Here is a 143,834-nt window from a genome sequence, read left to right as displayed (position 1 = left end):
ATCTTCTAAAAGAGTATTTTTGTTTAGCCAGAAAAAACAAAACTCTTGAAAAAAAATCAACTCTTATGCAACACAGTGGTTTTTGTTTTGTTTGTTTGAGAGAGGGAGGGAGGGAGGGTCTAATTCACAGTCTGGTGCCCTGGAACTCCCTATATAGCCTATGCTGGCCTCAAATTCATAGAAATCCTCCTGCCTCAGCCTCCTAAATGCTGTTATGGTGGGAGCCTTCATGCCTGCTAACATCGCGTTCTCAGGTCTGTGTTTCTGTTCTTTTTTTACAACCCTTTCCTAGAATGGCGCTTAGCACTTTATTTTACTTTCTTGTGTATCTGATCCCAGCTCCTGGCTTGGAATCTTCTCAAAGGAAGATTTTTATTTCTAGTCTCAGGTAATCGTCAGGTAGGCACTAAAAATAACTTACCAAATAAAATGAAGTGGGTAAGTGGATAGAGAGCCAAACTGCCCAGTTCGTTTTTGCTCCTCCGCTTCTTTGGTAGAAACTTAACCTTGAATGCCTTGGTCAAAACAAACACCAGCGACTTCAGCTGTGTCCCTGTGAATTCTGGTGTGAATATAAAACCCACACGCATCTCAGTGTGTTAAAGGGAACTTGAGTGTGTGCATCTTTCCATTCCGTGAGCCCTTCTTCCGCATCTCCGAACACACAGGCTCACTGCAGTGAGGGAACCTTACCACCCACAAGCTTGTTCTCACAGCCTTAGCCCGGAAAACCTCCCCAGCTACTGGCCACTCACGGCCATCTTTTTTTTTTTTTTAACCTTTCCTTACCACACACCTGCACCCAGTAACATCCTGCAGTGTCTGCTTGGCTGATTACTTTATGACTGGAAAGCCTTTGTCCTCAACATGATCCAAGGTGGTTTGCTGGAACTAGCCAGCTGGTCCCTGTTATCTCTACTTCCACACTTCCTATGGGACCTTGGGCAAATCATCTACTACAGGTTCTGAGTCCGGAAGTCACAGATGTGGATAGCAACATCTTCCTCAGCAATTGGAGGGGAAAGGGCTGACTCTCTACTCTGAAGTGCCCCCTAAACAAGACCCACCAGTGCCAGGACCTTCTTTTATACTCACTCCAAAGTCAGGATAGGGTTAAGTGCCTATTATGTCCCCACACATATATATGGAATTGAATTTTTCTCCATTACATTTTTATTGAGATATAATTCACATACCATAAAATTCACCTTGTAAAAGCCCACAATTCAGTGGGTTTTATATATTAACAATCTGTACAACCATCACCACTCTATGATTTCAGAATATTTTCATCACCCTGCTACCTTCCCCTCATCTACACTTTTTCTTTCCTCTCAGATACAGCCTTCCTTAGGTAGTCCTGGTTGATCTGGAACTTCATGTCTGGATCAGACTGGCTTTAAATTCACAATTCTCCTGCCTCTGCCTCCTACCTGCTGAGATTGCAGGCACTGGCCACCATGTCAGGCTTAAAGCTTTGTTTGACTTCTAAAGTATTTTTATTTTAACTACTTCATTAAATGCAATCACTTCCTTTCACAGACAGCGACACTCTCAACTACGAGTCAGACATGCTGTGAGCACTCTCTACACTACAGATCCTCTGTGTTGAGTCTTTTTTTTTAAATTTTATTTATTTATTATGCATACAGTGTTCTGCCTGCATCCCTGCAGGCTGGAAGAGGGCACCAGATTTCATTACAGATGGTTGTAAACCATCATGTGGCTGCTGGGAATTGAACTCAGGACCTCTGGAAGAACAGTCAGTGCTCTTAACCTCTGAGCCATCTCTCCAGCTCGTGTTGAGTCTTGTTACCACCACCGTCTCCAGTTATCATAAAGAAGCTGATGAGGTCTAGAGCCATGGCTCAGTGGTTAAGAGCACTGGCTGCTCTTGCAGATGTGACCTGGGTTTGATTCCCCCGGTACCCATACAGGGGCTCACAACCATCTACAAGTCCAGTTCCAGGGGATTTGATGCCTTGTGGCTTCCCTGGGTATCACGAATGCATGTGTTACACAGGCAAAGCACCCATACAGTAAAAATAAAAATAATTTTTTTTTTGTTTAAAAGGAGTTACCAATCAAGCTATAGGATCAAATAAAATACTACAACCTTTAATCACAGGAAGTTCCATTGCTTTCTCCTTAATTTTATCAGTCACCGTGAGCTGTTTACCACTCTAGTTGGTGGTGGCACCTGGGAGAATGGAACCGATGAATGAGGCAGACTGGAATCTCATGCAACAGCCGACTGTATTCAGGGCATCAGACAATTAGAGTCACTCGAGTAAAGTGTACAATCACAAGGGCGAGTCACACGTGGCAGACGAGCTGCACATGGTGGACAAGCGCACAAGGCTATATATTCCACACAGGCATATAAACAAGTAACAATAACCACCTGTAACGAGTAATCTGAAGTAAACTCCTATCCACTACACACGTGAGGATCACGAAAACTCATTCCAAGAACAACTCCATGTTTTGAGGAAACTGAGGTCACAACTCTTGTCTTATGTTCTTGGCATTTTCTCAGAGAACTCGGTAGTCTCCTCACATGGCTCCATTCTTGGACTGTGTCTGGCAATGGCCTAGGACCTTTTCTAAATGATTGCCAGGGTGATGCTTCTCACTAACACAGCAATCAAGTAAACATGGCCCTGCCCTCGAGGACTGAGCTGTAGGGGACAATACCAGGTGAGAGGTGACATTGAACATCATCATTCAGACACAGGAGAGGCTGGCCCCAGGGAACATAGCTCCAATCTGTGACTCCTTCATAGAAGAATCACAAATAATGACTATAGGAAGCCCCCAAAACTGTCTCCTCCTCCTCCTCCTCCTCCTCCTCCTCCTCCTCCTCCTCCTCCTCCTCCTCCTCCTCCACTGAGCAAAGGTTGAATTCAGCCAGGAATGAAGAAAATCTTCTTTCATGCTATGAGGATTTCATTTTCAGGTGTGTGAGATCACACAGCTCTCTGCCCACCCTGGTGACGCTTCCTCCCACTTTAAATGAACGGTAGCCTGCCACTTCTTTATATGAGACCATGAAAGACAGCAGTAAACTTCATATGTGCCGGGCAGCAGTGGCGAATTAATCCCAGCACTCGGGAGGCAGAGGTAGGTAGATCTCTGTGAGTTCGAGGCCAGCCTGGTCTACAGAGGGAGAACCAGGACAGGCACCAAAGCTACACAGAGAAACCCTGTCTCGGGGGGGGGGGGGAGTGGTACCTATGAAAATAGTGTATAGATTCTACTTCAGTAATTCAGACAGTTGATACTTTTTTATTTTTATGATGCTAGATTTCAGACTCCTGTGCAGGCTGTTAGCACATCCTCTACCACTGAGCTACATCCCTGGCCCCAGGGTTTGCCTTGTTTGTATGTACAGTAAGTACTAAGGAGTTTGCTATGGAAAAAAATTCTGTAGCATATCCTTTGCTACAAAGCAAGAAAGCAAGAAATCCTTTAAATCACGTCATTACTTGAAAATTCTCCCAACAGTCTATTCAGATGATCTTGAGACAAGGCTAACTTGAATTGGGTTACTTCATTATTTAGTCTTTGTCCGTCATTCTACATTTGAGGCCTAGACTCCACGACATCTCAGCATGACTTTGACCCTCATGGAAAGTCCAACAGAGTGGCTCTTACCCCAGCCCTCCTGTGTTCACACAACACCCCAAGGTGTCTGAATAACGTAGCTTTCTTTATTGTGAACCTCAAGACTGAAAAAAAAAAATCTCTGTAGTCTATCTTAGTAGTATCTGCTTACAAAAATAAATAAAATTATGTCTTCTAACCATGTAACTTCAGAGAAATTTACTTTAGAGAACAATAAGCCACTGGGGGGTGGCTTTAATCCCAGCACTTAGGAGAAAGAGGCAGGCTGATCTCTGTGAGTTCGAGGCTAGCCTGGTCTATAGATTGAGTCCCAGTACAGTTAAGGCTACACAGAGAAAAAAAAAAGAAAGAAAGAAAGAAAAGAAACAAAACAAAACAAAAAATAAACCACAAAAATCCCAAACAACAACAACCAAGGAAGAAAGGAAGAAAGGAAGAAAGGAAGAAAGGAAGAAAGGAAGAAAGAAAGAAAGAAAGAAAGAAAGAAAGAAAGAAAGAAAGAAAGAAAGAAAGAAAGAAAGAAAAGAATACACCATGCACAAAAATATCATTGGCTTTGGTAGGATAGTTGGGGCTGTGTTTTGGGAAGATGGCCAAACCACACACAGTCACCACACAGCAGTGTTTTAAATGGTGCAGAGTCGTAAGGAAGAACGAAGTTATGTTAATTAACTGCAGGAAAATGGATACAACTGGAGATAACGTATTAAATGAATTAAGTCGGTCTCAGAAAGGCAAATATCATGTTTTCTCTCACTTCGGGGTCCTAGATTTTATATAAATATGTGAAGTCGTATGTGTCCAGAGGATTGAAAGCGGAAGTGAGACTGTTTGGAGAACAGGAGGAAGGGTGAGGAGAGCCCAGGGGAGGGGGGGTGCCTGGGTGTGGAAGAATATGCCTGAAGTGCATTATATACCTCCATGAAAAACGTTTTATGTAGTCCACTACAATACAAATTTTAAAGATTAAAAATAAATGGGACACTCCCAGAAAGAATACTACTTAAATAAACTAGGCAGCAGTGCCCCCTTGTGCTAAGACGTCAGTACTACAACCAATGAGTTAAAATGGAATGCAACCAGTAAAATCGCATAAAACTTGCATGAAGCTCTCTCCAAATAGCCTAAAGTCGGGGTGTACCTCTTGACACTGACACACTGACATTGTCATTTTATAAACGTGTTAGGTCACATTCATTGCTGTCCCAGACACACGTGGCCTGTAAGGTCTCAGGTTATATACCTTGCTTGAAACTGTGTGTGTGTAGGGCGAGGCACAGTGTAACCCTTCATTGACCAGCACACATCCACACCATTAAACTTTGTTAATTAATTTTTGAAAATTTAGTGGGCAGGAATCAAGTATATTGGGGTGATTTCATAGTTGCTGTCCCCAATTGCTCCCGGATTCCTGTTTATCTAATGGCTTTTCTCACGATGTTGGTGGCCATCAACAAACTACACTTGTGGTATCATAAGGATGGCCATGGGAGGGAAGATTTATTTCATCCTAAACTCATGGTACCGAAGAAATCCTGCCTGCCATGGACCCCTGGTCAGGCCTTTGAGAGTGGCAGTTCGCTGTGGCTCAGCAGTATGTTTTGCCCATTCTATACTTGCGTGGCCAAGATTCTAGTCAGTGATTCTTAGATTTCATCATTTCATGTAGAGTATCTGAAATAATTTTTCCAGAGGACAGCATAATATTGTCAATCACAAGTGGGAACGGTTTTAAAACTAGCCATTTTATTATAACCATTGTTTTACGGGGGAAAAAAGAGAAATTTTAACAATGAAAGGTAAGCTAGTTAAGGAAGAAGAATAATAACTCAGAATAAGTTTTTTTTTTTCTAGAAACATTAAGCTCTTTGTGCATGTATTAGTTCTTTGGGGATTTCATATCTGTTTTGATCATACTCACCCTCCCCCGACTCCTCCCAGACCTGTCCCCCTTCCCTGTTCACTTAACTTTGTATCTTCCTTCTCCTCTTCTTCTTGGCCATCTAGTCCGATGTGTGTCGTCCCCATTTTCTTGGACGTGTGGCCTTCTACCGGAACGTGGCTGACGTACCAGAGGCTACACTCCCAGAGAAAACTCATCCCTCAGCAGCTGACAGTTGATGACAGATCATCAGCTGGGATGGGACTTGGTGTCCAACTGCCTTCTCTGTGCTGGGATTTGGTCTGGCTTGGGCTTGCACAGGCCCTGAGGGTACTGTCATAACCACTGAGACTGTGCAGATGCTCTTCCGTGTCCAGATGACAGGTCCTTGTAGTCACGCACCATCTCTGGCTCTTTCCCCCACCCCACTCAGCTATGATCCCTGATCCTTGGGAGGAGAGGGTCCATCACATAGATCCCATTTAGGGCTGTATGTATCTCTAGTTCTTTACCATCCAACCAGGAGCCCACTGGCTGGCCCATAGCACTCATAGAACTCATTTTTTCTAGTTCAGAACTGTCATTTTACAGATGAGAGATTGTTGAGGAATGTTTGTTTACGCTGTGTGAAGATGTGTCATTGTGACTGGTTTAATAAAGAGCTGAATGGCCAATAGCTAGGCAGTAAATGGTTGAGATTTCCAGGGAGAGAAAAGCTAAGAGACAACAGCGAGACACTAAAGTCAGACCTACGGTACAGAGGGGAGGAAACTGAGCCACATGGCAGAACATAGATTAATAAAAACAGGTTAATTTAAGTTATAAGAGCTAGTTGGGAATAAGCCTAAGCTAAGGCCAAGCTTTCATAATTAATAAGTCTCCGTACTGTTATTTGTGAGCTGGTGGGCCCGATGAGAAAAATCAAACAAAAAGAGATAGAGGCTAAAATGTATGAATCAGGGCAGCTACCATCTCTGTAGGGAAGTGTCTGGGCCAGAATCACGCGGAAAGCTCCACGGTAGAGCTGACACAGAACCACATAGGTACACGGTGTTCCTAGCCTCTCTCCTGCCCTCAGCCCTGGTCAGGTCTGATGTGTGCCAGATCTCCCTGTAGGTCTGGCTAGAACAGACTTCTGCCTCAGGAATGAAGAGTATCTGGCCTTACCTGCTCCCTGCTTTCTATGAAGCCTGTTCCAGGAGAATTCAGCATAGGTCCTGCCTCTGCAAAGCTGACAGAGATTGGCCTTGATAAGAAGAATCAGTAAAACACAAGGAAACACCAGAGTGGTTTACACACGAGAGGCTGGAATGGAGACATCGTCGTCGCTGAACTCCTTGGAATCTTTTATGAACTGGATCAGAGAATGACTTAGAGTCTTAGTTTGGTACATGTGTGGGTCCAGCTAAGACCTGCAGGACCGAGGCTGGGGATGCCACAGAACCTCTTTAACACCCAGGAAACCCCCAGCATGCATAAGGGGAGGGTCAGCCCCCCCCCCCCCCGCAAAAAAAAACCCACTCCGGTCCAGTGATGGGGAAGTAGGCTGGAGCCAGGGTGAGGGCCGCGTCCTCCAGCCACCTTTCACTTTCCATCTCCAGCTTCTGGAGGCCGCTGTGTGGTTTGGCTGGGTGACAGTGGCTTTGCAATTTCAGGGGGAAGGAGAAAGGACCCCAGAGACTCACCTGTCCATGTCTATCTCCTGAAAGCCCCGCCCTCTCCTGCTTCACCTTCCCAAAGGCTTCCACACTAGCTCTTGTACCTGGCCATGTGATTTTGGGAACATGCTGAGATTTGAGAGCCCTCCTCTCCAGGACTCCATGAGAGAGGACAAGACGGGTGTTGTTTACAGGAGGTTAAGGACCCTAGAATGTCTGCAGGTCATAACGGGAAAAAGGCCTGGTGAGAGGAGCCAAAGGACTTTAAAATGTCGCTCTGTAGACCAGGCTGGCCCCAAACTCAGAGATCCACTTGCCTCTGCCTCCCCAGTGCTGGGATTAAAGGCGTGCACCACCACCGCCCGGCCATTTTCCCACTTTGTAAATTGCTTTATGTGAGGGTGCCTCCGTGAGGGCGTCAGGAGGTCTAATGCCCCATGGAGACCCAAGGCTTGCCTGAGAAGCCAGTGCTCCTACCGCCAAGATAGCCTCAGTGCTCAGTCTGGTCTGAAGAGGCCTAATTTAACATTAATGCAGCCATGACAGGGTGCAAACCAACAATACTAGAATTAGTCCTCACCCTTACAATAACCAGGAAAACCTACAAACTGTACCCTTCGGGAAACCAATCAGAATTGAGACAAGCAGGGACTAGATGCTCTAGAACATGAAGGATAGCTTACATCACTTGTGTATAGATTGCCAATTTCCTTGCAGCATTGCCAGTACCAATCCCTGTTTGACAAGACTTCTGTTGCCCAACTCCTGCCCAACCAGGAGTTCAACCCCCATCTGAATTCAGAAGTCCCCTACCCCCCATCCTTACTCCTTAAATCCTGCCATAACTGAGCTCAGCACTCACTGATCCAACCACTGAGTCAGAACGGACAGAGAGCCCAAGCTTGAGCTTGCAATAAAGGCTCTTTGCTTTTGCATACAAACTCGGACTCCTGGTGGTCTCTAGGGGCCTCATATCAGTGGCATAAGAATCCAGGTGCTTTTTCCAACCTTGGTTTCAACAATTCTCACTCATACAAATCCTCCTCTTTCTCGCCAATTGGACTCCTGGGGCTCCACCTGGGGCCTGGCCGTGGATCTCTGCATTGGGTTCCCTCAGTCATTGGATGAGGTTTCTAGCATGACAATTAGGGTGTTTGGCCATAATAGCCAAACTAGTGGAAACACATGAACTATGAACCAATAGCTGAGGAGCCCCCAACTGGATCAGGCCCTCTGGATAAGTGAGACAGTTGATTAGCTTGATCTGTTTGGGAGGCATCCAAGCACTGGGACCAGGACCTGTCCTCAGTGCATGTGCTGGCTGTTTGGAACCTGGGGCTTATACAGGGACACTTGGCTCAGCCTGGGAGAAGGGGACTGGACCTGCCTGGACTGAATATACCAAGTTGAACTCAGTCCTCAGGGGAGTCTTTGCCCTGGAGGAGATGGGAATAGGGGGGTGGGCTGGGGGAAGGCAGGGGGTGGGGGGGCAGGAGGGGGGAGAACAAGGGAATCCATGGCTGATACGTAAAATTAAATTAAATTATAAAATAAAATTTAAAAAAAAAAAAAGAATCCAGGTGCTACAGGATCCTCATCCCCCAAGTAACAACCCTGTCCCTCTGACCCAGACATGAGGTGGTATATGAGCCTTGAAGCATCTGGCCCTCTCAGGAGCTCTCAGGAGGTGGCAGAGGAGAGGGGAGTCTTCACTGCCCCTCCTTCCTTCCGGGACACAGACCTAGTCTTTTCCTCTGGCACAAGGGTGCCTGTGTGTCAGGGCTGGTCATGGTCACCTTGGCCCTCGACAAGTTTCCCAGTGCCCCAGGAGTTCTCAGGTATCTCACTTGAATACTCCAAGGCACTTTCTGTTTTCTTTCCCATAACAATCTCCCATGAGGAAGTTTCTATTATCCACATTCTGTAAACAAGGAAGTCAGTTTTCATGAGAAAGAAACAATTAACCTAACGCCACACAGGAAGCAAGAAAGGTCGACGCCAAGATTGAGGAACATGGCTACCCAACCCCAAAGTCATTCTCCTCGAAGACACTGTAAAGAGGGCAGTGGTGGAGCGGACATGCCATCTGCAGTGGTTTACCGCCAGTGAAGCTGAGCTCACGGTGTCCCCCACCTTTAGCTCGGGGGCGCGCGCGGGGGGGGGGGGGAGTTCTTCCTGAGGCTAACAGACAGCTGCGTTTGGTGGGGAGACTCCTGTGATCAGAGCCTCACCAGAAGGCACTGTGAAATAGGTTGTGGGTGGCGACAATGATAAACATCTTCCCTTCAGTCCTAACAATGCAGTTGGCAGGCAGAAAACCCATTGAAGGACCAGGGCTATCGCTCCGTGGGAGAGCACTTGCCTAGACATCTAGGGCTAAGTTTGATCCCCATCATCACCAAAACAATCAAAACACAGCCAAGGAAAGGCAGAGGATGGGGAAGGGTCTTCCACTTGAGAATCATGTCTATGACCGCATTATTCGATTCTGTATTTGTTCACACAGTACACCTAGAATATGTACCTGTTGCCTGCCAAACAAAATTCTAGACTCACACGAACCTCATGGTGAGAAGGAGGACCCGTCCTTAAGCAGCTTAGGGTCTAGGGGGGAATCCATGTAAACAAACGGGGTAGATGTCTGACCTCCCGACCTGGTCCCCTTCCCTTTCTCCTTTGCCTGTAAAGGTTCGGATCTGCTTCCCTCTAGTACCCACGTCCCAGCATCTTTGAGCCACGTCCTTGCTGGGCAAGCAGTCCAGGAGCATACATGAGCTCACACCATGGTCTCAGGTCAGTAGATGCCCACTGACAAGGCTAAAATGAACGTTCAGCACCAGGCTTGGCTGGGCCCTGGTACACGCGTCTCCCTCTATGTACATTCAGCATCCCTGTGGGCTGGGATACCCCTGCTCTGATCTTAACAGGAGGAAACTAATACTCAGAGCAACAAGGAAACTATCCAGATTGCATGTGCACCTTAGGGCAGGTGCTGAGTCAGGGCCCTAGGGCATTCTGCTTTATCATCACTTAACCGCTGCCACCTGTGACCCTTTGAGGGAAGGGTTTAGAGATGACTTCACAGACGCAGGGTGTAAGAAACGTGTCCAAAGGGACAAAATCGGTTACTGGTGAATGCCTTGGAGCTTCTCTATCATCATGGTTTTTTTTCCATTTTATTCTTTGTGTATGGATGTTTTGCCTGCATGTATGTCTGTGTACTGTATGGAGGCCAGAGGAGGGTGTCAGATCCCCTGGGACTAGAGTTACAGACAGTTTGAGCTGCCATGTAGGTTCTAGGAACTGAACCCAGGTCCCCTGCAAGAACAACCAGAGCTCTTAACTACTGATCATCTCTCCAGTTCCAACACCAACATTTCTTTTTTTTTCTTTTTTTGGTTTTTCGAGACAGGGTTTCTCTGTGTAGCTTTGTGTCTTTCCTGGAACTCACTCTGTAGTCCAGGCTGGCCTCGAACTCACAGAGATCTGCCTGCCTCTACCTCCCAAGTGCTAGGATTAAAGGCGTGTGCCACCACTGCCCAGCTCCAAAATTTATAAAAAAAAAATTTCTTTTTATAAGTTTATTTTTAATTGACAAGTAAAAATTGGACATATTTCTGATGTACCACTTCTGATGTACAAATGTATATTTACATATATTCATTGTGAATTGACAACTTATTTAACACATGCATTACCTCCTATACGTGTGTGTGTGTGTGTGTGTGTGTGTGTGTGTGCGCGCGCGCGCGTGCGCGCGCGCCTGGATGTGTGCTGAGAACCCCTAATCCCTATTATCACTGTTTTCCAACACAATATGCTGTCACTGGTGTGTTACGGTGTCCACAATGCCCTGTCAGGGTTTCTTGAACTTTAACTTACTCAGAGAATCGTTTAAGGCTCAGGCTCAGTCAGCTCCAGTGAGTGTCGGGTAGGGCCCATAACCCTGCAGTTTTAACAAGCTCCCCATGCGGTGCCCATGTGGCTAGTTTTTGGTGGAGGCGGTGGGGCAGACCGTGAGGCTGACTGCTGCATGAGAGCCCACCAGGAAGCAGGCAGCAGCCGAAGATGGGAAGCCCCCCCCCACACACACTGAGTCACTTCCAACCATCAAGCCCCACCTCTTCAAGGATCCACAGCCCCCTACACAGGGCCACCAGTTTGGAAACAACCACCCAGAGCAGAAGCCGTGGGGGGCGGTTTACATTCAAGCCGTAGCACAAGGCTTGGATCTGTCTCTCCTCAGACAAAGCCTGTTTCATCTCTTCCCCCACCAACCACGGGCAAATGAATCCCATAAGAAACTGTTTCCCAAGCCGGCAGTGTCAGCCAGAACTGAGGGAGTTTTTAGCCAATCCGCCATCACTCCCAGAGGCTGACTGGCCGGGCACAGCCATCTCCCTCCTCAGAGTCTCTCCATCCTCAGAGTCTGTTCCCCTGTGGCAAGCAGGAGGCAGCGTGGCTTCTGGAAGGCCTGAAGCTGCTGCAGCCAGAGAGCATCTCCCAGTCACAGAGCATGCTGGGGGCAGGGGGGGGTTGGGGGTGGGGGGGTAGGGAGGGGAGTCCACAACCTGACTTGAACCCTCGGTGCCTCTGAACTCCAGTCAAAACCTGCTGTTCCCAGCCTCTGATTTCTCGGCTCCTGTCTTCTGTCATCATCACCCCTGCCTCTTCCTCTGCCCTGACCGTGGGACATGAACCACCTTGGTGTGCCGCTATGATAGGCCCCTCCCTTCTCCACTGCCCGTGCGTTCTCCTCTCCTTTCTCTAAGTTGCTTTCTAGGAAGGACTCCTTGTACAATGACAAGCCTGGAGCAGTATCAGCTATGTGAACAGAGGACTCAGAAATTAAAAAACAAACCTTACCGAGGACACCCACCCATTCTAAAGCTTTGCTGCCTTCCCTTTTGGTGTACTATCCCACACCTCATTTACTCATTACTGTGACTGCTTCCTTCCTCCTCCTTTAGCCCCTCCCCCCTCATACACCCCACCCCACCCCACCCCACCCCACCCCCACCCCACCCCCGCGCATCTCCTGATCCCTCCTCACTCCCTTCTCTTTTCTTGAACAACCTCAGGCTAACCCGTTTCTCAGACTGTCCCCCAGACTGTCCCTAAACTCCTCCTGCCTCTGCCTCCCCGGTGCTGGACAGAGTGACAGCCACCCCTGGCTGGCTGACAGCTGGATGTCAGTCTCCCCGCTCCTGCGCTGGGGCTCACATCCGCTTCCCGAGCCCACCTGCACTCGATCAGGTCATGAAAGGCAGGTCCTCCAGCTCCTCCACTGAAGCCAGGCTCCCCAGTCCTTGCGTGGTTGCTGTTCGGCTGAACTCCTTTTCTAGAAGCCCCCCAAGCACCCACAAGCCTTGGGAAATTATATTTTCAGTTCCCTCCACGGGGATCCGTAGGGGCTTTGTTGAAATTTGGTAGGTACATTTCTCTCTTCAGGGAAATCCACCGTGTGTTCTTATAAGCTTACTAGAATCTAATGTTATATATATATATATATATATATATATATATATATATATATATATATATATATATGTATCTCTATATACATGGGGGGGGGTTATGCTGGGGTCACAGCCAGGCTTCCGTTTGGCTGGTTAAGCATTTGGCTGGTTAAGCATTCAGGCTTTTAAGCAGCAGTTCAGCTGAGAGCTATTGGGATGAGGACACAGAAGCTTCCAGTCTGAGGAAACAGGACCAGCTGAGGAATTGGCAAGGTGAGATAGCTGTGGCTTGTTCTGTCTCTTTGATCTACCAGCATTGACCCCGATAACTGGCCTTGGGTTTGATTTTATTAATAAGTACTTTTAAGATTCCTACTACATCTGAGTGTACAGATATGAGTTTGCATTTGCATTAGTTAAATAAATAAAATTAACCTTGGGTCAGAGGCTGAGTTAGCAACTAGTTGACAGAAAGTCATCATAGAGCACCGAAGGGCAGCTGGAAGAGTTAGAGAGACGCACAGGAAGTAGCCAGGAGGGATTTGGAGTGGTGTGGGGTTTTTTGTTTGTCCAAGTGGAAGGACACTCACTTTAGGAGACACCAGCAAGGAGTGAAGGTCAGCTAGTTGCTACTCAGCCTCTCTGAGCTAGCAGATTTTCACCCCAGCCTTTGAATCTCGAGTCTTATTCATAAATAGAACGATACAGTTTTAGTTAAAGCTCCCTTTAGCGGCAGTGGCAGAGATGGTGCCCGCGGGAACAGAATTCCCGCCAGGCTATGGCCTGAGTGGCGGGGCCACTGCCAGAGAAACAGGCCAGGAACTGTGGAGTTGCCATTGCTGGCTGAAATAGCAGCAGGTTAAGGCGCAGTCACTGTGCTGAAGATAAACCAACACCTCTGGAAGAGAAGCAAATGCTCGTAACCATTGGGCCATCTCTCCAGGCCCTCCTCTGAGTCCTACCTCTGAGTGTACAGATATGAGGATTTTTATAGAGAGTAAACTTGTTTTAACAGGACCAGAGACTAAAAAATGGAGGCATTTTTAGGCTCCTGATATTTTTTAAAAAAATATTTCTTCTATACTTCCAATTTATTTTCAAAGGCCAGTTTTCTTTCGTTGTTAAAATGGCACTTTACATTAAAGGGGCAGATGAAGGGAACTTTTCCTTTTCCAAACTATTGACTATTTTAGGTAGCACCAAGTGACTCACTAGTGACAACTATTTATCATCTTACAGAAGAGCAGGGTCAGGGCCAGTGAGATCACTCAACCAATAAAGGCACCTGCCACCAAACCTGAAGACCCAGGTTTGATCCCCAGGACCCACAAAGTGAAGGAGAGAACTGCCTGAAGTTGTCCTCTGACATACACATGCATGCCCCCCCCCCATAACATGCCATTCAGGCTGTGGCACGCACACATATGCACACAGCACAAAATAAATGAATAAAATGTCATAAAAGACAAGCCAGGTGGTGGTGGTGCACGCCTTTAATCCCAGCACTCAGGAGGCAGAGACAGGTGGAACTCAGTTCCAGATCAGCCTGGTTTACAGAGTGGGATCCAGGAGCCAGGGCTACACAGAGAAACCCTGTCTGGAAAAACCAAAAAGAAGAAGAAAAAGACAGAACATCTTCCATCTTGAAAAAGAAACATCGTCAGTGAGTTTCCAAAATGGTGGCTGTGTTGGTCAGGGATACTCTCAGCAGCACCAACATCAGGGTGGGAAAAACCTGCTTTGAAGTGGAAAGGTGGAATGCAGTAACTCCATGGGCCTGGAATATTGTTTGTGGCCGACAACATCTGTGGCATCTGCAGGAACCACATTATGGGTCTTTGCATAGAACGTCAGGCCGCTTCCGAAGGGTGCTCCCATGTAACCATGCTTTCCATTCCCACTGCGTCTCTAGCAGGCTCGAAACATGGCAGGTGTATCCGTTGCACAACAGAGTGGGAATTCCAAAATTATGGACACTAGGAAAGGGCCTTCCCAGGAAGCGTACCTGTTTATCATGTAGTGGCTTGTCCTCCTGTTAATCCTGAATTAGATAAAAACCATGTTTTTTCTTCTCCTCTGCTTTTGCAGTTCACTGTTCCTGTAGCCGTGGTGTATTTTGTGTCAAATAAAGTCCAATTGAATTCTAAAGAAAAAAAAAAAAGAAAGAAAAAGTTAAATAAAAAAAAATCAGAACATTTTCAGTTCACAAGAATTTTGTTTAGTATTTAAACAGACAATAAAAACATTTGTGAAATCTATGTTTTCATAACTATTATCACTTCATAGACTCTATTTTTATTAATTTGTTGTTCATATTTGGATACTCTAATATTTAAATTGTGTGAGTTTTTTGTGCGTGTATCTGTGTGTGCACGGTTGTGTGGCCAGGGGACACATCTCAGGTGCTGTTTGTTCCTCCTCGTGAGCCGTCTGCCCTGGGTTTTGAGAAAGGGTCTCTTGGGGGTCAGGAGTTTGCTAGGTAGACCAGGCTGGCCGGCCAGTGCACCCCAGAGATCTGCCTGTCTCGATCCCAGTGCTGTTCCACATCACGGGCCTCAGTTTCCTAATTTGGACCCTGAGAGGAATACATCAGATGGAACTCAAATGTTTCTCTACCCCCTCATTCTGACTCCATGGAGTGCTTGAGGCCCAAGCAATGCCTTCCTTCTTCTTATCTACTCTGTGAAGACAGCGCCTGCTTACACTTCTCCCTGGCTCTGATTGGTTTGTATACCTAATTTTTATTACGCAATTTTTTGGCATGTTGGGGCTTGGAAAAGGCTGCCTTGTTGGGCACTTGCTCCGATTCCTAGAGCTAGCAAGGGTCCCCGACAGGAGCAAGATTGTGAAATGCAAACTGACCCGCCCAGAGCCAGATTTCCTCTATCTGCCATACACTCCAGAAGCAAAATTCCTTCACCTTTACCACCCCAGGGCCAGATTCCCGGCAACCTGAGAGCACACCTATGGCTTGAAGTCATCCAAAATAATTCAGACTAGCAACTTGGAAACTGCTCAGCTTCCCTTCCCCATAGAAGCCCTGATAAGAGCCCTGGGCAAGGTCCCCTGTCACTCCTGCCCGCTCTGCCCCGACCATGCCACGCCTTGCCATACAGCCTTGTGTGGCAGGTGTTTTCCCTCATCTCTGGGAACTGTGAGTGTGAAATTGTTCCCGGGAGCCTCTCCTGTTTCTCCACAGGCCACACAGGACTGATCGTATCATAAAAGAATGTAGAACAATCTTCTCGAGCCTTCCCTGAACTGACGGGGCTGCTAACAACACGCCCTGAAAGGGAGAAAAGAAAATGAACGTCAGGAAGAAGAAGGACGAGGGACATTCCGTCTGTGGGCTGTAAACAGTGGACACAAAGCAGAGAAAAGTGTTTGTCTCCGGTGTGTGCTGGGCACCTGCACGTACTCACATCGGAATCCGAATTTGTTTTTGAGGCAGGGTTTCCTTGTGTAGCCCTGGCTGTCCTGGATCTCACTCTGTAGACCAGGCTGGCCTTGAACTCAGAGATCCACCTGGCTCTGCCTCCCGAGTGCTGGGATTAAAGGCGTGGGCCACCAACGCCACCGCCACCGCCCAGCCAGAATCTGCTAATTTTAAATAACATTTTTTTGATGTTTCTTCACTTATGGGTTAAAATTTGTTATTCTTTATATGTCCCTAGGGAGGGATCTTTTAAGATTTCTGTTATAGGCCTTCTTGGTTGTCTTCCTTTGATGTCTCTTAGCCTCTCGTTCCCTGGATTTCCTATCACCCCAACTCTTCAAAATGCTCTGGGGATACTTTAACAAACCTCCTCATCTCTTCTTTTAAATATTTATCTTAAAAATATAAACATTTTATCTATTATTTTTATGTGTATGTCTGTTTACTACATATACGCAGTGCTTACAGAGGCCAGAAGTGGCATTGGGTCCCCTGGGACAGGAGTTACAGATGGTTGTGAGTGGCCATGTGAGTGCTGGGAATCAAATCCAGGTCTTCTGGAAGAGCAGCTAGTGCTCTTAACTCCAGCCCCTCATCATCCTGAATACTCTTTTTTTTGGGGGGGGGGCTTTTCGAGACAGGGTTTCTCTGTGTAGCTTTGCACCTTTCCTGGAACTCACTTGGTAGACCAGGCTGGCCTTGAACTTGCAGAGATCTGCCTGCCTTTGCCTCCCAAATGCTGGGATTAAAGGCGTGTGCCACCACCGCCCGGCATCCAGAATACTCTTAACAGCATCCTCACATTAAAAAAATATAAATGTAGGGCTAGAGAGATGGCTCAGTGATTAACAGCCCTGGCTGCTCTTTCAGAGGGCCCAGGTTCAATTCCCGGCACTCACGGTGGCTCACAACCATCTGTAGCTCTAGTTCCAGGGAATCTGAGATCTTCTGACCTCTGCAAGCACCAGGCATGCATGCGATACACATACATACATGCAGGCAAAGTACTCACAAACACAAAATAAAAATAAGTAAATTATTAAAAATAAAAGTAAATGCCAATTACCATAACAAATAATTTAAGTAAAGTCAACCCTCTTTGGCCTTTGCGGTGTTCTGTACGTCTACAGTCTTAAAGCATGGAAATAACTATTCAAAAGCCCTGAGATGAGAAAGTCATTTTCTCAGTGGTGCAGCCACTGGTTAGCTGCCCATATGCCAGTATATAACCCCTCCCCCAAGAGCATGCAAGCAATCGTAATTAAATTCAGCAGGGCATAAGAAAAAGAAAAAAGAAAAAAGAAAAAAGACATTAGGAAGGACACTTGTGTGGAAGAAAGGTTTCATCATGAGTGGGAGGAGAGAAAAGATCCTAATTGGGATGAATGTGATCATAATATGTTTGTACATGTATGAAATGGGAAATGGATTTAAAAAATTGAAATTTCCATGGAGAGCCCCCCATGGATACAGACACCAGGAAGGACACCTGTTTGCTCAGTCCATTGTGAGCACCCCCATTCTATGTCATTATATTAAGTTTTTACTTCTCTCTGGACCTCCAGTTGGTGCTGGCTTTTTCACCGTCTCTCAGACAGCTGCTGCGTCTGGAGAAAGATGTCTGGAAAGCTTTGCGCCTTTGAGTGCCTGCCCGGTCTGTCCCGCCTTCAGCAGGATGCACCGGTTCCTCACTAATGAGCCTCGGTGTCACGCCACATCCATCAGCCATCAGTTGCGCAATCAGAAAGTGTGAGCAAAACAAATGCCTTTCACATCATTCACATCATTCACATCATTCCATCACTTCCCCAGTAAAGTCCACATGAGGTTCCTGGGGTACCTCCTCTGGACCAGTCTGCCAGCTGTGAGTTTGTGTTGTGTTTTGTTTGGTTGATGTGTTTTACAGTGCCAGGGTCGTGTGTGCTAGGCAGGTGGTGTACCACTGAGCTACACTCTCGGGTCAGTTTAAATCCTCATTGACTCAAAGGTAAGGTCTTGTGTGTAGCGGTTAGCTAAGCCGATGATGACATCAAATGCCTTGTATCATTTGATGCCTTGTATCTCCTGATGCCATCCCTTCACGGCCACTGCCCTGGAAACTCAGAAGCTTCAGTTTCTCTTTTATATGTAGGGACCATGTCTCAAACCCCAGGAAATGTTCTGTGAGTGAATAGGTATGCTGTCCAGGTGGACATTTTCCACTCACCCGTGTAGACCATCTTGCTCTAATCAAGAAAACCTGCACCACAAGGACAGGATCATGGTTTCCCAATCAAGTTCAGCAGATAAGGTATCTGTTCCTTCAGCCTCTGCCTTGCTGGGCAATCATGGCCAGGCACCATGCTACAGCTGAATGTCACATGCTGGAAGTCTCTCCTTTAGGACCCCCCTCACTTAATTCTGACTAATTGCCTCCCTTTCAGGCCTAGGAATATCCGTGAGTCCCTACAGTTCTCATTCTGGAGCATGGACCAGCCCAGCTCTTTTCCTAAGCATCTTAGTTATCAATTCCTTTTTAATGCCTTCCTATGTTACCTTATCTAGGCAGATTACTGTTGCTTGCTAGAAACTACCTGCTACACAATCCAAACAATAGCTTTATTTTAGATGCCATTCTTTTGTTCTTAATTATGATACTAAGTCAAGCATGAAAATGGGTACAATCACTATATAATGATGCGGAGCAACAACAATAAGTAATAATAAACTTTCTTGGGTGCTTACTAGAAAAAGTCACCACCTACATCATTTTCAAGCTTTAACTCAAACACCTTCACAAGGAACTGGTGGGAAGTTCCAAGATGATGATACATGCCTACATCCCTGTGATCTACCCTTACCTTAAGAGTTATCTGAATTTAATGACCTCTTCCTTCTATATTTGAAACAGAAGTTCTTACTCTGTTGCCCAGACTGGTATTAAACTCATGATCCTCCTGCCTCAGGCTCACAAGAAGCTGGGATTATAAGCATGTGCCATCATGCCTAGCTTAGGGATGGCTAAGAAGTGGAATACGGCACAGTGATGGGATGTCAATGGTCAGGTTAAAAAAAGACTGTGGCCTCCATCTTTGGGTGTTCACTCTTACTCTCTTTCAGGGAAAGAGTCACTATGATCTGTGCTGGACCTGGGAGATGCACACAGCCAGCATGTTAATAGGACTTTGCCTTGCCATGACATAGTACCCCCACAAACAGCTTAGGGGAGGGAAGTTTCTGGCCCATGGCTTCAGGGGTTCCCCTCTGTATTGTTTGGCCCCATGTACTTGGATAGAACACCATGGTGGTGGGGGATTGTGGGAAAGGAGGTTCTTTGCCTCGTGGTGGGCAGAGGAAGGGAACACAGTGGTGTGGAATAATGCTTTTGTACACTGGTTTAATAAAACGCTGATTGGCCAGTAGCCAGAGGAAGTATAGGTGGGATAAGCAGACAAGGATAATTCTGGGAAAAGGAAGGCTGAGTGAAAAGACACTAGCCCGCCATCCGAGTGGCTGTGGGACTGTGGGTGAGAGAGATTTGTCCTGACAACGGACCATGAAGGACACAAAAAATCTCCAGCTACACCACAGGAAGGGGGTAGGGTGAGAGGTAACCATCAGTACACACACCAGTGACCTGTCTTCTCCAAGTAGGTCCTGACTCCCACCTTCTAATGATCTGCTAATAATGTCATCATATTATGAGTCTATCAAGGGAGTAATCCACTGATTAGCTCATAATCCTCCAGATGCAGACACTTCCCTGAAAGCCAGGCAGCTGGTAAGCAATCAGCCAGCCCCGAGCTTGTAGAGGGCATTGCACGTTCAAGCCACAGTACTCTGTCTTTGACTCCCAAAGGTTCACGTTCAGATAATGATGCAAAATGCATTTAGTCCATCGCCAAGGGTCCCCGAAGTCTTAACAGCTCCAAGACTGTTCAGAGTTCAGCTTCAAAGGCTCCTGAAAGCCAAAGCTGTGAGAAAAACAAAAACAAAAAACAAAACAAATAAATAAAAAAACAAGTGGGATACCCCTGACGCAGAGGCACAGACGAAATATCCCATCACAAAAGAGAGGACGCACTGGAACAAACAAAGGTCAAAACCCAGAAGTTTAAACATTAGCTCCAAGTTCCAGCACCACAGGGGTGGGGTGTGAGCTCCCACAGGCTTGGATAGCTCCACCCTTTGTCTTTGCCATTTGCATCCCACCTGGCCTGTCTGAAGCTGCTTCTGCTCTGGGCTAGCAGCCGTTCTCCAGATGTTCCATGGTCCCGGAGTCTCCAATGCATCTTCAGGCTGGTCTAGAACTCACTGCTGCTGCCACTGCCACCGCCGCCGCCGCCGCCGCCGCCGCCGCCGCCGCCGCCGCCGTCGTCACCACCACCACTAGCCTCCCCCCACCACCTCGACTTATGCATTACTTTCTGAGGGGCTGCCTGCTTGCTTCCTGAGCCTGCTACACACTGTCTGGCCCCTCACTCCTTCCTCTGAAATCTGGGTGGAAGTCTCCTTGATCCCATCACTCTTGCCTTCTGTATACCCACACAACCAGTGTCATGTGGACAATGCCAAGGCCTCCTGCCTGCTGGCAATGGAGCTGAGCTCCCTTGGACCACACTGAAGGCTCTGAGTACCTGGGTGGCTGAGCAAACTGTTCCTAGGATAACAATTTCCTAGGCAGCTCTGGGCAAGTGGAACAATTCAGAAGCCCTGTTCTCCAAGGCAAGTCTTCCAAATGAGTTGACTGTTTCAGTCCGTGACCCTATAATGAATGGGTCTGGCCAGTTTCTGAGATGTCCACAAAGAGTCTTTCTTTCCTGTGGGAAGCTGAGGAAACTTTCAGTGAATGTGTAAGGAGTTATGAGTGAACGTGTATGTTTGACATGGGCACAGCCATGTCAGGGGCTCCAGTGCCTCAGATCCACCGACATGCTAAAGCTCTCCGCGGGTGAGGCTCAGAGAGATGGCATGAAATCCTGGCAGTTTGCATATACCAGTGTGAGGTGATATTTTATTTGTGCTCTAACAAATAAAGTTTGCCTAGGGCCCAAAGGAAAAAGCCAGCCACTATATTTAACACAGAGGCCAGGCAGTGGTAGCACACACCTGTAATCTTAGCATTCAGGAGGCAGAGATTCATCCAGATCTCTGTGAGTTCAAGGCCACACTGGGAACAGAGCCAGGCATGGTGGCACACGCCTTAAATCCCAACACTAGTTAACCATAGAGGTCTGGAGGTCTGTACAGTCAGGAAGTGGTAGAACTGGGTGGAGAAAGGAAGTAAGATGGCAGGGCACAGAGAGGTATATAGGCATGAGTATACAGGAAGTAGATCTCTTTGGAGGCTGATGAGTTGGTGAGGTGAGGTAGGCTGTGGCTTGTCCTATTCTTCTGATCTCTCAGCTTTTACCCCAATATCTAGCTCTGGGTTTTTTTTTTTTTTTTTTTTTTTTTTTTTTTTTTTTTTTTTTTTTTTTTATTAATAACACCCTTTAGCAATTTGTGTTACATCAGTGTGTGCAAAAACTAACAATTGTGGCTTCTTCCTCCTAATGACTGAACCTGGAGACTCCTCCCCTGCGGAGACTCCAAGACTGGCTAACTCCTCCTACTGTGTCTCATAGCATAAACCTGCTGAGGCTCCAGGTAGCTGTGGTATGGTTGGTGTGGCTCCACCAGAGTATGCACAACCCACCCTATCCCAGCTTTCCTGTATATGTGTCTGTATGTCTGCATGTGTGTCTGTATGTCTGTTCGTTCTTCAGTCTCCTGCCGCCCCAATCAGGTTTCCAGGTGCAACCTGTGCAGGACATAGCTCCTTTTATACTGGTTCAAGGTCCATGGCTTCCTTTTAGTTGTTCTAATCTATTTGACAACCATGCCTCGCCTACCCACAACTTAAAATGTGCCCTTTTTCTGAGCAAACGACAAGCTTCTCAGTCTTATTTCTAAAGATTTATTTATTTTTATTTTATGGTTATGGTATTTTGTATGCATGTATGCAGTGTACCAGGAGGCCCTGAGACTGGAGTTACAGATAGCTGTGAGCTCCCATGTTGGTGTTTTATCTACGGTCCTCTGGAAGAATAGCAAATGCTCTTTCCTACTGAACCATCTCTCCAGCCCTTCAGTCTTCCTTCTTCATTTCTGTTCTCATTTCACCTCTGCTGCTGTGAGGGAACAGTCTTCGAAAATGTCGTCACGGACACATCCAGAAGTGTGCTCTACTAGTCACTTACACACCTCTCCGTTTGAACAAGTTGACTAACCAGGCTAGCGTCAGAATCTATCAAAAGGTACACATCTTTACCAGCCAGATGGCTCAGGTGAAGATGCTTGCCACCAAGGCTGACAAGCTGAGTTCAGTCCCCGGGACCCACATCACAGAAGGAGAGAACCAGCTCCTGCAGACCGTCTTCTGACCTCCACATGCGGGTCACATGGCATGCACCCTCCTTGCACACTAACAAATAAGTAAATAAAATGTGCTAAAATTATTTGAAAAAAAATAGAAGGTACAGATCTTTCCCAATTGGCATCCCACTTGTCTGGCGAAGCTGTCTCTATGTTACGGTATTCATTTCTATACATTAGGTTACTAGTTAGAGAACTTCACAGGTACATGAGCGCTTAGGATTATGAGCGGTTGTTGTGTATGAAACAAGAAACCAACTAAAAGCAATATAAATGTCCACTTCTAGGGCACTTGGCTGGATTGTGGTATAAAATACAGGGGAAAACATGTAGCTTTAATGAAAACAATGAAGCAGATTTGCTGAGACTTAGAGGAATGGAAAGGTACACGTTCATACCTGTGAGATTTCCATCCATAACATTTCCACTGTTCAAAGCAGCCCTAATCTGGCTGCTGCTGTGAAGGGATTTCATACATGTAATCAGCATGGAGTTTAAGACAGGGGACCACCTGCAGTGGGCTTAAGTGGGTAGGCTTATCCTGGCGAACACGCTAGAAATGCAGAGTTTGCCCAAGGAGGGTCTCTGTTCCTGCCTGTGAAGACGAAGATCAGCCACGTGGCAAAGACTGTACTGGCTTCTGAGGGCAATCGGCAACTCTGAAGCTGACAGCCAGGAAGGACACCGGTGCCTCAGCCGGACCTCAGCAGGGAACTTAACTCTGCCAGTGACCAAATGGACCTGGAGGTAGATCTCCTCTCCAGCACCTCTAGTCAAGAACTCAGCCTTTGAACAGACATCCCAGGCACACCACGTTCACACTTCAGACTTATTGAAAGCCCTGAACGATAAATGGATGCGGCTTTAAGCTGAAAATTTATGATAATTTCACATAGAAGCAGAAAACCAATAGATTATTCACCAGGAAACATACAGCACAATCCCATTCACCTGGCTGTCAATAAATATTTAATGAGTGAGTGCATGTTTGTGTATATGCTTGTGTGTGTGTGTGTGTGTGTGTGTGTGTGTGTGTGTGTGTGTAGGTGGGGAATCAAACTCAGGATCTAATGTATCCTAAGCAAGCGCTCCACCACTGAGTTACACCTTCATGCCTATTTGCTGATTAAAAAAGTAGTAAAAGTTCACAGGAAAAACATGGAAAATCACAAATAGTTATTTCTAGATAGGATTGTAAGTGACTTTCACTTTCTGTGTTTTATGTTTATCAACTGTCCAAATTGTTTAAAATAAGCACATATTTTTAGGAAAGAAAGAAAAAGAGTGAAAATATTTGCTGAATTTGCTATCCTGGAGGTTTAAATAGTACCATATTCAACTCTGTCTTAAGGTCTTTTTTTTTTTTTTTTTTTTTTTTTTTTGCGGGGGTGGGTGGTGGGTGGGTGGGTGGGTGGGGATAAGGTGTAGTGTCAGTGAGTAAAATAATCAGCTCTCAGGAGCACAGTCCTGAGTTTTGGAAATATCTATCAAATATGCTGAGCACTCATGTGGTGCCAAGAAACCTGCAGACACTGTCCTGCCCACCACATCCTGATCCTCTGCACATCCCCTGGCCATAACGGTGCTCATTTTACCTCATGTTCTACATCCTTCCTGAATGACCCAGAAGACAGAACCAGAGTGCAGTGGGATGTCTTCCTGCACACTGTGAATATGTGTTGCTCTGATTGGTTGATAAATTAAGCTGCATTGGCCTAAGGCAGGGCAGGATAAGGTTAAGCGGTACATTCAAACTAAAGATAAGATGAAGGGTGGAGTCGGGGGTGGGGGTGGGGACAAGCCAGCCACTGCCCAAGGAGCAACAAGATGCCAGCCGACTGATAACGCCACGGCCTTGTGGCAACATATAGATTAATAGAAATGGATTGAGTTAAGTTATAAGAGCTGGCTAACAAGAAGCCTGGCCCCAAGGCCCTACAGTTTGTAAATACTATAAGCCTCTGTGTATTTACTTGGGACCAAGCTGCAGGGTCAGGTGGGAGAGATTCTTCCTGATCGTGGGGCCAGGCAGGACAGGAGAAACTTCTGGCTACACCTGAGCTCGCACACAGCCTTAACCGGATCTGCTTGGACACCAACCATTGTTTCCTAATGCATGTGACAATATGTTTTTCTTTTGTTGCTTGGCATTAAGGAATCTTAATTCAGGTCATTTGTGCTAACAGCGGCTCAGAGGTAGAACAGAGGAAGACAAGAGACTTATGGCATGGTGGTCGAAGCAAAGGAATCAGTGTCATAATAACCTGGATTTAGAAGTTCACATGCTGAGAGATCTTGGGCAGGTTAGCCAAGTTTCCTGAGGTACTATTCTTGTGTGTAAAATAGAGGCAGATGCCTACTTCACAAGGTTCCTGTGAGAACTCAGTGAGGCAGATAAGCTCCCTTTTCTGGCATTTGAGACTACCATCTACTTACTATATTAAGTACCACGAACTTAATAAGCCTACCTAGTCACTACCATTGCTTAGCAACAGCACATGGCAGAGTATTGTTTACGCTCCTTATGGATTCCCTGTGTGGTTGGCAACAAGAGAGAATATTCACCACACACTGCTAACACAGGAAAAGATCCAAACTCGACGTCAAGAATGGTGGCCAGAGCTAGAGAAATAGCTCAGCGGGTAACAGCACTTGCTGCTCTTACAGAGGACCCTAGTTGGATTCCCAGCATCTACTCGGAGGCTCCCAATAGCCTATAACTCCATTCTCAGGGGATCCCACACCTTCGTATGGCCTCCGTGGCACCAGGTATGCACATGATGCACCGACGTATTTGTAGGCAAAACACTTATACACACTAAATAAATACACTAAAAAAAGGGCAAATGTAGAATGAACCTTAGATGAACACAGATAACTGCAGAAGTTTGTACCCAGCCTGGAATTCATGGTGAGACCTAAAAACAACAACAAAACAATAAAAATACGGTGAGTGCATTTAGGGACCCCTACCAAACAAGCCAATAGGAGATTAGGAGAGTTGGCCATGCCACTGTCTTTCCGGGATTATCGCATCTACCAGAAGCACGTCAAGATTGAATGCACCCATGGGAACAGGCCAGCACGGAAACCCTGAAGCCAGGGGCTCGGCATCCTAGATGCCGAATTCTGAAGTGCGCCTTCTCGGAGCTTTGCTGCCTTTCCTCAGAGAGCTACGTCGTCTTGGTAACAATATGGTTCTTATATTGTACTGTTATTTTGCCTTTGTCTTTTCAAATGTGCATCTTCTAATGTGTCATCCTCGCGTTAACTTTGAGGCCTGATGGTGGTGGTGGTTTTGCCAACTGGCGAGAGTCATGTGGAAGGGCTTCGGTTTCCTCTTTACACTCGCCATTAGTCTTTCCATGTTTTCAGATGTCGGTGGGAAAAACAACAAACAAACAAACAAACAAACAAACAATGACTCCAAGAATCCCAACCGATTGGCATCTTACTATGGGAAGAGCAGTGCGCTCCTAGTCGCTGGGGACCGGGATGCTCGTGGCCCTGGGGCCTCAGTGGGCTCCACTCCCATTTTTAAAATCCAACTTTTAAGTGAATCGGAACTTTTAAGTTTCTCCAGGCCGGGCCCTCTGGTTTGGGAGCTGAGATGATGGGGAAAGGCTTTTCCCAGTGGTGGGAGGAGAGGACCCCACCCGGAGGCCCGGGGAGGTCTCCGGGGACAGCGCCCTAGGTTGGATCCCCCTTCCAGGTCGGGCTGCTGGACGCACGGCGGGCCGGGTCCCTCGGCCACCGCTCCGGGGCGAGCCCAGCCCGGGCTGCGGTGTCGCCGGGCACGGCGGGCAGGGCGCGGCGAGGGCGAAGGGCGAAGGGCCAGCGGCGGCCTGGGCGTCCGCGTGCGGCGGGGGCCGTAGGGGGAGGACGCGGGCCGAGGGGGAGGGCTCACATCTCGGCGAAGTTCCCGGATGGTCGCAGCCTCCCGGCGCGGAGCGCTTTTCCTGCCCGCCCCGGCTCAGCCCGGCCGACCCAGAGAGAAGTTTTCCAGAAAAAAATGCCCCGCGCGCCGCGGGGCCGAGGAGCCGCCCGGAGCCGCCGCGCGGTAAGGGAGCCGCACCCTGCCAGGCAGGGCCGGGGGTCCACCGAGTTGGGGAGGGGGTGACCGGGTGGGATGTCGCGGCCGCGTCCCGCGGCGCGGAGGGGCGCGATCCCCCCCACTCGGGCCCGCGGGGGAGGAAGGGGCGGCGGCCGGCCCGGGGCTCCTGAAGCCGCGCTCCCTGCTGAGCGCTTGCAGGGCTGCACGGACCGGGGGGCCGCCCGCGATCCGGACCGGATCTCCCCGCGGTCTCCCCGCGATGCCCCCTGCGCCGCCTCTGCAGCCCCAAGCTCCGCCGAGGGCGGGTGACTTTGGGGCGTGTGGATCCCAGAACTTGGCTTCCCCTTCAGAGCTCCCAGGCAGCAAGATCCCCGAGTCTGTGCGTGCCTTTAGGTGCCCGCGTCTGCTCCTGGAAGCGCGGCCAGCTCGGGTCAGGGCTTTGCGCCCGGGGCCTCTCCCCAAGTCTCAGGCAGCTTCCCTTCAGTCTCGCATCCCCTACTTTGGCATGCTTTCCTCCTAAAAGAAAGAACTGTTAAACTTGCAAGTGTAAGGGAAATCCAATAGGGATGACCCAGATCCTCAGTTGGTGGCTAGACTTTGAACTCAGCTTAACAAAAGGTGTGTCTATGTGGAACCTGGCTTGGCTAGGTCCTGCTTAATCTCCAAAGAATGAGTATTCACCCTTGGGCTCTGGGCTCCTAGCCCCTCGGGTTCTCTGGAGTGAACAGGTTTGGTCTTTCTTCGAAAACTGCTAGTCTGTCTTGGATCTTTCTTGCCCTTCACCTCTCTCTCTCCAATTCCTGGACAGGGCTGCAGGTAGCCTGGGGACCCACAGGGACCGTGGACACGTGTGCAGCCTGAGTGGGTTTTCTTTTAACACTTTCCATACAGTTTGAATACTGCAATTTCATTTGGAGTCATTGATGGATTTTTGCCTCCTCAAAAATGCTGGTTAAATAACTTAAATAAATAACTTAAAGACATTGCCTGTTTCAGTTTGTAGCTCACCTTTTGACTTCTTAAAGGGAAAATTTGCATAAACTTTCAGCACTCTGTATCTTACAGTGCTCAAGACACTGCCCGCTAGCCGAGTTACCTGCCAGTTGTCATTCACAAGGTGGAGTCAGTCTCTCAGAGACAGGGGTGTTGCACTGTATAGCCATCCAGTCATCTGTGAGCGACCATTGTGGGCTGAAGTGGCGCACAAGCCTTTGCAAATGTTCTTGGAACAGCTCAGCCGCAGCAGCGTCTTCCCTGGTACTGACCCAAACCCTGCCCTAGCGGCATTGCGGCGGGGAGACCGCGGTTAGAGTCGGAGCTCATTTAGGTTATGGGATGGAGAGCAAAGAGATTTGCAGCAAGGTGAGATGAAATTCTGGGACATTTAGGGAGACTGAAGTGATTTCCAGCTGAAAGGATTGGCATCTTCTCTCACTTCTTCATTTCATACGTTTTCTGCTGTGTCTTTAGCCACTTCCTAGTGCCCTTAGATTTGCCATGTGAGGACTGGAGCCTCATTCAGAAATGAATGGGTTGATAATCCTGACAGTTGTTCGGTTACAGGGTATGCGGATATAGTAGGATGACAGGATATGAAACAGCAGGAAGCAGTTTGACACAGGGTACCTCAGTCACTGTGCACCATGTCACACCGAGACACGGGATAAAACGGAACTGCAGGAGACGGCCCTGTGTCTTTTGAATTGGCTTTGTCAAGGTGCTCTGGCCAGCCGTGAGCCGGCTTTCACGAATGGTTGTGTTACTAGGTTTTTGTCACTATCTCGGCTATCTAAGTGTGCTCCTAACCATAGTTGTGATTTTAAAGATGTGCACTACGTGAGAACATTATTATCTGTTGCTGTAACCCCTTCGTTTCTAAGAACCTGGCAATCTATCTCCCAGAGCTGTCGCCTTCCCGGGGCCTGTCCTCCAATGGAGTCTACTAGATCGATAATGATTTCCATACAGAGGGCCCTCTGCAGCCGGTTTCCAGCAACCCACGTAGCTAGACCACAGGCCCCACGCATGCCAATTAAGTCGCAGTTGGAATCAAGCTGGCTGCTCTTTGGGCACCGAGAGTCTCTGCTGGAAGATTTACTCATGCTCGGCGGCTGGAGGGGAACTTAGCACGGAGGGGCTTGCACCGGGATGCTTCCCCTCAGTATAGACAAGCTTGTTTTGACACAGCTTGCCTGCAGGGCAAATGTGGGCAGGTGGGAAAGCGTACAGAAGAAATACTAAAGGATGTCAAGGAGTGGGAATCACTTCCAGCTGGTGAGACTCAGCCCATCACTGGTGTGTCCCCTTAGCAGTTATTTATCATTTTCTATGTGCTTGCCATGGAAAGATGAATAGGCATATTCCTACTCCGTCCCACTGCCCCTGCTTCCGTTGAGAAACGCTCCTGGTTTCACTTCCCTGGGACAAAGGACTTCCTCATGGAGCCTCGTTGTACTGCCCAGCCCCAGCAGATGTAGTCGCTCTTCACCCCGTGGGAATTAGAGTCAGGTTGAGATCACTAACTCTGACTCATGTATACTTCTGAATAATAAAAACTCTGAGAATCCCTTCAGTTGGTTAAGCAGTAGTATTATCTGCTAACGTGTTCATGTGGAGTAGCCTCGTCCTGAGGCGTGTGTGGCTAGAAGCTTACCAAGGCCTAGTTCTGTGAGTGTGGAGTGCAGGGTGTATGTTCTGTTTGGTTTTGTTTGTGACAGGATCTTGATAGGTAACCGTGGCTGGCCTGGAACCTGCAATACAGACCAGGCTGGCCTTGAATTTGGTCCAGTCTTCCTCCTCCTGCCTCTTGGGTACTGGGTTTATGTGCCTGAGCCTCTAGCCTTAAAGGTTTCATATTTTGAGAGCCCCCGGGTGATGCCGTGTGTGCAGAGTGCAGTTCCTATGGTTACTGCGTGGACCACGAAGTCTGCCGGATCTTGCATCTGCTACAAGTACTCTGTCTGACACGGTCTTTTTCTCTTTACCCCTAAAGTGAGAGCGACAGTCGGTACCCAGAGGATTGCGATGAGGCTCATATGTGGTCGTGTGCATGGTATACTTAGCAGGTTGTATACAGTGAACGATGCTGTTGGCGTTTGTGGGCTGTTATCATTGACGTTATGTTATTGTGATCAGTATTAGTGGGTATATAACAAAATAGCCTGCACATAGGAACTGCCTTTTGAATGCATTAACACAGGAACAATCTCTTGGCTGTCCACGGTCTCTCACATGTTTCATATCTCCCGTGCAGCCCTAAGGAGAGGAATAATCTTGGTGCCTAGGTGCTGCACTGTCTGTGCACCCTGTAGAGACTTCTGTGCTGAGGTTTTGAGGACAGGTTAAGGACAGAGAATGCAGAGACGGCTTACATCACTTTCTTAGCCCTTTGGCACCATAGTGGCTATCATGTTGTGGCAGTCACATGGTAGCCTCCATCCATGGGAGTGGAGAATAACCAGTGAACTAGACTGCCTGCCTCAGGCCAAGCGGCTTTGATCTCAGGTGTGGAACTCAAGCCCAATGGTTAGAATGCCGTCGCTTCTTGTGGCCAGGGATCTTGTGGAAACATTCGGCATTACAGAGTCTGCCCACTGGTCACAAATACTTACTGAGACGTCAAAAGCAATAAGTTTTGCTACTCAGTGAAAGGATACAGGTGAGGTGAATAGGAGATGTAATCATCTGCAATTTTTGCAGGCTTTGGGCATGCTAGGCAAGGCTATCACTGAGCTGCTGCTAAGTCCAATGGTGTTCATTTAAGTGAGGGAAGTTCTTCAAATCTTTCAATGATTTGGCCCAGCTTAAAAAAATCAAACAATCCAGGGGCTGGAGAAATGTGTGCCTGTGAACCACACAGATGCAGGTAGGTGTCCTGGGAGGCCCAAGGAGCATGTTGGATCCCATGGAACTGGAGATGCAGATGGAGCCACCATGTGGGTGCTGAGCCATCTCTCCAGCCCCTCCAGCCCTTAGTTTTTTCCTTGTTTTCTTCCCTCGTCTCTTCTTCCTTCCCTCCTCCTTCCTTTAACGTTACCACTCACATATCCGTTTCATATTCATCAACCCCGTGAGGCTTCTGTTTCTGTGGCGCCCGAGGCTGAGCTGCATGGCAAGTGACGGGGTTAGTACTCAGACGTGGGCAGTCTTCTCCCCAACCCTGCTCTTTTAACGCCAAACTGTCACCAACCTTATTCTCCACGACTCCCTCGTTCCGGGCTTCAGCTAAACTGGACTTCCACTCCCACCTGAATGCCTTCCCGTCACCTTCCCCTGCCTTCTCTTCATTTTCACGGTGAATTCTACAGACTTTTCAGGTTGGTCACAAATCCTTACGAAGACAGAGATAACAGACTTGGCTGCTCTTCGGGAAGAGCCGAGCTAAGTAAGCGGGAGGCATCATTCCGCACACATCTCTTTAGTATCTGTGGTAAGCGTGGCTCACAGGGTCAGAACGACTCCTGCAGACTGAGATGCTGTAGAGGACTCTTAGAAGGTCTTGTTCATAAAATCAAACCTGAGGCCAGTTACTGGGGTGAACGCTGCATGCACAGTATTTTGGGGAACACAATACCACCACAAGATGCTCCCTGCTGTCTTGGCTTGTTCCTCTCAGTCAGCTTCTGTGACGGGTAGCTTGGGCCTCTCTGTGCCTGATTTCTGCTCTGTCTTGTACTTCGATCATTTGTCCTTCCCCCACACTGGACTGCAGGCCCTTCAAAGCAACCTCTTTTTAAAAACATCCATTTTTATATTTACTCCCCCGAAATGGCAGTTCATTTATTAATCACCATTAAGTGGTGGTAGATTTCTCTCTCACCCTGTCAGTCAGAGTTGAGGCGAATGATTTCCATGCGAGGTCAAAACAGATCCTTGTTTTGCAGAAAACTCTTGACTTTTAAGATGCTGGGAAACGTATGTCAACCAAAAACTGGACTTTCACCATGTGTGATCTGTATAACGTGACATTCTTATTCATCACCATGGATGGCCTTAACTGTAGAGTATCTTTACATAGCCCAAAGTAGGAAATAGTTCTGATAATGCATAGGATTTGTGCTCTTGTAGGAAAGGAGATGGTCTTTATTGGAGAACTTGTAAGAGGTCCTCTGCTCTAATACTACTAGAGACAGCAGGTGGGTAGACCCCCAAAATGAGCTGAATAGGGACAAAGAGCACTGACTAATTATGGGAGTTTGCTCTTGAGATGACACAGGCCAGCATCCAGGAGCATCCAGTGGGAGCATCCAGCAGTTAAGCCCCAGGCCTGGGGACCCCACTACAAGCCTAGGCTAAGAAAATCCCTGGAATACAAATTATTTTTGGAAACAAGGTTAGCCTACTTCCTCCCATTCTTAGTGACTCCGGGGGAAAAGGTGTGCACAGACCCCAGACCCAGTCAAGAGCTCTGTCCAGCCTAGTGGGCTTGTCTTTAGATCAATCAAAGCTATGGGCCTCATTCTTGTGCTTGTGAGGCCAGGACAGTCCAGGACCCCTGCCGTGATGCCTGTGTCTGTTTCTCTTCACATGAGTGGGAAGGCTCAGCCCATGGCTGAGAAGAGATGCAAGCCTGAGAGAGAAGTTGAAGGACACCAGCCTCCTCTGCCACTGACTCCTTTGAACTTGGGCCACGGCCAGTTCTGTCAGGGAAGTGGTTCCTGTAGCAGGAAGGAAGTGATGCATGAAACGGGAAGTTGAGATCCAGTTTTCTGGGCTAGTGCAGTCAATTCTAACTTTAAGTCTAACTTTTACGTATTTTTAATTTTTTTACACAGACAACACATGCTCCTTTAGATATGTCTATATGTGTTAAAATGTTTATAGTCTCTAGTAAGCAAAGCTTGTCGCTTTATGTACAGCCCATCTGTCTTCTCTCTCAGTTCGTGTCCATCATTCCTCTTCTTCTAATCTCACTGTCCTCACCGTGTAGCATTCTCAAGTTGGGATGTGTTTAATTAGTCCCCTGCTGGTTGCTCACTCATTAGTGTCCGCTGCTCATCAGTGACTATCCACTCACCTGTTAGCTTTTGCTAATGATGCCCACACAGCCGGCCATTTACTCTGTGGCAGTCCACACGTCGTCTACTATTGACCCCGCCTAGGCCCAGGGGCAGCTGGTTGAATTTCTTGTTTTTCAGCCACTTGTATTTCCAATGACCTCAGCCCTTTTCTGAAACATCCCAAACGTTTTCTTGTTGATATGTGCAAGAGATATGTTGAATAAGGAAGTTAGACCTGCAAGGGTTGGAGTGATACAATGTTGAAGTGTTACATTAGCCGTCCAATAACCCAGGAAACCTTGGGTATCCCTTCCCCCAGCATAATAGATTTGCATTGCAGAGAACCTTGCTGGTCTTGAGAAAACATGTACCCTAGCTATTCACTCTCTGAGAATGTAAACAGCGAGAGCAGTGTCTTGACCACAATAGTCATGTGTTCTGGAGATGGGTAGCTACATAACGGAGGCAGTCAGCTCAGCCCTGGAGAGAGAAGAGAGGAGGAAGCAGTCCGCTCTTAAACAGGCCACAGCCCATCACAGCCCCAGTACGTGCATACCACTAGGCAGACCGGGGGCGTGACTTCCAGAAAGGACTGGGAAGAACCGTAGTAAGGGGTAGAGTGGTGAGGAGAAAGGACAGATAAATCAGTTCTTGTCCCTGGATCTCACCGCAAGCTGAGGAGCGCCGAGGCAAGCTTTCAGATGTACCAGGATTCCTGACTATGTTTTTAAGAACCTAGAAAACAGGCAAAATAGTTGAAGGCCTTTCGGAGACTTTAAAAAGCAGAAAGGTAGTCTCCTTTAGACAGGGCCTGTGTGTGTCCTTTACAGCTTGGAATCCGATTACCATGCACACATTGCCAAAGAGAAGACCCAGAATGGCAGTTTTATATAATGATGGGTTTTTACAATAGAATTCCCCACTGTCCTTTCCCCCAGTGTTAGTTAGCATTGCTTATTTTCAAAATTCACATTTTGTCTGAGACAGTCAGAAAATTAGGTCGAGGGCATATGGGCTTCTGTTAGCATAGAAAGCTTGAGAGCTAGAAGGTCATTTTTTAGACAATATAATCCACTTTTTCCTTAATCTGTTTTGAAGAGAACTAGAATCAGAAGAAAGTACTCTTGTGTGATTAAAGAGCTGTGAGTATAGTATAGTAGTCTTATTTTAACCATAAAATTCCTTTCTGTGCAGAAATCTGTCATCGATCACCTCCATTTGCTATGATAAAACAATGCATTTTTCCCTCCTGGACCTTGGGAGGAGTTTTACTCACCACCAGGCCAGTGATCAGCGTTTGTGCTGTAGTTGTAGCTGGACCTCTGGCTCTGTCACTTTCTGAAAATAATAGTTTTAATTTGCTCAGGTCACAGAATTACCATGTACTTGCTAGCTGAAGAGAGGGCACCGTGGAGCATGAGGACCTGACTCTGGAAGCTCCAGTACCCACATGGAAGCCAAGTATAGCCTTATGTGCATGGAACCCCAGCACTGCCTGTGGAGATGGCAGGTTCCAGAAGCTCACTGGCCAACCAGCCTAGTCAACAGGAGCTTCAGATTCAGTGAGAAATCTGTCCCCAAAATGAGACTGAGAATAGATGTTTCCTTCTGGCCTCCCCATGTCCAAACACCTGTGCCTGCATGCATGCATGTGCACACATACACACACACACACACACACACACACACACACACACACACACACACACAAACACACACACACATACACAAACACACACACACACAAACACACACACACACACACACACACACACAAACACACCTATAGACCCCACACATACATAGCTTTTAAAAAGACAAAAAGAAATATGTATAAGAAAAATATGTTGATTTTTCTCCTCTCTTTCAAATTCTCATTCCCAAAGATAATCAATATGAGTAGTGCTGGCTGATGCTTTTTTCTTGCTTACATTACTGTTGATAAGCACGTTTTCATAAATAGCTTCTAGTACTAAAAGCAGAATTCTAAATACTAGTCTATGAATTTTTTTTTTCTTTCACAGCACTAGGGATTAAACCCAGGAGCTCAAACATGGCTGGGCAAGTGGTCCACACTGAGCTACACCCTCGGCTCCAGACTCCAGTTTTTTTGTTTTTGTTTTTGTTTTTTGAACCATAATAAAGTATCATAGACATCCTCTCCAGATAAAAACTCAATTATAAAATGAGCGGTTGATATTCTGTGACTTATTTCCCTGTTCATATTGTGTGAAGTTTTCTTCTGCAACAGTAGTTCTCCTGAGAACATGCCCTGCATGTGTGTGTTTGAACATGCTACCACACAGAAGCTTTTGTTTCTGGGTGCTGGTCCCTGAAGTGGCATTACTTTCCAAAAGCTGTCGTCGTTCACAGTCTCAATAGCAAAGACTATTTGAGAGTGTGTTTCCCCACATCCTTGCATAGGATTCATTTTAGAACCCCAAACCTTCTAACCTCCGTTTCCTGATTTGTTTCAAGTGACTCCTCTGAAGAACCCTGTCAGTGTCTCTGCCTCTAAAAAAAGGAGAAAGAGAGAAAAAGAAAAAAAGAAAAGGCACCCGTTTGAATTATTCATGGCCCATCTTTTTCTTAATTTTGTAAATGTGTATGTGTTTGTCTTTTAGAACCAGAAAAGAAAAACTTGTGCCTAAGCTCACAGAGCTTAATTGTTCTGGTACTAAGTAAAAACAAAACACTTAATTTCTATTTATAATAAAGTACGTAGAGACCTTTCAACCCTGATTTCTCTCCTTCTAAACATATATTATTTAAGACATTATCTTGGGAAATATAAATGTTCTAATGGGAAAACCAGAAACTGACCAAATACAAAGTTGGGCATACTTAAGGAGCTTAAAGCCTACAGAGCTAATTGGGTCTCCCTCTTGAATCCAAAACTCCGAAGACAAAGGTTCCTTGAGAACACTCGTTGTAAGCTCTGCAGAAGTCTCATGGGAGAAGAAGTGAATCATAGCAGATAGGGATTGAAACCTGGATTGCTCCTGAAGGCCACCTCCCCTTCCCGGTTATTTTCTTGGGAGGTGAGACTAGATTCCGCTCCCCCTCTCCTTGTGCTTGCTGAGTTCATTATAAAATTATTTGTGTAGAACTCCAGCAGTACACTGGGTAATCAGAAACAGCTGTACAACTGCAGTCGTTTATGCGAACAGAATAACTGGATCAGTCAGTAAGATTTCTTGTGTTTGAGGAGGTCAGGCCAACATTGTGTAGCCCAGAATAACAGCAGTTTGTAACTAACCTGACACAGATGGGGGGAAAATCGTTGGGGCAGCAGCAGAAGTTGGAGTTAAAAATTAGGAGGTTCTGTGGGTCCTTGATAGACACCGTAGTGAAGTGGTACTGTATCTTTAATGTTAATTACCGCTTCAAAGACTAGGACGATTCATAAAAGGACATCTTGTTTAAGATACAGACTCTTCTCTAAGGGCTGAGTCCCCACAGTAAGGATGAATTGTCCTTGTCAGTGTCCCCAAAGAGAAGTCTGTCCACTCTGCCAAACTGCCAGGATGAAGTAAGTCCAGGGCCTCATGCTGGGACAACGCTATAGATCAGGTAGACTGGCATGTCTGCCTGCAGAGATCTGGACCACGTCAGGCACACAACATCTGGTTCCTAGGAACACTAAGGCCAAAGTCCTGTTGTGGTGAAGAAAATGCAAGGTTTGGCACATTTCGGTGTTTGAACTGTGTTCTGTAGCAAGGGAGTGTGGTAGAAAGGTCTCTCCCTATACAGCACACGGGCTACAATCCAATGTAGCTGCTCCCAAGGTTAGTTGCACCTCAGAGCCAACTAGGAGCTCGCTCGCCAGTCCAAGCTTAGAACTGGTTAGTGGGGGCAGATAGGTGTGTGGCCTTGCAGGGGCAGGATCCTTCATCACTACTGTAGAGGTGGAGATCCCGGGTGCAGAGAGTCTCATCGTCAAGCCTCCTGTCTTCCCATGCTGGAGTCTCCATTAACACTGACTACTTGGAGGGATAGGAATAGGGCCACATTCTGTGCACTCACCCAGCTGCCAGGGGTCTTTGGGGCTGATACCTACAGGCAGAGAGATGTTCTCTTTTCCCACCTTCCCTCTGCTTCTGGTCCTTCACTCCCACCAATCCTCAGAGATAGTTCAGACTCTAGAAAAGTGTGCTGTTCTCAGGTCGAGACTGGACCATCAGCTGGCTCATGGACTCAGTTCCTTTTATACCTCTGTTAAAGGTGGTGATGAGGCCAACAGGGCAGCAGAGGAGGAGCACAAACCCCCCAGCTTTGTCGTGTCAGAGTCCGATGACCTCGACGGTGGTACCTCACTGTGCAGAAGGAGAGGTTAAGAATCTGCGGGAATGCTGGGCAGTGGTGGCGCACGCCTTTAATCCCAGCACTCGGGAGGCAGAGGCCGGCGGATCTCTGTGAGTTCGAGGCCAGCCTGGTCTACTAAGGGAGTTCCAGGAAAGGCACAAAACTACACAGAGAAACCCTGTCTTGAAAAACAAAACAAAACAAACAAACAAAAAACAAAAACAAGAAAAAAGAATCTGTGGGAAGATAAAAGTTCGGGTCTCTCTGGTGGGACAGACCCCTCAGGAATAGTTCTGAATGAGGACCTTCTTAACAGCATGGTCCACACTGTACACTGTCAGCCAGAGACCTGATGAGCTTGGAGTTTTTGCTATGCCCTTTTGTTGTTGTTGTTAAGAAATAAATAAGGGAAAGAATCAATGCTACCACATTTCTCACCGAGCTAGGGTAGCATATGTGCAACATGTAAAGATCAAGTTAGATTCTAGCTAGCTTCTAGAAATATCCATTTATACTCAGTGTGTACTTGATGAAGAAAAGACATTAGCTAAAATAATGGTCCTCCTATGACAAGGAGGCTTTTACATCATATTACTTTTCTAACATTTAATAATTGTATTATATTGTTACATACTATATGCTTACGTTTGCTTACGTTTGAGACAAGGTCTCAATAGATAACTCTGGCTAGCCTGGAACTTCCTATGTAGACTAGGCTTGGCCTTGAACTCACAGAGATTCTCCTGCCTCTGCCTCTCAAATTAAAGGTGTGCACCACTATGCCTGGCCCATAATATTACCTTTTAATAATCTTACTAGTGGAGATGAGGCTTGATCTAGATGCATGGCAGATTTTGTGTTATATACAGCAAAAGTCAAAATCATACTCACTAGGCATACACTCATCCTTTATTACCTATCTTTGTTTTGCACACAAACATACAATCTGAAACCATCTTCCACATGTGTGTGTGTGTGTGTGTGTGTGTGTGTGCGTGCATGGGTGTGCATGTGCCCACACCCTCACACACAGATGTATCACTGTAAGGAACACTTCACTCTAACTAGGAAACACTGGTTCCAGACTTCCCTGGACAAGCCCGTGTATTGCTGCATCTCTCTCTCTCTCTCTCTGTGTACTTCAGAGGTACTTCAAAAGTCATTGCTTCCCGGTGAGTGCTCTGTATGGCCCCAGACCAAACCCCACATGCAGCTGACTGTGTGTGATGCGGGTGGGGTGGGTGGGTGGGTTTCCGTGATGGTGGGGATTCCTGAGAGTGGATAAGAACACCCACATGGGGCAGCGCCATGAGAGATCTGACCGGCTGTTGATTGGGGGCTGTGACCATTGCTGGTTGAGCCTCTTGCTTGCAACTTTTACTTATGGTCTGAGGGACATCACATTGCTGTTTTGGCTCAACTCAGACCATCCTGGGTGTCTGACCATCTGACTATATCCTGGATCTCAGACTATCCCAACCAGTAAGAACTGAGCACTGCTCTTGACATCTCAAGATTGGTGCTGGTCCAACAGGGCTTCCAGTTGTGCATGGAAAGGTTCCAGCTCTGTGCACTGATGTGTGCTTTCCCTATAAATGCAGACGCCCAAGACATTGGAGTAGAGTCCTAGTAGCTTTCTCTCCTCGTCATCCCTGGTCCTCGTAACACAGAGGTGGAGAGGAAAACCCAGGAGGTTCCTGGTGATGGGGAAGGTGCAGAGTCCAGCAATGAAAGAAGGATAGAAGTCAGGCACTTCTGAGCTTCAAGATGAGGCTCAGCAGGAGGGCAGGGAGAGAAGAGCGGCAACCTGATCTTCCTCCGTAGGGATGGGAAGTCCCGGTAGGGATAGGAAGTCCCGTGTAACAGGTTGCCGGTTGGGGCAGAGCCTAGAACCGGTGACCTGACTAAGCTGTGACTTCAAAGGAGGCTCATATAGGATACCCACCTCATGATTACCCAGCCCTTTTTTTTTGTGTAGAGGACTCCTTCCTTCTCCTTGCCTTGAAAGCTCCCCGCCATCCTCCGTTTTAGCTTGCATGTCCTCCATCCAAACATTCCCGCTGCCTTTCATCATAGCATATACCTAGTTTCTTCCATAGTCTCTTGAGTACCTGTCTCTCCTTTGGATGATGAAATGCTTGATGGCACAGAATCACAACTTCTCATCTGCCCGCCCCCCCCCCCCAGTGCCAAAGTGCTTAGCACATAGGAAATGCTCAAAGCTAGTAGCTGGATGAAATGGTGTGTTCTAGAGCAGTCATTTTGGCTTGACTTGCTTTTAATGGCTTATTAACAAGAACTTGGGACATTGAAATCTTAGCAACTGTTGATGCCAACCATATAGGTCAAGGAATTGAGCACCTCTCAGTTATACTGGATATCAGTGCAATTCTAAATTTAATATACCAAAGTGTTACTTATTTCATCAATAACGAAGAGTTAACCATCTCCTAATTTCTTCTTGGTCTGGATACTTCTCGTTTGTACTTTGCCAAGGTCTTAGAAACTGGAGTAAATTATTCCTATTTAGGTTTCCAATAACTATTTTGGAGAAATAATGATAATACGGTAACAATAATGTTTTTTTTTTTTTTACAGTTTAAATTTTTTTATTTTGTGTGTACATGTGTGAGCTTGTTAGAGCCTGCAGAACACCCCAAAAAACAAAGACTACCACTCACATACGCAATCAGCAAGAGTGTTGTTTATTCCAGCATGCTGAGGTCTGCCAGCCAGACAACAAAATCCTTGCAACCCTGAACGGAATTAGCAGGCTCCGTTTATAGGCAGCCAGGAGGGGGATGAGGTCATCCTGAACCTGGTTGGCTGGGGCTCCTCTTCCTGCTTTAACCGGGTACAGAAACCGAAACCAAAACCAAAACCAAAACCTAACGGTGCAGAAACCGAAACTGAAACTAATCAGGCCTAGTGGGGGCCGGGCCAGGAGAAACCTAGCCATGGTGCTGCTGTGGCCCCCAAGCTCATGCAGGGCGTGGTATGCAGTTGGAGGTCAAAGGACATCTTTGGGGAATCTCTCCCCTTCTACCATATGAGTCCTGGGGATTGAACTCAGGTTATGAATACCTTTCCTCAATAGCCATCATACCAGTCCAACAACAGTGTTCTAAGTCCTCTGAGTAAACTTGCTGGAGCCACACAGCCACTCATGAGGGAGCCACACAGCCACTCATGAGGGAGCCACACAGCCACTCATGAGGGAGCCACACAGCCACTCACGAGACAGCCACACAGCCACTCACGAGACAGCCACACAGCCACTCACGAGGGAGCCACACAGCCACTCACGAGGGAGCCACACAGCCACTCACGAGGGAGCCACACAGCCACTCATGAGGGAGCCACACGGCCACTCCCGAGGCAGCCACTAGTACAGTCCCCATTTCTGGGTGAGGAATTTGAGGTTAATCAGTTTGCCCAGTGTCCTTCAACAGACTTGGCAGGGGTGAGGTTCAGTCTAGGCTATGAAGCGCTCCTTCCTTTCTCTTCAGGAAACTGATCTTCAGGGTAGAAGGCCTAGGTGACCCGTGTTTCTTCAGGCAGCCAGCTGAACACTGGCATGGTGTCCTGAGGCTGTGCCTGGGCTTTCCGTCCTTCTGTTTTCCTGCAGACTTCTGGCTTAGGGCCACCAACACACTGTGCAAAGAATACCGGGCAGTTTGGGCAATTTGAAGACCGGCTACTGATCTCTCAGCTCCTTGTTGGTGGTTTGGATCCAGCATTAACCGTGCTCTGATGTGTTAACATCTGCCACCCATCACAGACACACATCCTGAACACCCCTAAGGCTGTGGCAGTCCCTGATGGGAAGCAAGTCTTCTTTGGGGTATCAGAAGATCTGTCTAAGACTGCTCATACGGTATTCAAATGAAAACTGCAGAGCTTTTTTTAAAAAGAATTTTTACCAAAATTTGTAATATTCTAGGGTGTTAGTGATGGGAATCCGTGCAAAGATCATTTTGCCATTTGGCAGGTGAAGAAAACACAGGAGAAGTCAGGTGTCCCGGACCAGGCCAAGGGCCTGTTGGTTACAGAATTGAGACAAGAACTCTGGCCTGCTGAATTCTAGTTCAGTCTCTACCCACTGCCCGAGTTTGTTTAGTATATCACAAATGAATTTTGTATTAAATTGCAGGAGAATCGTAGTCTGTTTTTTACTGGGCAGGGTCACGGTTATCATGTTCTTAAAGATGGGTGTTGGAAACATCACATCCAAGGTAAATAGCAAGCGATGGCGGGCACAGTGGCGTCAAGTAGCAGCTGAACTATGAGTCTGCACGACACAGTTTTCTTCTGGATGTCCCAGTGGGAGAGTGCAGACCAGTCCCCTGTCACCGTCCGGTTCAATTAGTTGTTTAGGAGGTGATGGCGTTAAGTTGGCTCGATTCATAGCAGAGTTCAGTGATGGGGCAGGGACGAGAGGGAAATGACCTCTTCCTTCCTGTAAAGAGAACTGTATCTCAAACCCAGCTGCTAAGGGCTTGGACTCAGGGAGCTCTGACCCTACAGGCCTCGGGGCTGGAGAGGCCTGTAAATGGTGGATTCTTCCAGGCCCCAGGGTGGAGCTTGAAGTCTTTCCTAGAGGAGGCAGGCAGCTTACGGAGGTCTCACCACCAGGTGTTATACCCCAGCCAGGACCAGTCAGGGCCAAGGTGGCCCCTATTGGCCCAGACCAACAAGATGGCTATAAAACACCCGCAGAACAATGGCTTGGGGGTCCTCGGGGCATGGAGGGGAGTTCAGTGCTCTACCAGATAAGTTAGGGTGTACCTCCAAACCGGAGGTCCTCAGCCTAGCCCCAGGCAGTAGGGTGGGGTTGAGGGAGCTGTGAGGTGTCATTGGCCTGGGCCCATTTCAGTCCTGATTTTGCACGGTTCTCTCCACAGGAAGAGCATTTGGGGGAACTGAAAGGGCAAGGCCAGAGAGGAGATGTGAAAGAAATTCTCCATAGCAACTGTAGAACACCGTGCTTTGTAGACTGGATGAGAAGTGGTCCATTCCTTCCCACCCTCCTTCTATCAGGCCTGTGACATTGTCAGCCCCCACGGTGATTCCTCTGCTGGAAGACTTCCTGGTCATCCTTCTGGTCCCAGGAAAAGACAAAAAAAAAAAAAAAAAAAAAAAAAAAGTTCCCAAGAGCAGGTCAAATGGAGTCATGCCCACTCTTCACCCTATCCGGTGTGGGGCCAGCTTCAAATCTGTGGGTCATTCATTGTTCTAGATCAGAGGGCAATAGAGTTGAGAGGTCTGCCTGGCTTCCTTCCTTCCTTCCTTCCTTCCTTCCTTCCTTCCTTCCTTCCTTCCTTCCTTCCTTCCTTCCTTCCTTCCTTCGTATGTTGTGGAGGGTCGCACATGTGTATACGTTTGCAGAGGGCAAAGATCAACTTTGTCAGCTGTTCCTCGGGACAGTTATCTGTCTGTCCACCTTGCTCTTGAGACAGAGACCTTGGACTTGCCAAGTAGGCTACCCTGGCCAGGCTGCGAGCCTCGGTGTGCCCCGTCTCCCTCCCTCTCCAGCACTGGGATTACAAGTGCTGCTTCATGCCTGGCTTTGTATGTGGGTTCTGGGGTCCTCACGCTTGTGTATCAAGCACTGTAGACTGAGCTGTGCCCCGCCCCCAACCCTATCTCTTTATTTTTCTGGCATAATTCAGACCATTCTACAATTAGGAATTGGAGGTGGAGCTAGGCTTCTGATTTAGAAGTTTCTGATGTCCAGTGGTTTGTACCTGCCTTGTGACACCTTGGGCCCTGCTTTTGAGCGTGCTGTGTGTCACGCCAGCCAGCCTCCTGCGAAGTGAGGCCTCTGGGCATGTGCAAGCTCCTGTCTCAGAACTGGATGTGACAGAGAGTGGCTTCAGCCAGGAAGCAGCCTGCCAGGCCTTGTGACTAAGTGACCTCCATCTTCTCCTGCCCTAGTCTCAGCGTAAATCAATGAACTCCCTCCAAACCAGTAACGGCTTGCTTGCTTAGGGAACTAGAGAGCGGGACTGTGCCGTAGCTGACCTTACTGCGTAAGATGGCTCAGGAACTTCCTCCTTTCTTTCCCCCCATGAGGTAAATCAGAAGGGCCCACAGCAGAACAACTTCAGGAATAAACTCGGTCCTAATTTGAGCCTACGAGCAAGAGAGTTTGCACTGTGTAGATTCTAGGGGGTGAAGAAACAGAGGTGGGGAATTACTTCAATTCTTCCCAGAGTTAAAATATTTTTTTAGAGTTATTGCTAATGTAAGAATTTCTAAGTGGAACCAGGAGTGGCGGCACACGCCTTTTATCCCAGCACTCTGGAGGCAGAGGCAGGCTGTTCCCTGTGAGTTCCAGGACAGCCAGGGCTACATAGTAAGACCCTGTCTCAAAAAACAAAACACAAAACCACACAAAACCAACCAAACAAAAAAGTTATCTATAAGTTTAAATAAGAAAAAGGAGTGTATGGAGCATGCTCAGAGAAAGGGGCCCTTGCCTACACTAAAAAAAATTATAGACATGAAGGGACCGTGGAGCAGCATCTGAAAAAAAGGTCCCCTGTGTGTGATGATTGCCATAGTACTGCATCTGAAAACAGTCTAAATCTATAGTGAAATAGAAACCTATGATGCTTAATTCAGAGTCCCCTGGAAAGAACCATGTTAGAGGATGCAGGCTGTGTTACATCTCTAATTCTGTGTTTCTTCTATAGGTATGAAGTGTTTATTGAACGGCTCTGTTGTGCTGGGGATGTGTCTCAGTGATAAAGTGCCTGCCCAGCACGTGCGAGGCTCTGGGTTCAAACTCCAGCGCCACACACATTCCACACACAGAAAAGAAAAAAAAAAAAGCATGTTATTTAATCCTTTCAAATAAGGTAGTAATACCTTTCATTAGAGATAGCACTCACTATTGCTAATGAAGTGTTATCTGAAGGGCACGTTTGACACACTTGATTAATGTAGTGGAGAGTGGGACAGAAAAGTTCAGGTTATAGAACAGAACTACCCAGACTCCTCTGGGCTTCAGATCCTCTACGTAGCAAGCCTTAAAAACCCCAAGGGTTGTCTGGAGTGGACTGCAGCTGGGCTTGGGGTGGCATGCTCTGACTCTTAGTTTGATGATGAGAACTGGGTGGGCCAGGTCCAACTGTGATGTACTAGCCATTGGGAAATGAGTATGAATTAGGTAACATGGTCTTTCTTTTTCGTCGTGTGTGTGTGTGTGTGTGTGTGTGTGTGTGTGTGTGTGTGTGTGTGATTATGCCTGTGGGCAGGGTGGGAGTTGGTCATCACATCCTGACTATCCAGTCTGAGCCTGGGCTGAGCTTCTCTCCAAGGTCAGCATTCTGGATGATCTGACTCAGGCTTCAGTCAACCTGGTTTGTATACGGTAGGTGCCTGTGGAAGAGGGTGCTGATTCTCCTGGGGTCTTTGTTCTGGGTGTAGGACCACCCTGGCACTAATGGGGCATCGAGGCTGAGGAGGGCACCCAGGTAGAGCCTACGCAGATTGGAGTGCTGTCCTTGGCACCCTCTCCTCCCCTCACAGCACCCTTCCACAAGCGAGTTCTGCTCAGCTTACCACACTCGAGTGCTGTCTATAGCCTGAGGCCTGGTACTTCAGACCCAGCTGGCACTGTTACCACACTGCATTAGCTACATCTGAGGGGGGCGGGCGGGCGGGGAGGAGGGTCTCGCAGGAAGGAGGGCATCTTCAGGTTCCTCTTCCAGCTCTTCCTCCATCTGTATGGCCTTGCCTCAGTTCCCTCATCCATGAACCGGGGAGGCTGGAGATGTGTGTGATCTCAGCTCAGATGCCTGTGGCTCTCTCTGGCCCGTGAAGCGTTTTCTGGCAGGAAGGAGTGTGGCCGCCCAGAGTTTCCTTTCCAGGCAGCCAGTGAGGACATTCTTTCCTGGGCCTGCATATGGAAGCAATTTCTCGATTAGCCCAGGCAGTAGTGCTGCTGAGCTCACCCAAAGCAGAGGAGCTTGGTGGTGGTGAGTGGAAAAAAAGAGAAAAACCCGGTATGCGTTTTCCTGTGCTTTCCACCACGGCGGCTTCGCTCTGTGGAATCACTCTTAAGTTCTGCTTTTCCGTGCTCAGGCAGGGCAGGGCTTGGCATACCTCACAGTAAAACCTTAATAAACAAAGTGACTATGTGGCTTACAGCTAGTCCCTAGAGGGATGAGACGGGGGTGGGGTGGGGTGGGGACTAAGGGGGCCACGAATTCTTGAGTTTTGTTCCCACCGTTTATTATAATCTTTCTCTCTGATCTATTAAAAGTGAGGGCCGTTGAGGGACATCTGCGCTGTTCTCTGTGAGGTGAAGTTGGAAACATCAAGTTTGGGAGAGGGAATCGTTTCCTCTGTCAAGCACACCCTTTACTGGCGTGTCCTTCTAACTCCTGGGGCAGTCGGGGATGGTCCCAGAAGTCTGTACACTTGGCTCCTAAACACAGGCCAGGAGAGGGACTTTCTCTAGAGCTCTGCTCTCCTCACCAAGCCTTGTCTGCCGCCCTGCCCTGCTCCCCATAGACAGTCCTGAAGACTTGGCTTATTCCTCTCACCTCTGCTTTGACCCTAATTCCAGAGATTACTGAAGAAGACGTGCATACCCAGACTCCTCTACTGCCAGCCCCCACTGATGGGAAGGTTAAGGTTAATTTTGTTAAGCAGAGAATTTTTTTCCTAGAGATGAAATCTGAGCCGTTTAGGATATATACACATTTACACCCATTAAAGGTATTGAATTAATGTTCTCATAAAAACAAGTATTTCTTCCAAATTCTTTCTGGAAAAAAATCTCACAAAATCAAGACAGTAGGCTGGCGGATGCCAAAAGCTTAGCAGGGAACACATTCTTTTATTTGTTTTGTTCCTGGGTCTGTGGTGCGGAACCCTCTGGCCCAAGAGCCCTGCTCTTCCCTCCGGAGGGAGCATGTTTATAGTGAGCTTGCTGAGTCTGGCTTGCTACCCGGGAGGGCTGGAAATCACACAGGGAGGGCATCAGAACCCTGTATGTCTAATCCTTACGTCAAGACACTCGGAATCAGACGAAGTTCAGTATGCATGGACTTCCTTGCTCTGTAGAGCGGAGATGAGAAGAATGTGAGAGAGGCCCACATCTGTAGAGCTGTTAGCTTCTCTGCGGTGCTGAGCAGAGAGAGTTCTGTCTTTCCGTCTTCCTGAGGCTTCCAGCTGAAATACCATCGAGGAGACAGAGCTGAAGGTAGCTCCTCCCCTTTCTGTCACTGATGTGGAAGGTTACCTGGGGTAAGAAGGTCATTCAATGCATTTCCCCAGTGTCTCACCTCTTTCGCTCCAGGGCCTGAGACAGCCACGGCCACCCCAGACAGCACCCACACCCACCAGCCCATAGAGTTGAGCCCAGCATTCCAGCCACCTTGCACCACCTCCTTACCTGTCTCCAGCCTCCATTTGTTTCCTGTATTTGTTCAGCAGGCATCTTCTTACCAAGGAAGCTTGCTTAAGGCAAGGTCGCTGTCTCTATAGAGTTTACTCTCTACAAGGGAGAAAGAAGAGCAAGCCAGAGAACATATAACTGAGGCAAATTAAGATAGTGATAAGCTGACCAGATGACTGGTTAGAAAATGATGGAGATACTGTTTGGGATCCAGGAAACGCCGTCTAAAGATGTAGCTGCAGACTTGAGATAGGAGCGACCGGGGACCAGACACGTGACATCTGGGGAAACCACGTGTCAGGCAGAGGGAACGCCAAAAGCAAAGGTCCTGCGGTGAGAATAAGCGGGACACATCCCCCAAAAGGAAAGGAGTGTGGACTTGTGGGAGAGGGGGCGCACGGCCAAGTCAGAGATTGGGGGGGGGTATGGACAGATCTGAGGCTCGAACTCTAAGTGGAGCAGTCAGTGGGGGGATAGAGTCTGGCTTGGGTTTTAATAAGTCACTCAGGCTTCAGGACCACCACTGTCTGGTTCTGATGACACCCCCACCCTCCGCTCCCCTCCTGCTGTGTCAGGTTGCCCGCCATGCCTGCCAGCCCTCATCGTTCACCCACCCACCCAAGAAACACTTATTAAACGCCTACTAAATGAAATCCATGTGAGAAGGCACAGCCTAGGGGGCATCGGGTGAGGACACAAGTGCCCATTCCTGCTGCACACCCGGCCCATTGCCCTTCACTACCCTGAACACAATCCCCAGCGTTTCTTCTCTTGAAACCCCCCACTTCTCCTACGCCAGGCTTTTCTCTTTCCTACAAGAGAAACGGTGCCCAGTTTCTTTTCTCTGCCCTCTGCCCTGCCCTCTACCTGGAGCTCAACCTGAGGTTGCTCAGAAGACAGTTACAGAGTAGGTTTCCCATTCTTTGGCGTTATGGCTTCATTATCCAGGGGATGAAAGGAAGGGGCGCGCGTGTGTGTTTGTGTGCGTGCGTGCGTGCGTGCATGCGTCCTTGTGTGTGTGCTCGTACACTAGGCAACTCTTCATCACTCTTCATTGTATCTTTTGAGCTAGTGTGTCTGAATCTGGAGCTCACCAATTCTGTGAGGCTAGCTCTAGGTACCTGTCCATCTTACCACCCCACCTGCCCAGTTTTTTACATGGATGTAGAGATCTGAACTCAGGTTCTCATGTCTGCATGGTAAGTCATCACCGCAGCCCCCATACTTCCATTTTTTAATTTCTGTTTTTAGAGACAGGGTTTCTCTGTGTAGCTCTGGCTGTCTTAGAACTCACTCTGTAGAGCAAGTGGCCTTGAACTTGGAGATCGGCCTGCCTCCACCTCCTTGATGGTACTTCCAATTTTTATCACTATTTTGGCCATGTGTGGTAGGCATGCATGCCCAGTCTCTGCAGTGGACAGAACGTGGTGTTTATACTTGAGGTCATATTCCTCTCACTCGGGATCTGGAGCTTTGCAAACCCCAGGAATGGATCTTGATCTTTCTCTATATGCAGGATTCACGCTGCCAGATGCTTCCTAATCCCACTTCCTCACTGAAAGTCTCCAACATATAAAATATGTTGATTCAAAGGAAACATGATAAATTCTAAAAAGAAATACATGATAATTTTACCTTCACAAGTTTATTTTTTTTTTTTAAAATTCATGCGTTTAGTCCATTATAAAGTATTAAAGTAGCTATTGGCATTTTTGGTTTGGATTGTTTTTAAAGACAAAAGACAGATCCTTTGCTCAGGCCAGGTTCTTACACGACAGTCCTTCCTCTCTCCGAAGGGCTACCAGTGAGGAGGAGGAATCCAGATTTCCACCAAGTCAGGGTAATTGTCTCCGTCTCTCTCCTCATAGCAGACGGCCATGCTAATGGAGGTGCCTACTATTTGGGGTTTTGAAAGGGCCTTAGATACCCTGGGTTGTGTCGTGGTGTGCATTCACTGGCTCTGGAGCATCAGTGTGTGTTTTGCATGTCTGGAGCTGTTCGGATGTCTGGGTTCAAGCACTGGGTAACTAGCACAAGGACACGTCACAAGGCTGTGTGTGTGAGAGCTGGCCGGTGTCTTCACGGGGGGATGGTAGGTTTCTCACACAGAACTGAACATTTAGTCCAGGCCAGCTAAGCCCAGAGTCCCCACAGTGTCTTTGTCCCCCCTGAGGGCCGCAGCAAGGATGGCTCAGCCCTTGGAGTTTCAGTGGCTTCCGTTTATTAGTGGTGTTCTCTTACATTCTTGGTTGGACTCCTTCATATTAATGTCAGGCCTGGAATCTCTTTTTTAAAAAGGGGGAGAGGGAGGGGAATCTTTTCATTGGAAAATGTCTTAAAACCAAAGAGAACAGCAGAGCGAAAACGTTGTAGCAGCCGGTGGGACCAGTTCCTCTGTGTTCTTTCAGTTCTATTGCCTTTTTCTTTTTTAAAAATACATCAATTCAGATGAGGGGGAGGGAAGGAGAGGGGGGTAGAGGGGGGACATGCCATAGTGTGTGTGGAGGACGGAGAACAACTTATGGGTCAGTGAGCAGATTCTTCCCTTTTACCACTCACTAGTCGGGTTCCAGGGATGGACGCAGGTTGTGAGGCTTGGCGACAAGCCGATCCCCCAGTGAGCCTTCTTGCCAGCTTACTGTTTTCTTTAGAATCTGCTATTTCATTTCAAAGTTACTTAAAAACCTTAGCTTGTCATATCAATTCATCCTGTGTGATGATTTCTTATTCCCTTTTATGTATGGAGTTAATCTCGTGTATATTTGTATAATATAGGTGTGTGTGTTAGTTTCCTTTTCTATTGTGGTGTTAAATATCATGGCCAGAGCTTACCTGGCTTACAGTTCCAGGGGAACAGTCTGTAATGACGAGGGAGGCATGGCAGCAGGCAGGCGTGGCAGCAGGAAGCTGAGAGATCACATCTTTGTTGAACACAGGAAGCACAGAGAGAGAGAGAGGTAGGAAGCAGGGTGAGGCTATAAACCCTCAAACCCTGCCCCCAGGGACATAGTTCCTCCAGCCAGGCTTCACCATCTAAAGGCTCTAAAACTGGCTCGAATGCCACCATCACTGGGGATCATGTATTCAAATACATGTTTCACTCAAATTGTCACAAATTATTTGTATATTGCTATGTAACAAATCCCCCTAGAGCTTAGTGTTTAAACCTTAGTCATTTTACTTGCCCACAGTCTATAGTCCGGGATGATTTCACAGCTGGGCATCTCTCCTGCTGTTCTTGTCTGGGGTCTATCTGATTCCCTAGCTGGACAGGCGTATGCAGGGGAGCCGGGAGAGGTACTCTCTTTTTCACTGTAGATGATTCAGGACCACAAAGGCAGAAGTAGCAGGCACCAAGGACTCAGTCATCACACAATCATTTTTCAATACGTGGATACTGTTGAGTACTTGTGATGCCAGGCACTGGGCATCCGATGGTGAACAAGGGAAGCGTAGTTGTGCCCTCATGAGCTTATGGTCCATGGTGAGCACAACTTGGTCATCGTAGGTTGACACACAGTGTGGAGAAGGCTGGAATAGGAAGCAAGAGGATTAGGAGTTCAGATGAGGCCCGGCTACATAGTAAGACCCTGTATCAAAAAACAAAATCATCAACATGACATAGCTGTGTCGATCGTGAACTCACAGCAGCTGTGGTTACTGAAGCTGGGCCTGCACACATCTGGCTAGCCCAAAGTCAGCTGTGGCTCAGGGGAGGAGCAGAGCCCTACTACTTACTATGGACTGTTGACAACCAACAGAGTCTTGGAGAGAGGAGGGCATAGTACCCAGAGGCAGACCTATTGCCTACCCACCAGGCTCAGGTGAAGTTTTTTCAAACCCAAGTAGTTTGTGTCAGACTCAGTGGAACACACACACACACACACACAAAACCCCAGGAATATGGGAAAGAGATTTGTAGGGAAGAAGAGGAAAGGGCAGGGGTGAGGGAGAGTGATCGGAATGCGTGTACACATGTATAAAATTGTGAAAGAACCCATGTTCTAAAGAACCAAACAAGAACCAAACCCAAACAACGGCCAAACCAAACCGTTGGAGTTGATCTCCATCACAAAGGGAAAAGGCAGAGCCTTTTGGAGAGGCCACACTGGCAGACTGAGGAGGGAGGCCTGTGGGCTTGGAGGCATCCAGAAACTGTTGCCGTAGCGTGAAGTTCAGGGCTGGGTTCCTAAGATAAGAGGAGATGGGCCCCACACATTTGGTTATGACTGGTTGTGGAGGGGAGAGTGAAGAGGCAAGGTTGACCTTCGGGGTTTGGGCTTGAAGGGTCAGTGATGGTCTCTCCACTGCACATAGGAAACACTGGAAGGAAGACAGACTGGACTCTGGGGAGTGGCAAGGTTGTACTAAAGGAACCACGGGGAGCCATCTTGAAATTGGGTGCCGTGAAGATCTTTGTCAGACTAATATATCATGAGCATCTTTGGTGCTCCCTGACCTGGGCTCAGTTCTCACACCTCTCACATCCCTGTCCTTTCTGCTTCTCCCCTGCCCTCCCTCAGAGACACGTGGAATGGTCAGATCTGAGCTACAGTGTCCAGGGGGGTGGGTTGAGGCACTGGGGGGAAAGTCACAGGACTTGGGTTGGTGGGTATCAGAGATATGCCCAGGTCATTGGGTTGAGAAGTTCAAAGATGACATGATTTAGGGAGAAATTGAAAGTAGAGGAAAAGAAAACAAGTCGAAAGTTAACCCATGACTAAAGATGTCATAAAGAAAAAAACGAGTCATCAGAGAGAGAGAGAGAGAGAGAGAGAGAGAGAGAGAGAGAGAGAGAAGGCAAAGAGAAAAAAGTGGTTCCAGAAGCTATGGCTTTGCCATGGAAGACTCTAGAATCTTGTTCTCTTATGCCTCCTTTTTATGTCAGGTTCTAAACATTAGAGAAGTAAAATAGGCCTCCCCCCTCTCCTGAAGCCCTCTGTGGGTGCTGAAGCCTTTGGTGGGTACTGCAGCCCTCCGTGGGTACTGAAGCCCTCCGTGGGTACTGAAGCCCTCCGTGGGTACTGAAGCCCTCCGTGGGTACTGAAGCCTTCGATGGGTAGGGAATGAGCCTTTAGCTAAGGTTACTGCTATATCAAAAGAGGAGGTGAACAGTTACTACCTAAGATGACCTCAACCTTTTGTGACCAAAGAGGATCTCTAGAAGAAAGGATGTGCAGTTAACGTGAGTTAAGAAGAAAACCGAGCCGGGCGGTGGTGGCGCACGCCTTTAATCCCAGCACTCGGGAGGCAGAGGCAGGCGGATCTCTGTGAGTTCGAGGCCAGCCTGGGCTACCAAGTGAGTTCCAGGAAAGGCGCAAAGCTACGCAGAGAAACCCTGTCTCGAAAAACCAAAAAAAAAAAAAAAAAAAAAAAAAAAAGAAGAAAACCGAGTGGAATGCTTTGTTGTCTGTTCCTGAGTCGTCTGACAGAGAAATATCAGTGGCCTCAGAGAATGGAGAGGGAGCATGTCCCCATGATCAATTTTTAATAAACATAAATGGCACAATAAATTATGCATGGAGGAATGGTAGAAAGCATTAAACAATGGAGAATAAATTATTTAAACGATTAAAAATCGTCTGTCATACGATGTAATGTATGAGAACTCTGAATTTTCTCTTCAAGGAAACAGAGCAAGGTTTTATTAAAGGGAGCTTTTTCAAAGAAGATTCATTAATGAGGGAATCACGTGGGGGTCTGCCAGGAAAGGCAGGCAAGCATGGGGCCTAATGTCCTTGTGCTTTCTCTGTGAGTGTCTGAGAAACATCTTGCTGGTGAATGGTCCTCCATCATATGACCAGTGGTACAAGCACTGTCCATCTTTAGGAAGGCTGAAGATCTCTTTCCAGGTAGCCAGGGACAGTGTCAGGGGTCAGCAGGACAGGTTCTGTACAGCCTTAACCTTACATGATCCCCCGATAAGAGGCCGTCTCCCTTCGTAGGCCGTTCCTCAGGTACACGACCATTTCCGTCCCGGGGAAGTCCCAGCAAGGCATGCTCCCTTCCGACCAGATGCCTTAGAGGAGTCACGTTGATCAGAAGCATCATGCTACACCACATGTGTCATTATTGAGGTCAGACGTATCTACGTGTGAACTCCAGTCTTCGGTGTTTTGGTATATTTTGGCACCTTTACCGGTTAATTGGATCTGCCGTCAGCTCAGTTCACTTATTTGTAAAAGAGGTGCCCCTAACTGCCACCTCCAGGGTCTGGAAAGGAGGGGGTTCTCAGTGAGTGTTTACTGTTAACGACAGAATTAGACGATGATGTTAGAGTCTCAGAGAGGGATGGGAAGTGGGGCTGGGGGTGCACTTCCTAGTGGAGCACTTGTCGAACACCCCGAAAGCTCTGAGTTCAACCGCCAGGGTCGGGAGGGGAAGCAGCAGCTAGGGAGGAATGCAACTAGGTCAGAACATCTAGGGCCAAACCTCACGAAGAAGCTAGGAAAGCGCCATCACCTGATACAAACAGAAGATCACAGCTGTGGGCCAGGGGCTGACTTCAGAAACAGGGCTTTAAAAAATGGACTCTAAATGCCAGGCAGAGGCACATGGTGTGCATCATTTCCATTCCCTTGCCCCAGCCTGCCTGTCCTCCTCTGCCTGCTAAGCCCTGGAAGGGGCCTGAGTCAGACTCCTTAGTGTGCAAGCTAAATAACTTCCCGTTTCCTAGATGCTGAAATGTTTTCATGTAACCTCTGAGCACCTGATGGATGCATACCCTTAGCGGAAAAGAGGAAATGATGAGCCGGGCGGTGGTGCACACACCTTTAATCCCAGCACACAGGAGGCAGAGGCAGGCGGGTCTCTGTGAGTTTGAGGCCAGCCTGGTCTACAGAGTGAGATCCGGGACGGCTGGGACTGTAAAACAGAGAAGCCCTGTCTCGGAAAAAGAAAAAAAAAAGAAATGCAGTTTGCCCAAATGACAACATTTTATGAGCTGTTTCCTTTGCTGTTGTTCCAAATGAATATTTACCCAACACCAGTGTAGACCTTCCATTTGGGGCCCCGCAATGCAGAAACTGACTAATTAGAAATGTAATTATAGATAGTCATGGCTGCTTTTCCATAAATAGTCATGTTTATCAACAAAAGTCCAACTTCAAAGTGTTGTAAAATGTGCCATTAAATATATCCCTCTTACCTGGGAGAGTCCATTGTGTCCCTTCTGCTAGAACCTGGTGGTGGAGACGTTTGTGACTTTTTCACTGGCTGCATATGGCAGAAGTGACCCCACGTGACATCTAAGGCTGTGTCATGACAGGCTGTACTTTGGCCTTGTTCCTCAGAGACTTTCTTGAACAAACATGTAAGAAGACCACCTGGGCATGGTGGTGTACACCCCTAATTCTAGCATGAGGGAAGCTGAGGCAGGAGGATTGCCACAAATTCTAGGCCAGCCTGGGCTACAAAGTCAGTTTTTTGACCCTATCTTGAAAAAGAAAAAGAGGGAGGGAGGGAGGGAAGGAGGGAGGGAGAGAGGGAGGGGCGGAAGGAAGGAAGGAAGGAAGGAAGGAAGGAAGGAAGGAAGGAAGGAAGGAAGGAAGGAAGGAAGGAAGGAAGGAAGGGAGAAATCCAGCTAAGGACCAAGGATGATGCATGCTATAGCTCGGTATAGAATATTTTCTTAGTATGTGCAAGACCCTGGGTTTGATCCAAGCATTAAAAAAAAAAAAAAGACAGAAATAAATAAAAGATGTATAGGTGAAAGCCAAGAGGCCCCATATATGAACTCTGTTTGACAGTCTTGGGAGCACCCATCCCGGCCTCCTAGGCTTGTGCCAGACACCTGTGTATAAATGAAGAGGCTGCCTTGGAAATGGATTCTCGAGCCCCAGTGTTCTGGCCTACAGTGAGCTAGTGAACCCGGAGGAGACCACGGAGGTTATGAGACAGTTATTACAGCTGCCTCCGCTGTACTGTTTCTGAATTCCTGACGACGTGCATGATCCATGGGGACCGGGACATGGTAGTGGTTTTATACAGCTAGTTTTAGGGTCATTTATTACACGGTAATAGATACCTGGAGTATCAGCCAGCAATCTTGCCTGACTTTATATATAGCTTGGTAGTTACCACATAACACATTGTATTTGTAAGGTCATGACCAAAATTCGCAGGTCCTACAACCATGCTATACAACTACTAATTGCTTTTTTCCCCCCATAAAAGATAAGCAGGGAGACAATCTCATTCATTCATGTGCTTTGGTTCTTAAATGTCCCCAAAGGTCCATGCCTTAAAGGCTCGGTCCTCAAAGTGTACCATTGAGGAAAGGTGAAACCTTTGAGATGTGGAGCCTGGTGGGAGGCACTTAGGCTGTTGGGAATTGTTGGGTCTGCTCTTCCTTACTGTCTCTGGCTTCCTGGCCTCAGAGTGAGCACTGTAGACCCACGGCACGCTCCTACACTGATGTGACATTGCATCAAAGCAGTGGGGCTGGGAACCGAAACCTCCAAAACTGTGGGCCAAAATCAACCCTGAAAGATGTCTGTCGCCTTTGCTACTGTCCTAACAACACCAAGCTAACTGACATCTAACTAGTGAGTCAACAGATCGTTGGGGGCTGGGACTCACAAGAAAAGTGACAAATCCAAGTTCTCCTGAAATTTTGTGGCTTGCTTGGAAGGATGTGCCACCGATACTTTTCATTTATCGGGAACTCGGTACCATCACTTCTAAAGTAGGAACGGTTTCCTTAGTAATGATAAAGTGTACAAATGTACAAAAAGGCACTTTGGGTTTTTAAGAATGACAGTACTGTTGATATCTGTAAACATTTAATGTAATAATTATTTGGGGTTAATGGGTAAGGCTGATAGTTGGTGCTGCTAAGAGCGTGGTCAAGTAATCTGACCCCACAGGGCAGACCAGGCTCTGGGGGCCTGAGGTAGCTGGTGCTTGAGAATCACCTAGCTGAATGACAGTGCCAGTTCTTCCTTCTGGAACTACATGAGTGGTGTTGTTTGTGAACGGGTAATCGAGCCAGATGTATGAGAGTTAAAAAAAAAAAAAGAGTGCGGCCAATCATAGGGTACATGATTGCATCCCACAGTTCCCAGTGAACTAAAATCTTTTTATTTCTCCTGTTCACTGTCTTTTTAGCCTGAGAAGCAGTTGTGAGCCTGTGTCTGGCATAGCACATACGATGCCAGTCAGCGGGGCAGTCTCTGTAGACTTCAGTTGGTCCCGTCCAGGCTGTGTGCCAGTCACCCGGGTTCTCCTGGCATGATCATCTTACCGTTCCTCACTGCCTGTCCCTCTGAGAACCCACAGGTACTCAAAGCACAGTTCTGAGTGAGTACAGGTGCAGTGCTTTCTTTTGGAATGCCCCTCCTTGTATTAAAAATACTTGTACTGCCAGGAAATTTACTGCTTAATAGTAAAGAGAAAACTGAACCGGCTAAAGAGACTTGGTCATTCTTGGAAAGAGCAGTCGTGGCAGCCGTGAGAAAGCAGGTCTAGGAAGTGCTTCCACATACTGAGACCGTGGGAAGAGGAGGGTGTTATACATGACTATTAAGGTTGCCCTAGACTCTGAATCCGTGTTTCTATTTTGAATCGTGTTATGTGTACATAAAATAGACAACATTGACAGACTGATGAGGTAGATGTGTGGATCTTGAGAATGAGAGGTGTCTCTGTTCTCCATTGCAGGAAGACAGTAATCTTTCAAAGATGTCAGCCACCTCTTTCCCTCCTAGGAGGAAGTACATCTGCATGGGAGGATGTGGGCGGACTTTTCTTTCCCACCCACCTGTTTCCAGATAACCAATATGGAGAATTAATATTAATTACAAATGCTCGGCCAAGAGCTCAGACTTAACTACTAACTCGCTCCTACAACTTCAAGTAACCCGTTTCTGTTCATCTATGTGCTGCCCCGAGGCTTGTGGCATTTACCTCTCTGGCATGTCTTGCTTCCTCTCCATCTGGCTGGCAACTCCTCTGACTCTTCCCAGTGTCCTTAGTCTGGTTCTCACACCTAACTTTATCTTGTCCAGCTATTGGCCAGTCAGCTTCTTTATTAACCCAGTCACAGCGACATATAGTCGCACAGTGTAAAGGAACATTCCACAGGGGGATGGGTTGTATCCTATACTGGTGCCATGATGGAATACAGGGCCGTGATCGTGATCCTACTTGGGAGGGTCCAGAACTGACCCGAGCCAAGGCCAAGATCACTGCAGGAAGTGGAACTCTCTCGTGCAGTACTTATCCACAGGAGGGCAAACGGTCTTCTCGTCCTTCTAACCCTTCTAACCGAAGGGAACTGAATTGGGAGGGGCTCCAGAGGAAGGATGCTTATCTCTGAGCTGGGACAGGAAGAGCCATGTGGATAGAGGCTTCTGGTCCCACGCAGTTCAGTGGGGTTAAGGGTCACAGTCCCTGTGGAGGTGGAAATACAGCTGTTGGGTCACTCTTGAGCACTGTTTCCCTGACTGATGCTCAGTCTGTTTAGCATCCTTTGCTGGTAAGTCAGCTGTGGCCGTAAGCGGAGACAACAAATCGACTATGCTGGTAGGTCCTAGAAGACAGGAGGCCTGTCTTACCACAGAGCACTCCTGTGAAGGGAAGCGGCGTGGCTGGGAGGCAGAATTACTCTCCTGGAGAAAAAACGATTTAGGCCAGATCCTTTATCAGGGTTTCTGCAGAAAAGGCAAGTCAGGACAGGGCAGGCCATTCAGGCTGGCTGGTCTGAATTGCTATGGAGGACTGTAGGCTGTGGGGGTGGTCCCTAGTCGCCTGGTACATGGCCCTGGGATGGCAAAGGCTTCCTCAGTGTATGACAGAGGCAGTCTGGCTCTACATTAGTGAGTTTGCTTATCAGGAGCCTAGTCTTGGCTGAACCCTAGCCATCTTAAGAATTGGCTAGTCCTAGGGCAGGGTCTCCCTGAGCCAGAAAGCTTTTGTCGTCTTTAAAATGTTGAAACCTCTTGCACACGTGTTAGTGTTTGCACACACATACACGTGGTATACAGGTGAACTACAAATGGCGGTTGTTTGTGGACTCTGGGATATGCAAACCATGCGTCTTCGAGAACTGGAATCACACCCAGTATGACGATGCTGGCACACCAAGAGTCCCCAAGAAGGAGACTCATTTCTGGTCACTCGAAGAGTGTAGTTGTGGTATGGGATGATGCAGGAAGTGGCCGGTCGCCTTTTCAAGGCCTTCTCTCTCTCTCTCTCTGGCAGGAAGAGTTGCATTTAGGTAACAACTATGTTGCCATGCAAACGACACAAAGGCCGAGTATAATCCTCTAGTCTCAATCCACAGATGGGTGTAGGTTCCCATTTGGTTAGTTGGTTGGTTGTCTTTTTTTTTTTTTTTTTTCTGATAGTCCAAGGCAGTCTGTCGTCATGACAATCCAGGACGGTGGTGATGCTTGCTTGTAACATTAACTCTGTACTTTCAATCAGTCTAGGTGGCTCCTTACAGCTTTATTTGAGTATCTTGTAGATTCTGTAGCACACTGTACTTGAAAATAACGCATTTTCTCCCACATGTGTATTTCTTCTTGCTAGGAGAGTTTCACACCTATAAAATCTGTTTACTCGGAATATAACCAAGCTTGATAAATATTATAGTTTATAGTAGTCATTTTCCAGTAAGCAAGGACGTAGAGTTTATTAAAAACCAGAGCCAGGAAGGGGGTGGTTTTGCCGGTAAGTGCACTTGGCGGTGGAAGTCTACTGACTTAAGTTCCATGTGTAGGACCCACACCAAGGGGGAGGGAGGGAACTGACTCTATGGAGTTGTCCCCTGACCTCCACACACATGTATTGTGGCACAAATGCTTTCCTCCCATCATGCATACACACACAATAATAAGTATGTTTTTAAAAATTGATAGAAGCAGAACTTGCGATCGGCTCAGTGTGACGTGCCGTAGACTCCTCCTCTTCAGGCTCCTTCTGCCGTTGTGATTGGTGCTCTGTGGTACCCAGTGTGAAAATGCAGCCTGTACAAAATGTTCAGGAGACATATTTCAATAAACACACTTCATGTTATTAAACAAAGATGGCTGATTATTTCTGTATATAAATTTGTCCTTGGAAGTTAATTGACGGGTATTATGTTGCATTTAGTACCTAAGTATGTCATTGAGGTGTACAACAGTAATTTAGTAAATTTTAGGCATCATCCAGAGAAACAACTTTATTTCCAGAAGCTGATTGAAGGCAAAGAAAATAATAGATGCTGATATACAAAATACAGTGTTTCTCATCCATTATGGCTGTTACTAATTAATAAACTCTTGACAGATGTCTGTGTTTTGTAAATTTACTTCCTTTGCAGAACATGTAATTTAGGCTGTCTGCAGCCACTTCAAAATCAAAATCAGAGTCCAGGAAAAAAAATATGATAAACACACCAGGTTGGGTTTGATGTTGCTCAGCTGGATATGACCCACACTCTAATTATAACCTGAATAAATCTCCGGCTTCATACGACCAGATTCTGCCTGGAGTCACCCACTCCAGCGCCAGAGGCCTTAAAGAACATATCTCTTTAATCCAGGCTTCCCCAAAAGGCCCTGAGTAAGAGTCCTAGGCTTATACTATGTAAACACTTCCCCAAAGTTCAGTGAAGATCCCTGTTCCTCCCCAGCACACATGGCTCATCCCTGTTCCTCCCCAGCACACATGGCTCATCCCTGTTCCTCCCCAGCACACATGACTCGTCCCTGTCCCTCCCCAGCACACATGGCTCATCCCTGTCCCTCCCCAGCACACATGGCTCGTCCCTGTTCCTCCCCAGCACACATGGCTCATCTCTGTCCCTCCCCAGCACACATGGCTCGTCCCTGTTCCTCCCCAGCACACATGGCTCATCTCTGTTCCTCCCCAGCACACATGGCTCATCCCTGTTCCTCCCCAGCACACATGACTCGTCCCTGTTCCTCCCCAGCACACATGGCTCGTCCCTGTCCCTCCCCAGCACACATGACTCGTCCCTGTTCCTCCCCAGCACACATGGCTCGTCCCTGTTCCTCCCCAGCACACACAGCTCATCCCTGTTCCTCCCCAGCACACATGGCTCGTCCTAAGCCTGGTTTTCTTTCTCTCAGCTACATGGCTTCTCACTAGCAGCGATGCTTTTCTTATTTATTTGTCATGGAGATGTTGTAATTCATGTACCATTCTCTAGTTTCTAGTCAGATACAAACACTTCAAAATCTAGGAACAAATATGCTTCGATCCCCCTGCAACAGCCTTGTGGAGCTCCGATCCTACTTTCTGACTGGCTGTGACTTTCTGCAATGATCTGAACTTAACTTCATTTCTCCTAATTCCCAAATACCCTTTATTTTCTCCATGCAGAACACCCCAGAAATGAAGTTCTTTGCTTCACTAGTTGTCTCTCTTTCTAATTTAGAACTTCCCAAGAGTGAAAGTCCCTACCTATCAAGAGTGGCAGCATCCACCATTTTTGCAGTGCGCTGGTTAAAGTGCATCAGATTTAATACTTATAAAAATGCCCCTGTTAAAATGAGAAAACTAGTACCCAAAAGAATGAAATAATTCACTGCACCTAATAAGTAATGGGTCTGTTTGAATCCAGGCATTCTGATTTCAAAATCCCTCAGTTGTGAAATGATAGGAACTCGTTCACCAATTCTATCTTGTTCTGTGTTCTCGTTGTTGTGAAAGAGAGGGAATGATGAGCCCGAGAAGGAAGATTGTTCAAACAATTAGATGTTCTCTTGGCCCCATACTCAGCGTGGGAAAACCACAAATTCTGAAATGGCAAGGTGCCTGGCAAGGGGCACCTTATCATTCTCTATCTTGCCCAGCATCCTTGGCGCATCTGTGAACTGTTTGTGTTCCTTATTCTGGTTTATCTACCATTCAGTCGACATGAAATGAGCAGAGCGGTCTAAAGTGCTCACCACAAAAATGTGAGGACCTGAGTTTGATCCCCAGAGCCCAAATTAAAAGCCTAATGTGGTGTTTCTGTAATCCAAGGAGACAGCGGAACTCCAAGTGGAGACAGGAGGAGGATGTCTGAGGCTTGCTGGCAGCCAGTCTAACAGAATCTGTGAGTTCTGGTCACTGAGAGACTCTGCCTCAAAACAGAGAGGGCAGTGGAAGAAGACAGCTGGTGTTAATTTCTGTCTTTCACGCATACTCACAACACACTGAGCAGCATGCAAGTGCAGGCATCGTGGTTCTTAGCACTGTCTTGGCCACTTCCAGAATTCTGTATTTATGAGGGTGCTTAACCTCATCCTGGATGATAGCAGGGCGCTTTTTCTTTATGACTAATGATGATTTTTATTCCTGAAATATTTTGCATTGCATAATTATCATCTTGAAAACACTCATACTTACATAACTCACTTTTATAATAGGGACTTTCTAAATGTTATTTTACCTTTCAGATATTTACCTTTCAGGTATCTTATTTTTTTTCTTTTCATTGAAAATAGTTTTTTTTTTCTCATCTATGTATCCTGATGATAGTTGTCCCTTCCTCTCAGCTCTGCCCCACCTCCCCTCCTATCTGGTTCCACCCTCTTTCTGTCTCTCATTGGCAAATAAACAGGCCTCTAAGGAACAATCATAAAGTAAAATATAATATAATAGGAACTAAAAATCAACACACTGGAATAAGACAAAACAAACAGAAAGAGCCCAAGTGAGGGACAAGAAAAGAGACCAACTCATTCTCACTCTCAGGAATCCCATAAAAACACTAAACTGGAAGCTATAATATATATGTGTGTGTATATATGTATATATATATTATATGGTATATATAAACTGGAAGCTTTATATATATATAAAAGCGATTATATATAATAAAAATTTAAAAATAAGATAAAATTTTTAAAAAAGAAAGAAAAGAAAGATCCCGACAAGCATTATGAGGCAAGGAACCACCAAAGATGCCGTGGAATTCATTGTCTGTGGTCATCCAGTGCTGAGCATGCAGCCTGCCCTTAGGAGTAGTTTGTTTCCCCGGTGAGACTCCCTTGGAGGAAACTAAAATTTCTTGCAAGTGGCTATCAGTTGGAGATAGTGTCGGGTTAGGGATGGGGGCATGTGTTCCCATGTCCTTTCTGCTCTAGAGCCCCATCTGGAGCAGACCCATGCAGCCAGCAGGGCTTTCCTATGTCTCTAGCCAGGTTTTTTTTTTTTTTTTTTTTTTTTTTTTTTTTTTTTTTTATGAACAAAGGAATTTGTCATTTCCTTTCTGTGTCTTGATTAACAATAAAGATGAATGAATGGCTTGGTTATTTGTAATCCAATTCCATTATGTCAAAAAAAAAAAAGCCAACTTGGTTTACGGCATCAGGCTGCGTGGTATGCCAAAGAGTGACCATGCTAGGCAGGGCTCTGGCTTTGGGGGCAGGTGGTCCAAGTCTTGGTAATTCCAGCTTCCATTACATTGCGAAAACGCAATGTTCCACTGTGCAGTGCACCATTGAGAGAACTTTGGTGACCTTTTAACTTCCCTTTAACTGTTCCAAGGGCTCACAGAAAGGGTGCGTGCAGTCTTTTTGTATGAGAATTAAGGGGGAAGCCTTTGCGTGATGTAATGCTTCAAAAATCCCCCCGTTTCTGAGGGAAGCAGCCCCTGTGGTCTGTCTGGACAAGCTGAGGCTCCAACTGCACAGTGCTCCGCTGCTTCTTACACAGCCCACAGCAGGGGGCATGGGCCCTGTGCTCCTCTCTCTCAGAGACTGAACAGCCAGGGGGCAGGTCACAGAGGCACTGGAAATGACACTGGGTGTAGTCGGAAACTTTGGTACCAAATCCCAGTTCCATCGCTTATTTACTAGTTGGGGGAAATCCCTTTAATTCTTGGAAGGTTGCTCTCTCCCTTTGAAACGCAAGGATGATTAAAAATGATGTGACTATGTGAAAACAAAAAAAATACCCTTCGCAGGCATTCTACCACTTCTTCTTTGTGGTCCTAGCCAGAGTTTCTGACCGGTGAACAGTGACTGGGAGGTTTAAGTTGTTTCTAGCCCTCTGCCTCTCCTCCCTCTTCACCGTCAGTCCCGTCTCTGAAAAATTGAGTGTGGAATTGAAATGTCAGCTGTCGTTCAAATGCACACGGTGTAAATGTAAAAATGCAAAAACAAAACAAAACAAACCCCACACAACCAACACACGCAGCTGATGGCCAGAATTTCTTCCGCCCCCCCCCCCCAGCCATATCAATGCTTACATAAATGACAGACGTCCCATTTCAGAAAAGAGAAGGGTATGGGGACTTGACTACCTTACCGTATTCTTAGCTATCCAGTAGGAAACTCGGCTGAATTCTTTAACTCTGTAGAGCATGCGCTAACATTCCTGTGATCCTGCCTCAGTCTAGGGAAGATGCCTTAGCCGGTGACTCTGGTAACTAGCAGTGAGGTGGTCAGAGACGCCTTGGGCAGCCTCCCTCCTGCAGATATGTTTGCAGATTTTCCTAGTGTCTGTGGGTCTCAGAGCCTAAAGTTTGCAGAGATTTTCCCCAGGGTGTTCTTGGTCCTGAGTTCCTGGCTGATGCTTAACCACATTATTGGTGAGAGGTATAGCCCACCTTCCAGACAGGAAGGGGGGAAGTCTGTCTGTCCTAGTAGACTAGAGCCTGGGGTGGTGGAACTCCCGTAATGCCAGCACCCCAAAAGCTGGGGTAGGAGGATCACAAATTTGAGACCAGTCTGGGCTTCATAGCAAGACCCTGTCTCAGCCCTGGCCCCTCAAAGAGAACAGTTCCTGATGCCTGTGGAACGTCACCCCTTTGCTCTGGCATTGTTACCAACACAAAGCTATCCTTTCATTTCCATGAACAGTGACTTTACCATTACCAGGACCCAGCTGGCTGTGCGCTGGCATTCACCCTGAAAGGTCACATGAGTTGATATCTAGAGAAAAGTACAGGTGGGATTTCTAAACCATTAAAATTGAAAGCACATATTCACAGTCAAGGTCAGAAGATATCAGTAATAAAAAGCATGGCCAGTCAGCAAAAGTTAAAACTAAAAAGGAAATGTAACAATACGTATAATAAAGTGGCAGAGTAAGAGAAACAAATGTTAGTAGAGTAAGTTCTTCTAATAAAACTTTGGCAGGAGGGTGGTGGCACGTGCCTTTAATCCCAGCACTCAGGAGGTAGAGGCAAGAGGATCTCCTTGAGTTCGAGGCCAGTCTGGTCTACAGAGTGAGTTCCAGGACAGGCACCAAAGCTACACAGAGAAACCCTGTCTTGAAAAAACCAAACCAAACAAAAACAAAAAACGTTTGGTTCTCAGATACATTAGAAGATAATCTAGGGACATAGCTCAGGAGTAGAGCACCTGCCTGCCATGATTGAGCCCTGTGTTCAGCTTCTAGCACTAGGAAAACAGAAACTCTCTGGCTATCTGCTGTATTCAGGATTGCATGTCAATTGGCATTACATAGAAAGGATGAAAATTAAGCAATAGCTGATAAGTGCTAACTAACAAAACAAAATTAGGAATGAAGATATTAATATTAAATATAAAAAACTTGGGCAAAGTCACAGAAGAAGAAGAGTATAACTCCTAGAAGAAAACTTACCCATAGTGAACATTAATGTGAATGTCTGATCATTTAATTAGTAAAGCAAAATTTGTTAGTGCAAACAAAATAATACAAATGAAATATAACAAAAATAAATATACAAATACACTTTCATAATTTAACAAAATTAAATGACATTAGGATCACTATTGACTTAACCAAATATATACAAAGTATTTGTAGAAAATGACTAAATGAGTACTAGTTTAAAAACTTTTGTTCAATTGACCAAAAAAAAAAAAAAAAAAGAAAGAAAAAGAAAATGAAAGAAAATTAGACATGAGTTGACCGCACATGGCAGCAGAAAAGTATTGAAACTTTGTGGATATGTGTGTGTGTGTGTGTGTGTGTGTGTGTGTGTGTGTGTGTGTGAGTTCTGGTTTTAATGTTTTTACTTATGACATGGGAAATTCAGTGTATTTATGACTATAGCTAATAGTTTAACATTTGTATGTAATGTGAATGATAGGGTCAAGATAGCTGGTGTATCTATCACATAGTCTCATTTCTTTGTTTTAAATGAGCAAAATTCTCTCTGTTGCTCTCTGCTTTAAATAACAATGAATTGTTAGTCACAGTTGTCTGGTTGTGCTAAAAGACATTTAAACTTATTCCTTCCATCCAGAGGCACCCCTGTATCTATTGATCATCTCCTTTCTCCCTCTTTGACAGAAGTTGGTACCAGGAGTGGGGTATTGCTGTGATAGGCCTGACCGTGTGTTTGTTTGGAGGAATGTGGACTTAATGGGGCATTCTGGTAGGAGCATGGAAGACAGTGGTGCTGAGGGTGATTTGAACCTGGCTCAAGAGGTTTCAGAGGAGAATTTTAGTGTGTTGCCTAGAGATAATTCTTGTGATATTTTAGTGAAGAATGTGGCTGGTTTTTTTTCCCCCTTGTCCAAAGAGTCTGCCTGAATTTAGATTAATTCCATTGGCAGAGGAAATCACAAAAGAGCCCAGTATAGACTCTGTCATGTGGTTATTAGTATTAACTCTAATGAAGGTTTCTAATGGAAAGGAGCAAGCTAAGAAGGGAAAAATTCAAAATGTACAATTTGAGGAGAAAAGGGGCACCAGGAAGTAAAATGGAGCTAAATCGTGTGTTCACGGAGATAAACAGATTAAAGGAAAACTACTGTTAAATAGAAGAAAGGGAATAGGGCAAGATCCCACCCAGCTAAACTTCCAACTTGTGAAAAGGAATTAAGGAATAGTTACTTAGGTTCTGAGCTAAATCCCAGCACAGGAGCATGTAGATCTCTGAGTTCAAGTTCAGCCTGGTCTACAGAGCAGGTTCCAGGACAGCCAAGCTTAGGCAGTGAAGGAAACCATGGAAAACAGAAAGTAAGTGAAGATGTAATTGATCAAAGGGACCATGTTTCAGCCCCAGCAAGCAGCAGAACTTGGCACCTTTGCCCATGTGGTTCTGGCTTTAGACTCAAAGATATAAGAAAGGATTATAAAATTTTCCTCTGAGACTAAGGAAAGCTGCTGAGGCCAGGCGTGTGTCAGGGGTGTCCCTGAATGGAAGCCTGGAGAGGCCATTGTGTGAAGCTGTGAAGAAGTCTGGATTGCTTTGGAGATCCTAAGATATGAGAGATGCCAGAGTCATGGGATACTTGCTGAGGAAAGCTGCTAACAGGGAGTGGAACCAGCACAAGAGAAAGAAGTGTGTTGCAGTCAGCAAAGCTGAAAGGAGTTGGAGATCTGAAGAGCATTTTGATATCAGACATGGAGATGCAGACTTTAGAGTTTGTCCAGCTAGTTTTTGGCCTTGCTTTGGTCCAATATTTCCTTACTATGCTCCCTTTCCTCCATTTTGGAATGGTAATGTATATCCTGTGCCATTATATGTTGGAAACATGTGATCTTTGTTTGTCTTTTTTTAAATTTTATAGGATATTACAATTAAGAGATGCATGAATCTCAGAAGAGACTTTGAACTTTGGACTTTTAAACATTGTTGAGACTGCAATAGACAATGGGGCCTTTGGACACTGGACTAAATGCATTTTGCATTATGTTATGGACACAAGCCTGTGGGGGACAGGGAGGGGAATGTGGTGGTTTGAATAGGTATGGTCCCCATAGACTCATGTGCTTGCATACTTGGCCTATAGGGAGTGGCACTGTTAGGAGGTGTGGCCTTGTTGGAGGAAGGGTGTCACTGTTGGGGCAGGCTTTGAGGTCTCATATATGCTCAAGCTATGCCCACTTGCAGTTCTTTCCCTGATGCCTGTGGATCCAGATGTGGAACTCTCCGCTCCTTCTCCAGCGCCATGTCTGCCTTCATGCCACCATGTTCCTGCCATGATAAGACTAAACCTCTCAAGCTGCAAGGCAGCTCCAACTAAATGTTTTCCTTTATAAGAGTTGCCGTGGTCATGGTGTGTCTTCACAGCAAGGGAAACCCTAACTCCCTCTCAGCCCCTATGAGCACTGTTCTGTCTCTACATCCTCAAGGTCAACTCCTTCACATGCTGTATTCATCTTCCCTCCTGTGCCTGCATTATTTTAGGTAGCATTACGTTCTCTGGTTCCATGTACATTGCAGCATGTGTGGAGGTTTCATTCTTTTCTGTGGCTGAGCAATGGTGTATGCATATGTATTCCACATGGCCCTCTGTGGGTGGACAGCCTGCTTGACTATTGTACTGAGCTGCAATGAGCGTGGGAGGATCGGTATCTGGTCACCATGCTGATTCCTCTCCACAGTGATGGGAATGCTGGGTCTTCCTGCAGTTTTGTTTTTAGTTTTTTGAGGAACCTCTATGGTGTTTTGCATAATGCTTGCCCTAGTTTACATGTCCACTAAGAGTCTATGAAAGTTCCCCTTCTTTGCATCCTCCGCCAGCATTTGTTGCTTTTTTGTTTGTTTGTGAGAAAATAGCCATTCTACCTAGAGTTAGATGCTATCCCGTTGTGGTTTTGATTGGCATTTTCCTAATGGTCAGATTGAACTGGGCTTGCAAGTTGGCTTCAAACTCATCAGGGGTCACTAGACAGTTGAGTGAATTCTAAGTTTGGTTACTCATCGGCGAAGTAGAGATGATCATAGCCAAGTCACAGGATTGCAGTGAGAATTAAAAACATCTATCTGTAAAGCACTTAGCTGTGCTAAGTGGTAAGGATCTGGTAAATGACTGATGAAAACAGCCAGTGTAACCCTCTTCTAGTCCCTCTGGGTGCTGGTGAGATGATTAGGGACCATCAATACGTTAGCACCTTTTACGTGGGGATGAGACAAAGAGCAATGTTGATAGTGTTGATAGCAGGTGAAAAGGTTGAGCATTGTGTCTGTGACTATTTGTGTAATATGGCAGTGGTGAAGGGTTGGGTTAGTCCCCACACCATTTTAAAAAAAAAAAAAAAAAAACATGATGCTCCCAGAACAGAACAAGGGAGAGAGGTTCTGGCCGCGGAGAAGGGCACAGTGGCCTCCACCAGTCTGCACTTGCCTGCCGCCCTGAGTGGGGAGCAGAAGCAAGGCCCTCACCCCACCCCTGTCCGCCTGCGGCAGGGTGTGCACTCCTCATCTGCCAGGCTGGATTTCTCCAAGCCTGGGGCGGCACCACCAGCTCCTCAGGCGTGGAGTGAAGACGCGATCGCTAAAGAGTCAGAAAACAAACCCTGAAAAGAGTTTAATCCCTGCACACCTTCTCCGCCCAGAACTTGGTTTGAATTTGTGGTTTGAGGTAAAGTTAGACTGTATGTAGAAGGAATTAAAAATCCTGCATTAAAAAAAAAATCTGTAGCCGGGCGGTGGTGGCACACGCCTTTAATCCCAGCACTTGGGAGGCAGAGGCAGGCGGATATCTGTGAGTTCGAGGCCATCCTGGGCTACCAAGTGATTTCCAGGAAAGGCGCAAAGCTACATAGAGAAACCCTGTCTCGAAAAAAACCAAAAAAAAAAAAAAAATCTGCAGACACTCTCTACCTACCTACTTTAGTCAAAATATTTGCTCAGTTTCGGGGAAATAAGGGAAGATAGTTAAATGATACTCATTAGCCCCAACAAGAGTTAGTTGCTCATTGTTTCTCTTCCCTGAGACACCTCAAATGTAAGATAATTTCTTAGCTTTTAGTGTATTTTACTTTGTCCCAGAAAATGTCAGCTATGGACTTAGGTTAATGTTTCAATATCAGCTTACAAATTGTTACTTACATATCCTATGAACATGTAAAATGTTAGTGATCGAGGTCACTGGGTGTGGACTGCATGGGCCCTCTGTACTATCTCCAGTTTTCTGTAGCTTTTCAATTGCTCTAAAAAACAAAATCCTAAAGATTGCAAGGTTGGGGAGATAGCTCAGTAGTTAACGCCTTTACCACACAAGCCTGAGGACAAAGGTTTGGATCCAGAACCCATGTAAATGCTGGTTGTGCGTGGCTTCCACTTGTAGTTCCAGCCTCTGAGGGGAATCTCAGAGCCATCTGGCAACCAAGGTTAGCCATATTGGCAATCTCTGGGATTGATTGAGAGACCCTTCCTTGATGAACAAGGTGAAAGAGCAAGCTCTGTGATGGATTGAAAATTTTTCATTTAAAATTTAAAAACAGAAGCAGCATCCGCATGGAGAAGCCAGGAGAGGCGATTGAAGACCTTTACTGACCCCATGTACCACAGCACACAAGAACATGCAGACCTGCTTAGTGGAAAGCAGAGCTAGAAACTAAACTCAGAATGCGTGTAAATGCTGCCACACGTTCACATAGAGCCCTTGCTGTTTTCTGCCCACAAAGCTCTTTGCAATGTCTAATTCCAAGACGGTGGAGAATTACCGTTATTCATATTGTCAAGCTAATGTCCTGGCTGTAGTGTGGACAGCCATCTTGGCCCTGCTGGCTAATCCAGATGCACAGTTCAGTCCCCAGACCAGCCATCAGCTGTCAGACTAGGAGAACGGTTACTCATGTCTCCACAGCCAGAGCTGTAATCATGCGGTGGCCCTCTGGAGTCCGACCATTGTCCACAGCACTCATTCAGGGCCGGTCTCCTTACTGCGGGGGCTCATGTGGAAACCACACTGAGGCATTACATGGGAAATGGTTTTGACATTTGACACTTGTCTGTAGTTACCTTGCTGAAATCCAAAAACAAAAATCTCTTTTGTAGCATTTTTTTAAAAAAAGAATTATGCTAGGGTGGCCAAAAAGAAACCATCTTGGGTTATTTATTTATTTTTTTGTAGGAGTCAAGTTGAACAAATTGGAGAATATTCCCGCTGGTCTAGGACATAGTTTTGTACCCACATACCACTTCCTACAGCCCCAAGTCCTTGTGTGTTTGGACCCTCCTGAGAGCTGGGGTGATTATCAGCGGAAAGAGGCTGGCCAGACAGGAAACTTAGACATGGCCCTGGGAGTCTCCTCTCCTGTCCGGGGCAGAAAGGGACATGGCCAGGGGCACCCCCCTTCCTTTCCTGACAGGCTAGCATCAGTTACTTAGTCCACGGAGGCTGACAACACAGTGGCTTTGTTTTCTAACCTAAGAATTAGGGCACAGTGTCTGACAGCCCTACTAAAGAGGCTGGATGAACTTGAGACGCTCGGAGTTCAGGTTGAGTGGCCAGGGTGGCAGCAGGACCCAGACATGAGAGCCAAGACCTGGCTCTGTTCTGCTAGTGGCATTGCGTCCCCTAGAGGAGAGTGTGGAGATATCTTGGGAACAGCACCATCAAAAGCCCTTCCTTGGACATCTCCAGGGTGAGAGCATCCATATCTGGAGCCCACCTGCAGGAGAGGGTCCAAACACCGGGCTTCCATATGGGTCTGTTCTTTTTCAGTAGTGGAACCCCAACTCTAGCCTGGATAGCCTGGGGGCCGTGGACTCTTTCCCTTCCCTGCTTCCCTGTCTCATAACATGGAGTCGACCCCTATCCTCATTTCCTCTTTACCTGTACCTTAGGAGCTCCCCAAAGAAGCCAGGGAACCATTACTCGGAAATGGCCGTTTCTATAGGCGCAGGGCCACCCCGGGTGAGAAGGCAGCTGGCCGATGGTATCACATGCCTCTGAGCAGTTAGGAGGCGGCAGCAGCAGCAGCAGCAGAAGGTGCAGTGAGGAAGTGCAGTGTCACATGCAGCCTCACAGGAAGCTGCCAGAAGATAGCCGAGGACTACAGTGCTCAGTCGTTTTTTTTTTTCCCCCAGCGGATTAAAGCGACTCAGGTTAGTGCCTTTTCCTTTCTAACAAACCCTCCACGGTGGCTCTAACATACCCGCCCGATTGACTCCCTTCCCTTGCACCGACTTTAAGTGTGTCTTTCATGAGAAGAAGCTGCCCTGGCTTTGAATGTAAGCGTCTGTGCAAAGCTGGTAACCGCACGTCGTCGTCGTTAGAGGAACAAGCATTGAGCCACTGTGGTGAGAATGAAATTCTCAGAATCGCTGGCTTCCTTGTTTAGAACTTCGGCGCCTTTAAAAAGAACAAACTTCAGATGTTCATGAAGTAAGTTAGTTCATGGAATGCAGCTAAGCCTCTTCTCATTTTTACTTATTAGCACAAATCTGAAACAGGACCGATCAGCTTGTGTTTGCAGACATGGGGGCGTTAGAGAAGACAGACAGACTGCGGGTAAAAATGTGTTTCAGGACTTTTATCTCATGGAACCTATCTTTTGGCTTGCATTTCATGACAATAACTTTTCAGGCCTATACATTCTCATTCTCTCTCTCTCTCTCTCTCTCTCTCTCTCTCTCTCTCTCTCTCTCTCTCTCTCTCTCTCTCTCCTTCCTTCCCTTCCTAACGCGGGCTGTGGGTAGAGAAGAGGGGGCAGGGCAGCTTGAGTGTAGATGGGGAAGTCCTCAGTCTGAGAAACCACACAACCTGGACTCGAGCTGAGCCGCTTTGGAGAGACTGGAGGCCTGGTGGTGACTGCAGCCTTCTGTCTCCATCTTGTGCTTCAGATGGTAAAGAAGACGGGGTGAGTCCAGCACAGTGTCGGCACGGTGGGTAAAGGTTGGGTGAGGAGTTCTCCGGAGCACCTAACCAGTCCGGACCACCACCCGATGGCTGCCGAGGGAACACTTGCATGAACAGCAAAGTCAACAGAAATTCTAGCACAGCGACTTGGCTGCTTCCAGACCTGTGAGGAGCAAGAAAAATGTCTCAAGGCTGAGTCAAGAGGAGGAAGGAGGTCACTTCACTTGAGTGGCAAAGCATTAGAACAACTGAGTTACAGGGAGGTGGCTTTGCTTTTGCTGGGGCTGGGACTGGGGCTAGGACTCAGTCTCGTGTGCACAAGGCCCTGGGTTTGATTTTAATTGCAGCACCATATAAACTGGGTGTGGCCACGCACATGCTTGCAATCTCCGCATTTGGGAGGTGGAGGCAGGGGAATCAGGACTTTAAGGTCATCTTTGGTTACATAGTGTCTTTAAAGTCCGTCTTCATCGTCGGAGCTGCAAGAGACCTTGTCTAAAAACAAACAAACAAACAAATAGCAATAACGGGTGGGGGTGGGGTGGGTGGGGACAGGACTAGGATCAGTTTCCTGTTTCCTCTTCGTCTTGGGTCTAGCTTGAGCATTCTAACGTGTCTGTACTAAAAAAACAGGGGGCGAAAGGTTAGTGGGCTCACGTGTTGTGTACATTCCAGTAATGCTAAATAACCAGGACAGTGATGAAAGTTAAAACGCACTGTTGGATTGCAGCATACTTTTCATTTTTTTACTATTATGTTGTGCAAGAAAGTGGAGAGGAAGCCGATGCTGAGGGAGGGTTCTCTGAGCTGAGATCTGAGTCTTGTTGTTTTCCTAAAACCATGCCCAGTGCTGACAGAGGCAGAGCGTGATTTCAGCGGGTGGGACGGAGCACACTGGACTTCTCTGCCGTTGGAGCCTTTGGTACAAAGACCTCCTGGAGACAGTGAGGTGGAGGCTGCTGCGGGTCGCCGGGGCGCTTGTTGTATGGTGCTGCCCCAGAGCACCAGAAAGAGGCTGAGGCTTGGCGATGGCTGGGCATCCCTCGAAGGAGCACCTCTTTGCTTCTGCTTGCTTTGTAGAGTTTGTCAGAGAGCTTTGCTATTCGGGGAGTTTTGTATTATGCTAATCTGCTGTTCATTGTAGAAAGGGCCTTTTTATTTTGTTTAATGCTTTCCAGATGGGCCTGAGGTCGTTTGTGTGTGTGTGTGTGTGTGTGTGTGTGTGTGTGTGTGTGTGTGTGTGTGTGTATGCATCGTTCCAAAAGCTGTTTCCATTTCTTCTTCTCTCCTTAGGCATTTCTTGGCCTCTTTTCCAGCTTTCTGCTTCCACTGTGTTTGAGATGCCAGAAAAGGCTTCCGAAGGGTTCTCCTTATACATCCTCCTGACCCCCAGGATAGAAGGGGTTTGAAAGAAAGGTGACTCCAGATGATGGGCCACACTGGGTGGGAAAGCACTGGTAATTTTCAGTTGGGCAGTACAGCCAATTAAACACCGCGTTCAGCTTGAAGGTGGAAAGTGGGAAGAGATGAGTTGTCCACTTAGAGCTGGAGAAGAAAATAGTGCGTTTTATGAGGGACTGTACAGGCACATAACGGATTCCCTAAAGAAGAAGGGGAATGGACCCACAATCTTCCTTTTCCCCCAGACCCTGACACATACAAGCATCTTTTCCCCAGGAGCCCATGTGTTATGAGAGATGCACTGTGCATCAATGCCCACGGCTGTTTGGATGGGTACTCCTTTACCTACCAATTTTGTGATGTCCTTGTGCTAATGAAAAGTTATTGTTTTGTAAGGAACTAACTAGATACTTGCCAGAGTGTCTGTTTTGACATTGTCTGGAGTGACTTTGGTTTCTCTGCACTTGTCTTCATCCCTGCTTTTCAGCTGTATTTCACAGTACCGTGTATTCGTTTGTGGTTTAGTAAGACTTCTCATCACCGTGACAACATTTCTGCTATGAGCTGTATAATGGAGGAATAATTTGTTTGGCTCACAGGCTGGCACCTAGACTGGTGGCGTGACAGGACCACAGTGGAGTGAGAGAATGGCGGGAAGCAGAGGAAGATACAGGAAGGGGCCAGGAATAAAGTATCCCTTTCCAGGTCACAATCTTAGTGGCCTGCTACCTATAATAGGCCCCACCCCTTACTTTCCACCACCGTCCAATAGTGCCATCCTCTTATGAGTCCATTATGGAATTAGGGCATTGACGAAGTCAGAGCCTTCGTGATCCAATCACGTCTCGTGTCTGAATACCACTGCAGTGGGAGCCAGGCTTCCAATGCATGAGCTGTAACAGCTGGAAATCGTAGTGTGGCTTGAAATGAATTTGTAGAGTTGTGGTAAGGTTGTGTGTGTGTGTGTGTGTGTGTGTGTGTGTGTGTGTGTGTAGGAAATCCCTAAGGGATTTTGTTTTCTCAGCTAAAACTCATTAGCTGAGTTGGGCGTAGCAGTGCATGTCTTTAATCCCTGCACTCAAGAGGCAGAGGCAGGTGGATTTCTGATTTTGAGGCCAGCCTGAGCTACATGGTGAGTCTGTCTCAAAAGAACTGAAGCATTATTAGATGGTGTCTTGGAGTCTACAGTTACTTGAACCATGTCTAGACTAAGATGTTACACCTGGATGTGTGGACTCATTGGGAGAGGTTGCCATGGACACTGCTGTTCTCTGTATGGCAGTACTCAAGTGTCTCCTTTGATCTCCAGGCCAGCAGCGGGAGGATTTGGTCTTCCTTAAAGGCACTGGAGACCTGCAGGAAGATTCCCACTTCAGGGGACGGGGAAAAGTCCAACAAAAGGGCCGCCTAGTACCTCACCAACCTAGCCTAGTATCTCACCAACCTAGCCTAGTACCTCACCAACCTAGCCTAGTACCTCACCAACCTAGCCTAGTACCTCACCAACCTAGCCTAGTACCTCACCAACCGCTCTGCAAAAAGCTGCAGAGAGGGAGCTTAAGGAAGGGGATTGGGGCCCCAGCTCAGCATCTCACTGCAGTGGGACTGTCAGGTCGAGCATACAAATTCCACAGCTCATTTCAATGAACATGCTTGATGAACGGCCACCAGGATTTCTCCAAAACCTCTCCCACAGATCACCGTGTGTCCTCACATTCTCTTCACCTCTTCCTCTCCATTTCCTTCTTCTCCCAAATTTCTCACTGCCGCCGCCGCATGCCTGTCACCTTCTGAAGGCTCAAGCCGGAACTTTTGTGTGTAAATCGTGTGTTTCCTCATGCAGGCGTTCAACCCAGAGCACTGAATAAACGTCCTTGTAAAAAGGGAGCACAGCAACTCTGGTGAGCCACGCTACCAGAATGAAAGGGTCGGAGAGGCTGCGCCCGAGGGAAATAATTTAGGAAAACTAATTGGTATAAGATGGATCCTGATGAATCAGGAGGGATGACGAGTTTACTCATTTTATTTTTCTTTTAGTGATTTATAAGGAAATAGTGATAAAAGAAGACTTGAAGAAGCCAGAGGTAATTTGCCTTAAAAGACACAAATGTCAGGTTATTGAAAAACTTTTTTCCTTTCCTCGGTGCCAGGAACATCTGGCTTTGGGGAAAGTTTAGGAAAGGGGATTGCAGAGGCTCTTGTCATTATTTTAAACTTAAGGAGGCGAATAGAAAATAGAATCTTAGTGGGGTTTGTTGTTGTTTGTCTTAGAAAAAGAGGCTTTAGGAGGCTCCCTCCCCTCATTATTATTATTTTTTTTTTCCGAGACAGGGTTTCTCCATGTAGTTTTGGAGCCTGTCCTGGTCCTGTAGACCAGGCTGGCCTCGAATTCACAGAGATCTGCCTGGCTCTGCCTCCTAAGTGCTAGGATCAAAGGCGTGTGCCACCACCACCCCATCCCTCCCCTCATTTTTAAATTTGGAGACAAAGACCCAGAAAGGACAGTGACTTGTTGGAGGTTAGAACAGCTCATTAGTGACAGGCCTAGGACAAGGCTCCTGATCCCAACACTGGTCAACACAAAGGATTAATGTTGAGGTGCCCCAAGAACTTGGGGTCTGGATACAGGTGCCTCTGTGGTACCTAGAGTCCCGCCTCATGCCTAATAGGGGGTAGATTAGGAAGTTAAAGTTTTCCAAAGCAACCCCTGCTTACTACTACGTCCTTGTGTGTCCTTCTGGGAGACAGCAATGTAATTGTAATTGTGTAGGCAGAAACTTAATCCATTTTACCTACACAGAACCTGTGTGCCAGTGACCTGGTCCTCAAGACGTAAAGAAGAGGAATAGTTAGAAATGGACCCAGGATAGGACAGGAAAAGAGGTTGAGTCTTGTAGACACAGATGTGGATGGAAAACTCTGGATGAAATCTGTTGTAAAATGTAGATGGGTATCAGGGCTCACAATGGCCTGGATGTAGCCGTCCTTAGGAAAGCCAGCCATCCTTAGCATTGATTCCAAGGCTGCTGGTCCACCTTCAGAAACGGAAGCAAGCTCATTGTCTTAGGAGGGGATAATCAGGGTGGTAGGCATGGTCAGTGGACTGCACCAGCTGTACATTCTCATACGCCCAGCAGCTCCTTGTGAATTTTAAGAAGAGTTAGCCATTTTGAGTCTAAGCCTTCTGGCTTCCAGACAAAGGGGAGGCTTTAGAGCCTCTTCTGTGAGGGCTGAATCTGAAGTTGTTAACCTGCCTCTAAACCAGCTCCTGTCTGGACTCGAGCTTCTCCTTCCACAGACTCACAACACAGATCACTTCCCTGACCCTAGAAAGCATGAGGATGGTTCCCAACTGGTAAACGAGCAAGCCCTTCTTCAGCAGACACCGGTCGGTGTCCTCTAGTCCTGCTCAGTGCTGGAACAGCCCACCTAGAGACAGCTCGGTTCCCAATCCTGCTGCCCACTTCCGCGCCTCTCTGCTTCATGGGCGGGGTCCAAGTGTCACCACTGCCACAACCTCTCCTTAGGTTTGATGAATTTGCTAGAGAAACAGTGGGAGACCATTACGGGTACCGGTTGATTATAAAGTGTACCACATAGGACACTGGTAAGGATCTGCACGGGTTGAAATATGGGAGAAGGGGCTTGGTGTGCCCCTCGGCTGAAATCTCCACTGCCTGCCCTCCAGCTCTCTGGAAACTCTAGCCCTGTCCTGTTGGGTTGGTAGAAGCATAGATAAGGCTATAAACTGACCAGGGAAACCTGTCTGTTCGGCTTTCTTGGCCTTCAGGGTGGGGGCAGGGAACTCCTGGAGAATGAGGAGATTCTTCTGACCCCTCTAAGGCAGAGATGGTCAGGGAATTCCTTTGTGGCCTCTTCTGAGCCAAAAGAGTTGGGAAAGAGTAGGTGTTTTATGGCCCTCCTGGGGAAAGAGAACCCTAGCTCCGGGGCCTAGCTTGGTCAGGAGCTGTGGAGGAAACCAAAAGGCGTGTATGTTAGCAGCACAGCCGTTCTTCAGGGTCCTTCCTGGACCAGCAGCAGTCTCTTCTCAGAGGCATTTTCCCTTCTCTGTTGGTCCTCTCTAGAATATCGCAAGCCAGAGCACCCAGATTCCATACCAGCACCCACACAGCTCATAACTGCCTGTAACTCCAATCCTAGGGGAGCCTCTGTTAACCTCGGTGGGCAACAGGCACACACATGGTTCATGTACATACATGCGGGCAAAACAGAACAAAACAAAACAACAAAAACTCTACACATACAATAAATAAAATACTAGAAGCAGTGTGTGTGTGTGTGTGTGTGTGTGTGTGTGTGTGTGTGTGTGTGTGTCCTGTGCGCATGCGCAGCTCAGAGTCAATGTTGAATGTTTCCCCCAGTTGTTCTCCAGCGCTGGTTCAGGTAGACTGGCTGGCCAGCAAGTCCCAGCGATCCTCCTGCCTCAGTCTCTGGAGCACTGAGATTACAGGTATGAACTGCCAGACCAGGCTTTTAGAAGTGGGTTCTGGACACTTGGACGGAGGTTCTCAGGCTCATGGAGCAAGCCCTTTATCAACCGGGCCATCTGCCGATAGTGTTATAGGAGAAACAGGACATATCTAGGTTCTGCCTTTAGGACATACAAGCCCTGTTAGATCCTGGCTGTTATCACATAGTTATGCTTGATTTCTGCATGCTTTTCTTCTTTCCTTCTTCCTCCCCCACGTCCTCCCTTTTATGACATTTCCTCTTAATGTGGAAACCTTTATTGATCACCTTCCATGTAGACCTTCTATTCTAGTTGAAGGCCGTGAACCATGATCAATATCCCTAAGAAATGCTACATACGGCTTTTCATTGTTTTTTGAAACAGGGTCACTCTGTGGCTCAGGCTGGTCTCAAACTCATCGTCTTCCAGCCTCAGCTGCCCTTGTATGGGAATGGCAGGCTGACATCACCATACGCAGCTTTCATGGTGTACACTCTTGGAAGGCTAGAGAGTCACAATCGCTAAGAGGTAAACAGGACCAGGAAGGAAAGAGGCACAGTGGCAGGTCTGTGGATTCAAGTGGGTGAATGGGGGCGAAGGTCATGAGAAGATGGCACGGACCTGGAAGGACTAAGAGAATGCACATGGGAAAAAGCGTAGGGCTGCGAGGCAGGAGCATGCCTGGCATGCTCAGGGAATAACCAGAACCAGTGCAACTCAGGCGGAGTAAAGGAGGAAGTAGATACGGAAGCAAAGCGCTGGGGGTCCTCTCGGCCGGCAGGGACTCCGCATTTCCTTCAAAGTGGGAAATAGCTGTAGAGAACCTTGGGTGATGGGGGGGGGGGGAGGCTTCTGGCTTTACTGTGCCCTCAGTAGACTGCAGGAACGCGAGGGTAAGAGAGAATCCATTAGAACCCCGTGTGCTGCGCTGGCGAGAGAGGAAGGCGCCGCGGGCCGGGGTGGCAGCGGTGGCCGCGGGCCGGGGTGGCAGCGCCGCGGGCCGGGGTGGCAGCGGTGGCCGCGGAGGTGCGCAGCCTGGGCGGTTGGAAGGCAGAGACAGGAGAGCAGCTGGAGAAACAGCTCAGCTAAGAGCACAGGGGGTTTGTTCCCAGCCCCCATGTCATGTGACTCACAGCGGCCTGCAACCCCAACTATAGGGACCCCAGAGTCCTCTCTGGCCTTCTTAGATATTGTGCTCACATGCACGTACCCACACACATACGCAATATTAAAACTAAAATCTAAAAAAAAAAAAAAATCAGTAAGATTAACCGTTGAATAATGTGACAGGAGGATTCCTAGAATTTTGACCAAAGCTCATGAAAAATGGAAAAGGCATCAACAGGAAATGAAGGCAGCAGGCAGGACATTTGGAGAGTAGGGCGAACATCACGAGTTGAGGTTTTTGTTGAGTTTGAGGTCCGTGGGGAGAATGGAGAATATATGCTTATACCTAAAAGAGGGTCTAAAAGAAACTGGTCTTTCTCCGTGGTCTCAGCAGACTGTATAGGGTCTCTCCTGAATTATCCTGTACCTCACGAAGCACCTGTACAAAAGGCGGCAGAAGACTGGGGTGGTGTCCTGTGCATCGTGTGGTTCCTGTGACTGAGTTCAGAGACACAGTGCTTGGGGGAAAGTAGGGAGAAGGCATGATTCTTGTTGCAGGCCTGTCTTACTTAATTGCCAATTGATTCCACAATTTTTGTCTTAAGAAACAAAAGGCTGCTTTTAAAAACAAAAACAAAAACAAAATTGGCAAAAGCAGTGACTGATCAAGTCCAGCCTTCCTTGGCTGATGTGGAAACAACAGAAAGAAATGTCAGATGGCCACAACTTTCACATTTATATAAATGTTATATGAAAGGTAACTGGAATTGCATTTGTCACAGACACTGTGCAGTTCCACAAATTTTAAGGAAGTAATCTTAAGCTTTTTTTTTTAAATGGGAAAGGTGGTCTATTACATCATCTGGGAAGATCTGAGTTCTCATGGATAAATTCTGAGTCTGTGCAAAACTGCTAACTTACATTTTGACATCTAAAGTCACTTTTCCGTCTTCGCTTTTTAACCAGCTCATATGAAGCCCAGTGAGGTTGTGCATACCAATAATCCTAGCATTTGGAAGGCAATGCCAGCAAGATTGTGAGTTTGAAGCCAGCTTATCTACATGGCCAGGCCTTGTCTCAACAAACAAACAAACAAGACCAGCTTGTATGGACACAAACCAACGATTTAAAATTAGCCCTTAATTAGAACACTGCAGTGATATTGACATTTCTTCACTGAGACAGGTCAAGTTCTAAGTTCTCACTGTTGCTCTCAAATTACCAGGAGAACATTGGTCAGGCTTGTCTGTAAATTCTCTCTAGAACTCCAGCCTGTAGAAGAGGCAGGTGAGTCTTTTTTACTGAGGTGAAATTTGCCTCAGGGGGCAGTGACGTGACCGCATTCCACAGGTCTGTGTGTGTCCAGAGCTCGCTCCCATCCACTTCCCAGAAGCGTAAAGTAAAACAAATCGGAGCATTTTGGTAGTTCAAAAAGCATTTTGTAATTTGACATGTGCACAGTTATATTGCAGAAGGATCTTCATGATAAGCCTAAAATAAGGTGGAATCCACACATTTCAGGTAGTTACTCTCGGGTGGGAAGATCCACATAACATGTTTTCCTTGTCCTCGGCCCCAGATAGCAGTAGACACCTTGGGTGCAATGTTATCTGTGGACTGAAAATGTGCTGCTCAGTCAGACGCACAGAACACCCGACCTCTCTTCCACAAAAGCCTTGAGTTGATGTTAGTCAGCAGCAGTGTCTCGGTCTGTGCATCCGAATATGTCTGGAAATGGGGGTACCGTCAGGCAAATGCCGGAGAGAGAGAGCCGAGTGAGGCCTGCAAGCCTCGGAAAGTCCAAGCAGCCTCCCAAGGGGACGTTTGGAGGAGCAGTGTTCGCCATTGTTGATATTTGTTCTTGTTTGCCCTGACCCAGAAATACTTGTTATTAAACAACCAGGATGCTTTATCAAAACCGGTTAGCGAACTGTCCTCACCTTCTGTTGCCTGAGCGAACCACGGAGTCCTGGAGACTTCTGTAATTCCACAGCTGAAAGACCAGTGCTAGGCACTGCTCTGGGACCTGGTTCCAGCACTAGACACAGTCTGGTTATGAAATGTGTTGTATATAGCTTCTGTCCTACCCTGAGAAAATGAAAACAAAGCATTTCTGTCGGCAAGTGAGGAGAAATTCCCACGAGGGTCCAGGATGGCAAAATTGAAATCTGCAATTGTATCTCTCGTTGACTGGTTCTGGTGTCCCGCCTCTTCAATAGCAGCCCAGGCTAGTCCACACTCACTAGGAGAGTGGTGACAAGTGTCAGGACTATGAAGATAACGGATGTGAAGTGCCCTCCCACCCCCTAGGCATAATTTAGATTTGTATTTTAGTGGCCTCAGTTTTTAAAGGATTAGAATTCTGCAGGAAAACATTTATCTCTACCTCTCCTTGTTTTCCACTTTTCTTAGAAAGATTCAAGCCAGGGTTTGTTTGGTCATAGAGCTCACAGTGACCACCTGCCCGAGCAGGTAAAGGCTCACTACAAACTGGTCTCCAGTACGTCTCACTTATTGGGGCCAGACATTGGCCTTTTTCGGCTACAAGGGTCAGGGCTGAAGTTTTCAAAGTTGGATATATGTCTGAGTGGACAGTAAACCACACTTTTTAAAAAGATCTCTCACAAACACTCATTAATAAACCCAGATGGCAGACCCCAGGGATGTGTGAGGAATCTTTGTGCCCATCCCCAAAGCACCCAACTGGCTTTTAGATGGTGTAAGATACAGCGATTACTTCCTGTTTCCACCTGAAATCTAAAGCAGGATAAAGAAATAGTGCTTCTGGGCCTGAGAGATGGCTCAGTGGTTAAGGGCACTTACTACTGGCAGAGGACCTGGGTTCGATTCCCAGCCCCCACATGGTGGCTCACAACTGTCTATAACTCCAGTCTCAAGAAATCCAGTGCCTTCTTCTCTGTGCACCAGGCAGGCATACATGTGGTCCACAGACACACATGCAGGCAAAACACTCATACACATAAAATAAAAATACCAAGAATGAAAAAGAAAGTAGTACTTTGTCTTTACTAGCCCCTAGGAGAAATTTTGCATTTCCTTTGTGAATATCGCCAGAAAACTGGGGTAGAATTAGGGGCCCTTGTGACATCATCTCCTACAGAAAATTGTAGATGTTTTATGTCACCAGGTAGCAGGCTGCTTATTATAAGATGGCGTCCAGCGATCCAAAGCCCGTGAAATTCACGCCCTTGTATAAAACCCCTCATTCAGACCCCCAGCCTGTGATGGAACAGTGCTTGTTGGTGCAGCTGCCCTGCTGTGTGGAACAGATTGCATGATTCACCTTGGTGAAGGAAGTACAACAGAGAGGGTGGGATGCCCTTCTAAGATCAAGTTACAGAGAGACGACTTCCTTCCGCTTCCACCTTGGGGCGCTCCCTCACTCTGAAGACAGCCAACCACAATGTCATGAACTGCTCTGTAGAGAGAACTAAATGCCCCCGAGTCAAGGGAGGCATTTTGCCAACAGCTGGGGGAGGGGGGGTTGGGGTGAGGTGGGCAGAGACAACTGAATCCTGACCTGTGTGCTTGGAAGCAGTTTCTCCCTCAGTCAAACCTTCAGATGAAATTATTGCTGAGGCTGACACCTTGGCTGTAGCCCATGACAGATACTCAGCCAGAGGCACACAGTTAGACTGTGTGAGATCCCTGACCCATGGACGCCGTGAAACAACGGTCGTGGTTGAAGTGCTCGGTTCTGGGGTAATTTATTACATGGCAGTAGATTAATTGATGCATATTATGATTGCAGGCGTTTCTATCTATTGTTTATGCCCATTTCTACTTTAAGTGTAGAACGTGATAGACTGTCCACTCGGTCATGTTATCTAATGCATAAGGAAATCCATGTATTAATGTCTAACTAATTTGTTTTAAACCATTTTGACGCCATGAAACTCCATCATTGAAATGTCTCAGTTCTCTGGGGCGTATGGAGCGATCAAATTGAAAATCAATCGGCTAACAAGAAGGAATATCAGGAGGGCATTGGTAGGTACTGCAGCTGTTTCTGTCATATAAGATTCATAGATAAAAGCTGAATTCCCTAACTTACCAGCTCTGAAAACTGGGAAAGATTAATATGAAGATATTAATTCCTTGCAGGTGGGGCTTACATCTGAAATGTCTAGCAGCTGGTGGGAGTGAGTGCAGGCCAGCCAGAGCAAATGCCAGTCTGAACCACAAGCAGCAGAGTATGTGGCTTGATGTGGGAGGGTAGAGATGTGTGAGTCGGGATGCGTGCCCCTCCGAGCTCTCCTGCTGTAAACATGGCGTCTGCCCGAGCTGCCCAGCATCCTTCTCGGGACTGTGTGGCTTGATCTCCCTGTCAGTGGTTTAGAAGATGATTTTGACAACTATGGATAAGCAATTCTTTATTTAAATAATTATTCATTAAAGTATACCTTAGGGAAGAAACATAATGCCATATGAAATTCAAAGCTTGGTGTGGTGGCCCATATGTGCATGTAATCCCTTGGAAGTGGAGACAGGAGAATCACAAGTTCATCCTTCGCTACATAAGACCCTGTCTAAAAAATAAAAAAAAAAAAAAAATCATGGATAGTGTGGTGGTTTGAATGGGAATGGCCCCATAGACTCATATGTTTGAATGCTCGGGCACATAGGGAGTGGCACTATTAGGAGGTGTGGCCTTGTTAAAGTAGGTGTGGCCTTGTTGGAGGAAGTGTGTCACTTGGAGGTGGGCTTTGAGATCTTATGTGTTCGTTAGACTTAGTGTGGTACATGGTCTCCTACTGCCTGCAGATCAAGATACAAACTCTCAGTTCCTTCTCCAGCACCATGACTACTTGCATGCCACCATGCTTCTCACTATGACAATAACTGACTAAAACTCCAAAACTGTAAGCCACCCCAACTATATGTTTTCCTTTCTAAGTGTTGCTATGGTCATGGTGTCTCTACACAGCAATAGAAACCCAAACTAAGACAAATATAGTTTTACATTTTATTAGGATGGCACCCAAATATGTACTTAGATTTCTTTAGATTAGCCAAAGTAATAAAAACATTAAGCAGATTATAGCTATACATCACTTCATAAAGAGGGAGGCAGTCTCAGAAATGCCGTGTGGGTGGTTCCATCATTGTGCTGACATCACAGAGTGCACCTAAACAAAATGAGATTGCACTAAGCAATATTTGACAGGGCCGTCATCATCTCTGGGGTCTTGTCACTGGCTGAAATGTCACTGTGTAAGGCGTGACTATCGTTTTGGTAGTGTGAAATGACCTCAGAATTATGAAGTTCATCGTAAATAAATCTGAAGTTGGGAAATCACTGCCTTAAGAAATTATCAAGAAACTATACATATATAAACAGAGAAAGATAATCAGTTGAGGTGCTGGAGAGGTGGCTCAGTGGTTAAGAGCAAGTACTGCTCTTCCAGAGGACCTGGGTTCAATTCCCAGCACCCACGTCCGGCAGCTCACAACCACCTGTGTAAGTCTAGCTCCAGAAGGCTCCAACACCTCTGTCCTCTTTGGGCACCTGCACTCATGTTTACACACACACACACACAGATGCACACACATGCACATGATTAATAAAAATGAGAGCTAATCAGTTGGAGGCTGTGGATCCCAGTTTAATGAGGTTCTATCAGGGTGTGTTATAACCCATGAAGCCCTGTTTAGAGGGAAGGACTCCTGTGCTTTTTGCCTTCCAGGAAGGTGTACATTGCCCCCCTTTGTCTTTCCTGCTAGAGCAGAAGGCAGGAGTGAGCAGTGACTTGGGGGCCCAACAGGCTTCCTCACTGTTGTCTCATTAGGAAAATTCAATTCCAACGAGACAAATTCCAAGGCTGAATGTCTTGTTGGTGCTGATGTCACCAAAGGTTAGTGTCTCATTCTACAAAATCTAGTGTCATGGCTGTATTGGATGTGGCCAGGTCATGTTCAGACAGACTGTGCTAGAAGCAGAAAAGACATCTGGCATTTGAGGGCTTAGTACAAAGAGAACACTGGAGATCTTCTATGAGAGGGAGGCCAGTGATGTGGGGAATGAATGAGAACCAAGTATGACAGCCTGCCTGCATAAACCCTATGATGAAACCCACTACTTTGTATGTTAACCTTAGAAATTAAAGAAGAAAAAAATTACTTTAGTGTTAAAATGATATTATAGGCATCCTAAGTTACATAAATTTTATAGTTGAAGTTGCTTTGTGTCATCTTTTGAAATGTAGAAATGAGAAACTGCAAGTTGTAGATTGCCCGGCATATCTTCTCACAGAGAGTGCTGGTCTACCTTTCCCCATCTGCAGACAAGAGAGAGCACCGTCGTGTGGGAGGGTCATGACTGTAACTGGATTGTGTTTATCTGTGACTGTGCTTGCCCCTCCATTGATCTCCGGGTTTGTGGTTCTATTGGTTTTCTGCACACACCTGATAACTCATGGATCTCAAGCTTCCGTGTGCACAATCCTTCTCTGTGAAAGCTTGCCCTGCGCCTTTTTTTACTGTTCGGATTGATGACTCCCGCACGAGATAAGTCTCTGCCTTGTTACTTTGTACTGTTAAGTATTGCTTAGGTACATCTCTTTTATATTTCCCACATCCCACCCCAAGTGAGACGAGCAAAGCCTGTCTGGACCAATACAGATACGCTTCCTATTTTCAAAGCTTCTAGTCCTTTCCCACACTGCCACCAGAGTGAGCTTGAAAATGTCCGTGGTTCCATTGCCTAAATAGCTTTCATGGATTCCCCAGCAATTCTAGACAAAGGTCCAAATCCCTGAACACTGCCTGGCCCCGGAGACCTCTTCAGCTTCACCTTGCACTAAGGCTCCCTCCTGGGCTGTTGTGGTTAGCCATATCTGGCGGCAGCTGTTCCAGTGCTCCTCTCTTTCTCCCCGGGGTTTCTCTACCTCCTTCAAGCATAGCTGAGGTTCCTCCATGAAGCCATCCTTCTCCACTGCTCTGTGGCGTCTGGAACACTTTCTGAATGCCCGTCACTGCCCAGTCAAACATGCTATGATGTGCTCACATGCCTTCTTGCCCACCGCTCTCTCAAGCGGGTCCCTCGTTTCTTGCCTTGGAACCTCCCTCCCACCTCAGTACATCATACAGGTACTGGTCATTGTGTAAAGTTAGTAAATACAGGCTAGGCGGGAGGATGGAGGGTACATGCCAGCTTTTTTAATGGTGCAAAGAAAAAAAAACTTTGTAAATTCAAGAGGGATCTTGAGAATAGAGTATAATTTAGGATGTCAATATTTACTTTTGCCTATGAAAGAATCCTTTCCGATTTGGTACATGAAGACAAAATAGAATTTAGAGCAATATTAACTTCTTTTGCAAATACATTCAGACACAACCTTTCTCCTTATTTTGCTTCTGTTAGATTGAAGCACCAACCTGGACTCAAGAAATGACTTATGGAGCCTGAACCTAGACTTATGATCCAATTTTGGTCCATTGCCTGGGCCATTGGCCCTCTGAGTGTGCTTACTTCATTCACACACTAAGATAGCTGATTTACTCAGTGGCTTCTAAAGCATCCTAAGGCTTCTAGGGTTCTGAATTTAGGAACTTCCAGTCTTAGTGGGTTTGTTCTTGATACTATAAACTCTCCTTCTGGCATATTATATATGAACATGGAGTTAAAACATATGGGTCACTATTCTGATCCATTGAAGAAATCAAATTAGGGTAAAGATTTTCCAAAAATATAATCTTTTGTTTTAACAAGGATATGGTGAGTGGAACATTCATTTTATGTGGGCAGAGGGAGGGAAGGAGGGAAAGCTTTCCCAATGGGTCGTTTGCATTGAGTGAGTTAAAATTGTTCAAACTCTGATCTGGTGCCTCTGTGTCTATCATTTATTTTATAGCAAAATACTAGCTGTGCACAAGTTTGTGTATAGGCATTTTTTTTTTTTCCAAACAGGGTCTCACTCACTATGTAGCCCTGACTAACCTGGAACTCACTATATAGATCAGGCTGGCCTCAAACTCACAGAGATCCTCCTTCCTCTGCCTCCTGAGAGCTGGGATTGAAGGCGTGGGCCCCCAAACCCAGACTCTAGAAGCATATTAATTAGCATCAGCATAAATTATAAAGTAAGAACTAAGTGATCGCCAACAGGAGAATGTTAAGTAAAATCACATTTTCAGAGGACATTTAGGTAAATGAAGAAATAACAAAGACAGGGCTGGAGAGGTGGCTCAGTGGTTAGGAGCACGGGCTGCTCTTGCAGAGGACCCAGGTTCAATTCCCAGCACCTACATGACAGCTCACAACTCCCTCTTTTGGCCTCCTTGGGTACTGCATATATGTGGTACACACACATAAAATAATATTTTTTAAAAATAACAAAAACTAGGAAGCTTTTGTGGCAAGAGATACTTCGGAACTACATACAGGATAATCCTAACTTTAAAATATTTGAGACGGATATAAAACTAGAGGAAAATACTCTCAAAAGTTAGCAATGTGTGTGGTGGCTAATGCCTATAGTCACAGTATTTGGAAGGTAGAAGAAGCGGGAAGATCAGGAGTTCAAGGCCAGTCTGGGCTACATAGCAACTCCAAGGCCAGCCTGGGCTACATAGCAAATTCAAGGTTAGACTGGGCTTCATGAGACCCTGTCTCCAAAAAAAAAAAAAAATCAATGTTCAATGTTCATTGCTTCCCACCACCACTGCAGTAATTTGTCCTTTAAAAATGTATTGTGTTCACCATTTTACAGAGAGGACTCTGTCTACTCTTATAATTTGGGAAAGAAAACAAAAAGTATGAGGGGTTTGTCAAAGGCATTATTCTGAGTGCCCTGGAGAGGTGGAAAGCCAGGAGGATGTGATGTTTACTGTCTGGTAACACCAGCTTGCAAGAGCTACAGACCCTGGCAGTAACTGCTTGGGGCAGTGGGAATCGAGGATTAAATGCCGCAGTGGGCTAGTGAACGAAGGAAGCGTCTGTGTGTCCCCTCAGGACACCTGACCGTGTGTCCCCTCAGGACACCTGACCGGGCCTGACCATGGCTCTTAAATGCCCATGGGATCCTGCAGCATCATCTCCAGGTGCATCCTTTTTCAGAACTAATCCAGCCCGCTTTAGTAGGACATTTCAGCTACCCCTTAACCTCACACTGACTCACATCCTAGGAAGAAAGACTTCCAACAAAGCCATCTGCACCATATCTGCTACCCTTTGGCAAGGCTTTTGGGGTTTGTTTTGTTTTGTTTTGTTTTTAATCATAATGCCAGGGTTTGAACCTGGAGCCTCACATTTGCTAGGCGACTGCTTTACCACTGAGCTAAAGCCCTTTTAGAAATGATTGACTCAGTGAGCTCAAGACCTAATACACGATTATGCAAAGCAAATACTTGCAAAGCCAGGCTGCAGCATGCATCACTCATTGGGTCATGGGAGCGTTACCTGAGAACATAAACACTGGGTGTATGTGTGCCCCCCTCACACAGCTGTCTCGGGCCAAGTGTTTCCTGACTCAGCACAAAGCTTCCTGACACCCAGAGCAGGGCTAAGGCATTTTGTCATTTCCAAAGCTCCTCACAGCCCCTGGCACATAGGAAGCCTGAAGTGGTTCATGAATTAGTAAATATGTATATAAATAAAATACAGACCGAGTAGAACCTAGAAAAGTAGGAAGGCAAAGAACAGGCTCTAGGGCATCTTGTAAGGATGGTCAATAAGGGGACCAGAAAGCCAGGGCGGGCATTAAGGGAGGTGCTTACTGGGTTGAGGCATGGGCTCCTGAGCCCCCATGTAAGTTCAGATTCTTGCTATGTTCTTCGCCTTGTCTATGATTGGACTCCATCATCATCATCACCATCATCACCATCACCACCATGTTGTGAGATAAGAGTTGATGATATTTCAAAAACTCCCAGAGTTAAGCAATGTTAAACAGTCTTTAACACGTAGCAGGAGTGCAGTGACGGTAGTTACTGTTATTCTTGTTTTCATATCATAAGGCTTGTTGAGGACTCAGGTGCAGTTGGGCAGCTAAAGTCCTCCAGGTGCCTACACCCCTACAAGACAGATGCTGTCCTCTCCTCTGTCCGCGGGCTCCCTGCTGTTTTCTCCTCTTGCCTCACCTCTGTCCCGACTCCATGATTCCCAGTTCATTCTTGAGGGACTCCAGTTGCTTAGGGGTTCCTTCTTCCTTCCTTCCAGGCCAGACCGGCTCACAGTGTGAGCTCTAGCCTGAGTGTGGCCACCCTGGTCCAGGGGCTGCTCTTGCTCCTGTCCAGTTGGCTGGGCTGGAGTAGACCCAGCTGCAGTTGCTCTCACAAGAGGAATGAAGACATCAATATTACAAATATTGAATTCAATATTACAAATATAGAACTTCAGTTCTAGAGTAGTCTTGGAAACTGTGAAAAACAGTTTTAAAGAACATAAAACCGTGGATAAGGAAACAAGATGAACATTAGCACTTTCCCCATGAATGCTGATTCGTTTTCTAAGACTCCTTAGCTATTGTTAAAATCCACAGGGGAAGCTATATGACTCAGAGCCGTGGAAATGCAAGAAAACCTCAAAGGCCTTTGCTGAACTCGGCCTTGTAGGCCATGCCCTTTCCACCTCGGCTTCAGTTCACCTTGCAGCCCACCTCTTCTGCCTGTTCCCAGAGCTGCCAAGAAAACACAGTGTGCCCACCACCCAGAGATGCCACTCGGTCGTCTCATGCTGTTCTGGAACTGAGGGAGAGCTGCGTGAGGGAGGGACGGTAATACTACACGTGGGCCGTCCCACAGACCACACATCTGTGTTTTCTGACACTGCTGAAGAACCTCAGACTTCCACTATCCTGTGTCTTCAAAGTGATGAGAAACCTATTTGTTGTGACATTAGACCACACTAGTTTGCAAGACACATCTGACCTGAGTGACTGCTCCTCGGGTGCCAGTGGCCCAGTCTGCCGCTGAGGACAGGCAGGTGGCCACGTAGGCTGGCTGGTGCTTTCAGTCTTGGAGAGGCCTTTGTTCCTCTGGGCCATCTGTCCTTTCCAGATACCTCAGGTTTGGTATTTTTCCTGGCGGGAGAATAGCATGGAAACACTGAACACAGTTCACTCTAGCCCTTAATGATCAGTGTTCTTTCCAGAGCACTCTTGAAGGTTACGCTGGATTTTACCTGCTGCAGAGGATGGCAGAGTGGCATGTCACCTAGAAAGACACATGGCACAAAGTTCTGTAACATGAATCTTAAAGAATCTTATTAATAAAAGCAAACCCGGAGCCAGGTATTGGGGTGAACACTGGAAGATCAGAGAAACAGAACAAGCCACAGCTAACCTCACCTTCCAGTTCCTCAGCTGATCCTGTTTCCTCAGACTGGAAGCTTCTGAGTCCTCATCCAGAATGAATCTTAGCTGGACTGTGCTGCTCGAAAGCCTAAAAGCTGAACCAGGCTCTAGTTCCTGGTCTTTTTGCCTTAAATACCTTTCTGCTTCCTGTCATCACTTCTTTCCAGTCCCCATGCCTGGCTGTTTCCAGTGTGGCTTTGAACTCACAGAGATCCAAACGGATCTCTGCTTCGGAATGCTAGGATTAAAGGTGTGAGTGCCACCATATTCTGGCCTCTGTATCTAGTGGCTGTTCTGTTCTCTGACCCGAGTTAAGTTTATTAGGGTGCACAACATACTGGGGACACAATATCACCACAAAGTGCAAGGCTTGGAAGAGCCCTCCCGAGTCCACACGAGCAGGCATTTGAGGGTCCCAAACCCTCTGCTTCCTGTGCTCAGTTGGAATGTTGTAGTGAACCCCTGAAGAAACAAACTGCGGATTAAACCACTGTCACTGTCCCCACATGTCATCTGGGCCCCGAGTGTTTCTTTAACTAAAAACCTCACTGCTCCCTTGAAAGTCGATGACACAAAATCTTAAACTCAATCACTCTTTCCTGTTTTTCCTCCCATTCCCATGGGACCGAGGGAAATGAATGAGCCGTCAGCTGTGAGGTCAGTCTTCTTGAATGACCAAAGCCAAAGAAAAATTTGGGTAACCTTAACTCTATTTGGAATAAACACTTTAAAAGAACAACATAAAACCAATATTAAAAGCAAGATCTAAAAAGTGGTTGACAAGGCTCATCTCAAGTAACAGTTATTTGAAATAAATACCAAATGCTTTTTCAAATTTTGGTGGGGAACACCTTTTTGCTTAGAAAAATAACCACTTTTACAGAAAAGGCTGCTTCCCCAAACCAAATAAAACATTGATCTCTATTATTGATGTGTTCATCTCACAATTTTAAAATTTATTATTACTATTATTTATTATTATATTTATATAAAATTTATTATTATTACTATTATTATTATTATTACTGACAAAGTCTCACTACATAGCCCTGGCTGGCCTGGAACTGTCTGTATAAAGCAGGCTGCCCCCAAACTCAAGAGTTCTGGCTGCTTTGCCTCCCGAGTGCTGGGGTTAAGGGCATGTGCCACAAAGTCTGGCTAAGGATTGTTTTTAATGAACAACAATTGGAAATCCAGTATTGACTATTTTCAAGATGGCAGTTTGGTGATGTCTTTTTAGGATTCCTTCTCCTGTCTTAGTTCTGCAGGAAAAGTACCATGGCAAGAAGACCCTGTAGAGAGGTCTCAGCAAGAGGAGGCCGAGTGTTGTGGGCTCAGAACGAGCTTCCCATCCAGTAGTGGCCTGAGGAAGGGGTGTCAAACTTGTCTTCCCAACTGTCTCCTGGAGAGCAAGGTGGTGGGGAGCCCACCTGTCTCTTAAGGTGCGGAACCCTCCCCAGCACATGCAGTTCTGTTCTGAAGCCGTCTGGGTAGATGTATCTTTTATTGCATCCCGACCGTGGGGAGGACAGCCTTGCCCACTCAGCCCTTTGGGCACGGACCAAAATGACTGCCTAAGCCGGACCTTCAGCTTTCGGCGTGTGGGCGGCCATGGCCAAGGTAAACTGCTCTCTCGGGTTTATTTTGAGTTGAAAGTAGCTGAGCTGTTTATTTCCTTTAAACCATACACAGATGCGTTTGAGCTATCTTTGTGTCGGAGGGCTTTTTTGTTTTTCATGGTATCAGCATGCCACTTCCTCCCAAGTCATTGCTTTGAACGAGTTCTGTAAAGGGAGATATTCCTGCCAGCTCTGCCCAGTGGTAACTGAGTGAGAGCAGGACCATTTTACCGTGTGTATCATGTTTGAGGATCACTTCATGAAAATAATTTCTTCACTAATTTTTGGAAATAAGATGGCTGAGTGAGCCTGAGGTCACCAGAAAAAAAAAAGCTGCACATTGCTGCTGAGGCATCGGCCAGTTAGAATGATACACAGAGTTTTAGATAAGGTTGTGTTCTTATGAGACACATACTTGATCTCCTGAGAATTCCATGCAATGCTTTATAAATGGACTTCTACTAAACCTTTGATTCTAGGTTCTCTGGTCCTGATACACTTTAGAAACTGAAAATGTGCATGGTAGCTCACACATGTAATCCACCCCAACACATGGGAGGCAGAGGCAGAAGGATGACTATGAGTTTGAGGCTAGCCTGGGGTGCAGAGTGAGACCCTGTCTCAAGAAAAAAAAATCATATTTGAGTAAAGCTATCCTTAGCTTTCCTTTTATTATTCGATAAAGTATTTTTTAACAGTGAGAGAACTTAGTGCTTTTAAACATGGGCATGCCAACATAAGCAATGTTTTACAAACATGTTTTATTAAACCACTCTTTCCCATAAATTTATAAACTGCTTTTGCCATGAAGATAGTAATGCTTTATAATATCTTAAGAGTAAATTCTAAACTTCTAAGTTCTTTTATGCTCTCACTAAGGAAAACAGAGCTAGACGCTTCAAATGCATCAATATTTGTAATGATGGGCTAGTATCAGATTTGTGTGCTATAATTGAATTGATTCCTATCAAGTAGTTTATTTATTAAGAGACAGAGGAGTCGCCCTTACTAGAAAATTAGTTCTGTCTTGGTCCTGTCTTTTTATGGACTTGGTTTTTTGTTTTGTTTTTTTGTGTCTTTTTTTTTTTTTTAAACAAACATTTGGTTCTAGTAAAGTGATACCAGATATCATTTACTTCTCAAGAGATAAACTGTACCGTCTTTTTTATTGTCTTGGAGCATGTTTTAATGACGTTGCTATGATGTTAAGAGGTTCTAAGCCAGGCCATGGTGGTGCACACCTTTAATCCCAGCACTTGGGAGGCAGAGGCAGGTGGATCTCTGTGAGTTCGAGGCCAGCCTGGGCTACAGAGTGAGTTCCAAGAAAGGCGCCAAAGCTACACAGAGAAACCCTGTCTCGAAAAACAAACAAACAAACAAACAAACAAACCCAAAGTTTCTAAGGCTGCTTTCATACACCGTGCGGATAGCGGCTGTGAGTAGATCTAGAGTTGGGAGTGTCCTTGGTCTCCACTGTTGTTGATGCTGCAGCTGTTTCTGAGATATTCTTGTCTTTGTTTATCTCTCAGTGTTTCTGAGAAGTGGTCATCGACATTTTCAAAATAGTGGGATAGAGGAAGCAATGGGGGGAAGCGTTGCCTCAGCCTATGTGCCGTTAGCTGCCGAGGGGAAGTCCGTGGACAGCAGAGCGGAGTTTCAGAACTGAGCCTCCAGGCCGGGGTGTGCCCCAGAAGCAGAGTGCTTACGTAGCACTCGGAGACCTGAGTTTGATCCCCAGACCTGGAAAATGGACAGCAGGCTGTGGAGGTACACACATGTGGTCCCAACACTGAGGGAAGCTGAGGCCAAAGAATTGCCAGGAGTTCAAGGACAGATAAGCATGGGTTATGCAAAGGCCTCATAGCAAGAGGCTGATGGAGAGGTCCTGTATCGAGGACAGGGAAGAGAGGGGAGTCTCCTCAAGGTATTTGGCTTCTGGAAAGAGTAAGTGTGGATGAATAGGAAATTCTGTGTACAGGATAAGATTTCACACTAACCTTCACACTGCTTTCCATGAATGCCCCGTCAGTGAGAGTTGGATGCGCGAAGTATTTCTGTGAGGGGTCCCATTCTCCTGCAGCTTTATTCAGCTCTTGGCACGGGTGCCTCTCTGGTCAGGGTGCCATCATCTGGTAGTGGCTGAACTTGGGCATACAGCTAGGCTGGTGGCTTCGTTTCTCACCTGTTCAGAGAGACCAGGGCCTTGCTTAGACCTGTTTTCTCTAAATTCATTTTATGCTACCTCTGGAAACATCCACAGACCATTACTGTTCCTTTGTTTACCTTTCAGCTCTAGACTAAAACATCCTGGAAAGCAAGTGTATTCTGTTCTCAGGTGGGACATGACTACCCTGAAGGGCCGTTAGTCATTTTCTTAATGGATTCAAGAAAGATCATGTTGGTTGTAACAGAGGATTCTGGGACAAGTGGCTCTCCTTTTGTCTCCTGGACTGTGGTTGGTAACAGCTCTCTTCGGCTGACATACAAGGCAGTGAGCATGAAACCAGTTTGCCAATGTCTAGTTCATCTCAACCTCCAGGAAGCCGTATGTGTGAGAGGCTTGCTGGGTACTCCTCTGCTAGGGAGAGAGACAGGGCCAGCACGCGCTGAGTGGATCAATGCCAGATCCCTGAAGTGGGGATAAGGCTATTTGAGAACTAGGTAGAAATAGACTGACGTGACCAGTACTTAACATTTTTTCAAATATCAAACTCTCCATTGCATTACGTCTCTCTGTATCACCCCTTTATCCTCCTTATCTCTCCCTGCCTGCTCATGTTTCCTCCTTTACCAAGTGTCCCTACTTGAGAAGCTCAGTTCGCTTAATGATGTGCTAAGTAACGATGGCTGAGGCCAATGTTTAATGTGTGCCAAGCTCATTGCCCCAGAGCATCTGCTTATCTAGTTTAGACTTATTGAACATCATCTCAGTCCGATAGGGAGAGGTCTAAAAAGCAAAGAGCATCCACCTTCATCTCAGGTCATGACTTGGTCAGAACTAGGTAGAGAGAAGACTACAGGCGGTCGTTCCAGCCCTGGTCACGGTCACTACGCAGATCATTAGAATAGCTTTGAATGACCCATGCTCAGAAAGACATTTTGATTGACAACTTTGCGATCCTGAAAAAAAAAAAAAAAAAACAATCAATCGATTTACCTTTCCCCTAAAGTTTCATAATGGCAACGGAAGTCAGTGAAGACAAAGGAAGCTTCGACTGACTAGGTCATCCTAAGTTACTCCTTAGTTTCTGGGAACTTTGGTCTTGTGAACGACACACCAAGGTGGGCTGGACCTAGCCCCTCCTCCTGCATCGAGGCTGAGTAAGGCATCTCATCATAGGGAATGGGGTATAAAAAGCCAGTTCGTGTACCCGGGATGAGTCCTGGTCCCACTGCCAGGGAACCCACAAACACATCAGGGATGGGGGTGGGATGGGGGGAGGTAGGGGAGAGCAGGAGAAGAGGAGGGAGGCAGAACAGGGGTTGGTATGTAAAAGGAAAGAAAAAGATTTTTTAAATTTAAAAAAAGGTTTTATATGGTAATCATTTTCTCAAGTAAAGCATAACATACATGTACTGATGAAACACACACACACACACACACACACCTGGAAGATAAACACTACGTCATCACATCTATGCATGATCAAAATAATTAGTAGTGGGTGATAGAATTGAAGTTTATTTAAAATATTAAAAACAAAGAACGACAGAGTGAGGTGACTCGGGGTCATAATACAAGTTTCCTGGCTCTGCTTGTGTAGCATAAACCCAGGTATTCCTGCCTTTGTCTCCGAGACAGGAAGTGGGGATATGTGCCTAGAAATCCTGCACCCTCTTTTCAGCCTGGCGCAAAGACCATATTCTCACAGATGTCTCCGTAAATTTAACCACAGCTGCAAAATTAAGCCCAGGGGTTAAACATTTCATTTAGTTTTGAAAAATCATGAAGCCCGGTGTGAGAGTGCTTGCCCAGCCTGTGAGAGACCCTGGAATTGACCCCCACCCTATGCACTGAGGGGAAAGGAAGAAAACATGATGCAATGGGGAATACTTTGGTCTAACTAGAAGGAAATAAAGAAAAGGTTAACCCTGTAATTAAAAAGTATTCAGGTAACATTTGATAGAAAACTATAATAATGAAAGAGAAGATGACAAATGGCGAGACATTGTCAGTCTCACAGATAATCAGAAGTGAAATTAATATAGCCCACGTGTACAATTTTCAATCTAATAAATTGGCAAAGATTAGAAAAATAACACATTAAAAATAAAAGTAATGGGCACTGGGGCGGGGGTGGCATGCTAGCTAAAAGACTGAGGTAGGTGTCAAAAACCCTTAGAAGAAACAAAAACTGTCAGTGTCTTCTGTTATGGTCATTATATAAATATAGTGACTGTATCAATATAGCCTATGGAAGTCATCTGAATTTGTGCTAGACTAGAAACATTTAGATACAAATACACTAATCACGTTAGTATTTTGAGTGTATATGATTCATGTGTATGTGTATGAACTTGGACACGTGTGCTGTGGCAGCCTTGGGTGTCAGTTTTGCCCTACCGTCTTTGAGACAGGGTCTCTCTTGTCAGCACATACACCAGACTAGCTGGCCTGTGAACTTCCAGGGTGTTCACCTTCCATCTCTCCACAGGAGCAGTGGGATTTCATGTCCACACCACACCCAGCCTCTCATGGGTTCTGGGGTCTCAAACTCGGGTCCTTTGGCCAGCCATCTTACTCACTCATCTCTAGCCCCATTGCAGAAGGTTTAATAGTGAATCTGGATATAATTCCAATGTCTAAAAATAAAAAAATATATAGATCATAGAACAACCATAACTTGAGACATTCAACACAAAATTGTGTTAAGAAAATAATATTGTGAGGGGAGGAGAGGGGACATGAACGCACACTTCAGTCTGATCACATTTTAAATACACAGAGCTGGGAGTGGAGCGCTGTGGGGGAGTGCTGGACTAGCATGTGGGAGCCCTGAGCTCCGCATTGCCCCATTGTTGCAAAATACGTACATACATGCATACATGCATGCATACATGCATACAGAGACGGAAGGAAAAGCTTGAAAGGACATGCCAAGATTTTAACAGATTTTTAAATGAATGCTAATGAATTGCTTTGAAATTTTTTTACATTTTCAAAGCTTTTCTATATATGCCTTTTTGTTTGTTTTGGGTTTTTTTTTTTTTTTGGTTTTGTTTTGTTTTGTTTTGTTTTGGTTTGGTTTGGTTTGGTTTTTCAAGACAGGGTTTCTCTGGGTAGCTCTGGCTATCCTGAAACTTGCTTTGTAGACCAGGCTAGCCTTGAATTCAGAGATCCTTCTGCCTTTGTCCGAGTGCTGGGATTAAAGGTGTGTGCCACCAGTGTCCGGCATCTATATATGGCTTTTTAGTAAGAAAACAAAACTGTAAAAGCGAGAGAAGCAGACATTAGCCCCAGAGAGTGTGATGTCCCTCTCCAACTATGTATTTTCCTCCTCTCCACAAAATGATCATCATCTGATTAATAGCTTCTCTCCTGTGTGTATGTGAGGGTGGTGTGCAAGCGTTTGGGTGTGGTTGTGGAGATCAGAGGAACATGGCTGTTGTTCCTCAGGCATTCTTGACCATGCTGGCCAGGTTGTTGTTGTTGTTGTTGTTGTTGTTGTTGTTGGTTAAGGTGGGTTCTGGGGATTGAACTCAGGTCCTCATAATTGCAAGGTGAGCTCTAAACTGACTGACTGAGCTATCGCCCTAGATCAGTGAGTGGTTCCCAACCTTCCTAACGCTGTGACCCTCTAATACAGTCCCTCATGTTATGCTGACCCCCAACCATGAAATTCTTTTCATTGCTACTTCATAACTGTCATTTTGCTACTGTTAGGAATCATAATGTAAATGTCTGATATGCTACCCCTGTGAAAGGGCCACATGACCCCAAAGGGGTCGCAACCCATGGGTTGAGACCCACTACCCTAGATGTTCCTTTCTCTTTAAAAATATTTTTAATTTATCTATCAATTTACTTATTGTGTGTGGGGGGGGGTCAGAGGACAACTTGCAGAAATAGTTCTTTACTTCTACCATGTGGTCCCAGGGATCAAATTCAGGCCATCTATTTGATGGCAAGCGCTTTCCAGCCAACCTCCCCTTAAATATAAAAGCAGTGGGACCGGAGAGATGGCGCGGTGGCTAAGAGCACATGCCTTTGCAGAGGACCTGAGTGTGGTTCCCAGCACCCTATAGTGAAGCTCATAACGGCCTGTAACTCCAGCTCCAGGACCACCAAAGCCGCCTTCTGCTTTCACACTGCACACACACACACACACACACACACACACACACGCACGCACGCACGCACGCACGCATGCACACACACACACGCACATGCACACGCACACAAACAAAATCTTTAAGATAAAGGACTCATAAACCTTTAAAAAGATTTAAAATAGCCGGGCGGTGGTGGCGCACGCCTTTAATCCCAGCACTCGGGAGGCAGAGGCAGGCGGATCTCTGTGAGTTCGAGGCCAGCCTGGGCTGCCAAGTGAGTCCCAGGAAAGGCGCAAAGCTACACAGAGAAACCTTGTCTCGAAAAATCAAAAAAAAAAAAAAAAAAAAAAAAGATTTAAAATAATAATATGAAATAAAGGGCAGCAATTTGATTTCCCCCTGACACCTCAGTGAGATTCTCTTATCTGAGGAGGAGGAATCATGAATGGATGGACAGGAGCCTCTTAGGATCCCGAAGGGCTCAAAGGAACATTTAGGGTTAGCTTGGGGGGAAAGGGCAGAGGTTGAGACTCAGGAGCACCAGAGGGGCATGAACTCTTTCTCTCCTCCCACCTTTCCTTAGAGGGGCTGGCAACTGAAGCTTTAATTCAGTCACATTACGAACCAGACTTGTGGGCTGGTCCATCAGTGTAGTGGCAAGTATGTTTGTATTGAGCGTAAGAACCACCAAAGTGAAAACCCCGACAGCCTAGGCCTGCACTCAAACAGAAATGACTGACAGACGCTGCAGTCCGTCACTGTCAGCATTCACCCTTCAGGCTGGATCCGGGTAAGCAACATTACTCTGCAGAAGCTAAGATGAGTTCAGCCAAAATGTGGTGCTCGGAACTCTGAATTCATTCCTCGGGCAATCCCGCCATCGGCTCAGATGTGGATGCTGCCTCCTAGCAGGTAGAGAGTCGGTTTGCTTAACCGTTCTAACATCCTCATATCTAAAGCAATAGGGGCATATGGTAGATGCTGTGTTTTTGTTGAATGGAGACTGTGCATAGGACGACTCATAGTGTTGCTCACTAATTTATGGGGTCGTTAGAGACATACAGAGGGGGCAGACGAAAACATCACAGCACATGTAGTACCTCTGTCTCTACACACCAGCAGCATCGTGTGCTTAGCTAGAGGAGAAAGCAGAGGAAGTGAATGCAGGGTCAGGTCAAGAGGAAAAGGCAAGGATGCCCAGGGCCTCAAGGTTACAGAGGCTTATCTAGGAGGAACACAGAGAAGCCATGATCAGGGACTGGATCATGTTGTGGACAGAGGCAGAAGTAATGCTGGGTTATTCTGCTGGGTTACACTGACTTTGGCCCTGGCACCCCGACATCCATGTGGGCCCTACCAGGACATAAGTGACACTCAGAAGCCAAGAGTAGGGCCCAGGTTGAGTTTCGTTTGTTGTTGAGTTTTATTTTGGTTTGTTTGTTTGTTTTATTGAGTGATGATGGAGATGAGAGAGAGCATTCCAACTGTTTTCTCTTCTGTATGCTGTTCATTTCTCTTCTTGGAGATAGCCTACAAAACATTACCCATGTGGTTTTTATACCGCTTGGTAGTTTATTATCCTCAAAGCAGTCAATATTTAAATGTAGCCATGGAGCTCCTTTGTACACAACTGGTCATCCTGTTGGAATGGACCTGAAACAGATGAACTGGTCCACGACTTGGGTTGGACAGCTTCTGTGTGGCAGAGGAAAGAGTCATTTGGTCAGTAGTGGTGTGGGGGACCCTGCAGAAACGGTGGAGTTGATCACTTTGGTTACATCTTTTCTGACTTTTGCATACATACTCATGTGGGAGCAGGAAGCATTTTCTGGTGTCTTTTTGGTAGCCTGTTAGGATACTGACCCCGCTGCAGACAAGCTGGGAGGGGTTTTTCAAGTTTTCCCAGTCAGTCATTTGGAGAATTCAGAGCAGCCAGAGGGGAAGGGAGGTTCTTGGAGGGAATCTGGGGTCATCTGGGTAGAACAAACTCTTGTTTGGCAGGCCACTGAGAAAAGCAGAATGTGCTCAGGAGCAGGAGGCGAGAGACACAGGGACCCTGTGACACTCGGGAGCAGAGTGTGAAATCTCCCTAGGCAGTGAACAGCTGTGGTGGTCCCAGCTGCATCACTTCCACAGCAGTGTGGGCAGAGGCACCCAGCAGCTCTCCACCAGAGGCAGCGGCTCTCCCGCTTGGCTCACCCCACGCCCACCCTTACCAACCACCCCTCACCATACTCAGTGAACTGCTCAGTGTAACAGCCTTGGATGTCCTGGAACTCACTAACTCTGTAGCCCAGGCTGGCCTTGAACTCACAGAGATCCACCTGCCTCCCCTCTCCCACCCCAGTGCTGGGATTAAAGGCATGGTGGGTCAGTGAACTTCTTAAATGAAATAGTCATATATCATTTCCAGTTTAAAAAAAAAAAGTCAGTGTAATCTTAATTTAAAAGGGAAAGTGGATTCTTTTTATTTCTTTACTTAATTTTGAGACAGGGTTTCTCTGTGCAGCAGTTAACTTGAGTTTATAAGTGATCAAGTACAGCATCTTAAGGGGGAAGAAAACAGAGCCAATAGTTAGGCATCCCTATCTGCGTGTAGAATCATGTGAATTCCACAGTGACCACTATCCATAAGCTCTAGCTAGAGACTGAAAGACAGACTGGCTGAAGTGTAATCCTAATTAATCTTATCAATAAAAACCAGGAGTCAGATATCGGGGTAAAAACCTGAAAGGTCAGGAGTCAGAGGAGTTGAGAGAGATGCCAGGCAGCCACAGAGCAAGCAGGACGTATAGAAAATGAAGTAACAAGCCATGAGCCACGTGGCAAAGCATAAATAGAAATATGGGTTAATGTAAATGTATGAGTTAGCTAGTAGAAGCCTGAGCTATTGGCCAAGCATTTACAATTCATATTCAGCCTCTGAGTCAGTTATTTGGGACTGGGCAGTTGGGACAGGAAATGCCCATTTACATATGGTGCTCCATGTTGGGCACCAAATGAAGCATAATCCTAATTAATCTTATAAAAAAAACCCAACAGGAATCAGATATCAGGGTAAAAACCTGAAAGATCAGAGAAGCAGGGGAGCTGCCAGTCACTTCCTACCTCTTCCATTCCTCAGTTCAAAAAGGGCCAAGATCCTGTCTCCGCCCCACCTTATCACTTCCTGTTTCCTCTCCGTACAGATCTCCAGACCTCTATGGTTAACTCGTGGCTAGCTCTGCCCTCTGACTCCAAGCAAGCTTTATTTGTCAGAACACAAAATCTCACACCACAGCTGGCAGTGTCGTCGGGCACATTGTTTTTAAAAGAGGTGGCAAGCGTTTGAAAAAAAAGTTTCATCAATCTTTTCTTAAAAGGACAGATTCTCAAAAAAAAAAAAAAAATCTGACATTTATTTGGGGATAGTAGAACGCCGCAGGGGGATTGAGGTGCGATAATAAACTATGGGCGTGTTCAAAGGGCTTGAGGTAAAGGGGAGCCTTCAAAGGCAGAAGTGCGAGTCAACGTCAGGCATTTTGAAACACTGCTCTGGCCACTGTGGTTGATAACAACAGCGGCTCCAGTCAAGGCTGACAGTTGCTGGGCAAATGTCCTTGGGGAAGTACTTTTTCTACAAGGTTACTGTGGCCTTTGTGCATGCTGTGGTCCTGGCCAACACATGTGTGATGGCTGCTATCAGGAGACTACACTTACGGATCTTCCTTTATAACATCCCAGCTTTATTTTATTATTTTATTTTCTTGTCATTAGGGTTGACACAATGATTCCTTTTTTGTTCTGACAACTTTTCTATTTCTTTCCCAATCGGAACAAAGCCGGTCTTTGGGTTCGAGGCCAGTCTGATCTACAGAGTGAGTTCCAGGACAGCCAAGGCTACACAGAGAGACCTTAATTCAACACACACACACACACACACACACACACACACACACACATACAAGACACCCCCCCAAAAAAATCTCTCCTCAAACATTATCATGTGAAATATCTTTGTTTATGTGAAAAATCCCTAATCCTTCCTCTAACTTTTTGAGATGCCCAGTATGTATCTGTTATCTGCAGCACACATTGTTGCTTTTACGTAACCGTAACTTAGTACAGCCTACATTTCACCTTACAGTGAGTCTATAAGTAGGTAACCAGTAGTAAATCAAGTAGCACCTGTAATTGCTTTGTATGTACAAATAAATTGGAGTTAAGGGCCAGGATCAGATAACTATAAGCAGTTTGGTTTTTTTTCCACCTCCTTTAGAACCTACATTTCTCCTACACAGAGCCTTTGAAGAGGGCAGTTCTGTGCTGAGTGGGACTGTCTCCTATGGGATAATGCCAGTTGTCTGAATCCCAGGAAAGCCACTCACTATTGGACCCACAGATGTCTCCCCGTTTCCTGTCTTCACAGAGCAGCTGGGTCAGCCTCTCCCAGGCAGCGTCCCTATCCAGGCCTGGCTCATGTGTAGTCAGAGGACTCTCAGGGGCATCTCGGGTCACTGAGCTCCTCCTCCAGCATTTAGAGAGCTGATGACAGGTCCGGAGTGCAGAGCTGTATCTCCCCTTGTTCTCTGGGATTCCAGGGGAGCTTTCTGTGTCCTTACAGCTCTGTCCTCCGAGAAAAGGCATGGAGTAACCCTGGTCTACAGAGGAGGATGGAGAAGAACCTAGACGGCCATTGCCCCCAACCTAGTAAGAATTATACAGGCCTTACTTGGCCTTCAAACCATCGCCGGGCAACCTAAAGGAATGTGTGTTTAGCCATATGTCAATAGTGGCCCCCAGTACCTGTACAGAAAGTATTCATGGCAGGGTGTAGATGGGGACTTTCCAGCAGTTTCCCCCTTGGGCTGTAAGAAACCACTCTCTATGTTTCGAATGGGTTTTCCCCTGGAGACATTTGTTCTGGAAGTTGATGACCAACTGGAAAATTTTCTCAGTTTAATGCAATTACTGAAAACAAGATGGTGCTTTCAAAGCGCACATGCATGGTCTTCCCATGTACAAAGAACGTTCTTTTCCTACAGAGATAAGGTTAGTGCTGTTCTGACCAGGAGCTGGGAGTTTCTCCAGTCCCCTTTCATGTATTTTTCACGTTCTGTGATGGGTCAAGTACTGTTCCAAGCAGCTGGGAGACAGCACTAGACAAGACAAAAATCTCTGCCCTCAGTGGCATCCGCCACTGCAGAGGGAAAGCGGTTCGTGTCCAGATCATGCCTGCCGTGAGTGCGGTGGGCAGCCGAGAGGAATGTTTTTTGGAGAGAACTCAGCAGGCTCCGGAGAGGGAGAAGACTGAGGCGATGGGGAGAGGCAGGAGAAGCAGGCCGGGCTGCAGAGGACTGTCGGGAGAGGGTGACTCCCTCCCACCCAGCCTCAGACATAGAGGGCAGGGGAGGGTGGGCCCCTGCAGCCTCCAACATAAAGGGCACTTAGATTTCACTTGCTATAAATGAAAGGACACTGAGGTTTTTGAGCCCACGGATTTCTTTGGAGTTTCCAAACTAAAACTGCATACCATAGTGTCTCTCTGAGGCTGAGGATTCATCTCCAGTGCTGGGATTATTGATGTTAAGACTCCAGGAAGGAGGAGACAAAGATTTTTTGATGCTATTGGCCACATGCCCACGAGTGCCCTGATTTAAACCATGGCTCCAAACATGATAAGGTCTTCCTGGGGATTCACAGCTATCGCCCAGAGCTGGGTCTAGGTGAGCTAAGACTGTCTCTGGAATGACATGGGTTGAGTGTGTGTCGAGGGCCATCCTGGCAGAGAACAAGACAGGGAGGCGGTGGGCCCCTCCGTCAGGCCTGTGTAGGCCTTCTGCGTTAAGTAAACACCCCATTATGCTCTTACCTGTTCCTTCTTGACTCTTGGGGTGTTTCTTGTTTGTTCTCTGGTTTCTTAGCTGACTGGCTGGGGTTTTATTTATTTAAATTTTTTTATTGCCACTGTTACTGAAGTCTCAGATATGGGGACTTGAATCCCTTCCTGGGAAGAGAGCTACCTAGATTCTCAACTATTATGGAGAAGACCTCAGTATCCTGTTTAATCCGAAAGCCAAGAGGTCATCTTGAGACAAACAAACTTTTCCTTAACTCTGCATCAGAGCAGGTTGCTATCAGTTGAGCAAACCCCCTGCGGCCTCTAGTGGATGGAGAAGGGAATGAGTCACAGGCTCTTCCTTTAGGTTAGCCTGTTTTCTTAGCTTTGTTTTATGGAAATGTTTCAAATACTGGAAAAGTAGACAGACAGTGGCAGTTCACAGACCTATGGTGCCTGCCTCTCGGTTTTGAGAACCATCGTCTCAGGACCACTTTGGTCTCATTTGAACCCCGATACACTTGGCCTCATTTCCCTATTACTTTGACACAAATCCAGACCATTTCGTTCACAAATATCTTAATGTAAATCTCTAAAAAATTAAGGGTTCTTTGTAAAATATAACAATTGCAATGACACCTAATCTAAAATCGGGGCTATTTTTAAATCATTAACTAGCCACTCAATATTCAAATTCTAGCTGCTTTGTGTTTTTTAGTTTAGTTTGTTTCTTTCTGGTTTTCTCAGGAGCCCACACATTTGATTTCTGTGCCCTTTCAGCTTCAGGCTTCCTTCTAGTTCTTTCTGAATTAGCTTCCTTCTTAAACCTCCTGCCCCCCTGCCCATGTCCACCAATACAGCCAGTCCCAGCCCCGTGGGTCTTAAAATACCTCCCATCGAATCTCCTTGATTCAGAAGTAGTCACATGTTCTCTCTGAACCTGTCACTGCACCAGGAACCCTCAAAGCCGTAATGAAGCCTGCTGGTCACTTGCTACCCCTGGAGTCAGGGTAGAGTTAACCCAACTGCTACAGGAGCAGTGATCTCTCCCCAGGTCTGAACTCCTTCCTCTAGTAGTAAAGGGATGCTGAACAGCTCAAGAGTAACAGGCAGGCCTGGAGAGATGGCTCAGCAGTTAAGAGCGCTGGCTGCTCTTCAAAGGACCCAGGTTCAATTCCCAGCAACCACATGGCAGCTCACAACTGTCTGTAACTCCAGTTCCAGTGGGTCTGACACCCTCACACAGAGATATGTGCAGGCAAGACACTAATACACATTTAAAAAAAAGATTAATAGACTGTTTACCCTAGACACACTGTTTCAAAAGGGCCCCCAAAGAGACAGCTAACCCGGTTCTAAAGCTGCCAAATCCAAACTCCTCGTAGGATAATCTGCTTCCTAGCCGGGTGTGGTGGCACAGGCCTTTAATCCCAGCACTCGGGAGGCAGAGGCAGGCGGATCTCTGTGAGTTCCCAGAGAAACTCTGTCTCAAAAACTGGGGAAAAAAAGGATAGTCTGCTTCTTGCTGGTGAGATGGATCCCAACACAGAGTTGAAAGCAGCTGTCCCCTTTCTCAGAGAAGGAACAGAAAGGCTTTGCAGAGACAGCAAAGAGTCAACTTCTAGTACATTCCAGATGCATCTCCTGATACAGTTTTGCCTTCTATTCCTGCTTTATTGGAGTCAGACTAGTAGGGAGCATTGGGGTTTTCTACCCTGCAGGGCTCCAGATTCGATTCTCACCCACTGGGCTGCAGATCACAAGCAAAAAGGGGGGCGGGAGCGCTTTGTTTACAAAACTCTGATTTCCTTTGTCTGCTGGTTACCAGAGTTTCTCTTTTCTGTCTCATCAAACAGGATACCCCCAACATTCTAAGTATTTTCCGTTAATTGTGTACCATCAACATGTTCCCGGTCAATCATGGATTATTAATAGGGAACATCATTACTAGCATGAACTCCAAAGATGACCACCTTCTATCCCTGGAGAGCCAGTACCAGCCTTTCCCTGACCTTAAACGATCTAATTGCAAATATAAGGGTCACATTGAAAACTCACATCTAGCACCAGTTACTGTGTATCACTTACAATGTCTGCATTGGCTTACTCAAAATAAAATGTGAACAAAGGTCGCTAGATAGGACTCTGTGCAAGCCCAGCTCAGTCCCCAGCGAAGGGCATCATCCTTGCTTTTCCTCCACCCCAGTTCCCTATTGTGTTCAGTTTCATACCCAGTGTGACCAGGATGAATAAGGTAGGTCCAGCCTCTGCACCCTCACAGGTCACGCCCAGTCTCCTCTCGTTTCCTTGCCTCAGATCACATAGTGGGCCATCAGCGAAAAGAAATCTGTCTGTACCGCTAAGTGTATGCCGGAGTCTGGGCTGCTGTGAATTGCTGTTCTGTTGATGCTATTGCTGTATGCGCAGTGGGGTGAGAATGCCCTGGATCTGGGGAGGCGGGGGTGGGGGTGGGGGGTGGGGGTGGGGGGGTGTCGTCTTCACCAAGCAAAAGGCAAGAAATGGAGGTGGACCTGTAGCCCCCAGACTGCTAAGGCACAGCAGGCAAAGGGCTGTATAGCAAGCCTGTGTTCCAAAAATAAAACAAAAAGGGTTGGCTCTGTTTCCAAAACACAGTGAAATGTATTGCAAAATTTTCCTCAGGTAGGATTAGGCCACTTTATATCTACAGGGAATGGAATACTGCAGAATATGGCTTTAGGTTTTTTTTTTTTTCCTCAGATCAGTTCCAAGTGACCAGCCCTTCATATAACTCTGCTGATAACTGTTTGGGCAAAGGATTACCTCTTAATTCTGTTCTTTTAAATCAGTCAACTTTCCTATTTTAATATTTTGAGGGGAGCAGTATCAAGTTTCAAACCCAGGCCCTTTTGCAAGTCAGACCAGTCCTCTGTGACTAAGTTGCATTCCTCAGTGGATTCCTTCTACAGTAGATGTACACATGTAGCCTGGCAGTGTTTATCCCCCTCCCCCCACCCCCAAAAAACACTGTTAGAGGTCATTCTATTCTGGAGGAAGGCACTTTGGGGTTGAGAAAATGCAGAATTAGAAACATCTGTGCACTGTCAGGGTGCATACCCGACGCCTGGAGAGGTGGTCGTGGAAACACAGTGTAACAGACCTAAATGATTAGGAACTGAATGTTTTATGGGTGTCACTGTGGCATTGGTTTCCTAGGTGTTGATTTGGGGTGACACCGGATGGTGAGACCTTCACTGCTGTTTCTTGGTTTTCTGTCTGGCATTGGCCTTTTAGTTCTGTAAATGACTGTTGGGACCAGAGTAGCAGGAGAGGTTCCAGGAAAACAGCCCGTTCAGTGATGCCCAACAAAGCTCAGAGCCCGCCGTCGGCGCTTCTTATTTATCGTTTCAGGAGCTGTCCATCTTAAGTTCTGTTCCACTTTGCTTTCTGTTGGTGTGATAAAAACACTGACCGAAAATAACGTGGGAGGAGAGGGTGTATTTCAACTTACAAGTTATAACGAGATCATCATTAAGGGAAGCCCGGGCAGGAGCTCAAACCGGAAGCTGGAGGCAGGAACTGAAGCAGAGATCATGGAGGAGCACTATTTTCCGGCTTGCTCGGCTAGCTTTCTTATACAGCATAGGCCTAGCTGCTCAGGGATGATACTGCCCACAGTGGGGTGAGCTCTCCTACATCTCTTAGCAGTTATGAAAACACTGACTAGACATGGCCCCAGGCTGTTCTGATCAAGGCAGTCCTTCGGTTGATCTTCCCTTTTCCCAGGCGACTCTGGGCTTATGTCAGGTTGACAACTGAACCTGACTGTGTCAAGCTTGGAAAGGAATGTTGTGCCATGGTGGAATTTACAAGATTTCAAATCCACTGTTTTGAGCACCTAACAGGCTCTGGAAACTGTATGAGATGCTGAGGAGACGGCAGAAAACAGGACAAGCAGGGTCCCAGCTCTCATGGAGCTTGACTTGTGGTGAGGAGAGACAGAGAGACAAATACAGTATTAAGTGATGATATACATTCTGTAAAGAGAAGGAACAAGCGGGGGGGGGGGGGGGGGGCGGCTCACCCTTTAAATTCCAGCACTCACTCGGGAGGCAGAGGCAGGTAATCGCTATGATTTCACGGCCAGCCTGGTCTACAAAGTGAGTTCCAGGACAGCCAGAGCTAGAGAGAAACCCTCTCTTGGAGAGGGAGAGAGAGAACAGAGATGGGACCTGGGCATTTTTACTGGCATCTAAACAGTGAGAAGGACCCGGGAGAGGAAGGCCCGGGTGAGAGGACTTGTGAGTCTAAAGCTCCAAGATGCAAATGAACTTGGTACAGTTAAGGAACAGAAAGGGTAAGGGGGTGCATGGGGATTAGCAAGAGGGTTTGAGCCGGGCTGTGGTGGTCATGCCTGAAATCCCAGCACTGTGTGGGTTGAGGGCAGAGGCAAGATTAGAGCCAGTTCAAAGCCAGCCTGGATGACCAAGGGCTAGGAAAAGGCAGATCTTCTGGGCCCTGCGGTGTAGGCAGGGTGTCTGGGGGTTGGAAATGAGTGGAAGCTGTTGAGGGGCTTAAGCAGAGGAGCGTTATCTAATTCACATTCTGTCTTATATAATAATTCACCTCAAGTACAGTCAGTATAGACTACATTTACAGATTTCATTAAAGATGAAATAGACCTAAATTCTCTATACCTACTCCCTGGAGTTCTTGGGAGCTCCTGCCTTCTAAGTGACATGCTGCCTTCTTATCAACCTTTCACTAATGAATAGAAGAGCCACGGAAAGTGTGCATACTGAATAGTCTCTCTCTCTCTCTCTCTCTCTCTCTCTCTCTCTCTCTCTCTCTCTCCCTCCCTCTCCCTCCCTCCCCTTCTCTGCCCCCCTTCCGTGTGTGTGTGTGTGTGTGTGTGTGTGTGTGTGTGTGTGTGTGTGTGTGTGTGTGTGTGTGTTTGGGGTACCTAACATAGTGAGCTTCAAAATAACTCTGTAAATACGTAGACAAATCATCTCATTGCCCGTGTTCTTGTTTTAGACCTAGCTATAGTTAGACTTCCTCAAAGATTTCACTCAAGCATTTAAGTTTTGAGTTGACAGCATTTTCTGTTGCCCCAAGGGCCTTCAGGCTGGCTGCCAGCCTCCGCCTCTCTTTGGCCTCATGCCTCATATCCCCATTTGAACACCACTGTCCTCAAGGCCCTGTATTAGGCAAGAAAGAGGTCCTGCATATCTTCACAGCGCCAGGCTAAGTCAAGGACCCTGGTCACTCACCCTTCCATGTCCACTTCTAGGAATTGTGCCCAGGGCCTAACTCGGATCTCAGGAAATCTGAGGTTACTACCTTTCAAACTTAGGGCTCCTCTGTCCAGCACTCCAATATCTGTACTTCTGGTGTTGAGATGGCGCCATCCTAAGCACCAGAGGAAGTTTAATATTCCTGGTCCCACCGCATCCTACAGGCCTCTCCTTCCCAGTCTTCATGGAAACCACCCCTTGCTTTCTTATCAGATACTTGCCTAGGTAAGGGAATGTCGGGTAACTTGTAGTCTCTGGGCAGTCTGAATGAGGACCCCACAGGCAGGGTTCACAATGAAATTTCTGAAATATGCCGCCTTTTTCTCAGTCATGTGGTATGTGTTGCAAAAATGCATATGAGTTGCCCAGGTGTGTCAAGAGAATTGTATGGATATTTTCTGACACTCTATACACGACCCAAGGCTGAGAAATAGGGGGCCCTTGCCATACACCTCAGAGGAAATCTAAATCCCTCGTCTGCCCTCACTTTCTGTGTGCTTCTGTCCAATACCTTCGTAAAGAGTTGGCCGTTGCCCTGTGAGTGTGGAGAGGAGAAACAACACATTTGGTCTAGAGGGGGATGCATCTGCAGCCTGCCTGCCCTGTGTGTCTTTTAGCCTGGCTCAGACCCGAGTGGCATTTCCAAGCTTGCTAGCTGTGATGTGCTCAACCTGCACACCTCACCTGCACCCCGACTTTCTCCCCACATACTTGAATGTTCTCTGCAAATGAGGAAGGCTCACTTAGACTAATTCTCAGTGCACTCAAGGGCTTTTATTTCTCGAGTGACTCTTCTCAATATTGCTAAATGAAATAGTCAGAATTGAGAGTTGTGCTTTCCAATTGAATTCTTTTGAAGGAATCTCAAGTTCCAGGAGTAATTATTTTTGTAGTGGTGTCGAGGGGAAAAAAAAAGAAAAAAAGGTTCTTAACTGGAGAGAGGTACAGAGACCGACTCAGGGCATCCAGTGGTTACATTTTATCCTGAAGGAAGGAGAAACTTTTTAATTTGGGTTTTTTTTTCTTTGCTTCTTAAGTAAAACCAATTTAGTTTCTTTTTCTATAGCAAAGGAGGAAGGACGAAATGAGAAATTAATCAGGCAGGAAGTGAATACCACAGAGAGCTGCCTGCCTCTCTGACTCAGTGTGTCACCCTGAACAGGAGGCCAGAGCTTGTCCAAAATGGCTGCCCAGAAGCAACCCTCGCTTGTGTGAGAAGATGATGCCATTTTAAGGGACCGTTTTCTGTCATGGCTCATGTCTTGCTTGCTCTCTCTCTGCCTGAGTCCCTGATCATGCCTGCCTTTTTAACGGTAAGAAAAACTGTATTCAAACTAAATTTCCTTCCTTTATCAGCAAAAGGGAAGGACTAAATGGTGTTGAATGGGCCATCGTTTGTCGAGATAAAGCTGTTTAATTGTTCTCTAGAAAACCCTGTGGTTTATTCCTGCCGCCTGCTATGGTGGTTGTGAGGGTTTCAGAACGTGTTCGGAGCCAAGATGGAAGTGAGCTTTTCTGTAGACTTTTTCCTGACCATTGGGCAAATTTGGATCCACATGAATTTCTTTCCCATTTTCCCACGAAATGGGGGCTTGTGTCAGTTAACATACGTCTGCTGTGTAAAGTCAAGTCAGCTCCAGAGAACTGCCTCCGAGTCTTCAGTTAGACCTGCCATCGGATGTTCTGAAGTATAAGTTAGTCTCTGTCGGTTTCAAAGCAAGGCACCCTGCTCTGTACCTGCTGAGGCTGAGGCTGTTGGGCGGCCAGATGTGCTGTGTTCCAGGCTCGGGCATTGTTAGGAACACCTTGTTTTGTCTTTTAGAATAATTCAGTCCACACCAGAACAGCACAGAGGCAACTACTGATGTTAATCAGACTCAGTACCGTGTGTCATAATTAATTTCAATATGGTTAATATTAAATTATGTCAACTGTAAAATGTAACTCTAAATTTTAAAGCTGTGCACACAGAGACCAATGGAGCAGGATTAAGAAAATGTTTTCTATCAAAAAGAGTCCTCTAGGCTGTGTTTGAAAAAAAAAAAAAGCAACTTATGTTCCTTTTTCCCTTTGCAGAACTATAGAGTGACTTTTAAAACTAAGGAGGGTGCAGACAACTTTAGTCAGTAGGCACAAGAGTTTTCTTCACTAATTTAATGTGTAGCTGTTTGTAGAAATGCAAGTGTAAATGAAGGCCTCAGAAGAATTCTAGTTCAGAAAGCAGAGGGCTACGTGTAGACTGTCTGGTCGAGTAGGGGTGGATTAGACTAAGGGGGGGAGGGGGAGGAGGGAGAGAGAGGAGGAGGAAGTGGAGGAGGAGGAAAAGGAAGAGGAGCAGGAGGAGGAAGAGGAGGAAGAGCAGGAGGAGGAACAAAGGAAGGTTTATGGCCTTGGGTTCACCTGAGAGTGGGTCTTAGATTGTTTTGGGCTTCTCAGTGTTACGTATTAGCCTCGCACACACCATTTTGTTGGTTCTGATCTAGTCACAACTCTTTTTTATAGGTCTAAAGAGATTAAATGACTTGTCTAAACCACAGGCGGCTTTTCTGATGCCCTTTGCAAAGTTTATCTGGGGTTACTTGTGCCCAACTCTCCAAAGCCTCCATTTAAGCTGTGGAGGGGACGCAGCCTGGAGGAGCTGTGGTGACTGCTTGGTCCCTGGTGCCAGCAGTGACCTCACTCTGTTGAGGAAGTCAGATTCTAGCTCTGGCCTGTAAGCTGGACTCCCCCAGACCTATGCTCAACATGTTAGAAGAGGTGAGCTGCTACGTTCCAGACCCTTGAGGTCTGGGGAATGTTTTAATGAAGACATCATTTGTGTTAGAAGTTTCTTTAAACTTCTATTGGAAGTGTAAAGTTCCTCTTTAAATTCTGATACATTTATCTCTTAAGGATAGGCTCTATTTTTTTTCTTACCAATTTTTTTAGGCATGTGCCCTCTATTGAAAAGAACATTTACTTTGGATTGTCATAAATATGTCTGTATTTTGTGACCTTAAGTTCTAAAAAGTAAAACTGAAACAAAAACTAGAATAAGAAATACCTTAATAAGGATATTTTTCTGGGAAATATAAAATATGCTTTATTTTTATTTATTTATTTATGTGTGTATGTGTGTGTGTGTGCACGCACACATGAGTGTCTTTGTGAGTTCATGTGCATCACGTGTGTGCAGGTGCCTGCTGAGGCCGGAGAGCATAGGATTCCCCTGGAATTGGAGTTACAAGCAGCTGTGATATGGGTGCTGGGAACCGAACTCGGGTCCTGTGGAAGAGCAGTAAGACATCTTAACCACTGAGCCATCTCTCCAGCCCCCAAGACTGACTTATGCAGGTGTCTCTTCATCTCCTTTTGATTCAGAGGTGGCATGGGTGTGCACATGGGTGTGCACATGGGGGCTAAGGTTTCACACTCACTCGTCACTTAGTGTGTGATTTGTCCTTTATTTTTGCTTGTCCTTTATTATTAGTTTTTAACTTTTAACAAATGGCTAATACTTATTAAGCCCTGCCTCATTTAACTCATCAATAACCCTAATTAAGTAGGCACCATTATGCCCATCCACAGTGGAAACTGGACTTAGGCAGGCTAAGTTGTTTGCCCAGGGCCACCTGACTGCTGAGTGTGGAGGAGATTTTCTGGATTCCAAGAGCATTTCCCACCTGTGCAGCCGGGACTCATGTGATAAGTTGAACAGTTGGTTTCCAGGTCCTGAGAATCAGGGGTTACAACATGTTTTGTTTTAATTATCATAGCAACATTAAATATGCTTCAAATGATTAATCACAAGTAAAATATTTTCCTTTCTAAGTATTTTGACCTTTTTAGAAATAAATCTGGTGACATTTCAGCACATATTACAAGGCCATGTTGACCTGAGTGGTGTGTGTGTGTGTGTGTGTGTGTGTGTGTGTGTGTGTGTGTGTGTGTGTACTGCCAGTTGGAGGCAGAGATTAATCCTCTTGGGAATACTAAATATGGTACTGAGGATTTAGGGAAACTTCAGCTTTGAGATTCGAGCCCCTTAAAGAAGGCACTAGTAAAGGATGGAAGACGTGGGAAGAAAATCAGTTTCACTTATATACGTGAAGTAAAGATTTCTGGCCCTTTTCCCTTAAGTTAAATCAGAGGTAGCTGAGTCAACATCATGGTCTTACTTTTAGAAGGGGTTGGGATGCCTAAAAATTAAAATTCTGTTAATTTTTAGATATGTAACATAGTGGATTAAAATGTAAACTTCATGGTAGCCTCTGTTTCTCCTGCAGTCACTGTTGGCGAGAAATTGTGAGTCTGTGTCCCAGGTCAGTCTCCATGTTCTCTGGAGAGTGCTTTCCGGGGCCACAATGCTGGCAAGCACCCTACCAGCACGCTGTAGCCTCAGCCCCAACCCACCTCTTTATCTAGAACTCTGAATGAGGTGTGTCGGAGTTAGCCGTGGCCTTCCAAGTGCAGCAGGCACAACCAGCTACCATGAGAACGAAAACAGCCCTAGACATCACTGAAGCTCTTGTTTCCAATGAGCAGCTGAGCAAGCAGAGAACAAGTGCAGGGGACCGTGGAGGGTTCTGGGTGCAGCCCTTGTGGGCTCCACACTGGACACAATTAGGGGCAAACCTTCAGTTCGGGAGGGGTGAAGTAACCAACAGTGATAGCGACAAGCCTGTCTACCCAGGTTTTAAGTCTCTAAAATGGCCATAGAGGATGCCAAGTGTGTGTTGGGGGGAGGGGAGGGGAAGAGCAGATGTTGCCTAGCAACTGGTGTCATAAAATAGAAACTACAGGCAACTGCACCTGTGAAAAGATTGTGTTAAAGAAACAGGATGACTGTGGTTTACTGTGAGCATCAGTTTTCCCGTGGAGCCCTTTTTACAGGAAGTTGAAGAACAAAGCCAAATTCACCTTAATTAGTTTTAAGGGTTTTCAGGTCTTAAAGACATCCAACTCGGTTTTCGTTGTGGAGTCTCTAAAGGATAAAATCAAGAAGAATTTTTCCAGCAGCAATCTCAAAACTCTGAGCTTTTAAAAAATTCACGATTTTAGCAGCAATTGCATATTACTCAATAAGTTTATGTGCCTTTGAGTAGATCCATGGCCTCTGGAGTGAATGCCCTTACATTTATTTATTTTTATGGTTGTAATAACAATGCAAATTTAAGACCTCTGACTTATTTAAACATTAGTGAGTTATATGTATTCTAAAACTTCTTGTATTAATATCTTGGCCAAACATGGGGGGAGAGGAAGGGAGGGAGAGAGAGGGGGAGAGAGAGAAAACACATTTCCCCAGCCTGACAGAGGGGTGGATAGATGCCCAGGCATACATACATACATACATGTATTTATAAGCTAGGAGGATATACATCAAAATAAGAACCATTTCTGGGTGTTAATTTTCCCCAGCTCCGTTTTAATCTAAAAGTTAATTATTATTGAATGCTTTTTTCCTCAGGACAAACAGAACTTTTGGTCTATTTCTGGGTTGCCTGCTATTTTCCACAATGTTCCCCCATGGAATCAGGGGAGAAAAATAACAAAACTAAGTTGGAAGGGGGCCAGGAGCACACAAGCAATCATGGAAATAAATTAAGGGCGCTATATATAAACTGTTATTGGACTTGAATTATAGAAAGAATGTAAAAATACCGAGGGCAGGAGAGCAGTTGGGCCTTCAGGTCTGCTGCCTTGTTTCTGAGATACCCTCCCCCATCCTCCCACACACAGGGCACACAGAGCACCCAACTATTTGAACCCTTTTGTGGCGTAAGGGCTACTTTCCTCTGTTCTGTTTTATGTGGCACAGGGTTTAAGGGCAGCTTCTGGCAATGTCTACAGAGCAAGATGCTCTGAGTTTTCAAACAGCCCCCAGCAGTAGGAAAAAAAACAACAACCCACAACTGGATAAAGCCACTTCCGGTCTTCTCTAATGGAACCCCACCCCCACCCCCAGGGTTAGAACGCCCCCTTCCGCCGACTGTGGTGCTCCCAGTGAGTTTATTGGAAGTCCTCCCTTTAGATTATTTAGTGGTGTGGGCCTCAGAGTCAACTACAGAGTGAATTCTTAATTAGCTTTAGACTAAGAAGCAGCTTATTTCGATGGCCAACAAATTCTCTCATTCATTCATTCAAAATCATTTTATGTTCCGGGGTAATTCTGTCTTCCTAGCGTATTGGAGAAGTTGTGAGTTTCCTGGGGCAAATCTGTGGTTGAGCCTCTCTAGAAAAGGGAGTGGGCTAGCAATTCTTTCACTCATGGTATTCTTCATAACCAGCGCTTCATAGTTAACAAATGGGTCCCAGCCGTGAGATACCCAGGTGCTCTAGGATCAGGGTGTGCTGTCCAGTGCAGCGTTGAACCACGGCATTGTACTTCTAAAATATTCACTTGATTTGGGTCACCCAAATTCACAAGTGCCTGATTCCATCTGTGGACCCTGTGGGTGTGATGATCCAGACAGGAATGCTGGTCTGTGCCCTGGTGCCAGGGTCCCCCAGGAAGGCCAACTCTAACACATGTAGGCTGTAGAAGACACTGGAAAGCCCTGCTTTTCAAGGTCTGGGGGTTTTAATTCACACAGGAAGTCCCAGGCTGCCATAAAGAGTCTCAGCAGTTAACACTAGCAAGCCCCTCTGAGATACATACGTTCTTTGCCCAAGCCTCATGGCACAGTAGGGGTACTGTGAGCCATTCCAGTGACGAGCACTGCCTCTGCTCCTGTAATCCCTGCTCCTTACTTTATGTCGCTGGGGAGACCTGGTAGAGTCCATAGTCTGGTAAGAAGACAGCCAAGATGTGGGCCTGGCAGTGAGCCCAGCCTGGGGAGACACAAAATTGGTCTTCTTTGATCCATGTGGTGAGTGATGTGCCAAGACTGGCATCTGGAATTTCTGGGATTTGAAAAAAGCTCCCTTAAGGCTCAGCCTGGAAGGGTCCAGACCATGCTTAGACGCTAGTCAGCTAAAGTACATGGCAGCAGCCTTTTAGCAGTGAGGTGAGCGTGGGGATGGTTTATCTGGAGCCGCAGAGATGTCCTAGTCTAGGACAGTTGCTTACTTCAAAGGATTCCAGCCTAGGTAACAAACAAGCTTTTCCAAAAAACTGCTTCCAATGGCAGGGAGCAGGGCAGTGTAGCCCAGTGGGAGAGCAGAGACCAAAAGGACATGATTCTAATGAACAAACTTGGGGATTTCTAGTGAGGAACTCAGTTTTTCTAGGTCTTGGAATTCCTGGCTGTAAAATGAACGCAGCTGAGCTAGCTTGCAGTGTTGTTGAAGTTAGTAACTGAGTAAATAACCTGGAAAATACACTCGCCACCCTGCTCCCCCCAGGGTAGGCCTCAGACCTGCCATGGTTCTCCTGCGTCCGCCTCCGCAGTACTTGGATTGCAGAGGTGCCCACCACACTGGGCTAAGTTCCATTTCATAGTTAGCTCCCTTTGAAGGCAATGAGTCCCAGATGTCTTCAGTCTTGTTCAGGAGCAGGTGTGAGGAATCGAGCCATGTTGTTCACAGGAAGCAAGCTGTCCACAGTATTTCAATGGATGGCTTGTTGCAAGGCGTAAATTTTCCACATCAACTTTTTAGTGGTTGAGCTAAATTAATATTTAAGCTCTAAGAAATTGTTTTCTGCACTTGGGGGAGACTATTGAGAATAAAGGCAAATAATTCCTGTGTTTGGAATTTGGGCATATGTTCTATAGAACTCAGGTGGCTAGTGTCCCAGGCTGCTCACTGGCTTAAAGCGCAAACTGTGTAATAAAGATTCTTCTGTTTTAATGCTTTTGACCCATCTAGGGATTTTTTTGTTTTTTATTTTTTGAGACAGAGTTTCTCTATTTAGCCCTGCCTGTTCTGGAACTTGCTCTGTGAACCAGGCTGGCCTCAAACTTACAGAGATCCACCTGCCTCTGCCTCCTGAGTGCTGGGATTAAAGATGTGCGCCGCCGCCACCACCACCAACCACCACCACCACCACCACGGGCAACCACCTAGGGATTTTACTAAAATGTTGGACCTGATTCAAGGGGGGCTGGAAGGTGGGAGAGCAGGAAATATTTTATGCAAATGAGTGAGGGAGAGGATGTGCTCCTTGCAGTGTTTGGACCAGACTGGGATTCATTTTCAGTAGCTTCCAGAAAATCTTCCTGCTTCTGCAGGCACAGACTTGGAGCCGCCCAGTTCCACTGTGGTCCGCAGTGGGGGACAGTCGTGGTACTGGGCACGACTTTCAGCGCCCCTGCACCCCCTCTCCCACCACGGTCCCCCGAGACAGCCCTGCTTGAGCGCTGAGGGAGAACTAGTGCATCCCACGCCCTTCAAAAAGACGACCTGTGTCACTGCGGCAGAATACGAGGGAGGTTCGGACAGACACCACTGAATGAGCTAATGAACCGATGTGTTTTGTTTTTACAGAGTTATCCACAAGGCTGTTGAAATTTTAACTGTCCAAGATGCCTGTCCCTCCCCCGCCAGCACCGCCACCGCCACCAACATTTGCTCTCGTAAGTACCTTTGCTCTATTTACTTTTTCTTAGAAAAGGGGGGGAAATACCTAGAAAGGGTCTTGCTGCATAGTCCAAGCTGGTCTGCGACGTCTGTCTGCACCTCCCAAGAGCTGGGATTGTTTACGGAGCCAGCACAGTGGCTTTCCCCCTTCGCTCTGTGCATGAAGTCAAACCCTGGCATGTGGTTGTGCCGGAAGTGCATCGGCATTCTGGCACACGTCTACCATAGAAGGCTTTGCCAGGGCCCAGTCTTTTCTGAGGCTAGAACCTAGTTGAGACCTCTGGAAGCCAGGCAACACAAAGGATGTGTTTGGTCAGGGTCTCCTGGGGTGCAGGCTGGGGAGCCTGGAGTGTGGATCGTTAGGCTTTTCAGGGCGGCTCTGAAGCAGTAGGCCCCGTTTCTCCATCCAGATAAACTCAGTGCCTAGCCAGTCCCTTCTGAGTGCGCAGAGCCGGAAAGTGAGGGCTCTCTGCAATATGTCCGCCCGCGTCTTCCGCTTCCGCGTCTTCCGGTCTCGCTCCTTTCGTCTTCCCACCGTCTCCCCATTCTTCACACTCGGTTCTCAACAGAGCCATTCCCCCCCCACCCCCACCTTTCCCACACTCTCTCCTACCCCACTTAAACCTGTCCTGCGTCCGGATGATCCCGTCCCAAAAGAATGTCGTCGCTGGACTCCTGGTCCTTTGATGAGCCTGTCGTGGAATTTGGTGCGTCCTCTTTCAGGAAGACCCCAAGATACACTTCGTCCCAAAGCCCCCGCCACCATGGGGGCCTTGCTGCTTGGGAGCCGCACACTGATCACCCATGCCTTTATTTCTTATATGGGGAAACTGAGGCTTGGGGAGAAAAAGCTTCTTGCTCCAGGTTCCCATGGGACACATTTCTGTAACTCTTTCTGAGTCTCCAGCCCACTAACAATGGATCCCTCAGCTTCCTGAGAGAGTCGCTCAGGGCAAAAAGGCAGAAATTGTGTTTAAGCATTTAGAAATATTTATAGCAATTTGATACGTGTTAGGTTTATTCTAAGGTAGGGTTTATGCATCTTTTTAACCAATTTGTTTTTATAATAATTTATTTTTCTTTTTAGAAGAGTGTCAGTCCATGAAATTTTAAGCAGTCCTTGTGTGGATTAATTAGAAAACACTCTTAGCTGACTAATGTGGCAAGATTAGTTTATCTGTATTTCTCCCAAAATGTGAGTTGCCTGTCATTATTAATTGGCACATGAGTTAAGTTTTAGAATGTTAATGATGATATATTTATTTTAATATGTGTTCTAAAAATTTATGATTGGCCCATCAAAGCCAGGGGCTGACTTAAAAGCCAGTGATTTCATTGAAAAGAAAGTGTTCATTAAAAAAACAGTACAGAAAATAATATAGTGAGTGAATTTAAGGAAAATATTAAATAAGTAACACAGTTAGCATGAGGAGATTTTGAAAACCATGAATGTTGACCCTATAGGATTAAAGTTTGAAGGTAGATGTGGTGGCTCACGTGTAATCCAAACTCCAGAGACTGAGGCAGGAGATTGATTAGAGACCAACCAGGCATGCAAACAGAACTAACAAGGTCCAGGCAGAAGGAAAGGTGGATTGGTGGCCGTCGGGGGACACTGACCCAGCTGAGCAGTGCAGTTAAGGGTCCTGGTCTGCCACATGAGAGAGGTTGGCATCCAAGGAGGTCAGGCGACAAGAAGTCTTCAAGTCGAGCAGGAAGCCACTGCTGAAGGCTGTTGACACATCAGTGAATCTCTGGGCCTGCGCTGATTTTCATTCTTAAAATGAAGGGACCAGGTGGTCCCTCCATGGTGTTTCAGGTGTAAGCGAGAATAAGGTCACTAGCGAAACCAAGTTACCTATGTGAAGAATGTGTCTGGAAGGACAGTGGGAAGCTCCCAGCAGGCTGCTTGGGAGGGGTGCAGGGGGGCGGTGGGGGGGGGGGTTGAGGGCTGTTGAAGGAGGAACATTTGGGAACTCACATTTACCCTTCCTTCAGATTCTAAGGAAGGCCCTGGAATCTTACAGCCAGTGTTCAGATCTCAGCTCCTCCTCTTCGCCTCTGCCACAGCGGTGGGGGTGGGGGAGATTTAACCTACTTACACTGCATGTTTTCCTTGGTGCTTCTGCTTTGGGTTTGTGTGCACACATGTGTCTGTAAAGTGGAAACAGCACGTGGGTCGACGAAGACCGAAATTAAAATGAAATACGGACACCGAAAGTGCTTAGCCGTTGCCATCACAACCAAGGGCTATCTCACCCCGTTTGGATGTGCCGTCCAGTGATTCCGAGTAGCCCAGCTGCCCTTCCGCCTCCCACTCTGACAGCGAAAGGCTGAGGGAGGCATCAGGCCACGTGTTTCTCCAGCTTTACTTCTCATGCCCACACCCGGCTGATCTGGGATGGCACCCCTTTCGGGAGGGCGGGGCCGGCCCTGGGGGACTCTGGGCCTGCTGGAAGGAGCTCTGGCTTTGAGGCGGCCGCACTTTCCCTGGGAGGAGCAAGAGCCAGTCAGTGTCCACATGTGAGAAATGCTCGCTTTCACATCTGTGTGTTAGACCCCGAGTGTCCACATTCCTAAAGTAACTGTCAGCGGTCTAGGTCTCAGTTTCCCAGTGACGAACTCTAAGATTTTAAGAAATGCCCAAACGTTTTTAAGTAGCGATGTACTTTGTCTGAGCTAAGCTTTCAAAGGAATTAAACATCAGAAACATCTTACAGTCAAAAGAATATGAGGGAATTGTGGAGTAAGGAAAAATATTCTATTCCATATCTTGACTATATGTTTGTCAAAACTCATAGTACTGTGAGCTGACAGGAGGGAGTCACTATAATGGAAATCATGCCATAATAAATCTGACAGATTAAAAGAGAAAGTCGCTCTTGTCAATGTATTCAGAGGGAGATGTTTCCTAAAAGTTTAGTGAGTTTTAAAACCTACCCCGGGCTGACAGAGTCTGGCAATTTCTTGCAGCAGCAAGTGCTGAACGATGGGAGAGGCCTTCTGTCCTTCTGTCCTTCTGTCCTTCGGGACACAGCCTCAGAAGAGGGCCAGTGGCAGACAGCAGAGTCATGTGAGGGGACCAGCACACCCTGTCTGTTTGTGGGAAGATCATGGTCTGAAAATTGAAATTTTTATCACAGACTTATTCTTCCTGTGTTTTGTTGCTGTATCTGCTCCCAGATAGCTAGTCTTAAAAAGAATGGCACGCCATTCAAAACTCACACAGAGTTTACAGCGAGACTCTTAACACCACAGCGCCTGATTTTGCCCCAAGGGTGGCAGATGAGCGAGCCTGTGTGGTTACCTTTCAGGCCAACACCGAGAAACCGACCTTGAATAAGACAGAGCAGGCTGGGAGGAATGCTCTTCTCTCCGACATCAGCAAAGGAAAGAAGCTGAAGAAGACGGTCACCAATGACAGAAGCGCGCCAATATTGGACAGTAAGTAAAAACTCTTTCCCACAGTGCTACCTGGTTTACAGCCTAACGGTCAACTCACCCCGCTCACCAAACCCTCGTCTCCCCTCCCCCTCGTGCTAACAGCAGCTGCAGAGCTAGCGAAAGACAGGCCTGTGTTAGTCATTGTAGCCACAGCTTTGGCTTGAGCCCCCTCTAATGCTCCAGGAAGCCAGCATAATAATTCTTTGTCCAAGAAACACACAGCGGCGATTCTCTGAATTATTCATAGCGCTTTCTGGAGATTAACCCATTGCTCCTGGCGTCACAGATGACAAGGAGGCATGAGACATGGAAAGTGCCATGGCCTTCGAATCAGGAGTCAGGGCCCTGCACGGCCATCAGGCCACAACTTCCAGCCTTAATATCTTCATTTGTAAAGTAGAGATGATGCCTCGTTACAGACCACAGTGAGTCTGTTGTGAGCTGCAAATGCGATAATGCTTGTCTAGTGCTCTGTTGTCTGCAGAGTGGAACTCGAGAGAAAGATGGGATTCCCAGGAGGCTGGAGAGAGGAAATGAGATCACAACTTGCTTATCTGTACGTCTGGGTCCAAGAAGTCTTCTGCAGTAAAACAGGGTTTATATAAACAAACAAGGACGCACAATGTAAGCCTCTGCATTGGCGTTTACGATGGAGTGAGAACCGTCCCTGGCGGGATTGAGGTCTTGACGCTGTCCTTTCCAAAGCACTGGGATTTATCATAGCCTCAGATCTCATTCAGAAACTGACAGTCACCAAGTACAGCTCCGCAGACAGGTGACTAAGGATGCAGGGTTTAGGAGGGACAGAGGTAGGTAGGGAATCCCTGGGGAAAGGACCTAACGGGTAGAAAAGGAAGAAGTGTGTGTGTGGTGGTGTGTGGGGGCGGTCAGAGTTGGAAGAAAAAGGGAGGAAAATGGAAAGGAGGAAAATAACGGCTTTGAACAGGACTCTGTGGTCGGGTGCATATGAGAATGCACGGCATTCAGAAAGGCACTGTGGGTTTTCAGCATTTGACTAACAGTCCATCTCTAAACGCCCCACAGTGTTCGTGTCTGGGAGCCCAGCACAGCTTAGCTGGGAAGCTTGGGTCTACCAGCCATCTGAGTTGTGGTCTGTAGCGTGCAGCTAGAGAGGTAACGACTCTAGGACGGAGGACATCAGCTCTCTCCTCCAAGAGTCCGGAACCTTGAAGAGTAGGTGTGAGTTTCTTGCCAACTCTGAAGGAAACTGGACAGCCTGGGCCTGTTCCTGACGCCTAATGGAAACTCCTCTTAGTCTTCAAGGTCCATGTCTTCCATTGTACGGAAATAGCATTAGCCTTTCCCTCTCCAGCTCAGTGGTGCTGAGGGTGCGCACCTGACATCTGTAGCCGATGTGTGCCTTCATTGTCCTGTACGTAACTGGACACCCATACTGCTGTCCAGGCTCTTTGCAAACAACCAAAGTCTTCCATGGTTTTGTATTTGTTTGCAAAACCTCCCTGGGCTCTATATCATGATAGCTTTTTTTTTTTTTTTTTTTTTTTTTTTTGGTTTTTCGAGACAGGGTTTCTCTGCGTAGCTTTGCGCCTTTCCTGGAGCTCACTTGGTAGCCCAGGCTGGCCTCGAACTCACAGAGATCCGCCTGGCTTTGCCTCCCGAGTGCTGGGATTAAAGGCTTGCGCCACCACCGCCCGGCTCATGATAGCTTTTTAATTCGGCCCTGTCCTGCCCTTGACATCGAATGGCCTGGAACCAGTCAGCTGTCCTCAATTTCACTTTTCTGTATTAGTCCACTTTCTGTTACTGTAGTAAAATACCTGATACCAGGCACTTTATAAGGAAAAGAAGTTTAGAGATTTAAGAGGATGGTGTTGGCATAAAGCGAGATGGAAAACCAGAGACAGAAACAGCCAGTCTTGCTGTTTTATAATAAACCCTTTCAGAATTTCCAGAGTCCCATGAAACCACATTAGTTCCTTCTGAGGGCAATAACAAGTACACCCCCACCCCCACACACAAATGACCTAATTATGTCCCACCAGCCCCTCTTTCCTACTGGTCACACTTCCTCTCTCATGAACACACTGAGGACTAGGTTTCCCACTTGTGAGCCTTGAGTGATACATGTAAATGATACCCAGACCCTAGCCCTATATGAATGATGGGTGGAGCTTCAGATAGACAAGATCTTACAGTACACCATACTTTCGATTTACAATACCGAGTCAGTGTGTCCTGTGTATGTGTGATGTTGCGAGATGTATTATTCAGTGATGAATAATATTTGAATGACAAGGACACTGTTATGTTATTTGGTAGTAAAAATTAGTAAAATTTTAAACTTCATTCTAAAGTAAGCAAACACTCTAGAAATTGTTGCTGTAGTTGGGTTTAGCCTGATGGGTAAAGTAGTCCTGTCAGTTCATTATCAGATTCTGTCTTCAGCAGAGAGCTGTATACCCAGAAAGATGGAGAGCTCGTGACTACTTTAGAAAAACATATTGATGAATACAGTGAAATCTCAGAAAGTCAATAAAGAGATCTGAAACAGATTTTCTGAAATTAAGGATTGAATAATGAAGTTACATGCTGAAATACCTTCAGATACTTCCTTTGTGAGTGATGGGATCACAGGTGTGTTTCATGATGCTCAGCTCGTTTTAAAATATTGAAGAGGGGCTGGAGAGATGGCTTAGAGGTTAAGAACACTGGTTGTTCCTCCAGAGGTCCTGAATTCAATTCCCAGCACCCACATGGTGGCTCACAACCATCTGTGAGATCTGGTGCCCTCTTCTGGCCTGCAAGGATACATGCAAGCAGAACACTGTATATATAATAAATAAATAAATCTTGAAAAAATCAATTTCCTAAGAAATCATTAATTTACCAAACTTTACTCAGGAAGCCAGCATAAACAATGAAAACTTTCTAAGATTATTTTCTCTCTGAAAAACTGTGGGATTAAATGGTTTTTATTAGTAAGTTCTGTGTTTCAAATTTCCAGAAACAGCTTAATATTCAAATGCTATGTAAGTCATTCCCAAGCAGGCAGCCACAGAAAGCTCTCTGGTAGGTGTCATGAAACTGTTGTCGGGTTGCTACAAAATGAAGGGAAAGCTGTGCACACAGGAGGTCTGCAGACTCGTGGTTTCCATCAGGAGGTAATCCTGCTTTGGAGGATCCGTGGCGATGTCTACAGACATTCTTGTGAATGTTTTCTTTCTTTTTTCTCATTTTCATTTTGTTGTGGGGACAGACGCCATGGCCAAGAGCATTAGGCGTGCTCCACCACTGAGTTAGTTACCTGCTAACCTTGGAGGACATCCTTAGCCATCTCTACCTGGGTAGGAATGGGAGGCTTCAGCGAGGAGAGGTCAGAGGTGCTGTAAATGCCCTATCAAGCACAGGACAGCCACCCAAACCAACTGTCAGCACAGGAGTTCCAGAAATAAAAAACTGACATGCACGGCTTAGCATGAATAAGAAAACACTAAGCAAAAAAAGTAGGAAAAGTAATTTACCAAGACCAAAGATAATCCCATTTTTCAGTACTAGATTTAAAATCCATTCTTCATACCAAATAATAAGAACCATTTAATCCACTCAGTAAATGTTCAATAGGTATTGGATAAAATTCCATATTATAAGTCTTTAAGCCTAATATAGAAGAATACTTCTTAACAGTAAATATTTAAAAAACAAAACCAAACAAACAAAAACCCTTCTGGTAATCTAATAGTTAATATTTAGCTTCAGAACAGGAGTGGTCTCATTAACATCAGAACATGGTTACCATAGCAACATTGATAATCCACAGTGTTTAGGAGGTTCAGCCATCAAAGTAATTATTTACATAAAACAGAAAGAAGGGTCACACTTCTTAGAGAGGAGAAAATCATTTTTATTTGAAGACTGCATGCCTACTAGAAATAAAAGGTCATTGATTTTTTTTTGGAAATTTTTAACTTAAAATATACAGCAAAGTAGCTAAACCAAGTGAAATTTCTTGGTGCCAATAATCACTAAGTACGAAATGTAATAAGAAAATGCCCTTTTCAAAATTTTAAAGTACACACACACACACACACACACACACACACACACACACACACACACAATGTCCTTGGAGGAACCCTAAGAAAACGCATGTGTAGCCCATATCATAAAAACTACAAACCTTTAGCACAGCATGATGGTGCACCTTGATCCTACCACTCCAGAGGCAGAGGCAGGTGGATCTGTGAGATCAAGGCCAGCCTAGCTAACACAGTGAGTTCCAGGCCAGCCAGGGCTATCCAGTGAGACTCTGTCTCAAGAGTCTCACCACACACACACACACACACACACACACACACACACACACACGCACGCACACACGCGTGCGCGTGCGCGCACACACGCACACACATACGCACAGGCACAGGCACGCACACACAACTGCAAATCCGCCCACCCCCAATCTAAATTTTGCTTTGTTTCCAGAAGTAAAATGTAACTATTACCTACGTGTGGGTTCCTGTCAGTCAATGTGTAGATCTCAGCCATGTGACACTTCTCCAGGACCAGGTGCGGGTGGGGAAATAGGGCTTTCATCGGTGTTTAACCTTAAACACACACATATGTACATAAGTTACTAAAAAGATGAATTTAAAAAAAAAGACTATGTCTCCCAGAGATACAAAGTGAATATGCCATCGTTTCTTATTTAACTCATCAATTCATCGTATGATGTAATCAGTTCAAAGGAAAACCAGAGCGCCCCACGTACAGACATACTGAATGTGAGTGAGCATCAGCCTCCTCCAGCGGAGTACCACAGTTTGTGTTTCTCTGGACAAACGTAACTGGCCGGGCTCTAATCCTCTGCAGGGTAGGGTTGTAAGTGTGGGGTGGTAGGAATTACACAGAAGCCGGACAGGGTGAAGGCAGCCTCTTCTCCGCCTCTTCCTCCTGTTCGTTTCCTGTTTCAAAAATCTTACACCATTTTTGCAAATAAATGTAAAATAAAACAAAATCTTATCAGTTTACAAAGAATTTTAAATTGTTGAATCTTACATTTGTTAAAACAAAATATTTAAATCAACCTAAAAGGCCATCAGTTAAGTAGGTGGTTAAACAAATAATACATTCATGTTCAATAATGTATTGCAATAATACAGTGTAATCCTTTGCTTATTTTTCACTTTTCTAAACATGTTTTTGTGTGAGATTGTGTGTGTGTGGCTGTGGCTTTGAGGTTGTGTGCATGTATGTGTGTGTTTGACTGGAGGGTGTGTGTGTGTGTGTGTGTGTGTGTGTGTGTGTGTGTGACTGGAGTGTGTGTCTGCGGCTGTGGGGGGTGTATGTGTGAGACTGTGGAGTGTGTGTGCATGTGTGTATATGTGTGACTGGAGTGTGTGCATGTGTGTGTGTGTGGTGTGTGTGTGTGTGCATGTGTGTGTGGTGTGTGTGTGTGTGCATGTGTGTGTGTGGTGTGTGTGGCGTGTGTGTGTGTGTGGTGTGTGTGTGTGCATGTGTGTGTGTGTATGTGTGTGTGTGGTGTGTGTGGTGTGTGTGTGCGCACATGTGTGTGTGTATGCATGTGTGTGTGTGTGTGTGTGTGTGTGGTGTGTGTGTTTGTGTAGGGTGTGTGCAGGCAGGCAGGCAGCACGGCACTCTTGTGGAAGTCAGAGGACAGCTCTATAGAGTACCCTTCCATCTTGACACGGGTGGATCAAACTCAGGCCATTTCACCATGTGGGTCCCGGGGATTGAACTCAGATTGTCAGGCCATTACCCACAGAGCCACTGGCCCAGAGTTGATAGTTTTTAAGAAAAACATAAAGATGAGAAAAAAAAATACTGACAAAAGTACATCTCAATAATGGACATTTCAAGGGAATATTAGCTATTTTGTTTTTTCTCTTTATTTGTTTAATTATTTCTCCTGGGTTTGTTTGGTTGGTTGGTTGGTTTGGTTTTTTGAGACAGGGTTTCTCTGTGTAGTTTTGGTGCCTGTCCTGGATCTCGCTCTGTAGACCAGGCTGGCCTCGAACTCATAGAGATCCGCCTGCCTCTGCCTCCCCAGTGCTGGGATTAAAGGCATGCACCGAGGCTAGCTAGCCTGGTCCCCACAACATAAACCAGCCTGGCCTAGAAGTCAAGATTCTCTTGGCTCAGCCTCCCAAGCCCAAGATTGTACAGTATTACCATGTGTTTTCTCTTGCTTAATCTCCCCTCCTCTTCCCTTAAGAGTCTCTTTGAAGATCATTTTACTTGCTAAATGTTAGGATATAAAGCAAATAGATACTACTATGACAGCCAGTCCAGTGAGGAGATCATAGAGACACACCACCACCTCTTACTGTTTCTTCAACCACTGGCCCCAAAGCCCTTCTGTTCTGCCGGAAAGGCAACCCCTTAAAATCCCTCGGCTGAGTGAAGAAATCATCATCCTGTGGAGGCCCAGTGCCCGCCTGCTCTTCCATCACTGGGTTACGGCTTTCCTGGGGCTAGGACTGGTCAATACCGCTGTGTTTTCTCATGTGTATTTTCTTCCTTCTGCAGAACCAAAAGGAGCCGGTGCCAGTGGTGGCGGTGGCTACGGTGGAGGCGGTGGAGGTGGCGGTGGTGGTGGAGGAGGCGGCGGTGGCGGCAGTGGAAATTTTGGAGGGGGTGGACCCCCCGGATTGGGAGGACTATTCCAGGCCGGAATGCCAAAGCTGAGGTCCACCGCCAACAGGGATAATGGTATCTGCAATTCTTTCTCTGATGTTCAGAACAAGAGGCACATGGCAGTTTGGAGGCTTGGTGGACCTACCTGAGGCTCTGCCCTTTAAAAAATTTACATTGTTTAAGATGTCACTCTGTTTTATGAGGGACTCTACAGGACCAGGCAGTCCTGTAGAGTTATGAAATATTTGGACAGTATCCTCGGGGTAGCCCATCCTCCATGCTTTTCTAAAGGGTAAGCTGGAGCCGGAAGAATGAAAAAAGGAAAGTGGGGGATGGGACCTGCCTCCCCCAGACTCTACCCAGTATCCTGGGAGTGTAGCTTTCTATGTCAGAAGACACACGTAAGTCATTTTCAGATACACCACGGAGAATGTCCTAGAAAATATAGCTACAGACCTCAATAAAGAGCAGCAGGTGTTTGCATGGCAGACATTGGGTATCACAAGCCAGTGTTCTGAGTACCAATAGGACATCCCTTGTCTGAAATCCTGGAGAGTCATATTTTGAACCTCAGACGCTGCAGTATTGGCATGACCGTGATGATACAGCTTGAGGACGGGACTCAAGCCCATCACAGAATTCACTTAGGTTTCAAAGAGGCCTTGTACACTCAGCTTGAAGGTGAGCTCAAGTCCAGACCTCTTGTGTTCACCGGACGTCGAAGTCACTGGTCCTCAGCGGTGGCTGGCTAAGGGGCCTCTCTTGCCAGTCTTGTATTCAAATATAAAATAATTTCCCTAAAACACAGAAAGGGATGTTAGGCAGCTGCCAGATGCATGAATTTGGTGCTTTAACAAAGGTCAAGAAATCAAAGAGAAGGAGGTAAAATGAAGAAGACGTTGAGGTCAGTGCCGGCAGACGTGGCGCTGTTTTAAGATAGGTGGTGACTGGAGCATAAGCCGGTGACTCAGGTTATATCACCTAGTCCAGATAAAGACAGCTTTACAAGGCTAAAATCACGATTAAAGATCATCTCAGGTTCATGTGACTCCACTGAAGAAACCCATCCAAGTGCTTCTTATGTAGGGGAAAAAACCTAACTCCTTCTGGCCTACAAGGCTCTTAGTCGCCTGGCCAGTGGGGCTCCATTTCCTGTGGATTCGATCTTCCCGGGCTGTGGCACCCAGGCTTCTGTTTGGAGTGTGACACTTCTGTCCATGTCAGGGTCTTTGTGCCCACGGGCCCTCACTGCCTCAAGTACACTCTGCCTCATCTTCCCCAAGCTGGTCACTTCCTGTTAGGTCTCAGCTCCCAAGCCTATCTCTCCCTCCCACACAGAGACTGACTTTGGAGTAACCGCATTCACTCACCTAAGATGACTGATTAAATTGTGTTTCAAATCCGAGAAATACGAGGACCAGAGGCAGTCTCCAGCCCCCATCATATCTGACCTCTCTTGATTTGGCTTCTCTTTAGTGCTAACATCTGTTAGAAAAAACTCTCTACCAGCTTATCATTTGTCTCCCCATAAGAATATAAAATACAGGAGAGAACTTTTGTGTTTTGCTTATCCAGCTGTTTCTAACATCTAGAAAAATGGGTGTACAGTAAATATTTGTACATTATTTAATTCACAATTGAAGTGAAAGATGTTTCAGTGGTAACCACTTTTTCAGGAATTTCTTGAGGGAGCTGGAGAGACAGCTCAGGACTTAAGAGCACTGGCTGCTCTTCCAGAGGACCTGGGTTTGAGCCCAGCACCTTCATGGCATGACAAGGCCAACTCCAGAGGATCCATGTAAACATGTGATGCACATATGTAACATTCGGGCAAAACACTCAGAATCATAATATAAACATAAGTGAATCTTTAAAAAAATGAAAAAAGAATTACTTTGGATTTCAGACTTGGGAGGGGCTGTTTAGATTCCATTTCTCCTTTCCCCTTAGTTCTTCCTTAATCATTTAGTTCGGCGGAATATCCACTACACTTGCTGAACAAAGGCCTCACAGAATTGTTACATCCAAGTGTGTGTGTGTGTGGGGGGGGTGTTGCCTACTTCTTTGCAAATGAAGTTCTTACTGGTTTCAATTTTTCCTTCCTAGTTTTTTTTTTCTTTTAATGCACTAAGTCACACACACACACACACACACACACACACACACACACACACACACACACACCTTGAGCATTTTTTTTCTCAAGGGGACTAGGTAAACCGGCCCACACAGAGACTGACTTTGGAGTAACCGCATTCACTCACCTAAGATGGCTGACTAAATTGTGTTTCAAATCCGAGAAATACAAGGACCAGGGAAATAAAGAGGGCAGTGGGGGGCCACGACTGCTATTAGCACAAATCTCCACAGGCTACGCACACCTTCTTCTGGGCAGTCAGAGACCTCTCCAGAACTCTCACCACGGACAGACACTTCAGTGCATTCTTTTGAAAGTCTGGCTGTAAAACCTGTACCTGGAAGATAGACAGAGCTCTATGTCTCTGCCTCCAGGAGACCCACACAAACATATCAAATAGTGTAAGGTTAGAAAGCTAGCAGATTGGCATAGCTCTGTGGGAAAGGGCCAGCACCCACCCTTGCCCTCTGGCTTATTCGGGGCCACTCGCTTTTCGAGCCGGTGTCTGTTTTCTCTTGTTCTTTAGATTCTGGAGGAAGCCGACCACCGATTTTGCCACCAGGAGGAAGAGCCACATCTGCCAAGCCCTTTTCGCCCCCGAGTGGCCCTGGGCGGTTCCCCGCACCCTCACCAGGACACAGGAGTGGTCCCCCAGAGCCACCCAGGAACCGAATGCCTCCCCCCAGGCCTGACGTGGGCTCAAAGCCCGATAGCCTCCCCCCTCCGGTACCAAATACGCCGAGACCCATTCAATCGAGTCTGCACAACCGGGGATCCCCGGCAGGGCTGGGGGCCCCCAGGCCCCCCTTTCCCGGAAACCGAGGTGCTGCTTTTGGAGCAAGCTCTGTGCGTCAGAACCCTTCGGGCTCCTCCTCTCCATTCTCCAGGCCCCCTCTGCCCCCCACCCCCAGCCGAGCCTTGGATGACAAGCCTCCTCCACCGCCTCCTCCGGTGGGCAACAGGCCCCCCATCCACAGAGAAGCCGTCCCATCTCCTCCCTCACAGAACAGCAAACCTCCAGTGCCTTCCACCCCACGGCCTGGGTCCGGGTCCCAGGCACCACCTCCTCCGCCCCCGCCCAGCCGGCCGGGCCCTCCTCCCCTGCCCCCGACTTCCAACGATGAGATCCCAAGGCTGCCCCAGCGGAACCTGTCCCTCACCTCCTCGGCACCTCCTTTGCCTTCACCTGGACGCTCCGGGCCTCTCCCTCCCCCACCCAACGAGAGGCCCCCTCCTCCAGTGAGGGACCCGCCAGGCAGATCAGGTATGGCAAGACTGGGGGCATCATGTCCCCGAAACCCTCCTCCCCCCAATAGCTCAAGCAACGCTTAAGAGCAAGTAAAGCCTTGGCTGCTGCACAGTTGGTAGGCTGCCAGGGTGGAGACACGGTAAACCTCGAGGAAGGGGCCAGATAGCTTGTGCCTAGGAAGTGAGCAGACTGGCCGGCCAGCGGGTCCGCAGTTGGTGGTGAAAAGGCAGGAACGTTCATATTCCACCCTGCCCTGCTCTGCTAACCGGAAGCTGGGCTGACTTGGTTGGGAGTGAGTTCCCATCTCCCTCTTCCTACGTCTCTCTCTCCCTAAGGCAGACTTCGAGTGCACTTCTCTGCACTCAAGACAAATGTTTAAAAACGCAGTTTAGGCGAGCAGGAAAGGGAGCATGTTCAGAGGTTAAGAGCACTTCCGACCATTAGTAACGAATGTCCCAGCAAAAGCCTGTAGCCCCAGCTCAGAGGGCTGCCAGAGACGGAGGATTTCTGCGGCTTGCTGGCTCCCAGCCCAGGCTCGAAAACGGGAGCCCCAGGTTCAGGAAGAGACTCGAGGCTCATATATTATATTTTTGAAGAAAAAAAATGTTTCAAATGAGTTGGTAATATATATCGCTATTTTATATATATATATATATATATATATATTTTTTTTTTTTTTTGAGACAGGGTCTCACTATGTAGCCCTGGCAGGCCTGGAACTCATTCTGTAGACCAGTCTAGCCTTAGACTCACAGAGATCCATCTCCCTCTGCCTCCAGAGTGCTGGATTGTCTGTAGTAAGAGGTGGCAGCTATAGGGACCCAAGCTCCACAGCCTGCTGGCTGCACACTCGGGCGCAGGACCCGCCACCTACTGTCTGTGGATCCGCAGTTTGTCACTCCCTGTGCTTAGCTGCACCTCTCCGCCCTCCCACCCCACCCCCACCCCCAAGAGGAATAACCTAGAAGTGACTCCCACAGTTCTCCAGATGACCATGTTTGGTTTCCTGGTGCCACTTTCTCCTGGACACAGATCCTGTGTATCACGGAAATATGCTTGTGTGATCTGCCATAATATACTACACATCTAAAAACTTCGTGCTGGGGCCAGCAAGATAATGGGCTCAGCCAAGTTAGAATGTTTGTGACTCAAGCCTCATGGCCCGAGTTTGATCCCCGGAATCCAGGTGTAGATGACAGGGAAGGATCGACTCTCCAAAGTTGCCCTCCGACCTCCTTATGGGAGCCATGGCACGCACGCGCGCGCGCACACACACACACACACACACACACACACACACACACAAATAGTTTATTTTTTTATTTAAAAAACTTAGTTCTTCTAAAGACCTAAACTAATTTTATAACTATTTTACTCCTTTTAAAAATTTCTTTTTATGGTGTCACAGTAATTAGTTCAATAACTTTAAAGGATAAAGTGCTTTTTAAATGCCATGGTTGTCAATATAAATAGAGTATCTGTTTTCAGTTTCACTGGTCTTTAGTCTCAGTGGTAACTTGAAGCCACACAGCAGCAGGTTAGCTGCCATTGTATACACTTACTCCACATATCCACGTGGCTGTATGTCCGCTTCCTGTTGATATCCGGGACCAGAACGGCTCCACCAGTTCTCATTTTCCCTAGTTAAAGGGTGTGTATTCAGCAGGCGCTCCACCTTGCACAGTGATGATGACCACGGTGGCAATGTGGATATAAGGCGGCGCGTCACCGAATGTCTTGTCTCTTGATCCAGGCCCCCTCCCTCCACCACCTCCGATAAGCAGAAATGGAAGTGCACCCCGGGCCCTGCCTGCCACCCCTCAGCTGCCATCCAGGAGTGGAGTGGACAGCCCCAGGAGCGGGCCGAGGCCTCCTCTTCCTCCCGACAGGCCGGGTGCCGGGGCGCCGCCCCCACCTCCACCATCAACATCAGTTCGAAATGGCTTCCAAGACTCATCCTGTGAAGGTGTGTGATGTTTGCTTATTTGAAGTGCTTCTTCTGGTTCTGTCATTGTTATCCATACTGCACCAAACTGACATTTAGTTCTAACTAACTAACTAACTAACTAACTAACTAACGTAGTGAGGCTCACTAGTCCTGTGGCGATAGCCTTTCTCTCCCACTTTCCAAAAAGCCAGCTCGTTTTTTTCTCCTTTGTCCCTCGTTTGAGTTTCAGTGTGGCTGACTCACCAGTTCCAATGTAATTCACCGGAGATTTTGTCATGGTTCTTTCGTGTTTGTAAATTACCGTCTGATGGCCTGCATTTCTGCACAGCTGGCTGTAAGGAACAGTGGCCCACGGTTGTTAAGTTGCTTCCCTCTGCCGGGTTAGGCTCAGCAACTGTTCTCCCAGAGGACCTGGGTTTGATTTCTAGAGACCACGGGGTGACTCACAACCATGTGTAACTCCAGTTCCAGGTGATCAGATCCAATGCCCCCTCTGGCCTTCACAGGCACTGGGTACATGCATACATGATACATAGACATACATGCAGCCAAAACACCCATACACATAAAATAAAAATAAGATGAAAAGATTTTAAATGTACCAGTTATTCCTGGGCCCAGCGGTGGGAAGAAAAGCGCCCTGTATCTTAGCCTCCATCTCCTGAGAGAGACCTGCTGGATTCCATATCACTCCAGTTCCGGTCGTTTTGCTTTGTTTTGCAGGCCAGGATCAGTGAGGGAGCCGGGCACACGGGTCACACTGTCAGCTTCTCTGTTCACTTCCAGCCACGAAACCGGGGCTGGTTTCTGAGCTGTCTGTCTCTTTGCCTTTCTTCCCCAAGTCTTCCCAGCAGATTTCTTGTGCTGAGGTTGTTTGTTTCTCCCCCAGATGAGTGGGAAAGCAGATTCTACTTCCACCCGGTTTCTGATTTGCCACCTCCAGAACCATATGTGCCAACAACCAAGACGTATCCCAGCAAACTGGCCAGAAATGAAAGCCGGAGTAAGTACCTCCAAGTGGGCGTTGTGCAGGCTCGCACCGTGAAAGCCTGGGCTCCCCCTGAGTTGCACAGGAATGCCAGGCCTCTTGCCTGGAGTGGAACAGAAAGCCCCCACTTGGAGCTGTCTGTGCGCTGGTAGCCTCTCAAATACACCCAGAGTAGGAAATGACCCTCTGAAGGTGACATTACCAGCTCAGAATGCCGCTGACATATCAGTGTTAAGTTCTCTTACTTGGCTTTTTTGAGTAATCTCCCCCATTTCGACCTTCCTAGGACAGCAAAGGTCAATCCATCTTCTTCTATTCCTTCTAGTTTGAGACTGGCGAAATGTCATGTAAATTAAAACAGAACACTGCCTTGATCTTTTAAATGTATTGTGACCACAGTTTTGTGGTTATGGTGTCTGAAAATGTTGAATAGATCTACAATCTCACAGAGCAGATACTTTCTTTTTACCAGATCCTCTTCCTGTTGCTATCCATCTCGTTCTGACTTTTTACACAGTGGAAACGACAGTAGACCATTTTTGGTGGTCGGTTTTTGCATAGCATTGCTGAGTAAACATGCCCCTGTATTATCACATGGTTTTAGTCCACGGGCGTCCATTAAGTCTGCGTGGAAGACTTAGCCAGGGTTGCACATTTGGATGGTTTCCCATTGCTTGCTAATGTCTGCACTGCCTGCCGTAATGCAGCGCATCATTCCTCCTCTGTGGAAGAAGCAATGTGAACACAAGGTGAACAGACACATTGGAATTTCACAGCAGTACCTGCACAGGACAAAGGAAAAATTCACACGAAATAAGCAAAAGTAGCACTGAGGTGGTTCAAGCTCTCGGAGGCCGGAGCCGCAGAACCAGATCCCTCAAGTCAGACAGTGGACACAGCACCCACAGCCAGGTCCGCGCTCCCTAGCAGAGTACCTCATAAACATCCAGGGCCTCCCAGTCTCTCTCAGCACACAGCTCTCACACAGCTATTGGTCTGTGAATTCCCGGCCTTTGAACAGCTGAAGACCAGCGGAAGTGAAGGCTAATTGGAGACAAAGTCACTGATTATAAGAGGACAAAAAAAAATGGCAGGGTCCAAAGAAGAGCTAGGGCCACGGAATTGTGCCTTGGGTTACATACCTTGGTTACCATACCAGCAGTTTTTATTCTGTACGCTTTGAGTTAAATGAAACACATCAAATATTTGGTTTGTGCCTCTGACTTCAAAGAGTTAGGAAATATTGTAGGGAATTTTCCAAGGACAAATGCCAGAAGTAAACAAAATATTGTTACTTGAAAGAAAAACTCTAATCCTAGAAATTTCATTTAGTTGGAATACTGCATTTGTAGGCAGAGCATGCCAAAAGTTACAACTATAAGAAAACTCTCATGTTGGTGGCTGAAGTTTTGGATGAAAATAAGCATTCACGTGGAACAGATGCCTTTGCTTATTTTGTGAATGAGTGTGTATGTGCCTGTGTGTGTTCATCTGTAGGGCATGTCTATCTGTTAAGGGAACTAGAATGAATTCATTGAAGGAGCTGTTTGTTTAAACTCCAAATATTTCCCTCACTTATCATAAGCATTCTTAATAGAATTTAAATATCACTCATGTTGTTAAATCAATAGCAGAACCACCTTGCCATGCCCTCGAGATTTCGATGTTATAGCGAAACATACCCCTTCCCCATCCTCCTCTCTTTATGACTCCAGTGAGTGACTTGAGGACCAGAACAATGGCCTGTTCCCTATTACAGAGTTATAGACCCCAAAAGAGAGCAGGCATCTAAAATAGTTTTTAAATTGGTAATTTTTCACTGCCGCCCCCAATTTTACAGATTTGCTTTCGATGTTAATGGAATGTACTTAAAACAAATTTTAATAGCAAATCATCTAATGAAAATAAAGTTCTACCACAGAACATGTTTTATTCTGCTCCTCTAGCTGCCTCAGCCTCTCAGACAAGGGTGAGGGAGAGAGGACACTTTGGTGCCTCGTTGCAGCCTCGTTCAAGGCCACCTCTTATCTCACTGGCCACTCGTGGTCTATCAGGTGACAGTCAGGTGGCGTGGCTGACTTACATCCAGATAAGTCTTTGTGCAGATGATGTCTCAAGAAAAGATTTAGGGGGCTGGAGAGATGGCTCAGAGGTTAAGCACGCTGGCTGCTCTGCCAGAGGTCCTGAGTTCAATTCCCAGCAACCACATGGCGACTCACAACCATCTAAAAATGTGATCTGGTGCCCTCTTCTGGCCTGCAGGGATACATGCAGGCCAGAACACTGTATTAATAATAAATAAATCTTTTTTTAAAAAAGAATTAGTTGGCATGGTGAAAGGAAGAGGCAAGACTGGTCTGCCATGTTTTCCTTACTCGGGCCCTTGCTCTATCCCAGAAGTCCCTGAGTCCATAGATTCCCTGCAGGATGGCTGCTGAGGAACCGATCAGTACAACACTCTAAGTTTAGAACATGCATGAATGACATGTGCCTCTGGTAGATCTGCCCACAGCATCTGAGCATCTAGCTTCCTGCCTCATACCTGTTAGATCCTCCAAGAAGCATGGCAGATGAATGAACATTTTTAAATGTGAGTGGATTTTAAACCCGGTCCCAGTGCAATCATAACCCACAAGTGGTCTTTCATGGCTTTAAAAAGCACGCAGTAACAGAGTGAAAGGAAAACTCAGAAAATATTTGGTAATCATCCCTGATAAGAGATTAATATGCAGAATCTATAACCAATTCCTGTAAGTTAACAATGAGAACAAACCGGGCTGGTGAGATTGCTTACAGGGTACAGGCCCTTGCTGCCAAGCCTGACTTCAGTCCCTGGGGTCCATGTGGTGGAGAGAGAGATCCGCCCCCCATAAGTTGTCCTCTGAACAGATTGTGAAACACTTATGCCTCCTATATCCACAATAAATAAGTGTAAAAACATTTTTAAATTAAAAATTAAAAATAGATTCAACACTTCAGTCAACATTTTTAGAAAAGGTATGTGCATGGCTGATAAGCATATGAAAGTTGCTCAACACCACTGATCTTTATGGAACTGTAAAAGGCCACAGTGAGATACAACTTCCCTGGATCCATTAGCCAAACCCAAGAAAAAGAGACTGACCTATAGGACAGGCTATACAATACAATTCAATGTGCCACCAGTAATTATATTTTCACGGAGTATTACCTTTGGGAAACGTTCTAGAATTCTAACTTAGGATCCTATTTCTGAGGGGAAAAAAGGCAACTATGTCTCAGTAGAAAACATATACATAATGTTGATTGGGGAACAAGCAGGTGTGAGTTTTTTGTTTTGTTTTTGTTCATCTGTATTTTCTAAATGTTTAATCCATACACACTATACGATGAAAAGAAACACATTTATTTTTTACATAACTGTGAGGAGGTACTCAGTTGCCAGCACCCATCACATACTCAGTCGCCAGCACCCATCATCATCTACTTGTTTATCCACATCACTCCCTGCTTCCCTACTTCCAGCCCTGATCTCTGGGTAAGCCAGTGAGCACCTTTGCAACCACCTTGGAGTTTCCACAGGAAACACAAGCTTCTAACCAAAATCATATTTCATCTGTTTTTTTTTTTTTTTCTTTTCATCAAGGTGGATCCAACCGAAGAGAAAGGGGCGCCCCACCCCTTCCTCCCATCCCGAGGTGATCTCTGCCTGCTCCTCTCTACCCAAGCTCCAAAGCTGCTTGTGTTGTTGCTGTTTGAAATCCGCACGCCCCCTCCCCTTCCTCTGTCCCTCTCAGAGACAGTAGGAGGGAAGAACGAAGCGGCGGGGGAGGGGGGGTACGTGCGTTGGTGGGGGGAGGGGATCAGGAAAGATGCACCTAGCTGTTTATGTTGTATATAGTCTTGAGCTATTGCTTGCGTCAGCGGCAACCTGCCGGGGTTGGCTGCTGGGATTGATAAGCTTTTGTTCCAAGTAGGCAGAGACGAACTGTATCCCAGCTTTCGGCCCCAGACGTTCAGACGTTCGGTCAGACGTTCACTGCTTATTTGCTACAAGCTGCGGTTGTTCAATTCCCCAAGAGCTGGTTTTGTCCATGCCTTTCTCGCTCACGTGGCTTCCGGTCGGTTTCCATGAACCACAGACCGCCCGAGCAAGTTGCTTAACAAGCCTCACATAAATGAAGCCCTGTGGTTATCCAGTATCCAATCTTTGGCAGCCTGAGGTAGGCTCCAGGGCAGAGTTGTCTAACAGAAACATACTGTGAGCCCCATACCTAATCTTAAAATGACCAGCAGCCATGTTTTGTAAAGATAGAAAACAGGTGAAAAGAATTCCATTTTTCTTAACTCTGTGCATCTGAAATACCACGTCGACCTGTAATCAGTATAGAAATTATGAGATATTTATATTTTGGTACTAACTCTTCACACTCCGGCGATCATTCTGTACTTACAACAAACACATCACCAGGTTTTGGGTGTCCAGTAGCCACTCGTGCCTAAGCAGCATACTGTCAGACCGTCTGGATCTGGAAGAGAGCAGGTGGGACAGAAACCTCTTCTCTAAACAGGCAAATTGAGTTTTAAACAATTCAAGAGATGCCCCAGTACACGGTCAGAACTCAGTACCGTGTTTGGCAGACAGTGAGACGTTGGATCTTGGTCCCTTATTTTGCCCTTTTCCTTAAAACGTATGTACAGGTGTTTCTTCAGAGTGTCTGTCAGAAGGTGACCTAGTACAGTTTACAGTCACATGGAATAAAGCAACTGAACTGTAAGCTGGTGAGCACTTCCCAGCTCAGGACCAGCTCGCTAGTCAGCCTTGCAGATCTCAAGAGGCCCACAGTCCTCCACCCCAGAACAACTCCTTCCTCGGGGCCAGCAGGAAAGGCCAGGAAGGCAGAGATGGTATAAAACCAGAACTGTGGGGGAAGGGAACAGATTTGAGGTGATGGGCAGAATTCTATACAAAACCCACTGAGGTCAAGTGGATTAAAGAGCTTACCAGTAGAAACTGGGAAGAACTAGTTTTGAATCTCTTGGGAGAATCACTTGTTCTGGACCTATGCAGAGTAGGGAACGCCCCTACAGGACCACAGAAAGGACCAGGCTTGCCTTTTTCTATACATATAATTTTGTTTACAATTTTACTGGGACTTTTAAATCTAGCTATAGAGTTGGAAAAAGATTTCCATTTTGATGTTTTATATAGTTATGTTTAATATTACCATGGTCTATTTTAGCACATGGCCACATGTGTGTATCTACCTGAACTTTGTATTTGGGGTCCAGTGTATTGCTCACATGTTGCTGGGAGATGCTAACAAAAAAAAATCAATCCAAAGAAAAATGGAAAGACATTTCTATTTATAGAATAATTGTTTCATTTATATGGAAGCAGAACTTAGGAGTTCTAATAGATGAAATGTCTAATAAATTATGAAGTGACTGATTTGAATATATTGTATTTTTATAACTTTCCTTGCCAAAGCCCTGAACTTAGAACTTTTAAGAGTCATTCTCCTCCCTTCTCCTCTGCCATTTGTCTGTCTTCCATGAGAATGAAGAAATAAAAGGCTTAACAAGCTTGACATTTTTTATTTCTAATGTTTTTATAATGTATTTCAAATTCTTTGTGCTGATATTCACTATACTAAACATCTTTTTGATAGACTCCAAGTGACCCACTCTACTAAAAATAGAATTGTTCCTTTCTCGTGCTATCTATGACAGGTAAAAGTCTGACTCAAAAGACGTGGGTCTGAATTTTTTTAAGGGATAATGAAAACTGGACAAGTCCTAGCGAGTCTCAGTTTTTTTTGGGTACATTTCTAAATGAGAAATAGGGTCACAGCTCAGAGTTGCCATTCATAGTAAATAAGTTTTAGAATGTATTTTTCAAAGAATGTTTCAGTAATACACTTACATCCTTTCTCTAGAAATTAGTAACCCAGTTGCATCTGAAACTCTGGGGAAGTTCTGTGCTTAGCTTACCCTTTGGCAGATCACAAAAAAACGACTATTTTCTTCCCTGAAATCAAAGCTTACATGTATGGTTTTTTTTCATAATATTTCCAGTTATGTGTATTCAAGATGCAATACAGTATTTTAACATTCGCAAATCATTTTATATGGAAATATATTGCAGTATTAAAATTCAGGGTTCAGTGTTTCCTTCACTGTGCATTTTATTTACTGAAAGCTGAGAAATGTTTAACCCAATGGTGCCTTACTCTGTGATCTGAAAGGAGTCGGCTTTTTGTGTCCAAGTATGAATTATTTGCATATTTGTAAAAACTGTTAGGCCTTTGTATTTTAACTTGTAATAGCAATTTTGTTATTGTAATAGCAGAAACAGGGTGGTTATTAAAGTATCCTCAAATTTTGGGTATGAAATTGAGTTTCCCTGTTTATAGGCAGGGGCTGTAGAGGAACTTTTTTTCATACCACCGCACTGTGTAAACAGACACTTAGGTATCTGTGTCTTCAGGGTAGTTAAATGGTAGGGTAGACTCTACCCTCAACACCTGCGTCTTTGTAAGTTAGCCAGACAATAAATAAAACACAGAATGATACGGTGTCAACTTGTGGCTTTCTTATCTATGTAAATATAAACAGAAAAGGTGAATGTCTGCCTCCTGTCTTATACTGTGGTAGAGACAAACGCAGAAAAGGTCCTCTAAAGTAAGTAACTTCTCATTACTCCTCACACCTCAAGACCCCTTCGCGTCTGTTTCCTGAGACTACATCTTGTCAGTCTGTAAAATAGATGCTGGAAGCAATGGAAGAGGGAGACGCAGTCTGACGTGGGCACAAACAGATCTGGGAGAGCCACAGGATCCTAGCAACCCGAGAGCTTCCTAAACCATCTGTCATGCACGTGTGCCTGGAATGCGTGCTTCTCGGCACAGCACGGTAGTTGAGCCCATCAGAAGACCTGGCCTCCTTTCTTTGTTCCGGGTCATTTTTCTAACCCCTGCACTGTAGGTGCAAAGTGAGGAACCGTCTAACAGCATCAGCATGCGTTAGACCAGGGGAAGCACTCGGCCCTGACTTACTGGAGCGACGGAGCGGGTGATCTCCACTGGCATTCATGCAGCGATCCCAAGTTTATCGGAGTGCAGTCCGCTGGAGGAGGGTTTGCTGGTGTGATCTGACAGGAAACAAGCACTAGCAGGGGAATAACCCCACCAGAAGTGCAAGCTCTGCACTCAAGAGTTTGAGGATATGGTTCATCGCGTCAGGGCAAGTGTGACTACAGGCTGGTCACAGTGCATCTGCAATCGGGAAGGGGAGAGAATCAGTACTGCTTCTCAGCTTGCTCTCTCCTTTTTATTCAGGCTGGGAACCGCAGGCCATGGAATGATGCTGCCCACAGCGAGAGTGGATCTCCCCAACCCCTTTGATTAGAAGAATCTAGAAACCTGACAGTCATTCCCTGAGGCTTTTCTCCTAGGTGATCCAGGTCCTATAGGCAATATTAACCATCATTCTCATGTTACCAGTCAATCAGGTTCAATCTGAAGTCACAGAAGAGCCAGAAAGAACCTTCTAGATAGGGCAGCTATGGAACGCATGTCTACAGTGGGATACTTGAGTGGAAAGTGATAAGGCTCCATGGCGCAGCAGGTAGCCACTGAGGCTGCCTCAGCACACTAGGCCATGTGGTCTCCTCTCTCAGAAGTCATTCAGTCCATCCCTGTCATCTCTCAGATGGGCAATCAATGTCCACCAAATGGCAGCTGTGGACACACGGACACACAGTGGGGTGATGAAAATCCTCCTGACCTGTTCCATAGCTCTCACACTTGTTGCAAAGGAAAGCCAATGGAGAAGCCACAGAGTCAGCATGCTTACACACACACACACACACACACACACACACACACACACACACACACACACACACACACCTGGGTTTGGACCCTAGCTCAGGCATTTCTGCTGTAAGGCCACAGATGGGTTACCTAACCACTCTGCTTTCCCTCCCTCCCCTGTACAGTGCTTACAACAACACATACACAAACCTCAGGTAAAACAGCATGTACTTGGTGCTCCACAACAGTCAATTCTAAATCGTTTGCTAGTCCTGCAGCAAACATAGACTACAGACAGGGAAGAATTCTCCACACCAAGAAATCTGATGAAATTTAATTACAGAGTAGTTAGAATCAAAAATTCATGTCAAAACTGCCCTCGTTTGTTAAACTGAAATTGCTTGTTTGTTTTTCTATTCAGTAAGACTTTAGTGAACATTTGGTGTGTGCTAGCTTCGTGTCAACAGAAGAGCAGCCCACCATGTCTGTTGTCAGAGGAGTGACCTCAGAGTGCTAGAGAGGCCACTGTGTATGGAGGGACGTCACTCAGCCAGCATGGGACTTTCTGTAACAGTAGACACTTCGATGCCCTTCTCCCCGACCCATTAAGTAAAGTGTCTAGTTCCTTTGTTCCAGTCATCTCAAGGGTAAATTACATCAATTTTTATCTTTAATTTTTAACCTACAGGAAAATTGGGAGGAAAAAAACCAAAGTGCTTAGAAAGGGTTTTGATGGCCAATTGATGTGGGGAAGGGTTGTTTCGGTTCTTTTGAAAGGTAAATTCAAGGACTCCAGTCACCTAAATAGTCCAGCTAACCGGAGGCTTCCTGGATCAATGATGTCACCAGTTCACGTAGACTGGCCCCTTCTTTCCCGCCGTCCCTGTGGCCTTGCTCTGCCCCACTTGGAACACCAGCTACCCCGTGTCTAGCTAGGGACTTGTATTTAAGAGAACCACATGTAAGTGGCTGGTGAGTGTTTAGAAATGCCCCGTCAGAGTTACAACACAGATCCCTTTGTCTTAAAAATATTGCTTCTGTTAGTACGCAGGTTCGTTTGTCCTGCAGCTAATCAAACTCAAGCTTTGAGGACCCCACATACTGCAAGAGGAGATGACTAAAATTAAGGAGGTTAGTTAGTCAGTGGGTTACCGTTCTCTTCAGCTTCTGGGGCAGTTAGTATGCAGGTTCGTTTGTCCTGCAGCTAATCAAATTCAAGCTTTGAGGACCCCACATAGTGCAAGAGGAGATGACTAAAATTAAGGAGGTTAGTTAGTCAGTGAGTTATTCTCTTCCGCTCCTGGGGCAGAACTCAGCCAAAGAGAATGTCTTAAAACTTTCCTAAGGTACCAGTCTCCCATGAGTGATGACGATGCTGATAGATGGGAGACGTCAGCTGTTTGCCTCCTTTTGTACCCCAAGATCACCGGAAACACTCCGGTCATTGGCTCTCCAACTTGCCTGCACTGCTTTGGAATCTCAAGTCCCACAATGTGTCTTTCTAGGGAACTACATTTGACCCTTGAGGTGCCTGGGAAATAAGCCTGGATGATCTCAGCTTAAATCAGTGGTTCTCACCCTTCCTAATGCTGCAGCCCTTTAATACTTGTGCTGTGACGCCCAACCATAAAGTTGTTTTGTTGCTACTTCATAACTGTATTTTTGCTACTGTTATGAATCGTAATGTAAGTATCTGATATGTAGGACATTTGATATGCGACCCCTGTGAATGGGACATTTGGCCCCAGGAGTCTTGGCCCACACTGTAAGAAACACTGGCTTCAATTTTCAGCAGAAAGCCTGCTGAACACCTGGAATACACATCATAGATGCCAGAGCTTCAGCCAGAAGCTCCTCCCCCACTTCCTGTTTACAGCCTTTCTCAAGTAAGTGAAAAGTCACGCATCAAGGCTAGTATCAGATAGTCCCAGAACCAAGCAGCAGCAGCCCATATGGGAAGACCCAAGAGCTTCGAAGCTTTTATATGCTTACTCACTCATTCACATCATCACACACTGGTGAAAAAACGATGCATTCAGCCTTGGGAGTAAGAAGGTGTGTATTATGCACTTTGTAAGTATTGGCCTTAGTGTCAAGGGTGTGCATTGTAAGTGTACATCCAACCAAACTTCAGACAGTAGGCACAACCCCACTCATGCACTGGTTTTGGAACATTCTTCACCATCAACACAGGGCTGCTTGGTTGACTGTGCACATGAAAGGGGTATTTCCTCTTATGCTTATTCTTTAATGGCTCACTCTTGGAATAAAGACCCGAGAAGCCCCAAATGAGGTCAGGAGGCAGGGAACACAGTGCTGTGGTAAAGGCAATGATATTATTCCAACAAAACTCTGCCTGATGTGTTTACCTAAGTAGCAATACCAACAGGTTGTGTTAATGTTTCAGGTAATTGCCACTACTTGTCATCTACTATGTGCTATAAACTTGAACTGGGGTCTCTGCACATGGTTATTGTATGTATTATCACTCATCTTTGCATCTTTACACATAGAAAAACCCAGGCCAGGAGAGAGGGTGCAGTGATTAAAAGCACTTGCTGTACATGCATGAGCCGGAGTTCAGATGCCCAGCATCCACGTAAAGGTCTGTGCATGCCTGTATCCCCAGCATCCTCGTAAAGGTCTGTGCATGCCTGTATCCCCAGCATCCATGTAAAGGTCTGTGCATGCCTGTATCCCCAGCACAGAAGGGCAGAGATAGGCGGATCCTGAGCTTGCTAGCCAGCCAGCCAGCTGAACTAGCGAGCCCCTGGTTCAATGAGAGACCCTATCTCAAAGCTATAACATAGACAGCAATAAAGGAAGACACCTAGCCTCCCACCTTGACCTCTGTAAAGGCACTCAAAGGCCCACCTGAACACACACACACACACACACACACACACACACACACACACACACACACCAAAAATGTAATTATTTTTTAAAAAGAGAGAAATCAAGGCACAAATTTGCCTCAAGACAGTTGCTTCTTGTGGATCCAGGGTTTGAACTCAAAAATATTGCTATTCCATAAAGACAGGAGGTACAGCTAAATAGCATAGATTAACAGGAAGCTTTACAGTGTCCTGATTTTGCTTACTGGACATGGATGGACTGACTCTATCCCTATATCGGTGTTGACCACCT

General features: G+C 46.5%; 1 protein-coding gene and 1 long non-coding RNA gene across 8 annotated transcripts; one reads left to right on the top strand and one right to left on the bottom strand.

Moving 5' to 3' along the window:
* Positions 1 to 26,358: 26,358 nt before the first annotated feature.
* Positions 26,359 to 139,447, top strand: Wipf1 (WAS/WASL interacting protein family member 1). Of its 7 annotated transcripts, XM_076569682.1 has the most exons (9): positions 26,360 to 26,518; positions 109,147 to 109,297; positions 116,394 to 116,482; positions 119,801 to 119,930; positions 126,459 to 126,641; positions 129,230 to 129,967; positions 131,706 to 131,918; positions 132,790 to 132,903; positions 136,514 to 139,447. In XM_076569682.1, exons 3-9 carry the CDS (start codon positions 116,432 to 116,434, stop codon positions 136,567 to 136,569), a joined length of 1,485 nt encoding a protein of 494 aa, XP_076425797.1. In that variant the 5' UTR covers positions 26,360 to 26,518; positions 109,147 to 109,297; positions 116,394 to 116,431; the 3' UTR covers positions 136,570 to 139,447. The 7 variants fall into 7 exon arrangements, with proteins under 7 accessions (XP_076425796.1, XP_076425797.1, XP_076425798.1 ...); XM_076569681.1 differs by lacking the exon at positions 109,147 to 109,297 and having other exon boundaries at positions 26,359 to 26,518; XM_076569683.1 differs by lacking the exons at positions 26,360 to 26,518; positions 109,147 to 109,297 and adding an exon at positions 67,720 to 69,950.
* Positions 77,600 to 116,981, bottom strand: LOC143272888 (uncharacterized). The gene is made up of 4 exons (XR_013050518.1): positions 116,533 to 116,981; positions 93,587 to 93,737; positions 92,615 to 92,799; positions 77,600 to 88,858 (listed from the first exon to the last, which is right to left on the bottom strand). It is a non-coding gene; the product is annotated as an uncharacterized LOC143272888 (long non-coding RNA).
* Positions 139,448 to 143,834: the final 4,387 nt, after the last annotated feature.

The sequence above is a fragment of the Peromyscus maniculatus genome, chromosome 4 (genome assembly GCF_049852395.1).
Source record: "Peromyscus maniculatus bairdii isolate BWxNUB_F1_BW_parent chromosome 4, HU_Pman_BW_mat_3.1, whole genome shotgun sequence".
Taxonomy (NCBI): domain Eukaryota; kingdom Metazoa; phylum Chordata; class Mammalia; order Rodentia; family Cricetidae; genus Peromyscus; species Peromyscus maniculatus.
The sequence above is the reverse complement of the archived record's forward strand: the minus strand, read 5'-3'. Positions and strand labels throughout refer to the sequence as shown.

What these genes read in the sequence shown, in the direction of transcription:
- Wipf1 (XM_076569681.1), top strand. Translation starts at nt 116,432, where the DNA reads ATGCCTGTCCCTCCCCCGCCAGCACCGCCACCGCCACCAACATTTGCT. An exon ending in AAGCGCGCCAATATTGGACA is followed by an intron (nt 119,931 to 126,458) that starts GTAAGTAAAAAC and finishes TTCCTTCTGCAG; the next exon opens with AACCAAAAGGAGCCGGTGCC. An exon ending in CCAAGACTCATCCTGTGAAG is followed by an intron (nt 131,919 to 132,789) that starts GTGTGTGATGTT and finishes TTTCTCCCCCAG; the next exon opens with ATGAGTGGGAAAGCAGATTC.